The sequence below is a fragment of the Epinephelus fuscoguttatus genome, linkage group LG7 (genome assembly GCF_011397635.1).
Source record: "Epinephelus fuscoguttatus linkage group LG7, E.fuscoguttatus.final_Chr_v1".
In the NCBI taxonomy this organism is placed as follows: Eukaryota; Metazoa; Chordata; class Actinopteri; order Perciformes; family Serranidae; genus Epinephelus; species Epinephelus fuscoguttatus.
In genome coordinates, this window is record NC_064758.1 from 41,005,195 (window position 1) to 41,127,090 (window position 121,896).

The following is a 121,896-nucleotide window of genomic DNA, read 5'->3' on the forward strand; positions in this document are numbered from 1 at the left end:
GACAGACATGGACGTAAACTGCAACTGCAACTTGACTAGTTTCCAGAGGTGGTAATTCTACTTTCTTGCAAGCTTAAAAGAAATTTCTGAACTTTCAGATATGGCGAAGTCACCCAAGAATAAGATTATAGTGTTTTGAGATGAAGTAACTGAGTTTTTACATAACTGACCCAGCTCTGTACACTGTTTTATATAAGTACATGGTGCAGTATGAATGTGCAGCCTTGCGTGAGAATGCATGAGCACATATGTGAGGAAATGTGGAAATACATATGTAGGCTGTTATGTGCATGTGTGTGTGTGTGTGGGGGGGGGTGTGCGCACATTTTACAGTGCATGTACAGTTGAGGACCTTGACTTCAAACAGAAAATGGTTGTGTCCACATAAAGACACGGAGGACAGCCAACCAACTCACATGCAAACATACATGTTCTGATGCGTATCTTTTTACACTGATGACCTAGTTAGGGAGGTAGGACCTTACGGCTCCACCTCTGCTGTGATTGGAGGGGAAAAAAACACGGGTGGAATTTGCACATGGCTTTAATTAGCAGTTTAGGGGTCCCTCTCTCTTTTTAGGGTGCAGGGAACATGCTTAGCAAATGTGGGTAAAAGTTGAGAGTAAAAAGAGCTGGGAAGACAGTCTGTCCCATAATTTGATCCGGAGCAATATGAAATTGATTAGTTGTACCATTTTGTGAATAACTGTGGTGTGATGTGCACAAAGTGTCCTTGGCAAAAAAACTGTTCTTGTCTGGTTTGGATTAAGTTTTTATTTGTTTGTTGATGGAGCTCGCTGAGAAGACCACATACCTTGTTTGTCACGTGACTGCTACATTGTGCTGTTAAATTGTTTACACTCGTGGACAGTTGAAACACTTATTTTTATTCAGTCACAGACTCACAAACTTTTGTTCAAGCACTATGTTGCTATAGTGCTGGATCTGCTGTTGCGGTCTGGCCAAAAACTTTATGTAGATACATAAAATACAATAAATTCAGACACAGTCACACAGCAGATCAGACCTGCTGTCTCTGGAGCTGCATCCAGGCCAGCCATCGGAGGGTCAAAGGGTACAGATGACGCTGGCCCAAGGCCAAGGGAGGACCCATGAAAAGTATGGATGACCTTTAAATTGGATCAACTACAATACAATTTATATGTATGTATTTACATGATAAATAAATCATCTTTAAAACACGCTGCCAAATATGCTTAAAACTACCCTCCCCTTCTCAACCACGTTTGTTGAAGTACTAGACTGGGGGAGGCTGCGCAGCCATCGGCCACTATCTGAGCCAAATTCCACCAATAATTATCATTTGTAAAACGTCCTGTTGCCCCCAATTAATCAGCCGAACCGATAAATCCATCAACCTCTAGTTTTTAAATTGTTTATGTAGCTGAAGAAGGAGAAACATTTTCTCAGCCCATAAAGGGACACTTCCTTCTTCAGTTTATCACAAACATTCAAAACACCAAATGTAGAGATACATTTTCCCTTTCACTGGACAGGAAAAGGATGGAGGATGAAAAATCACAATCCAGACAATTGTAGTGGAGTAAACAGTACAATATTTACCTCAGAGTTGTAGTGAAGTATAAAGTTGCATAAACTGGAAATACTCAAGTAAAGTACAAGTACCTCAACTTTGTACTTGGATAGGCTACAGATTCTCTCGACCATCTGACTGTGACCTTCAGCAGAAAACACATGGTCACTCAGGATCAAACACATTACTGTCATATTAATCACTGAGCACCACGTCCAAGTCTCTCTATTCATGTGCCACCATTCCAGATAAATGCCTTTTTACTCATGTGTCCAACAGCAGCTCAGAGTTGAGGCCCAGCAGAGACCCTGGATCCTTTTTTATCTCCCCTTCTTTTTAACAGCATTCTTTCCCACTCTGCCTTTTTCCTGCACACATGCAACACTCTTAGAAAATCCTTCATGTCTTCACTTGTTATATAAATGTCAGATTCTTAATCAAATTACACCAAGTTGCTTGAAGCCATTCAGAATCTTGACAGATTTATTACGAGATGATTAAATGTCATACTCAAAAGTTTTGGTAACTGAAAGGCACTTCCAGTTCTTTTTGTCCTTTTTCACGAGTGGGCAGATATGAAAAACACATGAAACCAAAAAAAGAGCAGGAATGCAGTGGTAATTGTGTTTTTTTTTGTTGTGTTCACTGCTTTGTGTGGTGAAGTGATGAGTGTGTGGTTTCACGCCTGAATAAGCAGAGTCCAGAAAGAGCTCGGGGAGTCTTTAGACCAAATCTCTCTGACCGTCTTTCTCTCTTCCCTGAGTCTATATGTCAGGCAAGTTTAATTTAAGCAGTGGTGGAATGTAACTAAGTTCATTTACTCAAGTACTTGTACTTGAATATTTCCATTTTGTGCAACTTTACAGGTCTACTCCACTACATCTCAGAGGCAAACATTTTACATTTTACTCCATTATATTTGTCTGATGGCTTTAGTTACTTTTCAGATTACATTTTTTATCCCCTTTTTGTCCAGTGAAAACTGTGTATCTCCAGATGTATTGATTAGTTAAATATGGCCCGCACACATGCCAGTGCTACTTGTGTGCTTACTCTGTGCTTATTTTCAAGAGCGTGGAGGCAGGTTGCGTCTGAGGTTGCTAAGCAACCAGCACCGTATCGTAGCCTACTTATCAGAAATCCTGAGTGCAGACCTGATCTTCTTCCAGGCACTGTTTGTAGTGTGCATTAGGCCTAAAATGATATTCATGTGACAGATGCAAAGCTCTGGGTAGCCCTATACTATAATGAAATTATATTTACCACAGACTGATATTTACGGAAGAAGGAAAAGATATCTGCCGACTCTGACTGGTTGGTCCTCGTCACGTGACATGCAGTGTGCGTTGCAACAGTGTCGCTCTCGCGTTTGAGTGCACCCTCCACAAGTCTACATTAAAAACAATGGATTTGAGGGTGCAAAAAAAATTGCGCATGTACAGGCCCTTGAGCAGTCAATGTCATGGCTGAACATTTTCACCTCTGAACTGCAGTGTACAAATTACAGTCTCAACAACACGCAGACAGCCAGGGTTTGCTAAGCCCAGTTCAGACTTGCGACGAAACAGTCTTAGAACATTGCAAAGAAAACTTGCGACGCTGTAAACTGGCCGGTCTGTGCTTGACTCAAGCAGGCTGATAGTGTCACATGCAGCTTAGCTGGTCAAATCACGGGCGGCTGGTATTAGAACGTAAACTTAGCCTGTTTCTACAGCCAATCAGCTTGTAGTGAAGTCCACTGTTAAAGTCAAAATGACCTCAGGCAAAATGATCACTTGCTGTGGCAGGTGTGCCAGTGTCGGACCGTGGGTCGCTGCTGCTGCTTGCTGTATTTGCTTGTGCCCCTAACACACACACACAGACACACACACACACACACATTGTCATTGACTGATTAATTAGCGCTGTTTTTTTATATTGTTGTGGCGTATTTATTATGAACACAGTCCATCTGATGCTCGTTTTGTTGCAACTGTCGCCAGTATCTCACTGTCACTATCCTCATTCATATTTTGAGAAGCTACAAATTATATTCAGACACAAAATAAGCCTTCAAAGCTGGAAGTCAGAGCCGAAGTACAGAGAGTTGTTGCATAGAGACGATACACGATACATCTAGTTGCACTGGTGTGAACTGGCAGGTTTTTGGAACATCGCCACCAGCGCATTGCAAGTAGTTGCCCGTTTCAACTTGTCTCGTTGTGACTCTGGTCTGAACTGGTCTTTACATCACAAACTAAAGGAACCAGTCCCATAAACGGTGAAACAAGGGGTATGAGGGGAAAGGCTAGGTGTAGCTTTGAAAAGGTATTTTGCAACTTAAGTTTGACTTTCACTTCAACTTGTCACAGCTGGTGATCAGGAAAAGGTTTATCTAACATTAGCAATAGATTGATATTGTGGTCAAGCTGAAGGCTGAGGTTATGGATTAGGCTAATAACAAGCAGAGGTTTGTGTTTGATGAACAGAGTGGAAGGTGAGCAGCTGAGGGGCGGGGCTCATTTGCATATTCATAGATCTGCACATTCTATATGAGACAAAGATTATGAGTTACATCTAAAGACATAAAAATATTTTAATTAAAAACAAAAAGTCTAAATTATGTTGTGAACACAGATAATTGTTGGGGGTTGAAACAGCGCCTGGAGAGGAGCTTTAAAATTAGCACAACTATAAACATCTACCACATTAAAATGCAACATAGATATTAATGCAGCAGTATTAGGCTATTATTCGAAATACATCATGTAATAAAACACTGAGAGGGATCATTTTACTTTTGATACTTCGTGTGGCTTGTGCTGATATGATAATACTGACAAGTTAAGAAAGGTTTTGACTGCGGAATTTTTTACCTGTAGTGGAGTATTTTAACAGTGTGGTAGTGCTACTTGAATACTTCTAGCACTGATTTTAAGTCCTTTTTTAACAGTTTCTTGTCAGCAGGGAAAGCACATGTTACTAATATCATTATCACTAATGCAATGCAGCAGTTACTGTTGTTATGAGTTAACCCTGTCTTTGACAAGTCAGAATCTGTGGGAAAAAGTGCTCTATTTCACTCCACAATTTTCTTCCTGGTATGTGCATTATAATACAGTCACAACCCTTAATTCAGTGTAGATGTAGAAAAAGTAGGATCCAGTCGTTTGATCATGCTGCTCCTCTACTACACAGTTTTCTAACATAATGTCGCACTTTTTAAAAATGTCACATAAACACCTTCCCTTCCACGTCTGGAGCAGATTTAATTAAGGAGTGAAGCGCAAGAGAATAAAATCTAAACCTCTTCATAAGAGAGGGGGTGATGACATGTGACACATGATTACCGGTTGAACCAGTAACATGCAATTACATGATGCGTTGCTTAAACCACTCATCAGGAACAGCCAAACCTTTTTATCCTTTATTTGATGAGACGGTTAAATGAAACACAAAACAACAGTGGGCCGGTATTTCTTCATACTGTGGATACCCTCTCAGTACTCCAAGGTATCTGTCAAGTTATAAGGAAATCACTTTATGACTTTTAGAGATACAGGCCTCGACCCCAGACTGAACTGAAAAGCTTTTTTATATCTGAGAGTCTGAAGGATATGTATTAAACTGAGTGATTCATGCTATAAAGTTTAGGGTAGGAGGTGCACAGTAAAATGTGGTTCAAAATGAAGTAGGACAAAGGTAAGAGGCCAGAGACTATCTGTAGGACGAAGGTGAGGGAAGCAAAAAAGTTCAACAGCACAGCTGCTGAGACAAACAGATCAATACTTGGGGGGGGGGTAAACCAGTTTACAGCACTGACCTAAAAAACTCAGAGTTCCTTTTGCTTTCGCACTGTGGACGTCACGACTTGTTGGATCCATCCAGAGCACATGGGTCAGTTTGTACAAACACAAACGAATGGTACACTCAGTTTTTGTGTTGTAAATTTTGTACCCTTTTTTTTTGAGGTCTGAACCCTCAGATGAGCACAACCAGATGGCTTGTCCAACTTTAAAGGAATAGTTCTGAATTTTAAATCTATCCCGACTGCATGTGCACTCTGTAAGTAGTCCATACTGTGGGTAGGTTTTACCTCCACAGTCATTCAGTGGTGGAAGATAGACCTATATTATAGGAAAAAGTAGCAATACTGCTCCGTTACAAGTAAAAGTAAGTTATAAAAGTAAATAAGACTTGATGTCAAACCTCAGTAGTTACTTTTTGAGTGCTGGTACTTGACAGATTTTTTTTTTTTTAAAAAGTAGAAATTCTTGTTTCATCTGTTTAACCAATTCAAGAGTCCAGAGTCATTGCTCATACAGCAGTTTTTGTTTACTTTCTACCAGTAATATCAAAAATTTCAAACAATAACCAGCCTGAGAAGTTAACACATTTGTTTGTCACTGATGTCTAATTATGAAATAACATGAAATTTAATTTCCAGAATTAAAATGAAGAAGAGAACGGCGTTCTTTAACTGAAAGTCTGTAGGACATAGATGACAGACTATGGACTGCTGCAGGGATGATGTTTTTTTGTTGGCTGACCCAGAAGTTAGGGTCACCCTGTCCCCTCGACAAAAAGCCAATGGGATCGTTCCATTTGATTTTGAATTATTGAAGAAAACAAGCTCTGAGGTAAACAAAAGTTTATGATACTCAAATGATTTGTTCGGCAAGATATTCTTTTCAAATGAACACAACTTTTATGATTTTTGAAGCAGAAATGCAGTTGACCTTTAACTAAGCCCCGCCCCTTTGTGATGGTCCGACAAGCTGTCGCAGTAAGCATGGAGCCCGCTCTGTAACTAACTGCACTCCCTGAAGAAATATGATCATATTTTTGGACAAATGAAAGAGTGATTCCAGAGAGCAGCAGACAGAGGGGTCTACAGTCTGTGTTTGAAGGATATATCCAGGATGTCAAACTGACTCAGCAGCAACAACAGGTTAAAAAGACAAAGATAGCTAGAAGCTAAAGCCGAACTATAGGCTACAGATCACAGTGTAAAAGTGAACCAACACATCACTGCTGATCGCCACACAAGACAATGACTATAAAGGGAAACTTTGCTGATACTGAACCAGCTGTGTGGCATTGCAGTGTGTGCAGATGAATGGTGTTTGGCTTTGCCCCCGTGCCTCCGCCGCCAGACAGCCAGGGATCTCCAGGGGACGTCAAACAACGTTCATCTGCGCACACTGTGATGACACACAGCTGGTGAATATCACAAAGTTTCCCTGCTTCTCTTCACTGGTTCCTGTATGGCAGGGTCGGTCTTTGTTTCACTGTTATAATCATTACAAAGCAAAAGCAGCATGTGTAGACGTTCAGTAGGCTATATCTTCAGTAGCTAGCTAGCTAACCCTACACTTTTCAGGGTTTGATTTTGGTTTTGAAACAGGGAGGAAACGTATATCTTTTTCCAACCTCTCCAGGTAACGAGTATCATTAATACACAATGTGCCCCAGGCACAACATTTAGCTCCAAATCCACAAAACCAGCCTGAAAATGAAGGAAATCTGAAATGACTGCATTGGAGTCAATGGAGCACAGCTGTGATGTTGTCGGACCCTGGCCTGAGCCGGCCCAATGCTACGTTATGATTGGCCAGTCTACGTCGGGGGGATGGGACTTAGCAAAGGGTCAAATGCCAGAGGTAAAAAGCTAAAGTTAGGTTATAAACAAACTAAACTATGGTCACATGACTTCATCATCCCTACGCCAACGGGGCTGTAAAGCCGTGTTCAGTGTGATGACATTCTGTAATCTCTATTATCTCTTTTGTGAGACAAATAAAAGCTTCAAAAATCAGGAATGGGGTATTTACTGGTGTATTTTATGTTGGGAAAAAAAACAATGTAAAAATCTCTTGAGCTTGTGTTAATCACAGACCTTATTTCAGGCATCTACCTAACTAGAAGTGCAAAAATGCTCAGTCATACATGCCCAGATTTTAGGACATCTAGGACAGACTAGGACAGAAACTCCATAAAGGGAAGTTGAATCCAGTCAGCGTCTCTTATGGACTAAACACTTTTTTTTAAAACCAGCCAGCCAAATGACTCAGCTCAGGAGGAAGGTAAGAGTCAGTCTGAAACTCAGACCAGAGAACGGTGAGCAATTATACAAGTTACTGCAATATTCTGAGTAGCCCAAAAAATAAAGTGAACCTAAATCTGTTTTTTCTCTTTTCACATTTAACAGCAAGCACAGGAAGCACTGAGTAAGTGGCTTTGATTTCCTGACTTTTCATTACCATAAGATAAAAATTTTAATTTGTCCAAATACCTGCAAAACTAATAACACACTCTTCAGCTTCATCTGTGTGTTTAATGCTGATTAGCAAACATTAGTACACTTACATGTTAAACTAAGATAATGAACAACAAGTTAAACACTGTACATGTTAAACATCAACATGTTACCGCTGTCATTGTGAGCTAATGAGTTATTAGTGTGCTGCTGACGTTAGCATTTAGCTTAAAGCACTGTTGTGCAGTCAGTATGTGCAGCCTTACAGAGCAGCTAGCATGAGCGTAGACTCCTGTTCTTTTGTCCAGGTATTTCATAGGGGGCAAAATATAATCCTCACATAGGACAACATATATACTGAAGTAAAAAGGGGACATGATGCTGGAGTGGTAAATCACAATGAAAGAAATTTACATGTTGTATTGCTGTGATAACCTTGAATATGCACATTGCACAGTGTGAGCGCAGTGTGCATGTTTGTGTTTGCATATCAGAAGGAAATCCGGTCTCTTAAGTAAGTGAGCAAATACACTTGTAATGGGTGGGGACCAGGTACACACACACACACACACACACACACACACACACACACACACACAGAATCCTGAAAAGACAAACCTCAGCAAAAAGACACAGGAATCTTATCTGTGTGTGTCTGTTACTTTGATGAAAGTGTTTATGCGGTGACACAGTGGACTCTGCACATCGGCGGCTTTTTATGGTCTCAGAGTTTGTCTGTCTGTGATAAGAATGCTGACGATGGGATCGTTGTTCCCAGGGTGCTAAAACTGACTGAGATCCTCTCAAGTGCAGAGAGAAGCTTATGAAAACAAGAGGAGATCACCCTGAACACACAAACACTGTTTTCGCTCACAGCACGCTTCCTTAACACCACGAAAATCTCCAGCTGTACCCCCCCAAAACAAAATCTGTTTCTCATTCTCAGTTTTTCCTGTAACTGTTCCCATCCCCCTCAACGTTACAGTTTTTCTCTTTAAGGCCTCCCCCTCATGTCTTTGTTTTCGCTCTCCCCTCTGGGATGAAGCAACAAAATGGGAGTGCATGTCTCCATCTCCCTCAAGCTGTTTATTGTCTCAGCGAGCCCTGTGAGCAGACAGAGACACCCATTAAACAAACAATCTTGGACGTCCTGCTTGTTGCTGGATACGAGGTCAGATAAATATTGGGGAGAAATCAGACGCCTGCTGGCAGAGAGTCCGACAGAAGCCCCTCAGAGCTAAAAACATTAGTGGGATGTTACCAAGTACATTTACTCAAGTACTGTACTGAAGTACTGTTTGGAAATTACCGATTATACAACTGGATAAATAAGACTTGGATTATACTGCAGGAGTTGTGTGAGAGTTTTGCTGTTAAACACAATCCTCGATTACTTGAATACATCAAGACTGTTTGCCTTTTTTTGACTCTCCATTCATTTTGGAGGCATGTGAGAAAAACTAAGTTCACTTGACATAATCAAGGAAACACGTGGCGAGTAACTGATATACAAATGGTAATTTTGCAGATGAAGTATTCCTTGAAGTAACGTGTTCAATGCTGGACTCTTACTTGTACTCTGATATTTTTACAGTGTGGTATCAGTACTTAAGTAAAATATCTGTATACTTCTTCCACCACTGGAGCTGAATCATGGATAGTAGTTCAGTAGTTCAGGTCTGATTTGGGATATAAGGACAGTCCAAACTCCTCACAGAAAGACAAAAGTATCTTCTCTCTCTCATTTCACTCATTCACACTCTGCCACTGCCGGCCTCTTTCTCCTTCCTCCTCCTCATTAGCAGAAACAAACTGAATCTTCCAATTAGGGACTGTCACATCGCAGTGCCAAAAGCATCCTCACATGCTGTCAGCTGGAAACATTTGACAGAAGATTGGTGATGGTTGCAGTAATCAAACAAAAGCACATAAAAGTGGTGGAGCCGTTCCAGACTTCCCAAGTGAAGAGCACAGAGTTCATCTTTTTCTGAGAGTATCGGAGGTCTTGCAGAGGCAGGTCCGACTGCATTTGCTGTCTGTGGTTTCTTTTTTTAGGGAAGGATGAGGAATGTTAATTCAAAGAACTGTGCTTTAGCTTGAGAGTGGATTATTGTATGCTGCGGCAATGTACAGCAGGGGAAACAACGCTAGAAAGTTACATCCACGCCCAAGAAAAACATCTCTCACATGTCTACTCTTGTGAAAATGATGTGGGTTGTATATACAGCAGACATACAGTACAGGCCAAAAGTTTGGACACACCTTCTCATTCAATGCATTTTCTTTATTTTCATGACTATTTACATTGTAGATTCTCACTGAAGGCATCAAAACTATGAATGAACACGTGGAGTTATGTACTTAACAAAAAAAGGTGAAATAACTGAAAACATGTTTTATATTCTAGTTTCTTCAAAATAGCCACCCTTTGCTCTGATTACTGCTTTGCACACTCTTGGCATTCTCTCCATGAGCTTCAAGAGCTAGTCACCTGAAATGGTTTTCCAACAGTCTTGAAGGAGTTCCCAGAGGTGTTTAGCACTTGTTGGCCCCTTTGCCTTCACTCTGCGGTCCAGCTCACCCCAAACCATCTCCATTGGGTTCAGGTCCGGTGACTGTGGAGGCCAGGTCATCTGCCGCAGCACTCCATCACTCTCCTTCTTGGTCAAATAGCCCTTACACAGCCTGGAGGTGTGTTTGGGGTCATTGTCCTGTTGAAAAATAAATGATCGTCCAACTAAACGCAAACCGGATGGGATGGCATGTCGCTGCAGGATGCTGTGGTAGCCATGCTGGTTCAGTGTGCCTTCAATTTTGAATAAATCCCCAACAGTGTCACCAGCAAAACACCCCCACACCATCACACCTCCTCCTCCATGCTTCACAGTGGGAACCAGGCATGTGGAATCCATCCTTCACCTTTTCTGCGTCTCACAAAGACACGGCGGTTGGAACCAAAGATCTCAAATTTGGACTCATCAGACCAAAGCACAGATTTCCACTGGTCTAATGTCCATTCCTTGTGTTTCTTGGCCCAAACAAATCTCTTCTGCTTGTTGCCTCTCCTTAGCAGTGGTTTCCTAGCAGCTATTTGACCATGAAGGCCTGATTGGCGCAGTCTCCTCTTAACAGTTGTTCTAGAGATGGGTCTGCTGCTAGAACTCTGTGTGGCATTCATCTGGTCTCTGATCTGAGCTGCTGTTAACTTGCCATTTCTGAGGCTGGTGACTCGGATGAACTTATCCTCAGAAGCAGAGGTGACTCTTGGTCTTCCTTTCCTGGTCGGTCCTCATGTGTGCCAGTTTCGTTGCTGTAGCGCTTGATGGTTTTGCGACTCCACTTGGGGACACATTTAAAGTTTTTGCAATTTTCGGACTGACTGACCTTCATTTCTTAAAGTAATGATGGCCACTCCTTTTTCTTTAGTTAGCTGATTGGTTCTTGCCATAATATGAATTTTAACAGTTGTCCAATAGGGCTGTCGGCTGTGTATTAACCTGACTTCTGCACAACACAACTGATGGTCCCAACCCCATTGATAAAGCAAGAAATTCCACTAATTAACCCTGATAAGGCACACCTGTGAAGTGGAAACCATTTCAGGTGACTACCTCTTGAAGCTCATGGAGAGAATGCCAACAGTGTGCAAAGCAGTAATCAGAGCAAAGGGTGGCTATTTTGAAGAAACTAGAATATAAAACATGTTTTCAGTTATTTCACCTTTTTTTGTTAAGTACATAACTCCACATGTGTTCATTCATAGTTTTGATGCCTTCAGTGAGAATCTACAATGTAAATAGTCATGAAAATAAAGAAAACGCATTGAATGAGAAGGTGTGTCCAAACTTTTGGCCTGTACTGTATCTTTTGTTCTCCTTGAGATTACAGTAGCAGATATTAGTGATAATAAAGGGTCAGAGTGCAGGATGTAAAGGAGGGTGTCACTTATCTCTCTACAGCTGTAACGCAGTTGTCAGTTCAACACTATATTTGACAGTGTCGATCTTGCATGCGAGTGTGGACACAATAAACTATATTTCTGCATAATATAATGCAATTAAATAAAACAGCCCTGCAAAGAAATACTGCCTTATGAAGCTTATAAAGTTTCCCAACACAGAGTCTGTGCCAGAAACGGACTGATTGAACTGCATGTTCAATTCAGTCATTGTGCTGAACTGCATTTTATTGTGTTACAGTGTCATGTTTCTTCTCACTTCCTGACACCTTTATATACTTCTCTTTTTATTGTTCCAGATCTAGAGTGAGATACAACGGTGATTGAGCCTCTTAAAGTTAATAGACTTTGGATGAGGGATGTCGGTTTTTGTTAATTGTACTTTTGATACTGTGACGCTCATTAACCAGGAAGAAAGTGGTTAATTTTTAAGGAAAAAATAAACACAACATGATGTGACATACAAGAGGCCTTTCCTTTTAGCTGGGCACTTCAAAGCACAATCCATGTAGAGGTGGTAAAGTTTTAATGTTTGTGATGTAAGTGTTTTGCCTTTTATTGTATTTTCAGTTGGTTTTGCTGACAGACAGCCTGTGTTAACATGAAACATATTACCCACTTTCCAAACGCCACTGGCTTGCTAACCTTTGCCACTCTGAACTGCGCACCACCCAGGTCAGATTGGAGCTGTTAGCTGCGCCGCACTTTCTGTGATCACCGCTCTTAATGCTATCCCAGTGGCAGGACGGGTTGCTGTGGAAACATTGTGCCCACCCGCTGGTCTCCCCTCCAGGTAGCCCTAGTGAGTAAGCGACCTCAGTTTTAGCCGCAAAACCCCTTTTATCACTGTTAACTATGTTAGCACCACTAGCTGTACTAACAGCACAGTGATACATAGTTAACCACATAAACCACATAAATAAGAAATCATTACGAGTAATATTCTGATTTTTTTCTTTTTTTTTTAAAGTGCTGTTTAATGAAAACTACAAATCATGGTCTCAAAAGGGACCACAGAGTTGAATCAACATCTCTCACAACACATGCAGAATTTAAAGCTTCACAAATGTTCTACAGGGCTGTTGCCCTGGATTGCATTATGCTGCATAAATGACTTCCTGTTTGTTGATACTCTGCTTCCTGATAATAACTCTGAGCTACAGTTTCTTGATGTATCCTTCCAGAGAATTTTCAAGAAGTTGATTTTGTCTAGCTCACAACAATTGTTCATTTTGCAGTGAAGTCTGATGAAGAGCCTGATGCTCGAAACTTTACTTCTGTTCAAATAAATTCATCTGAGCGTTGGAGCCCTGCAGTGTGCGAACTGTTTTAATCTTCTCATTTTGTGATAAACACATTGAAACAACACAACCTTTATCTTATGAATGCATATTGGCCAGTGCCTTTTGGGAAGATGTGCATGACTGGCTGTTTCCTAACTTTGACAAATTCTCTCAATTAACAAAAGAAAATTATTTTTTCATATATATATTTTTGAAAGATAGAACTTGCAATTAACATGGTTATTTTTTATTGAGAATGGATTCTGAAAACACAACTGAATTTCTGCATTTTTCACATTACAGAAATGAATAGGGAAGAAGAATGTTTTGAAACTATGTAGCTTAATTGAGGAACTTAAACTTAAGCAGAGAACCACTAGAGCTCATCTCCTTTTATTTATTTATTTATTTATTTATTTATTTTTATTTATGTTGTTTTGTTTTATATGTGATTGTTATATGGTGCTTGTCTGTTGTCTGGAAAAGAAGTGTTTAGTTCTTGTACCAAGCCTTTTATGTCTGTAATGAACCTTTCACGGGTTTCAACAAAGTTTCAGGGGATTAATCTCAGCTACAGTCATATACCCATTGAATATGGAAGCCCACTGGAAAAAAAACCTACAATGTTTTTTTCATTACTGAATATTTGTCCTTATTATTGCTTCTAAATAGTTCAGGATGAGATTGTAACTCCAAATTTTGACTTGGTGTCTCATAAAAATGATTTTATATCTCATGAGAAATTTTCTTGTAATTTTGTAATGGCAAACATCTTGACCTGTTATAGTAGAAAAAGCACAGGTGTATTTAATAGCATTAAGTAAAGCTGCATTTCACTTTGGGTAGGCCGCGGTATTGTGGGTACTGGCTCACTGGAATAGATTACCAGGACTCCTAGTGGAACTGAGCCATGGTTAATGTTATTAATTTCTCATTTGCCTTTCCTCCTATGACAAGTCAAAATCTCTGCCATGATAAAAGTATATTATGAGAACTCATATACAGAATATAAATTGAGATTATGATGTGTAATTATAGACTAAACAACCAGCTATACAGTAAAGAAAAATGACATCCACCTTTACTAACTGCAACATTAAAGTGATGAACACATGAATGCATCAATAATTAGAATCCAGTATATGATTCTGAAATTTTCTGCATCATGAGTACTTTTACTTTTGGTACTTATTAAATGCTAACACATTTGTACTTTAATTTAAAGAAATACCTCACTAAAAATGATCATTTGTATATTAATGTCAGGAGGAAAATATTTTTCTCGCATGAATCCATGTGAACAAAGAATTGATAAAACAGAGTCCTGGGGGATCGTGGTAAACAAAAGCAAAACTATATGAAAACATCTGTTTATGGTAAGGGCAGTCACGCTACATGCTGCCTTATGCAGTAGAGAAAATGCATTTGTTTGGGAAGTACCAAGCATAGGACTGGATAAATGAGACTTGGATCATACTGCATGAGATGTGTGGGAGTTTGTAAATAGATTTTTTGATACAGCCTAGTTTCTTGTTGTTAAATGCGGCTCCTTTTGCTCCAGTTCATCAAGAACTTTTTCTGTTTTTGGATTCTTAACATAGAAAAACAATTTCCTTGCTGAATTCAACGTAACACAAAGAAGTAAAAGAACATCATTCACCAAGAATGCAATTTAAGAATTATATATATAGTACAGGCCAAAAGTTTGGACACACCTTCTCATTCAATGCGTTTTCTTTATTTTCATGACTATTTACATTGTAGATTCTCACTGAAGGCATCAAAACTATGAATGAACACATGTGGAGTTATGTACTTAACAAAAAAAGGTGAAATAACTGAAAACATGTTTTATATTCTAGTTTCTTCAAAATAGCCACCCTTTGCTCTGATTACTGCTTTGCACACTGTTGGCATTCTCTCCATGAGCTTCAAGAGGTAGTCACCTGAAATGGTTTCCACTTCACAGGTGTGCCTTATCAGGGTTAATAAGTGGAATTTCTTGCTTTATCAATGGGGTTGGGACCATCAGTTGTGTTGTGCAGAAGTCAGGTTAATACACAGCCGACAGCCCTATTGGACAACTGTTAAAATTCATATTATGGCAAGAACCAATCAGCTAACTAAAGAAAAACGAGTGGCCATCATTACTTTAAGAAATGAAGGTCAGTCAGTCCGGAAAATTGCAAAAACTTTAAATGTGTCCCCAAGTGGAGTCGCAAAAACCATCAAGCGCTACAACGAAACTGGCACACATGAGGACCGAGCCAGGAAAGGAAGACCAAGAGTCACCTCTGCTTCTGAGGATAAGTTCATCCGAGTCACCAGCCTCAGAAATGGCAAGTTAACAGCAGCTCAGATCAGAGACCAGATGAATGCCACACAGAGTTCTAGCAGCAGACCCATCTCTAGAACAACTGTTAAGAGGAGACTGCGCGAATCAGGCCTTCATGGTCAAATAGCTGCTAGGAAACCACTGCTAAGGAGAGGCAACAAGCAGAAGAGATTTGTTTGGGCCAAGAAACACAAGGAATGGACATTAGACCAGTGGAAATCTGTGTTTTGGTCTGATGAGTCCAAATTTGAGATCTTTGGTTCCAACCGCCGTGTCTTTGTGAGACGCAGAAAAGGTGAACGGATGGATTCCACATGCCTGGTTCCCACTGTGAAGCATGGAGGAGGAGGTGTGATGGTGTGGGGTGTTTTGCTGGTGACACTGTTGGGGATTTATTCAAAATTGAAGGCACACTGAACCAGCATGGCTACCACAGCATCCTGCAGCGACATGCCATCCCATCCGCTTTGCGTTTAGTTGGACGATCATTTATTTTTCAACAGGACAATAACCCCAAACACACCTCCAGGCTGTGTAAGGGCTATTTGACCAAGAAGGAGAGTGATGGAGTGCTGCGGCAGATGACCTGGCCTCCACAGTCACCGGACCTGAACCCAATGGAGATGGTTTGGGGTGAGCTGGACCGCAGAGTGAAGGCAAAGGGGCCAACAAGTGCTAAACACCTCTGGGAACTCCTTCAAGACTGTTGGAAAACCATTTCAGGTGACTACCTCTTGAAGCTCATGGAGAGAATGCCAAGAGTGTGCAAAGCAGTAATCAGAGCAAAGGGTGGCTATTTTGAAGAAACTAGAATATAAAACATGTTTTCAGTTATTTCACCTTTTTTTGTTAAGTACATAACTCCACATGTGTTCATTCATAGTTTTGATGCCTTCAGTGAGAATCTACAATGTAAATAGTCATGAAAATAAAGAAAACGCATTGAATGAGAAGGTGTGTCCAAACTTTTGGCCTGCACTGTACATACACATAAAGGCTTCATTTCCAAGGGACTTTTCCAGCAAACCCATTTTTAAGAGATGGGCCCTTGATTTATCTTTCTATAGATGTCTTATAAGGATATAAAATGCACAAATGGCAACACAATAATTCAGTTTTAAAAATTCTAGCTGTTGCTTTAGAGTGTTTAATTGAATTAATGTATGAGCCCATTGCTAAAGCCAATAAAGCATATTCTTTTACATTTATGGATATTATTATAATATTATGATAGTAAGATTAATCGTGTCCACGAGGTTTTTTTTCCTGTGTGATATTTTCCAGAGAACCAGACAGCACTTCCACCGAAGTCAGAAAAAAATCTCTCATCAGTATTGCCGGTAATGACAGCACAGAGACATCAGGGCACTGCCAAAATAAATGCCCAACAGTTCGTGATTCATAGATAAGTGCTGCTTTCGTCACTGAACTGCGCGTGCCTCTCCACCTCTATACGCACGTGTGTTTCATCAGATTCCTCTACTGCCGCTCATGCTCTGCTACGCATGCGCGCTGGTTGTAGTGTCATCATCATCACCATCCCAGAAGTTGCACAGTCTGTGGTACCCCGAGCTGCTGCGGCTGTATCAACGTGTGGCCATTGTCAAGAGCAAGGACACCCCGGTAGACTCCGACTCTCACAGCCGAACCGAGCCTCCACCGGACTCAGCCGAACCCCCGAACACGACCCCGGTGAGTGAACGTGTGTGTGTTGGACTAACCGTCGAGACAAAGACACTGCTGCTGAATTAAAACAGCTCTTTTCTCCTCTGTTCACGTCTGAACTTGTGCTGAATGACTAGCTTAAGTTGTAATTAGCTAGCTCCGCTCCTCTGTTAGCTTCACCACTTTATCCTCTATTTTTGCTTCCGCTATCGTTATAGTTTCCTGTCATTCCGAAAGCGCGCACATGATTCAGAACAACCGGCTTTATAGGGCAGTTTTCAGCCAACGTAGTTTAATTCAGCGTGGCGTGATGCTGGCGCTATTTTTACATTCATAAGTGAAGTCAGTGAGGCTGAGCTGTCCGCATCTGACTGCCCGGTGCTGTGCTGTGTGACAGCCCGTCGCTCCGGGTCACTCAGCGGCGTCGGCGCGGAGCCAGAACTGCCAGCTCTCAGACACGAAGAGGAGGAGAGGTGATCCTGAGCTTTGATTTAAACTTGAAGCGCATTTGACTGCGGCCTAATGTGTTACTGTCCTGCACAGAGCTGAGTGAGCTCCACATGCTGGATTTTTTGAGGGTCAAAGCTCAATGGAAAGATCACACAACAGCCACACGCGCTGCCTCCCATGCAGTCCCCATGGTCCCTGCAGAACTGTCACAGCTTGTCTGTTACACTGTGGGGAAGTACATTTGCCCGAGTGCTGTACTTCAATACAATTTTAGATTACTTGTACATGAGTAATTACATGTTATGCTACTTTATACTTAAGAGGCGGTTGTATGTTTTACTCCACTATGAAGCAATAGTTACTATAGCTAGTCTGCAGATTCAGATTATTAATACATAATCTGATCAAAAATAATGTTTATTTACGGGCTGCCTCCTAAAGGTCAGAGATTTGAATCATCAGTTGAAGACCTCTCAGTTGACTGAGATTCCTTCAAGTTGTGTAGTCTTTATTTGTGTAGTGTGCAGTTCACTTCTGGAGAGGTCTTGGTCCCCAGATTTAACCGCAAAGTGAGCGCTTCTCACTTTCATGCTGGTCTTCGGTTCAGGCAGCTGCGGACATGGACGCAGCTGCACCGAGGAATAGAGGCTTTGCCCGGTTACGCTTCAAGATACATTATCTTCTGCCCTCTGCTTAGAAGTGATGGATTTGCATATCACAGGAACTCATACAGTTCAGTCTATCTAGTGTCAGCAAAAATGTTGTGAGCATTTCCGATCAGTCAATAGCATGTAGAGCATGTTTACTATATTACATGAATGTCACTTTCACACTTAATGTCTCACTGAGCATTCAAAGCCTCAAACTCCAAATGGAAATAAAGTTGAATATTCGTGTTCAACAGCCAAATCTGATTCGACTGACAGAATTCTGAATCGGGTACAGCCTTATTTTATCATGAATAAAGCTACCAGACATTACATAATTATTAGCTTCACTTAGCCAGCTGTAACATAAACCTGATGCAAACATTAATACATCAATAATTATAATCTAATATTATAATACACATTATTCTGACATGGGCTTTTCTGCATAATGAGTGCTTTTACCTTTGGTACTCTAATTAAGTGTTGATGCTAATACTTTTGTACTTTGATCGAAGCAAAATTTTGAATGCAGTTTTTTAACTGTAACAGAGTATTTTTATACTTTGGTATTATTACTTTTACTCAAGTAAAAGATCTGAGAACTCCGCCGCTGGTCTATTAATAATATGTGTGTAACCGGGGGGTGTTTTCTAAATGTGAGTGATTGCTATGTCATTTTCCATCAGTGTTGGTGGCAGCATAACCTGTAGAAAGCACAGTCACAGGAGCTGGATTCATGGAGTCACCCTGCTGTCCTCTGATCTGTGACCTCTCTGGAGGACGGACACTTGAATGTTTCCCTCTGGGTGTCAGTAAAACATCACTCCTAGATGGCAGAGTAGTTAAATCAATGTGTTGAATCAGTATTTGGACCTTTACGCCTGATCTAAGTGTAATATGTAATAAAATCGTGTTTTAAAAGGGTCCTATGACTGCTCTCAGGAATTGGCTCATCAGGTTACTGCTGCTGCTCCAAAACTAACCCATCCAGTTGTAGTTTTCTTTGTGCTTTTATTCTCAGGACATGCTCTGGCGCCCAATCTTGGCTGTGGCAGAAAATTTGCCTCCATTGTGCAATCTTTATTGTAATGCATGAACTTCATTGCTGTGACTTGTGGCTCAAGTGGTTCATGGCACACAAGTGTACCTTCACCACTATGACTTGTTGCTTTCCTAGCTTACTACTGTTGTGGGCGTTTTTGGCAGATAAATATGGGAAGCACAGGATCACGTGGGCAGTATTTTAACCTTGGAGGTATATCAGTGAATGAACAGAGCCGCAGTTTTTTAACGAATGAAAGAGATTCTGCAGAAAATCAGGCTAATAAATGAGGAATGTTGGGTGAGCCTGAGGCCTAGGGAAGGGGACAGAAAATGAGTGGAGACATGTCAGTGGTGTGTGTTGCAGGTCTTTCATACTGTGTGCATGTGTGTGTGAAAGGAAGCGTGGTAATGGTTAAGAGGGAAAGCCACAAGTAGAAGCAGATGTGGGGCGAGCTTATGCCTGAAGTCGTTAGTCTCTGGTTGGCTTCATTCATTTGTCGGCTTTGAAATCCCAAATTTAAGCAGCCGCGTTTCACCATTTTACACCATTTTTAATTTGGGTTCTGGAAGGAGAAGTTCTCAAACCATAGTTTTACCTGATAGATTGGCTGCATCAGAGATTTAAAAGACCTGTTGTTTGTTGCGGGGAGGGGCTGGTTCACATGCTCGTCAAAATCTGGAAAATTAAGTGCCGTACTGCATTTGATTACATGAACACAAGTAACCTTTCTGTTCAGACACATTTCCCAGACAAATTCAATCTTCTGTATCAGTTCATGCACATTTGCACAAGTTTTTGGGTCCACGGGTTGTTCACATGGCCTCAAGGCAAAACTAACATTTAAAACTGTGCAACGTGGTGTCCTTGAGGAAGTTTCTTCATGTATGTATGTATGTATGTACAGGTCAGGCACAGCTGTACATGTTTGAGCAAGCAAGGATGTTTGACTGTATGTGCACACATTTTGAATGTTTGAGATAAGATATTTGTGGAGACACTGTCATTAGTCCATGCCGACGAGGTTTAAGTGGACATTAGTGCTAATCTGGGAAGTACTTAACAGCCATTAAGCTGTGGAGAAGAAATGTATAATGCATGGTAGTGGGTTTTAAATGATATCAGTGGTTTTCTTTGAGGCTCACTGTGCAAAACAAACTTTCTGTTATGCTCTTGAATTTTTCCTCATGTCTTTTACTTAGTATTTGTGTGTTTTATAGTTGAGTTTTAGGGGGGGAAAGTATTTCACGGGGCCAGGATGACTATAAAAAATCACTCACACATTCAGGAAAGGAATAAGTGCCCTTGCTAACCTCCGCTTCCTTCTTCCCTTCCCACTCATCACAGGTTTTCTAAGCTTTAGTATCCTGTCTTTGTGTGCGCTATGATGAGAATTCGGGAAATCCAGCTAACCAGACAGTATCTTTAATTACTGTTGTGACAGTGTGTGTCCTGGTGTTAAACCTTTAATGGTAAGGTCAGTCTGTTATCCCAGAAACAGTAAGAAAACCACAGAGTTAGGTTTTGGCACATTCGTATTACTTCAAACATTTTCACCAGCTGAAACTTTTTTGTTGTTGTTGTCTAAGAGATTTCAGGTAACTTCGGCCCTTCAACACATTTTAGTGAAGGGAGCGTTTGTTAAGGCAGAATGAATGGCCTCATTGATTACTCCTTCAGGAGTTGTCCTGCTTTGCCGGTACACACACTCACACAGACAGACACCCACCCACAAACACACACACACACACACACACACCTAACTAAGCTCCAGCACAGAGTGGTGGGTCCTCAGGGGAGATGGAAACATAAATCCAGTCCGACTGGTGAAGTCTGCTTCCCGTAAAGTCCAGACCCTAAACTGAATGTCGCATTCCTCCAACGTCCTTTTTCCATTTTATCAGCTGGTGCAGCTGATGTGGGTTCCCTCCGTGACTGGCACACAAAACTCCTAAAAAGTTTCTCACTGTTGCTAAGCCCGTCAAGCCTTCTGTTCCCACACTGCATGCATTCAGTTTGTAGTGATAACATTGGCTTTTTGAAACAATGGGTCCCTGATTTCAGAAGTTAACAATCTAGCTGGCTTATCATTTCTGCCAGTGACTGTGATTTTGACATCTTGGATGACAACTGTCATCTTTCAGCAGTAGCTAGCTAGCTAATAAGGCAAATATTAGATTCATAACTTGGTTGAAAACACTTGTCTCTGGCTGACTTTAAAACAAGAATCCTGTAAAAGGGATCCTAAATATGCACTTTGCATCCTCATACACAATATCACACTAAAGCTACATGTCCAAAAATGTAGTCCAAATACATTTTTCTGCAGCCAGGAGGCGTGTTTGTGTTTGACCCAGGAAGAGAATCTTTGTCACATAAGTCAACTTGTCACAGGAGTCACAGGACTCTGTTAACTGATTGGCTGTGGATATTCACTGGCTGCAATTTGCCAATAAAAGTTTAACCAGATATTCTATCCCCACTTTGCTGCAGAATCAGATGGCCACACCTCAGACAGGCTGATGCAGTTTTCCATAGACACTGAATGGCAGCTCACCGCAAGCTGCACTTTGCTGCTGCTTGGTGTGTTGTCGGCGAAATTGATGATAGAGTTGCTGGAGTATAAACTCCACCAAATATAAAGAGCAAGACAGCTAGCCTAAACCTCAGCCTGATATAGTAGCTTCCTGGACCAGCTTCCACACTGCAGTACTACTTTAGGAAGTAAACCAGTTGGCCAGATTGCTAACAGCTGCATTTTGCATTGTTCAAACAAACACACTGTTTACAGTCCTTACAATGTTGCTGTTGTCTTTTTGCTTTTGGGAGGTTGAGAGAAAAGACACACCCTCCGCCCTCTTTAAACACAGATTATCTAACTGTCTACAGCTCCATCCACGCCTCTTCAGCATGTTGATTTGATCCAAAGCTTGACAGGCCTGCTAAGCTGAGTTATATTTGCTATGCTATGATTGAACAATCGCTGTTCGTGGAACGGTCAGTTAAATTTAGGGCCACAGAATAACGGTTGTCACCTTTGTGTTGAATGTCACGTTGTCTTTTTTAAATTTTCTGTGAAGCATAAGTTTATCTTGTTCCGTTAATGCTGCTAAATTCAGAATCACTTTGCAACCTGTGAAGATATATCTGGTTATGGTCTCCATCGCCTCCCTGCCCCCTGCCCCATAAGTTATTGAGAGAGCTGGTTTTGTCCATGTGACTTTGGAGCTTAGATGGCCTTTGTGTTCCCAACGTCAGATTCAACTCCCGGTCAGTCCATGACGACATTGCAGGTTGCTGAAATGGACAAATAGTCTGCTGGCACTGGACAAGGAGGTGCTGTAGATGTGTGCTCATGAGTTATTTGGTGGCACTGATGTGTAGACGAAGATGTGTTTATATGATACATTTTAGTTTTTAAATTCTGATTGAAATGAATTAGATTGAAACGTCACATGAAACCTTTGTATAAGCCTTTTGAAGACTGTAGGTTTCAGCACCAGTTTGTGATGAATAATACAGGAGCACAGTATGAGCCATTCAGTCCAGCTTATTCTCGTTCCAGTCCAGGTTTTGGCCCCAAGTCTCTCTTTGACAAACATTTAACAGTTTTATTTCAGCATCATAACCTCAGTTATGGTAGAATGACAGCTGTTCATCTATCCCAGCACACATAAATGTAACAAGGGCTTGTAAAAACATTACATAAGAAGTGAAATAAACGTCTGTATGGGTGTGTTTGTGTTTGCCCTATTTCCTTGTGTGACCTAAAATGAGGTCGCAGGGATGGCGTGATCAGGCCACTGAGACCAGCAGCGAAGTTGCTCTTTTGGGCACAGTGAGCACATTGCTTGTGAGCCGTAACGAAGAGAGGAACTTGGATGTCGTGGTGTCATCCAGCATCCTTTGTTTGATTTGTCTGTCTCAGTTTATTAAACCACAGTGTCAAGTACACAACAGTTTGGAGAATGCATTTACAGACGAGCTTTGCAAGCTAGTTTGATTATTTGTTTTGAGTGCTTTTTTTTTTAGCCTGCCTCTTTTGGTGTAACTGTGCTGCCATGAGACTGAACAGAAATCTAAAAGCTTATTCCAAAAGTATATTTTGAATTTAAGTAGTGTAGTCTGGTTCTGAGTGATTCATGTCAGAACTAAAGGAGGGCTCGCTGCAACATTACCCCTGTAGTCATCACATTCCTCCATACTGCAAGACCATGCTGCAGCTGAGGTCAAGTTAGCACTGTTGTCTTTGTCACGACTACTTTGGGACTTGTTTTTGTCAGTTGATGTACTCTGAACAGAGCTCTAATCAGTAGCACATTAAGGTACGTGTTTTTTTTTCTCTTAAAGGTCCAGTGTGTAGGATTTAGGGGGATATATTGACTGTAATATCCATATCTATGTTTTCAATAGTTTATAATCACATCAAGTGTTTACATTTAGAATGAGCCATTGATATCTACACCTCAGAGTCTGTCTGCCATGTTTCTACAGTAGCCCAGAGCAGACATCCAAATGCTGGCTCTAGATAGGGCCATTCGGACTTTCACGTCAGCCACCGTAGTTCTCCTACACGCTCAGCACACAGGAGAAGTATCATTTGGTCGCAGTCTGCAACCTCGCTGCAAGCTGCCTCCAAACCCGTCACGCTAGATCTTTAGATTGTAGCTTCAGTGAACCAGATCACAGATAGCATTAAGCAGACGTCTAGTGACTGGTTAGGAGATAACTAATGAGTGTTTGTTTGCACAAGCATGTGAGAGTATGCATGGCTGTGTGTCAGTGGGGTCATCGGAGGAAGAGCTAAGTTGCAAACAATTCTGTGAGCAACATGAGAGGACCAGGCAGCAGGTCTTTGCCAGTTGGACTCTCTGGCCCTTGGATGACCTGTCATCACGCGTAATTCACTCTCTGCCAAGGTCGTAATAATTTAAGACCAAGGCCGTAGTATTTGAGTGGTTTGACATTTAGTTGGATTCAGCCGCCACCCTCTGGGATTTCAAGGGTGGTCAGTTGCTTGTGTAGAGTTTGAGAGGAAGGTTAAACAGAAACAATGATTTGCTCTCTTGGATAAAATTAAGCCTCTGGACTGGGTTCAGTGTTGAGTGGCTGTTGAAAGTTTTGTGATGTAAAATCTCCCAGCTTACTAACCATTAATATTTTCTCCTAAATAAATCCACATAACCATGCACACACCTCCCATAGGCAGTATTGATTTGAGTGGTGGTGCTGTGGTTTCGTTTGAGCGTGAGTGCTCAGACATTTACTGTCTTACTGAAGACAAGCCAACAAAGTAAAAGTTGTTTAATGACTTCTTGGGTTCATGTCAAGGTCTTTGCTGAGTGTTAACCAGCTGTTGGTTGCTAATGTGTGTGTGTGAACAGACACCGCCAGAACAGATAAGTGTGGAGGAAGTGGAGCCGCCTGTGTGCTCTCACACAATCCCGGATATGCTGACTTTCGTTTCTGACGTCATCCGTTTGACTCTTTGTTTATCTTAGGTGCTACACACGTCTGTCATTTGTTGACTATTAGTCTTTGACCTGGATCACTGGGTACACAAAAGGAAAGACGAGCCAACACAGTCAGGTTTATTGCCGAGGTTTTCACATACAATCAATCTGCTTTGGAATTTTAGTGCAAAACGGCAAGCATAGAGAAAATAAAAATATAAAAAGCAAGAACTGCAAAAATTAAAAACAGAAATACAATATAAAACGGGTGACATTAAATACAATAATGTGACAAAATCTAAAAAGTTGGTACCTGTTTTTTAAGTGTGAAGTATAAGGTGTATGTGCAGTGTAAAGAGGTAATAATCCATCTGTGTAATAGAATGAATAATCTGAAATCAAAAGGACTTGAAAACGTGAATGATCAAGCCCAAAAGACAAAATTCTGGTGAATCATATCTTTTCTTTTCCAATGTTGCATCATTCCTTTAGTCATCATGAACTTCTCACAGTTTATCACGACTCCACAGTCAGTTTCCGCAAGACTTTCTTTTTGACAATCATTTTACTTTTTTCTTATTTGAAGATCACTATGTCCTTTATTTTTCCAAATACAACAACTATCAGACATTTTGAAATAGCCACATAATGGCCAACATTTAAACACACAAGTCAAGTCAGGTCAAAGTTTATTATAGCCCAGTATTACAAAGCAGTTAAACTACATACAAAGCATTATCAATGCAATATAATACATAAATAAAATAGTAATGAACGGCATTAGCAAAATTAAAAACGTACAGAAGTGAGACACACATGAAAAACCCAGACAGAAACATGTGTGTCACCATGAGCACATAGATGGAGTATAAGTTGCATAACTGTGGTTTAGTATTTAGGGCAGACTAATTGAGGTTAAATGTTAATGTGAAGAGATGTGTTTTGAGTTTGCTTTCTAATGAGTTGATTAAGCTAGCCTCATGAATTTGGGTAAGAAGACGATTCCAAAGAAGAAGTGCTTGGTTAGAGAAGGCCCTACCACCTACTGATGGTTTATTTATTTTTGGAATAGTCAGGAGACACACAGCAGAGTGAGCTCCTCATAAACCTTATGAACTTAGCATATAGGCTACAAAAATGAAATAAATAGCTTTGCTGTTGTCAATTAAATAATGATATTAGCCTGTATTAAGTGTATGTCTCAAATAAATTGAAAATAAGCTAAATGAGGAAGCTGTCTTTTGAACTGAGTGACCACCACTGAGGCTGCTATCCACCGTCTAGCTAACTGTGGTTAAAAATGCAGAGGTTTGATCTGGTTTGATCTAAAATGAGAACCACCACCACCTTGGATGTGTTGTGTGCTTTTAAGAGGCAGGGACGCACTCTCTACAGCTTTGGTGGATAAATAGATTAGTTATTAAAATCTGATCTGCACAATTGTCTCGGCAACATATCTTATAGGTCACACAATACTTGGCTATTAATGCTATTAATGAATATATTTATGTTCTGGCATATTTACTAACAGACATTTTGGCCATTAATATTTCCATTTCCTGGACAACTACTCGTGACACTGACTAAAGCCGGCATATGCTGGTTAATGTAAACCCTGTCTACAGTGTGTCAGTGCGAGTTTCAGATTATCTTTGTGTCTGTGGATTAATGTTTTTGCAAAATTTCATACTGCAATATGTCAAAAGATGAAATCATTTCTGTAGTTAAAACTGGATGGTGTTGGCCTGAATGTGATGGCTTTTCAGAGCTCATTCATTCATTCATTCATTCATTCATTCATCTTCTAACCGCTTCATCCTCTTGAGGGTCGCGGGGGGGCTGGAGTCTATCCCAGCTGACATCGGGCGAGAGGCAGGGTACACCCTGGACAGGTCGCCAGACTATCGCAGGGCTGACACATAGAGACAGACAACCATTCACGCTCACATTCACACCTACGGACAATTTAGAGTTATCATGCATGCATCAATCTGCATGTCTTTGGACTGTGGGAGGAAGCTGGAGTGCCCGGAGAGGAAGAGGCGAGAATGCTAACCACCACACCACCGTGCCGCCCTGCTTTTCAGAGCTGTGGCACAAAGTTGTTTTAGTGTGTGTGTGGTAATATAACCCATGTGCCAAGCCCAGGAGATGAAGTGCGCCACATGATGGCACTCTGCAGTGTGCAGATCAGCAGAGCTGTAATAGTCTTCCTCCTGAGCTCCTGCAGTCTTGAAGTGGAGCTCAGAAATGTATGTGGTAACTCTCACACACATACCACACATAAGTGACACCACACACTTACCCAAACCAACATAAAGGTTCATAGTTACGTTTGGGTGTGTGAGTTGAATCAAACACTTGCCTCTCAGTGAATTCCCCATTAAATATATATTTGTACCCATTCCAGTCTACTCCAGTTCTGATTGCCTAACCTTCATCATGAGGAGTTTCTAATCAGTCCCTGCTTACCATTGCATTGCTGCTTAACAGAAACACAACTGTGACAGAAAGAAAGCAGACTAAATGTTGCTGATGAATTAGACCACCTATCTTAAGCAAACCTTTGGCTTCAAGTAGTAATTTTTTCTTTTGCTGTGGCTTATGTGTTAGCATGCGACAGCCTACCAACAGTACACCTCCTTTGTGCAGCAAGTCCAATATTCACTCACCTTTTACGGTCTGGCTTCATCAGCCAACTCCTGAGAAAAATGTATACTGGACATCAAGCAGCTTATTATAGTGGACGTGTTATGTTGACTGAAATAAACTTGGCTCCTGCAAATGTTTGGACAAAAAAATCCACTCATGTGAAATGCAACATGAGCCTCAAGGGAACAAGTGCAGAGACGCTACAACACACAGCAGAGATCCCATATTTCATAAGTGTAGCTACTGTTTAGATTGTTAGCTAAACTGAAACCAAACTTAGATGAGAGACGCCCAAATCCTCCACAACATCCTGAGGCTGAATCCACTAGCTATCACGCTCGCTGTGTGGCTAACCAAATTTCTGGGGAAATCCCTGATACTGAGCAGGTAGCACACAACCAGATTCTGTTTGTTGTAATTGGCTGCCTTTTGTTTTATATAGGAGCTGCTGTCAGACTAATCATGTGACTCTAACATAAAGCCTGTGTGCAGGCTGAAAGAAAACCTGCGTAGAGCTGGAGAGGTGGGTTATCATGCTCAGTGGGTTAAAACTGAGAAGCATCTCATATTCAACAGACCAATAATTCAACTGTAATAGAAAAGACATCACTTGGTGTACATCAAAATAATATACTGGCATTAGGGATGTCAATGGTTAATCACTGAGAACGTTTTTGACGGGGTTACGAGTGTTAGTCTAGAGGTTAACGTTGCTACTCTTCAGTTTAGTTCAGGACGGCGTTACCAGTGGTATTCGCCAAATGAGCTGCACTGCCAGACGGTAGTTTTGGCATACTGCATTTCACATACTAGCAAGCCAGCTGTCTGTCTGCAAAGCCAACAGAAAATGAAATAAAAGGCAAAACATTTACATCACAATGCATTTAAATTCCACCACCTTTGAAATGCGACTCTAAAGCTGGACTAAAGGAAAGGCCTGTTGTATTCAAGTTATTTATTTTTTCACAAAAATAATCCACTTAGTTACTGATTAATTAATGTGTCTGGCTATGGAAAGCAAAATTACTGAAAGGGACATCCCTAACAGGCATGAAGTGAAACTGTCTTGAAGGAAGGAAATGAAGCTCAGCAATAACAAAGAATGACCTAAAACATGCCAAACATGTGGCTTTTTAACATATTACAATTATCTCCCTGTGTTTGACCAGATTTCTCTAACAGGAGACAAATTTATTTAAATGTTAGAGGACAGACGCAGAGCAACAAACAGTCAGGTTTAAATTTGTGTTTCTTCATGCATACAGTTACACATGTAACATACGCATTAGTCTTTGTAAATGGTGATAGACGTTCTTTGTGGTGAAAAGACAGGATGTAAAATGACGAGCAGAAAGAAGTGAAAGCCAAAAAGTTCATGTGATTAATAGAACTAACCGAGGAACTAACAACTAGTATTGATAAACAAATGTACACCGTGGGAGTCTTTGTGGACTTGAAGAAAGCATTTGACACATTAAATCACAATATCCTCCTAAGAAAAATTGACAAGTATGGGTTTAGAGGGGTTGTCTCAAATTGGCTTGGTAGTTATATAAAAGACAGGGAACAGTGTGTACAACTGGGAGAATGTAAATCTAGGTGTATGGAAATTACATGTGGTATACCACAGGGGTCAGTCTTGGGGCCAAAATTGTTTGTTTTATATATCAATGATTTGTGTTCGGTGTCATCAGTATTGAAATATGTATTGTTTGCAGATGACACAAACATATTCTGTACAGGGGAGGACATCCAGCAGATTATGAAGGTATTATCATCAAAAATGAATAAAGTAAAACTGTGGTTCGACAGAAACAAGTTATCTTTAAACTTAAATAAAACAAAATGTATGGTCTTTGGAAATTGTAAGAACAAAATAGACATCAAGCTGATAGTAGATCACATTGAAATAGAAAGAGTATATGAAACCAAATTGTTAGGTGTGATTTTAGACCATAAGCTCTGCTGGAAACCCCATATAGAGTATGTCAGGGCTAAGATGGCAAAGAACATTTCAGTAATAAATAAGGTAAAACATATTTTCAATCCCCAATCACTGCGCACACTGTACTGCACAATGATCCTCCCATACCTGCACTACTGTTCAGAGGTTTGGGGCAATACATATAAAACAACAACAAACTCAATCACTACACTCCAAAAAAAGAGCCCTAAGGGTGATACACAACACAGGGTATCGGGACCATACACACAGATTGTTTCTGGAATCACATATTTTGAAGTTCACTGATTTGGTTACGTTTAAAGTTTTGCAAGTTATGTACAAAGCAAGATACAATCAAGTACCAGGTAATGTACAAAATAAATTTATGGAAAAGGAGGGGGGGTACAACCTCAGGGGACCATTGAACTTTAAAAAACCTGTAATGCATACAACCCTTAAAATAATGACTATCTCCTCCTATGGTGTAACCTTATGGAATGGGCTAGAGGAAGAACTGAAACAGCAAAAACATTATTCAATTCAAAAACAGACTTAAACAATCAATTCTCAACAGGTACAGAGATGAAGCAGAAGGGGAAATGATCTAATTAATTACTATGCCATATCATGCTACACTGCATACAACAAACTGTAGAATTTGATATTGTTATGTATCATATTAAAGCATCTATATAGATGCATTACTAATGTTCTTTGCCATCTAAGCTCAAATCTAAAGTCAGTATGCTGCTTATTTAACTTTAAATATTAACTGGTCAGGGGTATAAACTAGGGGTAGGGCACGACAAGCTTAGTGCTTCTCCCTGTCCCCTTTTTTTCGGACATATGGACTCAAAAATTATTTAAAAAAAAAAAAAATAAATAAATAAATAAAAATTTCTAAAAAGGGCGTCATGATAGGATTTGTATTTCCTTTTGCATTTTCTTTTTTTCTATCTTTTCTCTTTTCATTTATATTTTCAAATGAATGTATTCTATTTTCTTTGTATTGATTGGCGGCGCGTGGTTGTTTACAGCATGATCCAGGCTAAATGTCATATAGGAGCACAAGACGCATGGCTGTTAATTATTTATTACAAAGTTAGTGAATCCTCTGTCAGCATTGTACGTCATACGGTTATGTCACTAATGCCAGCCTCTGTGCCTTTATTTATCAGGATACAGATTTAGTGTAAAGTCCCTGTGTGGTTTGTAGATTTGTATCCTGGAGTCCATTTAAGGTAATTGGCCCAAACAGTAGCAGAGTTTATGTAAGAGCCGACCAAAAATAGCCTGGTGATGTGTGGCCTAAATGGGAAAAGAGGACAATTAGGTGGATGCGTTTATTGAGGAAACCCTGGGATTTCCAGATGTTTTGGTAGCTGTGAGTCCTGCAAGTCTTTTGAAGAGTGATTACGATTAATGGTGATTTTGGGAAATAGTTGAATCATCTACTTCTGGAATCTGTTTTTTATGAGGCATATGTCCAAAAACAAGGCATATCATGTACCATAGTCTGTCCGAGAGGTTATTCAGTAGCATCACATCACAAAAAAGTGATTAATAAACTAATAACAAACTTAATTTATGGTCTTTTTGTGCAGCCCGGGGTCCCTCCTGCCCCTTAGGAGAGTACTCGCAAGGAGGAGGAGGAGGAGGAGGGTGGGCAGAAGCAACTTGAATTCAGCTGGCGTAAACCCAGCGTCAGAGTTCACAGCGGGCTGAGTCTAATCAGTGTAACAACAGCACAGAAAGTATTTTAGGCTGCGTTGCTAATCAGGCAGCTGAAGGTCAGGTTCCTCGGACTGTCTGCCATATTCTGCTTTCTCGCTTTGTGTGTTTTTTTTGACAGGTATAACGTCATGTTAATCGGACTAGACTGGACTAGACTACCACAATAAGACTTATTTCAACCTCCACATTTGAGTTATATCAATTCAGTCATTAAAGAATGGTTAAAAAAAAATAAATCGTGACACTTAAATGAATCGTTTTTTTCTCCACCCATACTGTGAATGAAGGCCTATGCTACTAAAATGATTAATCAAATGCTGCAGTTAGTTCAGTATTAGACATAACCCATCAGTTTGGTGTCATTCTTAAAGCTCAGTCACTGGATAAGTTTGTAATCGTCAGGGCTGGTTTGCTTTTCTTTATCACTGCCATAAAAGAACTGGTTCATCAGGCCATTTTGATTGCCAGGCAACACTGGCAGGTATCTTATTACCTGGCACGTTTACTGAGAACTTGAATCTCTAGTTTTGTAGAAGAGAAGTGCAACTTTAGTAAGCTATCTTTGTGAGTGAAGGTAAAGCTTGGTATCGTGCACGCTGGCTCACTGTCACACTGTCACGGCTGACTGGACACAGAACACAGAATCTTTTTTTTTGTTAGATATTTTTAAGGGCATTTTTTGCCTTTAATTGTCAAGACAGTGAAATGTGGGGGCGGGGGGGCATGCAGCAAAGGGCCACAGGCTGGACTCGAACCCGGGCTGCTGCGGCAACAGCCTTGTACATGGGGCGCCTGCTCTACCACTAAGCCACCGACGCCCCAGAACAGAGATATCGTTAATGTTATTAGTAACGTTTCCTTCAAAATAAACATATTTTTCTGAACATTTGAATATTGAGTTATTTATTTAGAGTCAGTGGTTTACGAACTGGCCAGTACTTGGTGTTTATTTTCTGTCTCCAATTCAACATTTATCTGCAAAGACACAGATTTCGGGACTTGCCAAGCTGCAGGCAGATGTCTAAGTAGCCTCCCCACAGCCTTTAAAAAAGTGTAGACTTTGGTTTGCTATGATGACAAAGGCATGTGCGTGCACTGGTTAAAATGTCAGAGGACGCTGTTATTACAGGAAGTCTAGTGTGCTACACCAGCTCCAATCTACAACATGGAAAATCAGAATTTTACACCAAAGGTCTCATGGTCTAATCTTCTAAATATGTCTACTGTTTGTCTGCTGCTGGTATGTTGGCAAGCAGCCCGGCACAGATGCTTGTTCTCACCATGACAGCACTCGGCATTGCGATTTGAGAAATGAGCACAAACATAAATGTTTTTGGTTCCTTCCTCCTTATTTTTCTGTGTGTATCTTCTCCTGCACTGCACTGCTATCCTCCCTCTTTGCTTCCTCCTCCCTCTTTTCCTACATTTTTCATCTCGCAGCTGACAGCAAATTAGGTAAAACTGCAAAAAAGCAGGAAAGGATAAAGTATGTGTTTATCTGTTTCGCCTCTCTACGTCATCTGTGTCCATTTTTTACCAGCTCTCTGCTCTGTTTCTCCCACAGGTGCAGAGTCCTGATCCCAGTGCACTTGTTGCAGCCTTGTCGTCTCCTCTGAACCCAGCTGTTCTCCACTCTTGTTCTTCCTCTTGAGCAAACATGCCTCCAGCAACAGGTGGGCCTGTGGGGTACACCCCTCCTGAAGGTGGCTGGGGCTGGGCGGTGGTGGTGGGGGCCTTCATCTCCATCGGCTTCTCCTACGCCTTCCCCAAGTCCATCACTGTGTTCTTCAAAGAGATAGAGTCCATCTTCGAGGCCACACCCAGTCAGGTGTCCTGGATTTCATCCATCATGCTGGCGGTCATGTACGCTGGAGGTGAGTGGCGTGTGTGTATTTGAAAGTGCTTTTGGTCCATTTGGTCCTGGTGTGTTTTCTGCCACTATTCATTTATTCCCATTAGACATGTTTGATTGTTTTGGCAGTTCACAAAACACTTGAGATTTAAACAGGCAGGAAAATCTGTGTATATTTCTGTTTTTTTTTTTTTTAGAAGGGTCAAATAAATTATCTGAACCGTAATCTGAGGAAAATAACAATGTGACTGGCACTGTGTTTGTTTTTTTCCACTCCATTTCAGTGATTCGTAGGATAAAAAGCACGCACTGTAACACATTTTGTCCATATAATGCAGCCCTTGTGTTTGTTGTGTGCGTGTCCTTAACCGGGAAGTCATCGACACCAACAGTCAAAATGTCTGTGGAATGTCAAATCCAACCACAGCTCAACATCTAAAAGATTAAGCAACACTCGCTTGAACATGAACAACAGCAGCTAGAAGTATGTCACTTAGTTTAAAATAAAAAGCGTGAGAAATATTAAGAGAATGTTTTATAAACAATAAAAGAATGCAGTGGACTGCACACTCTGCAGACTGAGCTACATAAGGCCCTGATCACACAGAAAACGTTTTGCAGGTTGCAGCTGCTACCACCAGTTTGTCCTCCATTGTTTACCAACTGTTAAGTTGTTGTCGTGACCACCACAGAAGGCCCGCCTCTCAAATCATCTGAGTGGACAATGGGGAAAAAAGATGACAAAAAAAGAGATGCCGTGGGGTGTTTGTCTGCTTTGAGTTGAAGTTTTTTAAACTTGAAGAGTTCAGAGTGCTCCGGCAAAAACGGCAGTTGCCTATAGTGCAGAAACACAAGGCGTGTCGCAACACAAAGAATGCGTGCAAAAAGCTTGATATTCATAAAAATCAGCTACAAAAAGACGCCTTCAGCTGCTGAAATGCTTTCTGTGTGATCAGGGCCTACGTCTGCTCTCTGTGAGGTGGGGGCTGGTTGGAGTGTGTCCTCGCCTGCAGAGAGAAATGGGGAAAGTCTTGTGAATGAAACAGGATTGCTGGAGGAGTGTGTGTTGACATTTCCAGTTGTGTTTCTCCTGTCAGGATCATGACTGTTTTTGGCTTCTTTAAAGGCTCTGTCTTTTCATCGTTCACCGTTCACTGAAGCAAAACAAAAACAAACACAAGCCTCTTTATCTCTGCTTATACTCCCTCTCTCTCCCTCTCTGCACTTCCACTATCAGTCCCTTATCTTGCCCATTCAGTCACAGCTTGAATAACACCTACTGATGAAGGGAAAGCAGGAGACAATGTGAGAAACGGATCCTGTGGAGTGATTACAAACAAGATATGAAAACAAGCACATATTTGTCCGATTGGAAACTAAATACAGCTGCTAGAGATAAACAAGTGGAAGCAGATATTGAATAAATGACTAATTAATGTTTACCACAGTGTTAATGGCATGATGTAGCAGAGCACTATTAAAAATACAAAACTAGGGATTGCAGTCTGAGGAAAAAGTGACTTAGGCCCTGATCGCACAGCCTGCTGGTGGCGCTAGAAAAAAGTCAGATGATTGCCAAGTCAGTGGGATACGTTATCAAGGAAATATAGTTGTCGGCACAAAATTTATCTAATCTAAATCTAATTGTTGTTGAGATATTTCTGCCAGGACCAAAGTTGACTTACTAGAACCGTAGGCCCCAACAGAGGATCTCAAGTTAAGAGAAATAACTAGTTGTACCTTTTCAAAATGAATTGAACACAGCCAGTTTGTGCACTCAGTGACCATTTCATTCACACTGTTGCAACAACGGGCCGTTCATTTGCTAATGGAAGGCCTGCTTTCAAGCTAAGGCAGGAGAACTAAAGATTCAGATCCAGTTTCAGATCAGGTTTCTTTCTCTGTCTCACAAATTCACACAAAGCAAGTTCCCCCCTCCTTTGTACACGGCTCCTCTCTTCTTCTTCTCCCTCAGTGTATGAGATGACTGGCACAGTCAACGTGTAAAACACCATCATCTCCATTTCTCTGTTTATCCACATCTAAAAATGGTTTCTGTTCCCTTCACTTACTCATTCATCCTCTTCAGAGCTACGTGCCAGCCTTCAGTAGGTCTGACCATTTAGGAGAGGAAACTGCTGAGGGCGAAACAAGGCGGAGTGAAATTGCATAACAGGGCCAGATGTTAAAGTAGTTTCTTTCTCTTTTTTTTTAACAGTTGTTTTTTTTTCATTTTCTTCTCCCCTGTTTCGAAATTCGGCCAGAACACCAGTGAGTGGTGTAATAATGCTTGCTTGTACTGTATGGGAGAAGTAATGGCACATGAATCACCATAACCATATATTACTCGCTGGTTAAACATGGGGCAATGCACGTACACACTGGGGGAAAAAAAAAATTCACACATATTTATTCATTGTGGCCGGATGACGTCAGTGAATGCTGAGTAATAGTGTGAAGCAGTAATAAATGCACAGGATGTCCAGTGTGAAGAGTCAGGGCATGAAACAAACTGCATTAAAATGAAAAAGATGCATCATTTTAAGCTGCCAATACAACCCCTAACCCTAACCCATCCCTGCAACAAACCAACAAACCACACTGTAAACAAGTTAAACATAAAACACAAGCTTGTGGTTTTTGGTTGTTCTTGTTTTTGATTCGGTGGATATAAGATATAAGGATAAAAGTCATGAAAGGTGCTTCAGATGCATGTAAACTACAATGCCATGAAATACAGCAACAGTTTAGTTGTACAAAAGAAATAAAACAACAGCAAAATGTAAATTTTAAACCCAGGAAAAAAAATTGAGAGGCGGCCAGCAGGTAATCTTTATTTTTGTCGTAAAGTAACACTAATAGTTTGTTTTGTAAGTTGTCGTATAGTGCGCTGCAGTCGTTATTTCCACCATTTTCCTGGTTGGGGAAACGTTCCTTGACCTTTGACATGAGCTCTAGATCTTTAGTCTCTCTTACACAAGGAACCTGTTTGGTCACTTAGTGATAGTTTCCTTCCCCAAAAAGTCCTTCTGACTGTGATGGTGCTTTTTCTTTGAATGTCATTTTAAGGCCAGCAAACAAAATAAAAAGGAGATTCAGAAACCACCAACACAGACTACTAACAAGCCCAACTCCCTGTCTTCAGATTCAAACAGCTTTGTACCCTGAATGAAAAAGCATATTTAAACTTCATCAGAACTGGATCATAACTTGTGTAAAGGAGGATTTGAGGATTATTTTTCAAACATTAGCGCGTCACTTGCTCCTAATTAGTCTAATCCTTGTGTCTTCAGAGGTGTGATGGGATTACAAACAAAAACATGTTACTTATCTCTTCAGGTCTTGTACTTTCAGGACTTCGTGTCGGAGAAAGGGCCGTTTGTCACTTCATGGAGCTCTGGTCTGTGCCTCACTGAGTGGGAGCGCTGATAGCCGACTTTTCTTATGATCTGTGTGATTTCTCTTTTCCTGTGTGGGAGGTAAAAGAGCCGGTGTCTGAAGAAAGTGTGTGTATGTGTGACAAAGAGAGAGAATTTGTGCATGAGTGCCCACCGGCTTGTTTTAATGCAATAAGCGCTCAGGATTACAGGATATTGATATGATTAAGCTCGAGAGGGAGATTTTAGATTTAAGCCGATTTAGCCAATGAATGTAAAAACACTATGATGTGAAATTATTGTCAAAGTTGGTTTTCTAGAGTGCAGTAGACACAAAGCTCTCAGTGGCCATTTTATTAGGTACACCTACACCATCTAATGCAATCCAGTGCAACTGCTCTGCCATAAGCTTGACTTTCATGATGCCATAGAAGTATTAATTCAATTCTGTCCTGCTCATGTATGAAACTAAGGGGATAAAACATTAGAAACACCTCTCAGTATACTGGATAATGGCCTGTTGGACCTGGTTAACAACCTAGCAGCAGCATTCTGGATTCTTTGATTCAGAGTAGCTTTGGCTAGACAAGTAAAAAGAGAATTACAGTCGGGAGGTCCAGTCAGGAGGGCACAAAGGCATGGACAATCAATAAATAGCAAAAACAATTAAAAAAAGCCATCAGCATCGGCTATTGGCCAAATTGTTATTTTAAACGTCGGTATTGGCCCAGAATTTTACAATTATTGCATCCCTAGTCCAGATTCCTTATACCCTGGTATACTGTGGTACCTTGATACCACCCAGGCCTATTTCTTATTCAACTCGCTGCTAGAAAGTGATTGAGCGTATCTCGCAAAACGTCAGACTATTCCTTTAAAGGCTCTGTCTGTATGGAGGGGCGTTGTGTGCTGTGAGTAATGTGATGCATTCAACTGCTGGGGCAAATCCAATCAGCTGTTTCTCCTGTTCCTCCTCTGCTCAATTTTGTTTTGGGTAGGACTGAGTCATCACCAGCTGAGGCTCTCATTCTTACTCCTCAGTTGGCCACTAAATGTGAACATTTGTTGTGTAATGAACAGAGACAAGTACATTGTTATATAGAATAAAATCTACAGCGCCGCACAGTGTTAGCCAAAAGCGTCTCTGCTAAAATTAGACAGAGGAATAGCTCGTCACAGCTGGCTTCACTCTGGACGTGTGTTTTCTTAACTCCTTTGTGGATGCTGTGTCAGAGTAAAACTGAGGACAGGTCTTCTCTTCCCTCCACCCAGTGTTGTTCTTTTCTTTCACAGAGAGAAAGAGAGCAAGCGATAGAGGGAGGGAGGAGAACAGATCGTTTATATAATATCTCTGAGAACACTACTCACTGCCCTCTTTGTGTTTTGCCAGACCTCAACAAAGACTGTCACTACTGATTTGTTTATGTGTGCGTGAGTGTTGAGTGGATGCAGATTCATTCCTGTCCTTGTACAGGTTCACTTTTGTTCACAACGAGGCTTCAAACAAGCTCAGATTCATGCTGTAGTCTTGTGTGTACGGTGTGTGTCCTGGTACAGCGTGAGCCTCTGTGTTCGCCTCTTTTATCTCCTGCCTAACCACAACATGGAAACCCACCACCCCCGAACACAGCAGCCCACTGAGAAAGGCTTTGTGCCAGCTGGTCAGACCCTCAGTGACAGACACAACACAGAGGCTAGAGAGGTATTTAGTGAGTGCGTGATTGAATGCTCGTGCATGCAGATCTGCCCCCGGCCACTGTGGTCAGCTGCCAAGTTTCAAGGGCAAAGCCACCATAGTCTGTGTGAAGGGCCCTGGTGGGTTGTGGGGAAATGGATGCCAGATGAGAGCACCATGCTAGTGATATCAGAATGAGTGTATGGCTACAACTATCAGATATATTGATAATCAATTCTGTCGAGTATTACTTGGATTATTTAAGCAATAATTGGATCGAAAGAAAAGGCTGAATTTTATTATTTCCAGCATTTTAGTCAAAAAACATAACTTACTCGTCGTCTTCTTGTACAATGTTTTCAAACAACTTTCAGAAAAGCTAATCCAAGAGTAAGCCCAGACAGGACTGCTACAAGGAAATAATTAAATTAAGGTGAAGTTTCTGTTGTTAAATAAAGGATTCAGACTGTGCATTAATGCATGAAATATTACAAAAAACTCAATAACATTACATTTTACTCCAGTGTCTCCCTGACCTAGTATAAGCTAATTAGCGTTAGCTAAATCTGCCGTCTCTGGTACATTTGTGTCTGCTTTGACTGTCAAATGCTCAAATACTGGTTAATTTATAAAAAGAAAAACATAACTGATGGAAATACCTTCTAATCAGTGTAGCCGTCACGCACCTCATTAAATGGTTTAAAGCTACAACTTCATATAGCTAACGCCAGGTCACACTGATCCATCACAAAATTGAGAAAAAAACCCCAGACTGAAGCTATTTCTGTTTGTAACCTTTTGTTTTTGAAAAAAAGGCATGTAGTGAATAATGGGGCATTTTGGTAAATATGCTTAGTCGTTTGCTCATCAAGAGTCAGAGGAGAAGATTAATAATCTAATGTTGGTAGGTAAAATATGAAGCTGGGGTCAAGAGATGCTTAGCTTAGCTTAGCTTAGCTTAGCTTAGTTTATTTTATCTTAGCTTGTGTCTAACAGCACCTCCAAAGCTATTCTCAGTCTCGTTTGTGTAATCTGTACAAAAACGCTTTTACACTTTCCATACTTAAATCTGTATTTGTATACATTAAACAAACACATAAGGTGTGAACGTGTTTTTTAACTGATTTAACAGTTTGCCCCTGTCTACAGTCTCTATGCTAACTTAAGCTAAAGGTCAGAGTGATATCAATATCTATTAAATTCAAAATGCCATTTTTGCCCCTGAAGGGACTGTATTTATATTATCTAACTCTTGGCAAAAGATTAAATAATCAGATTATAGATTCATTGCTGTTACACTGATGATCATTTTTAAAAAGAATTTAAAAAGGGTCCAAGGTGACTTCATGTGTCTCGTTTGTCCCGACCAACAGTCCAAAAGTCAAAGATACTCACTTTACATAAAACCAGAGAAAAATGCAGCTTATTCTCTCATTTTAGAGGCTGAAGATACAAAATGTTTGTCATTTTGTAATTTAATTGATTTATCCTTTATCCAGTAGTTGCAGATTATTTTCCTCTCATCTGACTAATTGATTAATGAAGTAATTCTATCAGCTCTGCACATGATATTCAGTGGTCAGGCCTGAGGACTCATGGTCTTGGTACATTTTCTGCCGTGTCATGCAGTGTGTGTGTCGCACACAGAGCTGCTGTATAGATTCAGCAGTCTTTACTTTGTATTCACATCCAGCAGAGCGTCAGCCTGAATCCATGTGAGGCTCATTCATCCAGAGGCTGGCACGCAAGCCGAGACACGTGGAGCGCCTCAACTCTGCTTCTTTCTCATCCTGTTCTTTTTCTCTTCCGGTCTCCTCTTTGTTTTTTCTCTTTTCTTTCTCGTATTACCCCTCTTTTCTCTTCTTTCCTCCTCTCTCCTGTTATTCTCTTCCTCCTCCTCCTCTTCTCTTTTCTCCTCTTGTTCTCCTGTGTTCTGTTCTTCTCATCCTTTCTCTTCTTCTATGCTCATCTGTCCTCCCTCTTACATTTTATCTCCTCTCCTTCATTAGTTCTCACTCTGACGTGTGCCATGCGATACCTTGCACTGCCTGCCTCCCTCCCTCCTCATCACCCTTTCACTCCCCTCTTCACTCCCTCCTTCTCTCATGTAACATCCATGCAACCAGTGCTGTTACACAATCAGTCGTTGTCCTGCGTTTATTTTTGCCACCACAGCACCACCTATTGGTGGAAAGTTGAAATGGGGAGTGATGTAATTGCGTTGTGCTTGCACTAGTTGTCACTACGTTTGTCTCCCTTTAAACTGTGCATGTGCATCAGGCTGAAGAGAAATATATTTTCTTTATTGATTAATCTGCAGAATATAATAACTTATCAGTGCTTTGGTCAATAAAATGACAGTTACAGTGTCTTTAAGATGATGTCTTTATAAGTCTTGTTTTGTCATAAAATGTCATGAAATTGTAAAAGGTAAAATACTCACTTTACAGTCACATTTAAGAAGCTGCATCCAGCAAATATTTTGAGTCTTTTTTTTAAGCAACAATGCCAAACAACTAATTGATGTAAAAATAGTTGCCAAGTCATTTTTATTGATCTTCTAGTTGATTAATCATTGTCAGGATTCAACACTACATCACTTCTTCTGTCTTATTCACTGTTTGGTTCTCTCTTCTTTCTCTTCAGGTCCAATCAGCAGTATCCTTGTGAACAAATTTGGCAGTCGACCAATCATCTTAGTTGGTGGCTGTCTGGCAGGGTCGGGACTCGTCGCGGCCTCCTTCTGCAACACTGTGGAGCAGCTGTACTTCTTCATAGGAGTTGTTGGAGGTCAGTACTTTAATTACTTCAAACGTAAATGTACCCTTTGAAGAGTAGAGTGTAACTGGCTCTGTAGTTGTTCAAATGACCTTGCTAAAAGCTCTGATGTTTGTGCCACATGTAACTATAAATTAGTTTTGTTTATCTTTTTAAACTGAAACAGGTCACACACGTCTTTTCACCTGTTTTCCTTCATCAGGCTGATGTCTTTTAGCTTTTTAGTCTATTGATCAGTAATGTAGCTTCTCATTTCTTATATATTCAATCGATAATTTCCATTAAATGTGATGCCACTGGATAGTAGGGCTGCCACTAACGATTATTTTCATTGTCGACTAATCTGTCGATTATTTCTTCAGTTAGTCGACTAATCGTTTCATCGAAAAATGTGTTAAAATGTTGAAAAATGTCGGCCTGTCTCGCCCAAACCCCAAAATTACATCATCTAATGTCTTGTTTCATACTTGTTCACTGTCACGGGAGAGTGTGTAAAGCTGCCAATATCTGAACGTAAGAAGCTGCAGTAAGAGTATTTTGGGGTACTTTTATAGTACTTTTCTATGAAAAATGACTCAAACCGATTAGTCGACTACTAAAATAGTCACAGATTATTTTAATAGTCGATTAGTCATCGATTAGTCGACTAATCGTGGCAGCCCTACTGGATAGATTTATTTACAGCACAGTGATTTTTATGTTTTGCCAGTTTGCTGTAGCCTCTTCAAGTTGTTCCCCACATGTCCATTTCCGCAAGTTAAAAATAAACGGCAGCCTTTGTGGTAAAATATATCGCACCACTCATTTGTATCCTCGTATCTGTATGTGGGTGTTCTAGAAAAGAAACAAACAAAACAAAAAACAGTTTTGTTTGACATTATTTCATCATCTCCTCCTTATTTAACCTTCCATCTCTGTTTCCCTTCTCACCCTTTCTCTCTCTCCAGGTTTGGGACTGGCTTTCAACTTGAATCCAGCCCTCACTATGATCGGTAAATACTTCTACAAGCGCCGCCCCATCGCCAACGGCATAGCGATGGCAGGAAGCCCTGTGTTTCTGTCCACCCTGGCTCCTCTCAACTCCTGGCTGTACGATCAGTTTGGGTGGAGAGGCAGCTTCCTCATCCTGGGAGGACTTCTGCTCAACTGCTGCGTGGCCGGCTCCCTCATGCGCCCCATCGGACCCAAACCCCAGCCGCCCAAAGCCGACGCTGAGGCTGGCGACAGCAAAGCAGTGGATTCAGTACAGCAACAGCCTAAGAAGACGGTCCTGCAGACCATCAACTCTTTCATCGACCTGACGCTGTTCAAACACCGCGGTTTCCTGCTCTACTTGATGGGCAACGTCATCATGTTTTTTGGCCTCTTTGCTCCACTCGTCTTCCTCTCTAATTATGCCAAGAGTAAGGACATCAGCAAAGAAAAGGCGGCTTTCCTGCTGTCCGTGCTGGCGTTCGTGGATATGTTTGCCCGGCCCTCCATGGGCATGCTGGCCAACACTAAGTGGGTCCGGCCCAGGGTGCAGTACTTCTTCGCCGCTGCAGTCCTCTACAACGGAGTGTGTCATGTGCTAGCGCCACTGTCGGTCAACTACACTGGATTTGTGGTGTATGCCATCTTCTTTGGTTTCGCTTTTGGCTGGCTGAGTTCAGTGCTGTTTGAAACACTGATGGACCTGGTAGGAGCTCAGAGGTTCTCCTCAGCCGTGGGTCTGGTCACTATAGTGGAGTGTGGGCCGGTGCTGCTGGGCCCGCCGCTTACAGGTAAGACATCCAACACGCACTTATTTAGACGAAATAAACTCCTCTTTTCACACTTACACACCCACAATACAGTCTAACTAATTGATGTTCTGAGTCGTTGGTTCAGGAACAGTTCCATACTAACCTTGCGTGACAGTCCATTAAATGCCAGACACACCCACTGTATATGTAAATATTTTCTGTTTTGCTGCATTGAGCGGATTTTGATGTGTTTAGCTATCGATGTTACCAGGACTGTAACTGTTCTGAAGCGTAGCAGTCGCGGTGGCAACAGTCTCCTAACCTGTTGCCACCGCGACAGCTGCAGGTACAGCCTGTTGAGCCCCCTTTTTTTTCAGCTTAATTTTTATTCGTTTATACAAAAAGAAAAAAGCAGACAAAAACCACTAACAGACAAAATCAACAACAATTGGCCGAGACATCATAGGCAAAGGCTACACTGCAGTGCCACTGACAACGGGTCCTCCATGTCCATGATCGTCTCTCAAGATCACAAAGGTCTCCCATGATCCCCAACCTTGACCCCTGGAAATCGAGAGCTCCTCTAGGGAGGGAGAAATCTTCCAGTCATTCATGAGCCACTATCTGTCCCGTATGTCCCAACGCCAAGGGGGACAAAACAAAATTCACCAAACAAATCAGATCACTTCAAAGTCAAATAAGATTTCCATTTTTCCAATATTGTTCACATTTTTAGTGGCATGTCTCAGGGAAATAGTCAGTTGTTCCATAACATAAATTTCCTTAACTACTTCTGTCCATTCAGAGGCTGCTGGAGACTCTTTACTCAGCCATTCCCTGGTTATTGCTTTTTTAGAACCTGCTGAGTCCCCTGCCATTTTTTTATTTATTAAATGGTTAAAATCTTAAGTCATTGTAGAGCTGTGCCAGCGCACTGATTTGCTCAGCCCCTCCTTGCCCCACTCTCTCTCTCTCTCTCTCTCTCTCTCTCTCTCTCTCACTCACACACACACACACACACACACACACACACATTGAGATGAACTGTGTGTGTTCCCATGGAAACCGTGATCCAGTGACTAAGGATGGGTGAAATTGGATTTTTTTTTGCCAATATTTAACAACTTAATTGGACAATAACCGATACCAATATTGATATGTTCACTTTTTCCCCACCTGATTTTAGTGATGATCAAGTCTCTTCTGTAGTGGAATTAACATTATATTATTCATGCACACTCTTTAAGTGGAACACACACCTCCGCCATATGCTGCGTGTCAAAACGCCCGCCTCCATTATATTCTATGAACCAACCCACACTGGTGCCGGCCACCGCGCCACTTCAGCCCACTGCTCTATTTCCAGCGCGGCCAGCGCTCATGGCGGCGCTGCGAGAAAAACCTTTTATGTATGTCCCGGCCGCCGTAGTATCAACTCCGGTTGTTTCAAATTTTTAATAAGACGACTTTGATAAGAAACTCACCCGTGAAATTCAAGTTGTTGTTGCCTCAAAGTTTTTCCTCTTCTTCCGTTATTAGCAGTTGGCAACTGTTGACAACTAGTGTAGGTACAGCCACCCAGCGGGCTGGGGTGGGAAATACACGTTGACGGTGCTGCTGCGCGCCGCTGCCAGTGTGTGTTGGGGGGCGGCACTTGACGGCCACAGCGGCGGTGTGTGTTGCACTTTAGCGTGATGGCCCACCAGCAGATGGAGACATGACATACAATACTTTTCAATGTATGTAATATTTATTAATTGTGCAAAATAAGAAAAAGCATGTTGGCCCATTCTGATAATTCATTTTAAAGCCAATATCAGCCAACACCGATGAAATTATTTTGCCTCCCTACCAGTGACTGCACCGTGTTTTAATTAGCAAATCACCTAATGCACTGGTTCTCAAAATATAGCTCCCTCTAGTGGTACATAGAGGAATGTCTGAATTTTTTTTAAATAAAATTTTAAATAATATTGGACGCTGTCAAAAAACTACATTTCGAATTAAAATACTGAAACTTTTAGGATCCCTGAATTATGATTTAAAATAAGTTTTGCCTGCCCTGTAATAATTCTGTGTCAATATCAGCCTGCTGCAGGGGTGTGAAGTGGTTGAATGAACATTAAATGTCAAATCTGAGTCATCTCTCTCTTTTGTCCACCTCCAGGTAGTTTCTATAACGTATACCACCACTACGACTACACCTACATCTCCTCTGGCATCATCCTCATAGTTTCAAGTTTGATCCTCTTCATCGGAATGAGCATCAACTACCGCCTGTTGGCGCGAGAAAAGAAAGAGGCGGAGAGAAAAGAGAAGGAGGAGCCCAAGGAGGAGCGCACCGCCATGTTGGCACCTCCATCTCCGTCCAAATCAGAAGGCGAGGTGGAGGAGAACAACGTACCGGCTGCTGTCACGCTGGATGAAGTCGCCAAGATGGACGAGGACACAGTGTAGAAAATGTTAAAAAAAAAAAAAAAAAAAAAAAGGACTCGAGAGGGACGCACACATTTCACAGAAACACACACAAGAGTTGCAGCAGCCACACGCCGTCTTTAGATAAAACCCTTGTACACAACTACCCTGAAGCCATAGCAACTAAATTATCATGAAAACTGAAACGTGCTGCTGTGACGTGAAGCTTGGGCGCCCGCGAAGCCCGTCAAGCAGCTTTTCACCGAGTTGAGACCTCTGATTTTTGGTATTTGACGTGCCTTTGATGAATTCAAGTCCTCCAGGAGCGCACAAACATCACCTATATATTGTATAAACACCAGGTAGACGCACAACAGACAGAATGACTGTACGACAAGAATCCAGTAGCTAATGAGGACTTTACTCTCAGGGTCTTGAGCTGCCGTAAAGTTTCAGAACCTCAGACACACAAACACATTCACACTTGACTCTGCTTTGGTCAAACTGAGGCTCAGAGTACATACAGTGTATTTTTTGTTACAGTAATCATAAAAGTACTGTACATTTTCCTTCACATCATGCATACCTGCACTTAGAGCTCTGATTCTCCGCCTGAGCCCGTTTGGGCCCGACCCCACACGCCAGTTTCGAGCCGGGCTGGGCTGATGCGGTTCAGGTTGTCGACATTTTTTTTTTTTTTTTTTTTTTTTTTAAATGAAACTGGCAGTTCTTGTGTGTAAGCAGGGGTTTTATTCACTGAACCAGAGAGAAAGGGGGGGAACTGCGACTGAGAAAGGGACAGATCATTAAATTATGAAAGAGAAGAAGAAGTGGTTAGGGGAAACACGTCAGCCCTCAGCTTGTAATACAAGTTTTAATACTAAAAAAATGTATTATATCAAATATATTTTTTTACAGTAAAAATTCTGGTTTTGTAATCAGGCTCAGGCCTAAACTGTTGCGATGGGTCAGGCTCAGGTCGCGCTAGAAGAGCAGCCGCGGGTTCATGTCGGGTTGGACCTGGTGTTTTTTGGGGTCCGATCAGAGCTCTACTTGCATCACTTCACTCCTCAAGGGCTGGACATGAAGTAAAAGGACACATTCATATTACTGTAGATACAGTAAATCTATTTGTTCAGGTTGTGACATTTCCAGGTTTTATGTAGATATATGCACAAAAAAAATTGAGAACAATTTGGGAAAAAGAAATCTGGAAGTTTCACCACCACAGGGAGAAGTGTGTATGTCGGCAGTAGAACATTTTAGTCCTTAGTCGAGGACATGAGGCACAATAATCAGTTAAATACAAAGATATAGGAAAGAAAGGAAAACTAATGTAGGAATCTTTTCAGAGGTCTAGAGGGTCACAATGCTCTTGCAGTGTAGGAGGCACTGTTAACCATGTGCTTGTACATAAATATGTGTGTACTTTGTGTGTGTAATTTTGTGTCATACACCCTCCAACCAGTGCAGCTCATTATGCATCGTTGTATTGATAAAGACACATTTGAACAAAACGGCTCACACAATTACGCCCCACAGATTTAACATGCTGTGTGATCAGCACTCAAAGTATTAAATGACACCACATGCTGTTTTTTTAAAGGAAGGGGGGCGGGGGGATAAGAGGCTGTGATTGGACCAGATTGATGGGTTCACTGGGCGCGTATGTGGAGGTTTGACCTGCCCGGCTGTGGTGCCAGAATACGAGAAGAAATTCACTCTGGAATCTCACACAGTCCTGATTTTTCATCATCGTAGATTATAGTTATATTTAGTACCCGATAGTGTTGTTTTTTAAATTGTGAATAACAGATTGTAGTTTACTGTTGTATCAACAAGCCTTTGTGATTTTAAAAAAAGGATCTATTTTAGCTCACTGTTGAAAGACAATCTGACAGCAAGTACTCTTTTTAATGGATTTTCATGAATTTGGATGAGAGGGAAAGTTTGTGTGAGAGAGAAATGTGTGTTTGTCCGCAGTAAGTGTAGACAGGTTTCATCATTTAAGTTGTTTTGAGATTCAGCTGCTGCAGTTTCAAACACGTCTCACAGTTTGTCGCTGAGCTGTACAGAATGTGTCATATCAGATTCACAACGTTTGATTTATTTTTTAAATCGATCACAGATACTCAGTGATTAATTATGTGTTGACTGTTGACTGAGTTTACTGCCAACATTTGTCAGAGAAGTTTTTGTGTCCAGATCAAAGGGAACAGAAGACAGCCTGAATAAGCTTTCCTTATTTTCTCTTCTGGGAAAATAAATGGAGGTTTTAAACGATGCGCTATCTGGTTTAAATGTTTAACTTTGTTTTATTATAAGTATTGTGTAGTGGAAAATGTTTGAGGCATGTTTTTGCAACAAGGAAATTCAGTAATGGTTTTTAAGGAAGGTTCACAATGTAACCCTTTTTTTTTTTTATTTTTTACTGCAAACCTTTTCATTTAAATATTTAGACTGTAACAAGATCTCAAAGTGGTAATAATGTCTCGCCATAGTTTTCTTTTATTTTTTAACTACAGTGGAAACAGCTTATAGTAATCAATAATCTTGGGACGGAATCATTCCTATAGTAATCACTAAGAACGCTGACAGTGTTTTTGCCGTCTTGACAATTTTTGTCGTCTTTTCTTACATGACCACATTTGGGGAAAAAATGTAAAACCTTTTTTTTTACTTACCTCCTGTGACATTTAGCCCTGCTGTAACCTTTGGCCGTACAAAATAATAGACATAGTCACTGTGACATCACCCACTGGTTTGTGGACTCCGTTTTGAAGCCTCGAGTTTTATTTTGGCCGTCGCCATCTTGGTTTTTTGAAGCCAGAAGTGACCATATTTGGACAAGAGGCTTTATCTGACTCATAGATTGTGGCCACGCCTTGCAGACAGCCTGTCACTCAGGCAGCCCCGCCCTTACATATGCATAAATTTAAACCTTAATGAAATGTAAGTGGGTGAGTTATTAAAAAATTCACCCCCCTTACAGTTGTCATTAACGAGGAAATTACTTATGGATTATGTACCAGGCTGTTTGTTTCTGTAATAAAGTTGGGCATTTTAACACAGGAGTCTGTGGGGACTGACTCTGTTTTGGTAGTCTTGCCACCAGACAATCAGAGTATGAAGGACTTACAGCAACTTTGTTTAAAACTTTTAACGCAGTCGGACTATGTTTATGAGCACAAGAGTTCAGCGAGCCACTGAAGGACCGCCCTGCGGATTTACTATTGGTTCTGCAACGTAGGGAGTTTTTTTTAAACTCTGAAATTCGCCCATCTAAACACAAAATCAGGAAGAAAGACATCAGTCTTTAGTTAAGCAAAGCGTCTAAAGACTGACTTGTGAATCTACTGTTTTGGAGCCAGCCTCAAGTGGTCATTCAGTAAACTGCACTTTTTGGCACTTCTGCATTGGCTTCACTTTGCAGCCCTGGAGGTCGCCACTTGGCGATAAACCCATCTGCTTCCAGCTCGCTACCTGAGCTGGTGCTGCACGCACATTGAAATCATGACAGGAAAAATAAATTATCTCTCAATGAAAAACAAAGTGTCCTCAAAGCTCGTGACAAACTGCCAAAATAGAGCAAATGAGATGCACAAGTGAATCGAAGTGTTCCTCTACCTTGTGTAGTCGAATGCACACAGGGACAGCACCCCTGGTAAAGGCCGCCCTTGTCAAGTGGAGCAATAGTGCTCAGTCACAAAATGAATCCGCAGCACTGTACAGTCCCTCCAGGATCTCGCGGCAAAAAAAACTTGAATTTGCAGCCAATTTTGTCAAAAATTGCGATTAAAAATTGCGGCAAATTACAAAAATTGCAGCTAATGACAAAATGAGAAAAGAGTTGCAAAAAATCCTGAGTGAATATTGTAGCTCTCAAACCAGACAATGTGACTATAAAACAACATGTAAGCTACATCTTCTGTTAACATAACATTTTAATAAATTCAGCACATATTGTCTGCGTTTACACAGTGCAAATTCTTATGTCAATACAGAGTGTTTCTCCATACTACAATGCCATTAGCGCATTTGATGACGCGTCTGATGACGTTTCAAATTACGTTGCTTGCGTGTCGACTTCCGGTCAGCTGGAAAAACGCGGAATAATCGTGGGACTTTTGAAAAATTGCAAGCCCCCACAAATATTGCAGACAGACGTTGAATTTGCATTAATTATTGCGATCGCGATGTTTTGGAGGGACTGACTGTATTTCTAAAACACTTGAAAATTGTAGGAAATAGCGAAGCTGTCTGTTTCATTATTTTACACATGTAATAAATATACAAATATCAATTAGATGTAAATGTGCGTGAGAAATAAAAAGAGAAAGGAAAGAAATCAGTAATATTAATCTGCTTGTAGTTATATATGTGAACTGTCAGAAGTGATCATTGTAAGCATTTTCCACTGTACCGTGAAAGATGGTGATATTCTATAATTTTCTTGTGTCAGCAAATCCCACTAAAAGACCCAAATCAGTAATTAATTTATCTGACTGACATGTACTGGATGTGTCTCAAAAGCCTGATATGTTTTATGACACATAGACTAGTCCCCAACAACGACACTGTTTCCTCCTGTTTGATTAAAAACTTCAGTGCCCAGCTATTTGACAAAATTACAGTGTGTGTTTAGGCTTCGTTTTTTTTTAATGAAGGTATATATTTATTTTTGAAAAAAAATTATAGTGGAGTTGGGCTGAGAGCCACAGAGAGGGAAATAAAACATATTATTGGTTTTGGTCCTTTTGTGGGATTTGCAGACGATAATAGAAATACAGAATATGACCATTTTCATCCTTTTATATTCTGAGGAAAATAGGACATGTTTAGATGAAAGCTGTAACTGTCATATTTCTGTAATGGAGCACTACTTTTTTTAAATTCCCTGGTGTGCGGTCATGCAGTCCAAGATTTCTCTCTTAACAAAAAAAAAGGTCTCACATTTTCTATTTATGTGGGAATGTAACTGAACGTGTTGAGTGTTTACACTGTATGCTTCCTGTTTTGTTTGAAACATTTGGGGTAATTTTACTGACCAAATTTAAGGATTAGTTTTCAAACCAGTTAATTTCAAAGTCTATGTTTTGTGTAAAAGTAAATTTGATTTTGACAGATGTCTGTTGGTACAAATGGGAGACTCATTTCTCTCTTGTTCTGCCTGAGGTCCATGTCGGTGGAGAGGTTTATATTTGAGGGAAGGAGTAGAGATATTAGCTGCAGACAGGCCTAAAACCTTCAGTTATTTTGCCTTTGATACAGTTATTTGGAAAGGAAAGGTGACACTTTGGAAGACTGCAACTAAACCATTTCATTGAAACGTGAATGTTCGTGTTTTCCAATGCAGGGGTTTTTAAAAACGATACCGTATATCCACAGCACATTTTTGTGTTTCAAAAAAAAAAAAGAACAAATCATTGCATACGTTTCTGAAACTGTGCTTGTTTTAGTCGTGGCAGATGTTTTATGTGTATGTATGAAGTGTTTTTATGACTGTTGAGAGAATGAATAAACTTTTTTTCAAACAAAGCTCATTGTATGTGTTCTGTTGACAAGTGAGAGGGGAAATTGATTTTTAAATCAGCAGTCAAGTGAAAAAAAAATCACCCATACACATTGTTTATAATAATTACACTTTGTAAAATTTATTACAGCAGTTTGTAACTACTATTTGTACTCAACATGAATAGTTTGAAATTGTGGGAAATATGCATAACCTTATATACAGTACAGGCCAAAAGTTTGGACACACCTTGTCATTCAATGTGTTTTCTTTATTTTCATGACTATTTACATTGTAGATTCTCACTGAAGGCATCAAAACTATGAATGAACACATGTGGAGTTATGTACTTAACAAAAAAAGGTGAAATAACTGAAAACATGTTTTATATTCTAGTTTCTTCAAAATAGCCACCCTTTGCTCTGATTACTGCTTTGCACACTCTTGGCATTCTCTCCATGAGCTTCAAGAGGTAGTCACCTGAAATGGTTTTCCAACAGTCTTGAAGGAGTTCCCAGAGGTGTTTAGCACTTGTTGGCCCCTTTGCCTTCACTCTGCGGTCCAGCTCACCCCAAACCATCTCCACTGGGTTCAGGTCCGGTGACTGTGGAGGCCAGGTCATCTGCCGCAGCACTCCATCACTCTCCTTCTTGGTCAAATAGCCCTTACACAGCCTGGAGGTGTGTTTGGGGTCATTGTCCTGTTGAAAAATAAATGATCGTCCAACTAAACGCAAAGCGGATGGGATGGCATGTCGCTGCAGGATGCTGTGGTAGCCATGCCAAGCCATCACCTTTTCTGCGTCTCACAAAGACACGGCGGTTGGAACCAAAGATCTCAAATTTGGACTCATCAGACCAAAGCACAGATTTCCACTGGTCTAATGTCCATTCCTTGTGTTTCTTGGCCCAAACAAATCTCTTCTGCTTGTTGCCTCTCCTTAGCAGTGGTTTCCTAGCAGCTATTTGACCATGAAGGCCTGATTCGCGCAGTCTCCTCTTAACAGTTGTTCTAGAGATGGGTCTGCTGCTAGAACTCTGTGTGGCATTCATCTGGTCTCTGATCTGAGCTGCTGTTAACTTGCCATTTCTGAGGCTGGTGACTCGGATGAACTTATCCTCAGAAGCAGAGGTGACTCTTGGTCTTCCTTTCCTGAGTCGGTCCTCATGTGTGCGAGTTTTTTTGTATCGCTTGATGGTTTTTGCGACTCCACTTGGGGACACATTTAAAGATTTTGCAATTTTCCGGACTGACTGACCTTCATTTCTTAAAGTAATGATGGCCACTCGTTTTTCTTTAGTTAGCTGATTGGTTCTTGCCATAATATGAATTTTAACAGTTGTCCAATAGGGCTGTCGGCTGTGTATTAACCTGTCTTCTGCACAACACAACTGATGGTCCCAACCCCATTGATAAAGCAAGAAATTCCACTAATTAACCCTGATAAGGCACACCTGTGAAGTGGAAACCATTTCAGGTGACTACCTCTTGAAGCTCATGGAGAGAATGCCAAGAGTGTGCAAAGCAGTAATCAGAGCAAAGGGTGGCTATTTTGAAGAAACTAGAATATAAAACATGTTTTCAGTTATTTCACCTTTTTTTGTTAAGTACATAACTCCACATGTGTTCATTCATAGTTTTGATGCCTTCAGTGAGAATCTACAATGTAAATAGTCACGAAAATAAAGAAAACGCATTGAATGAGAAGGTGTGTCCAAACTTTTGGCCTGTACTGTATAATATAATATCCTTGTTGAGGGGTCATTATGATGAATATGGTGTACCTAATGTTACTGTGCTGGCACAGCTACCCTGGCACTATCCAAATGAAGCAAAATATGTTTAGTACCTCTACAGCACACTGCTTGAGAATGTATATCATGTTTGTCTGTTTATTATTCATTAAAAAAGTTTGAAAATTGTCTCATGTGTGGGTATTGGATTATTACTTGGCCAAAAGCAGTGACATCCTAGAGGAAAACTGTTTTGTTTCTTACAGATTACACAGACAAGATCCACCTACCAGCACATCATTATATTGGGGGTGGGGGGTGGGGGGGCAGTTCACCTCCTGGGCACTGCTGAGGTGCCCTTGAGCAAGGCACCGAACCCCACAACCACTCGGGTGCCTGACCAAAGGGCAGCCCCCTCACTCTGACATCTCTCCCCCTTGTGCATGTATAGGTCCTGTTTGTGCATGTGTGTGTCTTTCGGACCCGTGTGTAATTGACAAGCAAGAGTGAAAACATTGAATTTCCCCTCAGGGGGATTAATAAAGTAAATAAACTCAAACTTAACTTAATCAACCCAAAAACAAAGTGTATGTGGCCTTATGTACCTGACTGTATCTTGGATAGGAGCAGTAACTGCCTAGCTTCTGCTATTGCCCTGACAATGGCTCCAGGCCAGGACATAACCTGGTTAAAATCCCCTTGTAAAAAGCTAATTATACTATGTAAATTTTGTTTTTTCCTCAGATTAATATACCTGAGATATAACCTGTTAATTAGTGAGCTTGGTAGATGGTTCTTTAAGTATTAATATAATTTTCAATACTGTAAAAAATTGTCTTTTCATAAATCTAGGCTGTCTATGCAATAAAAAAGATGCTACATGACCAGTGAAAACAGGGAACAAGGTCTGTGCCATTTGCCTAAGCTCAAGAGGTAGAAAACCTACAACTACCAGAATGCATTGCGTCCCAGGAATGGCGCGCTAGCTCGGCCATCTTGTAAAAGGAAACAATATGGCGGTGTTCAGTTAAATGGTAAGCTAAAAATTGTTTTCGGCAAGAGTAGGCAACGTAATGACAGACTCTTGGTTTATATTTCATCAGCACTGCTTGGTTTTAACGGTTTGACCTGAATTTGGTCAAAGTTAAAACCAAGGTTCGCCATTTTACTTCGCTTTGTGTGCCCGACTATTTCCTGGTTGCCTAGTAACGCATGTAAACCAAGAACTAGTCAGGTACACAACCTTCCAAATCGTCAGAATTTCGTTTCTACTCTTCGTTTTTGTACCGATAAAGTTGTATGTTAGATATAATTATTAGTTTGTTAATCAGAGGTGCTGGTTGGCGGATTTTATTAGACAGAGCCAGACTTGTTAGCTGTTTCGCCCTGTTTCCGGTCTTAAGCTAATACGGCTCAACTGTCTCCTGGCTAGGTTCATTTCTCCATAAAAAGTTATAACTTTTAAATTCATGCACAGATATGAGAGCGGTATTGATCTTCTAATTCAACTCAATGCAAGATAGCGGGTAAGTGATCTCCCAAAATGTCAAACTATTCATTTAACAACCATGTGAAAAAGTAGGCATTAACGTTGTAGCATACGACAGAGAGTGACGTTACAAGACACATAACATGCTTTGCTGTTGACTGTGTTGATTGTGTGTATAGTTCAATAGTTGGAGGTGTGTGTGGTGGTGGAGTCGCTCGGTAACGAGCCCCGGCGCTGTGAGTGTGAGCGGCAGAGCAGCAGCAGACGGAGCTCCGGAGAGACGCTGCTGGAGAAGGCGGAGTAGATCCAGGGGTTGGTGCAGGAGTTCAGACTGGCCAGCAGCATCAGCAGGGTGAACACTGCACCTATACACACACACACACACACACACACACACACACACACACACACACACACACGAAGAGATTTGTACATGACTGAGGTAATGGCAAAGGCAGGCATGTAAATAAATGGTGATCTGATCAAATACAGCGGTAGCGGAAGCATTCTGACCGTTTACTTCAGTAAAAGTTTCAAAACCACACTTAGAAATGACTCCATCACAAGTAAAGGTTATCCATGGAAAATTAACTTGAAAGTACAAAAGTATTATCAGTAAAATGTACTTTATTAAAGTACTCAAAATAGAGAAATGGTTTATGCACAAGTCAGTATTTGAAATGATATAGATTGAGACTTTCATTTTACTTATTAAAGATATTTTTTCTGCAAATACAGATAATGTAGTTTTGACTTAGTAACTCTTACATTTATACAAGTCTGTGGCTTGTAGTTTTTTTTCTGTTTTAATCTACCACGAAGTTTGTTTTTATCCAATATATTAAACTGTACTGTAGATCTGTAAGTAGGCAGGTAGGTAGAGAGAAAACTATTTTTTGATATAAGCAAAGTTTATATGTTGTTTTTAAATCACGATTAATACATTAATTGACCGTTATTGTCACCAGTGATTGATTAAGGAATGTGATTACAATTTGTAACACTAATCTGGAAGGATATATTGATTCAGTGATCCAATATTATTGATGCAAAGTGAACACATTGATACATATCGTCATCTATAAGATACACTTTTATTTTGAAATTCCTTTGGCACAAGTGCGTCAGTATTTCCATCCAAGCACACTTCTTTAATAAACTTTTAAACAGCGCTAGCAAGCTAGCACCAGGCAGATAAGAAGCCAAGAAAAAGAAAATGAGGATATTTGATGATTTCATCTCAAATCAATCACAGGCACCTGAATTGAAATGAATTGAAATTGTACAATGTCAGACTTTGTGATCAGCAAATATATTGCTGTCCAAAGTATTAATATAATACAGTGTCGCGATGAAACTTGTGATTTAAAGCTCCAGTAGAGTGTAAACTACCGTTCTGAGGTGGGTCGGGGTCCCAGGCGGCCCACAGCTGGACACTGAAGAACGGAGCCCAGCAGAGCGAGTAGACGAGCACAATGACCAGTGTCATCCTCACTGTCTTTGACATGGCTGCTGATACCTCTCCACCTCGGGCCGGGGGGGCTTTGGGCGGGGGGCAGCAAACAGCAGAGGGAGCTACAGGGTCAGGCAGCATGTCAGGCGGCAGCTCAGCTAACAGGAAACCCACAGGATGAGGATCCATGAACAGGAAGGGGGAAAATAGATTATAGACCTGAGAACAGAATAAGTATCTAAAGTGACAGCGTTCTGTCTGCCTGTGTGTGGATCTCACCTGGGTGAACAGCAGTGTAGGTGTGAATATCACAATGTGACATGCTGCTCGACCTGAGCGGACCCATGGGCAGGTGCTGATAGATGGATCCAGGGTCATAGATGGTGTCACTCCCAGGGTTGTTGAACATGAGTGGTGAAACATACAGGGAGAGACTGGACCTCCCTCTGCCTCCTCCTCCTCCTCCTCCTCCTTTATGGCTGTCCCGTCTGGATGAAGCGAGGGAGGAGGGGGACAGGCGGCGCTCTGACTTCAGGTACAGATTGTTGTGGATCTCCATGAAAATTCGCACCTGAGGGAAAGTGAGACGTCCAGTGATGTAAACCTTCACATGACACATCAGCTGTTTTCAGAATCATTGTGTCTCCACTGTGAAAAATAAATTCTATGCTGGTCTGGTCTGTCCCCCTCTACCTGGCAGACAGTGATGACGAGGGCAGGGAGGATGAAGACAGCCAGGGTCATCCAGGTCACATATGCTTTGAGGCCCCAGGACTCAGCGAAGGTGCCCCAACATTCGTAGACACCTGGAGCTACTTCTGAACGGGAGAAGATGAAAACCTGGAGGAGCAAAGAGGTGTGTGGGCTGCCATTTGTAAATGTCTGTCTTACTACTGTCTGTTTGCGAACACACTTGGAGGTGACTAAATGTGTTTATTTCTTAATCTATGTTTTTCTCAGGGGTTTTTAGGAATTGTAGTCGTAAGTAAAATATGTGTATTTTTGTTGATGTGTTAAATAGGGCTTTGCGATGTATCGATATGCCTACTCCTTCTCTGGAATAGGCCCAAAAGCCGGGCTGCCCGCCCTCAGCCGTACGTAATGGTCGAGTGTGATGTCAGCTGTTCTGTCAGAGAACCACATTGCTGTCTGTAAAACTGCACCTCTTCTCTGCCGTATTTTCAATGGACAGGTCTAATGGGTGGTGGAGCGGGCACAGATATTGATTTATAAACTGATTGAAGGGTGTTTCTGGAGCTTGTGCATGTGCGCCCAGCTCCACAATGACTGAGATATAAGTGCACGTGAGGCTTTATAAATACATAAGCTCCTTGAGTGTAACATCTTGGCGTATAGGGACCTTCAAATAACTTAATCAGTTAGTCAGCGGGTCAGTGAGCAGGCAAACAGTGGTCCTGAGCGGAGTCTCCGTAACCATGGCAACGATGACGCTGAGTGAACGACCGGTCACTACATTCTCCTCTTGATTTAATTTTTCTATGTCTCGTGAAAACTCTTTTGGTTTAATATTTCTTATGTCATTCCCAGCATGTGAAAACATAGTTTATGCAGTAGCGTATTGTGGACAAACTGCGTCCCGTATTGAATCCGTAAGGGATGGTACATTTTATATTTCAATAGGTGACGATCCCGTATTATACGGGACAGGTGGCAACCCTATCGTCTACGTGCCTCGGTGTGGCGCTGGCGTCAGTCACAGTACTTATCCTCAGTTTTATTATCCTTACTTTTATCCAGACCTCCACAGAAAAAGAGTCCACTGCATTTCAGAGTTTGTGACTTTGATGGATGCTGCTGCGCTACTCGGTCAATCAATCAACTTCAGCAATGAAAAGCTTTTTGACTCTGTTACCACCACGCTACTGAGAATGTTGTCAAATTCATAACGTTGCTACTTGTAGTGATGCTGCTGTCCAACACTGATTATTTTTGACAGCGTGAGGAATAGCGGCGTAGCATGAGCGCGACTTTTCTTATTTTCTCTTTTACATATTACTATTGTCCTTAAATAAAGCTTAAGTAATTTAATGAAAACACACAGTATTTCTTATACAATTATTCGATTAATTGCCAGAATAATCGATAGAATACTCGATTACTAAAAGAATCAATATTTGCAGTCTTAATATATGTTTTTTAAATTATTGTCATTCAACTTCAAGGCATGACAGTCTGAATGATGATCTTAAACAACAGTCAGACCCTCATAATATAAAGCCTTCAGACAGACTCATGTCTTGTCTCCCTACCTGTGCTGTCCTGCCTGTGTAAACCCTACCTCTGTCCCCCTACCTGTGGCAGGCTGAGCAGCAGTGACAGCCCCCAGGCCAGCAGTATGAAGCTGTTCCAGCGTTGGGTGGCTCCGCTGCGGTGTGCCTGCAGGGGGCAGCAGATGGCGTAGTGTCGGTCCACTGTCATGGCAACGATCATGTAGGAGGAGGCGAACATCCCGAGGACCTGCAGGTATTTCACCAGGCGACACAGGAAGTCTGGGCCAGGAAAGCTGCCTTTAGCGTCCCACACCAGCTGGGGCAACACCTCAGAGAGGGAGAGGAGGAGGAGGACGATGAGTGAGACACAGGAGGGGGTTCACCCAGTGTGTGTGTGTGTGTGTGTGTGTGTGTATGTGTGCACATGTGGTCTTGTTGAGGTCCCAGTATTGGGGACACACTCACAGTCATTCAAACTCTGGTCCCCACAAAGTTAAATGTAACATTGAACTGTTACCTGGAACAGTGCCACCACCAGGTCAGCCAGACAGAGGTTGAGCATGAACTGGTGCAGCGGGTTGTGATGTCGTCTCCGCCTTAGCAACACCACCAGCACCAGCCCGTTGCCAAGCAGCGCCATCACCAAGATGACTGCCAGCACCACGACCTCGGCTACCGCCAGAAGGGCATCACGCTCCCGGTCTGTGACATTCGTACCAGCTGGGGTCACAGAGACCACTGACCAGCCGATGGATGGGTTTGAGTCTGTTACCATGGAGACTGACATGTTGGCTGGGAGAGGAGGAGAAATAAATGTCAGAGAGAGACAAAACTTAATTATTATCCTGGAGAAAATTTGATTGCAGGCACTAAACACAGTGAGCAGCAACGGTCTATCGTCAAAGACATGAAAACAATATAAAATCTATTCATGAAGAATTAAATAAAAATGTATAAAATGTACAAATGCATATGTAAGAAGGACACAAATTTCTACCAACTTTCTACCAAATATCAAGGCAATCCAATAGAGACATGTCACTAATATTATATCATATTTGCTTCTACTGTCATTTTGGCATAAAAAATATATATGGGAGAAAGAACACACCCCTGTTGACCCTGATACACGGAAGACATCCAGTATCCAGCCAATGAGATTTAAATTTGCATTAGAATTAAAGTGAAGTGTCTCTGAAGATCTGGCTGTTGAATGCAGAGTCAGTCAGTTTATAAGAGCGTGCACGTTTATAATTGTAATTTTAGTGTGGACATCGCTCTTATTTCCCATCGTGCTGTTTTAAAACTCCAGTCTGCTCGAGCATTACCGCGCGGAGGGAGACTGCTGTCTTGACGGCTCTGTAGCACCCATTAGTGGCGGGAGGCTGCATGACAGTTAAGCGGCCTTGTACATGAATAAAACACTAATTGCTTTAACCGACTAATATTTCTGGTGCTGACTAGCGAGGTGCTGGACATTTAATCGTTTAGACGGCTAATCGTGCGCATCCCTAGTTGACACAGCCTCGAATACACACGCACAAACAGGATCTATACATGCATTAAATGCCCATATACAGGCGCCTGGAGCAGTTGGGGGATCAGTGCCTTGCTCAGGGACATCTCAACTACCAGTCCACACTCCATATTTGGGCTAGATGGGGACCTAAACCGGCGACCCCCTGGTTCTTAACCTCAGTCCTTATAGACTGAACTACTGTCGCCCCTAATTGGTGATTTTTCACAATACAAACTGCCATTTTTCTTTGTTACAGTCAATGTTGGTGCAGAAACGCTGAGACACGGATGCTGACGAGTCACAGCAGACTGTGGGTTTTTTTTTTTTTTTTTTTTTTGGGAGGGGGGATAAAAGAGACAGGTGCTCAAACAGTGTTAATAAAGGCACTCCAGCACTGTCATTATGAGGAATATACAATTTTTGGAACATTGAAGCAGACAAACATGTTCTAGTAGAAACCCAAAATACAAATATGAACCAGAAAATAATGATAATATATCCCCTTAAAGTAAAAGTACCGATGCACCAATGTAAAAATACTTCACTACAAGTAAAAACACTTTTGTGCTGCACAAATTTACAGAAATACTGAGGACTCTTCTCTGTTTTTTTGTATTTAAAAAAAAATGGATACTTTGACCTCTTAAATCCCCAAACAGTTATTGAAATGAAACTATTGAAGAGATTTGGAGGGGAAATGTCTCTGGTGGATCTTCTGACAGCTCTCAGACATCTGAAACATGATGAGAGGCTCCAGCTGGGCTTTTCTGTGAGAGGTCACAAGCCAAAAAGTTTGTGAAACACTGGTTTCATATTGAATTTTCTGAGCTTATTATTGTTTTCATGTAAAGTCTCTGTTTTCAGTAGTCGGTAACTAAAGCTGTTACATAAATGTATTGGAATAAAAGTACAATATTTCCCTTTGAGTTGTAGTGGAGCAGAAGCGTGAATTAAATGTAAATACATCATTGTTTATTTATGTATAGCGTGATAGTTTACCCAATTAGTGAACTCCAATTAGCAATCCCCATCTTCTCTCCGTAGTCCTTGAACTTATTGCCAGAAATGATCACAGGATGTATTGTGATGTCCATGATTATGAAACGGGCATAACAGGCGTTATTCAGTTCATAATTTCTTTGTAATGACCACTGTGTATGTAGCTTCATGTTTCTGGACAGAGTTGGTACCATGTTTAATTTACCTGACCTCTGCAGGCTGGTAACATTCACACAAACACACACCGCTAAAGTTAACAGGCGTGTATGTGTCGGGTCAAGTTCCTCGAGTGCATTAATTGTGAAACAATGAGAGGTGAAACATGTTTACAGTAGTGCCTTTCACACACTTTTACAGTTCAACACACACAGAGACTCACACAGTCACAGAGGCATGCAGAGGGGCCCCTTGTGTATTTACTGAGTGCAAATGTGCAGGCTCTAAAAAGGTTACAGCCGTTTGCCCAATCTGCAGCGAGCAACATTACACACCAACTGTCAGTTAGGGACTACAAACAAAAACTGCACTTCCTACAAAAGAAGAGCAAGAAGAAATAGATTTAGGTAGTGCTCCACTACGCTTTTGAGGTACTTGTACTTTACTTAGGTATTTCGATTTAATGCAGCTTTGTACTTCTACTCCACGACAGTCTTTCTGGCTCGTGACCTCTCAGGTTAATGTAGTTCAAAGTGCTCCACAGATGACTGACAAGCTGGTAATCAGTCAGAACAAATGTAGACCATACAAACAACAGAACAGACAAATTTTGAGACCAGTGCATGCAAGACAATAAAAATTATGTAATAAAAAAACTGTAGCTGTAATGAGAGTAATAGTAGTAAAACTGTGTGAAATAAAAAGTAAACCAAAGAACTAAATTAAATAGATTAAAACGACAAAACAAGAAAAAAAAACAGACAAAAAAAAATACAATTAAATAGATTAAAAAACTATAATAATAATAATAATAATAATAATTTAGTCAAAGGCTGGACCAAAAACTAGATAAAATATATTAAAACAACAAATCAAGAATTAAAAATGGTGTCATTGAATTACAATAAAATATATTTTAAAGCTACAATAATTATAATAATGGTAATAATAATAATAATAATATATAATGAAATAGTTAAATAAAAGCTAGACTAAAAACTAGATTAAAATGACAAAACAAAGACAAATAAAATAGAGATTAATAGAATAACAGATAAAATGAAATAGTCTCTAAAGATGTCTGTAAGTTGTTAACAGTTCAACCAATTTGACATTTATCCTCAACACTTCTCAGATATTTTTTTTTTTTAAATAAAATCCAAAACAAAAGAAAAGGTTAGAGAATAGTCCAAAATATTAATATATCTTGTGACCCTTTGGAGGGGCTGGCCCTCTATGTTAGAAAAATACCTCCACCTTCCAAATGGTATTATTGTTGGGGCCACTGTCGCAAAAACAATCAGATCGCTTTTCATTTTCCGTCAGCAGAGCTCTTGTCTTTTTGTCTGGTTCAGTTTCCACAGATGCTTTGGTTGTTCCACCATCCACCATTTCTGCTGCTATAGATCATAACTGCAGAGAACTTACACTGACATTGAGAAGTGGGGATAGCTACTGATCACTACCACAGAAAATAAATGCACTATCCTCTTCCTGTTTTGGTTGCACAATAGTTGATGGACTTCTTTTGTGCTTTAAATTGAGCGTTCATTTTCCCGGGAGATTGTACCCGAGGGCATGTATACTTGTGCAGTGGTGTGTCTGTGTCGCTCTGCAGTTATGCCTCCAAAACGCTGGTTGGCAGACGGGATTTCTATGCCTCTGTTAGGTTTAATTTATTGAACTAACAAACCTAAAACCCAAGTGAAACATGGCTCACTAGTGACAATATTAAACACAAACACAAAATTCAGCTCCATAACAATGTGCAAGGCTCACAGACAAAGCAGTTGTCGTTTGCTGGACACATTTTCCCCACAAATACAACATGCTAACATTATTAGCATAAGCCTATGGCATGTAACATAGTATAAGTTAGCCTGGCAGCTGGCAGTCTTGTCTTCTACTCAACATTTAACAAAGCTAACGTTACAATATGCAGCTTTTATATTATAACTTACAACATGCTAACATTATTAGCATAAGCCTATGATATTTTACATTAAATTAGCCTAGCGACTTTTCTCTACCCATGAAGCAAGAATACATCACATGAGACTTCAGATGCTTTTCTGTGGCTCAAATGTCTTCACAAGTTTCTTATCTGTGAGATAAAAGTAAATAAAACCCTTATTTCCACCAAAAGAAATGGTTTTCAGTTTACAAAAATAAACAGGAGTTCTGCGTCGTCACAACGTGGTCACATTTCTTGGGAGATGCACATCAGGCTACGATGTAGGCTACAGCCAGCTTTATAGTTGTGCGTCGGCTCCACGCAGTAGGGCCTACACGTCGATACAGAGCTTACGCCGTGGGTACAGCATCGATTGAATGTACAAGTAGAAATCCTGTTTTATGGGGAGCCAGTCTAAACACTGAGGGGGTCATTATTCCATAGCCATTACATTGTGCAATCAACATTTACGTCACAATGATAAATTATTAATAAAAACCTGCCTGTTTCCACTTTTAAGTAAAAAAAGGTCTGAGTATTTCGTCAGGAAAAGCTGGATAAAAAAAATGTACTGTCAGTATCATCCATCTTTAAACACAAAACAGGCTTTCTAGTGAACTCAGCAGTCCTTGGATCCATTCGTTTTGTCTTGGAAAATAGCTTTTGACAGTCACTCTGCCTCAAAACACAAGACTGGAAACAGTTACACAGTAAATTAAGACTTGAGTTGCTGCAGTAAAACAAAAATTAAACCCCATTTGGTTAGAAAATCATGGGCCTGCTTACAAAATGACAAAGCTGTGAAGGGGAAATCTTTTTTCTTTAGATGTCCTTTGAAGGTAGTATGTTTGAATAAAACCTTTCAGTGGCACCTTGAGGATGTAAATATTTTAGTTTGAAGGTGGGAAACTTATTACTTTCATAGCTGTCCGTGTAGCTGGGGGATACACTTTAAAAAACACTATGCAGGTGTTAATACAGAGTTGACTTCAGCCCATATAGCTGATGGTCTCCTCACGAGAGTCTCTGAGCAACAGTTTGACATCTTTTGGATATGTTAATCCAATTAGAAGACCGAATTCCTGCTGGTTAGTACTTATTTTTCTTTTCATGAAACAAATCTCAAACCTCATATCACCCCGTCTTATTTCTCTAAGAGCGTTTATATTGTTCTTGTCTATATTGTTTCTGTCAGAAATAAACTTAAACAGATTAATTCTCACTGTGAACTCAAAACTAAACATCCATCTGTAACATCTGCAGCCTCGTTGAAAGTAACAGCCACTTGTACAGATTTTAATTTCCCATTTCAGAGAGAGGAGGAAGTACAAGCAAACATAGACGTCTCACTCACCTCGTCCTCGTCCTCAGCGTCCTGTGAAGCATCTGTAGGATCCAGGACAACCTGATCTGCTGTTGCACACACTAACCGCATCCATGCTGTGTTTCTCCCTGGCTTATTACTCTGAGGGTGACCTCTGCCAACTCACGCTGCTGACTCCTGTCTCCCCATCTCCTCCCTTCTTTCCCCCTCCTCTTCCAACACATCCCTCCCTCTTCTCGCCTCTCTTGGATTTATGAAATGCAGCAGTAAAATAAAGAATGGGTACTCGAGAGTAAAGCGGGAGTGTTGATCAAAGGGCGTGATGTCCGGGATGCAGCGGTGAATTAATGTAATTTCCTGCTGATTGTTTAGATATTAACCACGTTGCTGCTGGCCCTACTTTGATCCACATTCAGTGCGGGACATAAGAGCGCACGAGGGCCGTGCACCAGCAGATCAAATGAGATTTCTGTTATTAGCCTCCCAGAATGATCAAAGACCTTTCATGCACACACATTAAACTGATATGTGTACGTGTGATTTTGCATCAGCGGGCAATGGAGAGGGCGGAGAGACGGCGTCAGATGTTGTGACAAGTGGGATGTTTTGGAGAGAAATGAAAAGCAGCTACAAGAGGAGGATTACCCTTTTTCTTTCTCACCCCTGCTCCCTGGTTTTTCCTCCCCCTCCCTCTGTCTCTCTCTCCGACTCCTGCATTCCACCTCTCGTTCTGCAGTAATCTGTTTGCCTCCCATCAATTACTCCCTCATTGGGAGAAGCCTCTAATTATCGAGGGGCCCGCTGAGCGACCTTAAACATACACACAAAAACACGAACACACTCACACATGAGGCGGCTAGAGCTGTTTCTTTTCCATGTTTTGATGTATTTGTGAAACAGATTTCTGATGTCTGTGTAAAGTTTGATCAGTGGGCTTTAATTAGTTAGACCTATGGAAGCCCATTTCAGCCAGTGTGATTAATAAATATATAACATCCTGGAAGTCAGTATAATAATAATCCTCCAGAAAATAATGAATTAATATCTCAAAATAATCTTAAACTTTCTTAAAGTAATGACTACCATCAAAATAATGGCTTAGTATCTTTAAATAATGGCTTACTATCTCTAAATAATGACTTAGTAAATAATGACTTAGTATCTTTAAATAATGACTTACTATCTCTAAATAATGACTTAGTAAATAATGACTTAGTATCTTTAAATAATGACTTAGTATCTCTAAATAATGACTTAGTATATTTAAATAATGAATTACTAAGTCATTATTTACTGATACTAAGTCATTATTTAAAGATACTGGGTCTCATTCATGAAAAGTGAGTAAATCTGTGTGTAGATTTGCACATAAAAGCCTACGCTACTAAAAACCTACTCCGGATTCAGGTAAGCCGCGGGAAACTCAGATTTGATCGTAAACACGTGTATGATCATGAATGCCAATCCATCATAAATTGACAGCGTGCTCAGCGCATGACCTGTCAGTCATGGCGCAAACAAAGAAAGAGAGAGAAAGAAAAAGAATTTTTCCGAAGTGGAGATCAAAATAATTTTGGGTGAAGTGGACTTAAGAAAAAACATTTTCTTCAGTTAGTAGTGGTGTGACAGGGACAGGCAAAGCAAAGGCCTGGAGGGAGGTAACAGATGCTGTTAATGTTGTCTCCGTAGTACAAAGAACCATGTCAGAGGTGAAGCATAAATGGTTTGATATGAAACTGGAGGCAAAGAAATGCATAAGCACACACAAAAAAATACAGCAGCCACAGGAGGAGGAGGCTCACAGTCACAACTATCTGCTGCAGACGAACGCATCGCTGGCATAATTGGGGAGAGCGACATGCCTCCACTGGAGTCAACATCAAACCCAGTTGATTTACATAGATAATTCACAATCATGAACCTAATCTGGATCTTAAACCTGCTAATTGCCAACTAATTTAACTAAATGTATGTGTTCACATCACAGAATAATGACTTAGTATGTCAGAATAATGACTTAGTATCTTAAAGTAATGACTTAGTATTACAAAATGATTTAGTATCGCAACTTGATAAAGTTTTTTAAAATAATGACTCATCTTGAAATAATGACTTAGTATCTCAAAATAATGAGAAGCTTTCTCAAATATTGACGTAATATCTCAAAATACTAGCATGTTATATTTTTAATATTTTGTCATGTTTAGATTACGTGTTTCAAAGGCGTCTGTGTATTGTGTACATAACAGAGCGCAATACAGATTAAAACTGTAATTTCTAATAGTGACAAGCAATATTTATGTGCTTTACTAAATTTACACAAGCACTAAGAGTGGTCAGGAGCAGGAGTAGATTTTGTTAATAGCTACGAAAAGATCAGAGCCACTAAAATATTGATGAATGTGGACATGCATGTAAATTTCCGTCTGCGAACAGTTTACACACAAATTCCTTCTGCTCACGTTTCATGAATCAGACCCATTATCTCTAAATAATGATTTAGTATCTCTAGATAATGACTTAGCATCAGTAAATAATGACTTAGTATCTCTAAATAACAACTTAGTATCTAAAAATAATGACTTAGTATTTGTAAATATGACTTAGTATCAGTAAATAATGACAGTATCTCTAAATATTGACTTAGTATCTGTAAATATGACTTAGTATCTCTAAATAATGATTTAGTATCTCTAAATATTGACTTAGTATCAGTAAATAATGACTTAGTATCTCTAAATAACAACTTAGTATCTAAAAATAATGACTTAGTATTTGTAAATATGACTTAGTATCAGTAAATAATGACAGTATCTCTAAATATTGACTTAGTATCTGTAAATATGACTTAGTATCTCTAAATAATGATTTAGTATCTCTAAATATTGACTTAGTATCAGTAAATAATGACTTAGTATCTCTAAATAACTTAGTATCTAAAAATAATGACTTAGTATCAGTAAATAATGACTTAGTATCTCTAAATAATGATTTAGTATCTCTAAATAACAACTTAGTATCTAAAAATAATGACTTAGTATTTGTAAATATGACTTAGTATCAGTAAATAATGACAGTATCTCTAAATATTGACTTAGTATCTGTAAATATGACTTAGTATCTCTAAATAATGATTTAGTATCTCTAAATATTGACTTAGTATCAGTAAATAATGACTTAGTATCTCTAAATAACTTAGTATCTAAAAATAATGACTTAGTATCAGTAAATAATGACTTAGTATCTCTAAATAATGATTTAGTATCTCTAAATAACAACTTAGTATCTAAAAATAATGACTTAGTATTTGTAAATAATGACTTAGTATTTCTAAATAACTTAGTATCAGTAAATGACAGTATCTCTAAATAATGATTTAGTTTCTCTAAATAATGATTTAGTATCAGTAAATAATGACTTAGTATCTCTAAATAAAAACAATGACTTAGTATCTCTAAATAATGATTTAGCATCTCTAAATAACTTAGTATCTAAAAATAATGACTTAGTATTTGTAAATAATGAATTAGTATTTGTAAATAATGACTTAGTATCAGTAAATAATGACTCATCTAAAAATAACAACTTAGTATCTAAAAATAATGACTTCGTATCACAGAATAATGACTTAGTATCTTAAAGTAATGACTTAGTATTACAAAATGATTTAGTATTGCAACTTGAGAAAGTTTCTTAAAATAATGACTTATCTTGAAATAATGACTTAGTATCTCAAAATAATGAGAAGCTTTCTCAAATATTGACGTAATATCTCAGAATACTAGCTTATTATTTTGAGAAAGTTTCTTACTATGTTGTGATACTAAGTCATTGTTTTGAGATACTTATTTTGAGATATTAAGTCATTCAGCAAAAGTTTTTAATTGTAATGACCGATAGGATCACATTGGCGGAAATGGGCCTCCATATGTAGACAATGCAAACACATGCATAGATTCACTTTTACTCTAGAGGCACCGAAAATATTTAACAGTATCATGAAGAGATTAAATGATACAAAAAGTCCAGGATAAGTTTTTGTTATCGTCAACAAATTTCATGAGAAGTCCAAAACCAACAAAGCACAGTACTGTCTGACTTCCTCAGTCTGTCTGTGGCACATTGGTTCTTAGTGAGGAAAATCTACTTAATAGTGTTGGGGAGCAGCAGATAAACATAAAGTGTGGAATACCTTCACCTTGGATCTTATAACAGAAAACTGCTTTGGCTTTTTTTTTTTTTTTTTTTTTTTAAAATACCTTTAATAAGGGGTAATCCTATTAACATATTGATATTGATTTCATTTTAAAATATGAATGATAATTAAAAATTATTACTCATAATTACTCAAGCAAAGTACAAGTGCGTCAAAACTACTGAAATACAATACTGAAGTTTATGTACTTACATTCCACGGATAGTTCTATGATATTGTTATCAACATTTTGCTTGTTGTTATTATTTATTTTCAGTTTTGAATATCATTTTAACCCTGAAACACTTTAGGCTTCACCTTTGCATGAAAGGTTAAATATATTACAAGTAAAGTTATTATTATTACTGCTACTAATTAAAACACAACTAGTACAATTTTGCTCAGTCATAACAAACTGAATGACCTGATTACACAAGACAATGTGGCCTCCCTGTGGTCTGGACAAGCCAGTGCTGCATGCGTGAATACATGTGGGTTTCAGCACATTATAATTTTGGAAACAAAACAATGAACTACAGACACATGAGCTTTATTAGCTTTATTAGTGTCTGATACATTCAGTAATAAGACAGCTGTGTTACACTTAAACAACAGCTGTGTTTAGTTTAAAATAAGTTAAATGCACAAAGAATAACTGGTTTCACTTAATAATAAATAAATTAACAAAACTAACAAACATGGAATAGATTGGGTGTTATGTTAGGTAGTATTGTGTTGTAATATTTCACACAGTAAACAGTACGGTAGTCAGTTCAGGAATTGTTCAGATGTAAACGCTCAAACAACTTTAAAAAAAACTATCAGGAGGTGAGGAAACTCTTAAGATAAAAACAGCTGCATAGACTGTGTGTACAGTTTCATTTAAGTATGACTATTAAACAACTATTATTATGAAATTGCATAGAAGACCTACTGGAGAGAGGCACACTAATGTACACATCACTGCTGCACCGATGTGTGTTTGTTCTAGATGCTCAGTGTCCGTGGCCCGGTGCTCTGAACAGCCTTCATGATGGACTGCACCACTTCAGAGGTGGAGCCTTGGCCTCCCAGGTCAGCAGTGTGCAGCTGGAGGACACAGGAGATGACAAAACAGTGTGAGCAGAATATTCTCTATTATTTATTTATCTATTGGTGACCTGTCATCAGTCAGATGTTATTGTGTGATGTGATCGTACCCGAGTCTCAGTTACGGTGGAGAGTATGGCTCTGCGGATCATGCTGGCGTAGGCGTGGAGCTTCAGGTGATCCAGCAGCAGGCAAGAGGCCAGCAGCATGGCTGTGGGGTTTGCTGTGTTGCGGTTAGCAATGCTCTTCCCTGTGTTCCTGGTGCCCTGCACATAGAGGAACGTGTTGAGAAAGACAGAGCTCATAAATAGGAGGGATGTAGCAGCGCTAAAGATACACTATGCAGGATTGTATTGACTTATACAGAGGTAATCCCTCTCAATCTTCACTTATGATCCACTCTCAGTGTGTGGTGCTGTATTTTTATGCAGATTCTACCTTCTGCCTGTATTTTCTTATTTTCTTCTTACTTTCTGTGCTTGGGACGTGTATGGGTGGTGTGTAGCCCCAAAGCACTCAGGTGAGGTCAGGGCTTTATAAAAAGGTAGCATGTAGCATGTGCCAGACTGTAAGCAGCAGATATCCAAGAGACACAGCACTGATAAAATGCAAATAAGAGTGAATCTGGGATTGGCTTTTACTTTCACGAGCAGCATGTTGAAAAAAAGTAAGCTTCTGATTGTTTATAATTCTTTGGAAAATACTTTAAAGTTTGTAAATGGTTATTTTCCATCATGTGTAATGTGAAGGAACACACACCCTCTTCTCAGAGAGCATTTTAGCAACTTCTCTGGCGTGCTACTTTCCTGTTTCTGTTTGCACTTATCAGATGCTGCTGGAGGTAAAGAAAGATAAACACCCACACCCACTGTACACTAACTGTTCAGCACCATACAGCAAGCATATCCAGTTAGCGATGAGCTAATGAACATAATGAAGCATTTAGCAGATAAAGAAACAGATACTTCCTTTGGGAGTTGGTGGAGACCAAAAACATAGCTAAAAGGAGAGTGAATATTGGACTTACATCAATTGGCGAGAAACTTGACTCAAAGTTAATGATGCTCCTTGTTTATTGGTTGTGTAGATAAACAACTGTCACCTAACATGTCACCATATCAACTGAACAAGTGATAGTATGTCAGTGTTGTGTTGAAGGACACTTGAAACTAGCAATTGAAACAATAAACTTATTAGGAAAAAGTTCACTGAGGTAATAAATCAAATGAGAAGTAGGGTCATTTTCTTGTAGACTTCTATACAATCAAACTTCTTTTTACAACCAGTGGAGTCGCCCCCTGCTGGCCATTAGAAATAATGTAGCTTCGGCTTCATTTTTCAGAACCAGAGGATCCATCCACTTCTTTTATACTGCCTATTTGGATTTACAACTTAATGCACCGCCCTGGGAGCCAAAAAAATCAGTGAACGAAGTTTGAGACCTGTAGTGTATCATCTCTGTGCCTCTCTTTGCCTCTCTCTCTCTCTCTGTTGTCCCTTTAAGCCTTGTTTAACATGAATCCACTCACCGTCTCAAACACGGCGTAGTCCTCTCCGTAGTTGGCTCCCGGCACCAGTCCCGGTCCCCCAACCAGCCCGGCACACACATTGCTCACGACGTTGCCATACAGGTTGGGCATGACCATCACATCGAACTGCTGGGGCCTAGAAACCAACTAACACACAAGTAGATACAACATCTCAGAACATTTTTACTTCAAAAATGTTGTTTCCTCAACTAAAAGTCAACAAGAGACTGAACCCAGAAGTTTGTTAGTGCAATAAATTTATGATGCAACAGTAGAAAGTCTTTGTATTTTAAACATGATCTGTGTTAGCCTCCAGCTGTAACCATCACATTTAATATATCCACAGAAATGTGAAGCACTGAACAGGACGATGATGATGATGATCAGGGTTCAACGCTAAGGTTTTTTTTCACTTGCCCGGTCGGGCAAGTTGGTCAGAGATCTACTTGCCCGAAGTCAGTTTTTACTTGCCCTATAAAAATTGTTTAATTTAAGCGGCTATCAAATAACAAAGACTTTTATGTTATGTAATCTTTATTCACACTGTATTTATTAATTAAAACAACATATGTCACGTATTGTAGCTTAATTCCTACACAAAAATGACAGTGTCAGGGCTTAAAGTGAAAAATTTGTCAATCGTTCTCTGTGTATAATTTTGCGCCCTACTTGAGCCATGCCCACCTCTATTTATTTTTCACCCCTCTCCTGCTGTATTAACACCGGGTTTAATATATTTTGCTTCCACCTCTCTGCCCTGCTGATGATGATGATGATGATTTGAACACCACATAGAGAGATGAGCAGTATGGCAGTGTACAGACATTCTGCAGTTAGACTTGGGTTGATATCCAGTTTTGCTGGTCTGGTAAGGTGTACAAGCTTAAGCTGAACTGACATTTTTCATTATGACACCTCCAGGCAAATTAAAAAGTAGTGTACATTAGCAACCTGAGTTGACAGCATCACAGCATTAAATCCAACCTGTAAGCATTGGTAATAAGCATTGGTGATTGATGGAAATTCTTTTGAAGTAATAAGCAATATGACAATGTGATTAATAAATAATTATGAATGTTTTTAAACAGACTAACAGAGACAGCAGTGTTTGACAGCATTGACCACAGCAGGGCAACATTAAGGAGATCAAGTTTCAGTAGAGGCGGCAGGGGCAGAGCTGTGCATGCCGTGTTTGTTTGAAGCAGACAAAAGAGATGTCCTAACTGGCTGCAAGTGATGCAGTGTGCTGTTTAGAGCTGAATGTTTGTTGGAGGGCCTGTTTCTATTTATATGCTACCTGTCGCTTGCTTTGGAAGCACCACAATGGACGAGGAACGGCTGTATCATGAAGTTGGATTGAGGAATAAAGTGCATGATACCTTCTTATTCCATGACAAAAACCAACTTATGGTAGAGGCTGACTGGAGATAGATCGCCAGAGTGGTGAAAGTTTCTGTTAAGCTAAATGACCATCGCTAATACCAAACTAGGCTACATGCTCTTGGCTATAATTGTATGTAAGTCCCAGTAGTTATCACAAAATAAAATGTGTGTTTTCTCTTTTAAAAGGAAAAGTAACAAATGTAGGAAGACAGCAAGTAGTTTACACATCGAGTCTGATCTCTAGCGCGCAGCTGATAGGCCTACATGGTTTGTTTACATGATGTAAGAGCTCCGATGTTGCATGATGTAACGTGATATTAGTCACATGCGCGTTTGCTGTGAGGACACGCTGTCGTCATGTTCCACTCAGGAGCAGCTGCTGAGTCAAGTACACAAAATTCAGTATACTGGTCTGGTCCGGCTCTTTATATCAAACCAGTTTAATAAATCTGACACTGGCCGACCCCAGCTGAAGCTACCTGCATGGTGGTGTTGTCCACAATCATACTGTCAAAGGTGATTTCAGGGTAACCGCTGGCAACCTCCTTACAGCACTCCAGGAAGAGGCCGTCCGCCAACTTCCTGCTCCAACAAAAACATACACATCAAAATGTGTCACGTTTTAGAAACAGGTAAATAAAAACAGTCAGGGCCTTTGAGCCATCAGAAACTGACATGATGTTAGCTTTGTGTACGGCAGTGACTCGTCTGCGTCCTTTGGCCCGAGCAGTCCTGAATGCGTAGTCAGCGATGCGTAAAGATTTGGTCTTGGTGATGATCTTCAGACATTCAACAACGCCCGGTACATTCTGCAGAGACAGACAGAGAGAAAGTGTGGAGATGCATGGAGGCTGGATTTGGTATGATTCGTGTATTTCACCATCAAAGTGATGATGAATACGCACCTCGTGCTCCAGGCTGCTGTACTCTCCCTCTGTGTTCTCCCTGATGATCATGATGTCAACGTTTCTGTGGCGTGTCCTCACTCCTGGTAGAGACTGGCAGTGCATCACGTTGGCATAGAGATCCAGAGTAGTGCTGCAGAGAGAGGATGAGGAGGAGGGAAGGATAGATAAGACGGACAGAGAGACAGGAAAATGGAGACAGATGTAAAAAGGAGGACAAACACAAAGGCCTGAAGCTCAGGATTGAACACTGTAATTCCACTGCTGCATATCAGCGCCACCATTTATGTTTAACACTCATAACTTTAAGATGAGATAACGAAAGGTAGTGAAAGACTTACCGGAGCAGGTTGTTTCTGGACTTGTACGATGGTGGCAGGTTGTGGTTCGTCTCAATGTTACCTGGATAAACAATTTAACAATTAAATTGGAGACATCACCAGAAGGCGCTTTGAGCATGGACGCCATCCCCATGGTTTATCTGCCATCCCTCTCTGTTCCCCGGGTCCAGACTCAGACATATAACTGATAAATTATTGATAATTATTAAACTTTGAGTGTTTCTGTTTCAACTGGCGCAACATTGCATGTGTCATTATTCATCTCACATGATGCTGCTCAGTCAATCAAATCTGTCCATTCTGATACGATTTCAATAAGCATTACGACTCAAGTCAGTGACTGAGCTACGCACACAGTTAAGAGATGAGATGAGAGACAACAGACGGACAAATAAGTATTCAGAGAAAAGTCATTTCACACGGCGTGCTCTAAAATGAAGAAAGTAGACAAAGACAGCTTTTAGTCAGTGCTGAAATCCTAACTTAGCTTTTTTTTTGTTTCAATAAATATTCATGCACTAAAGTTTTTTTATGTCATCTGCAATTAGAGTACCATGATTAAATGTCACGGTCAAAGATTTTTAATCCTTTTTTATTCTTTTAATCTTCAGCCACCCTTGCAGGGTTGCTGTGGTCACTGTGATTATTTTCTGATGTACACAAACATTTACAGATATCCCCAGCCCTTTTTAGGAGCATGTTTCAAACACACCCACACAAATGAAAAAATAACCTTTGAGTGCAACTCCATTGCGCCTGATGGCCATGATGGCGTTATTGATGTCATCTTCTGACGCCATAGATGAGTCCACATTGACAACCTCAAAGTCCACTGGCACGCAGCAGAACCTGATATTGAAACACAGATGGAGATCACTTCAGTATGATGGAGCCGAGTCATTTAGTGACTGCACTGTGTGAGCTGGTCACTGACTTCATTCAAACACTCTGTGTCCGTGAATTCTCACCGGAATAGTTCACACACGTGGTGAGCCAGCTCTGGTCCGATTCCATCTCCAGGAATCAGAGTCACAGTGTGTCTGCCTCCATACTGTGCTGGTGGAGGCTGCAATGCACGCACATACACAAACACAGGAAGTCAAAACCCTTCCCATAAAAACAATAGATGCATTCCCTACAAAACAAACTTGTCATCCTAAGACTTAAAGTACACATCTGTGCGTGTGTGTCGTAAGCAGCCATACTCACTATAGTCTGGTGTGGGTGGATGGAGGAAGGGGGGATTCAGAACGGAGAAGAGAAAACAGGAAGGTTAGTAGGACAAAGAGGAGAAGACGCATGGTGACCAACATCTTCCTGGTGCCATCGCAAACACACTGGTGACACAAAACAGTGCTGGTACTTTTGGGTTTCCCTTTAAGGAATACTTTCCTCGCAAAATGACCATTTGTATATCAGTAACTCACCCTGTGTGGTTTTTGATTTGTCAAGAAAACTTTGTTTTTCTCTTGGGCCTCCACGGTGCACGAAGAATCCAAAAAAGGCAAATGGTCGTCAGAAATTCAAGTAAAAAGAGTTCACGTTTAACAACAGCAAAACTATTGAAACATCCGTTAACATACTCTCGCATGACTCGTCCAGAATAATCCAAGTCTCATTTATTCAGTCGTATGCTCAGTACTTCTGAACACATGCATTTTCACTAGAACCTTGCTACTTAAATCCCTTCCGCATAAACAGTCTTCAGCAGGAACGAGTAGTGAGCAATGAAATGTACAAGCAGAGTTAAAAATACATGCTTGCTCGGGCGCGCTGCTCCTTAGGAGGGTAGTGATACATCGATCTGGACTGATATATTCATTCAGTGATCATCAATGCAAAGTGAAAGCATCAATTCATATCATTGTTTGCAAGATGCACCTTTATTTTGAAATTCCCAGACAATGAGAATATTTACTGATTTTGTCTCATAGAAGTCACGGGCCCCTGACTTGAGTCGAATTGGAATCATATTGTGGCAGACTTTATGATACCAAGCAAAAAATGCATGTGTTTGGGAAATGCTGAGCATCTGACTGGATAATGAGACTTGGATTATACTGCACAGGTTGTGTGTGAGTTTGTAAATAGATATTTAAATGCGGACCCCTTTTACTTCAATTCAACAGAAATTCTCTCTGTTTTTGGATTCTTCGTTCACAATGGAGGCACGCGAGAAAAACAAAGGTTTCATAACAAATTCAAGGTAAGATGCAGTGAATAATTTACATACAAATGTTCATTCTGTGGGTGACGCATTCCTTTAAGGTGCACAACAGTGGGGTCATCACACTAGGAAGGTCATAAGGTAAACAAAGCGTGGGCGACTGAGCCACCACTCACAGTGTAAGTGGACTTGTGTCTCTGATGACATGCAGCTGCACCATAAACCTGAGAACACAGAAAAATGGTGGTTATTTGTACAGAAGATTTACTAATTTAAATTAAAAAATAAATAAGTGATGAGCCTACATATCACAGCTACAGCATTCCAGATTTATTCTAAGACAAGACAGTAATAGAGTAACAAGGAGCAGCATGAATGGCAACTGAAATCAAACTAAATACAGATTTAAAATCCTTCAAAACAAAAGTCGAATGCTGGTTAAAAGCAAACCAGAGCTGTAGCCATTCTGAGCTGAATGCACTCAAAGTTTTTACTTTTATTAGTGTAAGTGTTTTGGTGTATTGTGGTACGTGTTCTTTAGTATATGTACTGCGGTATGTGTATAGTGGCATGTCTATTGTAGTAGATGTACTGTGGCGTATGTGTATTGTAGTGTGTGGATTGTGGTTTATCTTACTATATAATGACGAAAACTCTGTGTGTGTGTGTGTGTGTGTGTGTGTGTGTGTGTGTGTGTGTGTGTGTGTCTGTCTGTCTGTTCCACATTTTTCTCCTCACTGACTTGGTCAATCCATGTGAAATTTGGCACAGTGGTAGAGGGTCATGGGAGGATGCCAATGAAGCAATATTACATCAGTTGGCCAAAGGGGGGCGCTATAGCAACCGACTGAAATTGCAAACTTTGAATGGGCATATCTCATGCCCCGTATGTCGTAGAGACATGGAACTTTGCACAGAGATGCCTCTCCTCATGCGGAACAAATTTGCCCCAAGAACCCATAACTTCCAGTCATAGAGATTTTCCGCCATTTTGAATTTTTAAAAAAACCCCACTTCAAATGGATCTCTTCCTAGGAAGTTTGAGCGATCTGCATGAAACTGGGTGAACATAATCTAGGGACCAATATCTAAAGTTCCCTCTTGGCAAAAGTTGGAAAACTTACTAAAACTGAGCTTCTATAAGGCAATGAATATTGCGGAGGGTGTGGCTCATCACATAAAGGTGTAGAACATCTCAAGGGTTTCACCCATCACCACGCAACTTTGTAGGCATATGACCACACATAATCTGAGGGGACCCCTCCATTATTGAGCCCATCAAACAAAATGGGGGCGCTAGAGAGCTCATTTCTTATCTAGGCCTAACCGCCATATGGATTTTTACTAAACTTGGTAGATATGTAGAACAGGACGCCTCAAGGTGACTGGAGAAATTTAACTCTAATTGGCAACTGGGTGGCGCTATAACAACAGAAAAATGCATAAAAATGGCTAAAATGCAACAGATCGCTGTGGCTCCCCCTGTGGACCAATGTTGGTGTTGTTTTCTAATGTTTGGTATGACTAAGTCATGGTATGGTATGCTGTACTCAATGGGTCTGGACTAGTGTATTTTATTTGGATTTTAATATTGACTATTTTCTAAATTAAATTAGTTTGGTCTGTAAAATGATATAATATTTCTATCACTGGGCGGCACGGTGGTGTGGTGGTTAGCACTCTCGCCTCACAGCAAGAGGGTTGCCGGTTCGATCCCGGGCGTGGGAGCCCTTCTGTGCAGAGTTTGCGTGTTTGCGAGTTTGCGAGTTTCTCTCCGGGCACTCCGGCTTCCTCCCACAGTCCAAAGACATGCAGATTGGGGACTAGGTTAATTGGTGACTCTAAATTGTCCGTAGGTGTGAATGTGAGTGTGAATAGTTGTTTGTCTCTATGTGTCAGCCCTGTGATAGTCTGGCGACCTGTCCAGGGTGTACCCTGCCTCTCGCCCGATGTCAGCTGGGATAGGCTCCAGCGACCCTCAAGAGGATGAAGCGGTTAGAAGATGAATGAATGAATGAATGAATTTCTATCACTATTCCCCAGAGCCTTCATTGACATAACTCTTATTGTACCACAAACAGTCCAAACCCAAAGAAATCCACAGTAAGTCATAAAAAGTCTACAAAAGTTTAAGGAAATCTACAAATATATTTCCATTTCAGATGCTAGATCCGGAGGGTTTTGAACATTTCTCTTCATAAAAAGAGCCATGATCTTATCTCCCTCCTACTGTTATTCTATTTCAGGGACATAAGACATTAAATGATTTAACCAACAAGTTTAGTCAGGGCAAATTACTTCTTTTACTTAAAACATCTCAATACTTGTTCCACCACAGCTGGTCTATGGAGCACTTGTTGTTTCAGTGTGTGAATAATTTATAACCCTGCAGGGAGCAGTTTAAGGAGGCATCTACAGCCTTGTCTCGTCTGGGAGACAAACAGAAATGCTGAATAAGTATTTTCTCTGCAGGGATTTCCAGTTGACATCAGGTTGATAGGGTGCTGAACGGACAGCGACGTTAACCAAGCTAGCTCAGTTAGCCAACTAACCAACCAACCAGCCGTTAATCAGCTTAGCTTCACTCACCGCTGTCCCGTCAAACTAACCAGTAACCTTCAAATACTTCCTTAACAGAGTCTGTTTAACAGTTAACTATCAGCTGGTGAGCTCACAGACTGGTCCTACCCTGGTTAACCGGCTGCTGAAGACGAGTTTCAGAGCTCCGGAGATGGATCGCACAGACCGGGCCGTCATGTTCACTCTCCCCGGGGATGGATGGACGACACGGGGCCGGGAACGAGCTGCGCGCTCACTGTTAATCTCCCTCTGTGTGTCTGTCTCCCTCACTCACACACTCACTCACTCACTCACTCACTCACAGAGAGTCTCTTATCCGACATGTTTTAAATCGGGGAGGATGAGGAGACAAAGATAGGAGCACAGTGAAGTCCTTGAAGGTAGCTTGGTGTTGCCATGGTAACTCTAACAGACAGCCTCGAGGGCCCGGTGGCCTACTTAGTTAGTTTGTTCTCACTATTTATTTATTTATTTATTTTTTTTTTTTTTTACCGTGGCACTTTTTTTCTGAACCACCAGGTGGCGACACACACACACACACACACACACACACACACACACACACACAAAACATGAACCAATCCACCCGTTACACCTCTCACTCATTTGTCATGTGGCCTAATAATTAACTGCTAAATCATGTTTGATTTTTATAATATGAATAATAATAATAATACATAAGAAATTTCTCTGATTACTCAGCCATACAGTGTCAAGAATAATCCCTCTGCACTAACCTTATAGCACCAAGCACACATTAACAGTAAATTAAGCTGCTATATTTCATAGTTTAGATACTCACTGTTCTTTCATATGGTAATATCATCACATTAGAATTACTTTACACAGTGTACATACTGTCATACCTGTTGCACACTCATGTATATACAGCAACCTGTTACTATCATCATCCCATATTCATTCCAGCACCTTTTGCACTTTGCAAACTTGCACTATTGTTTGCAAATTTCACTGTGGTGGTGTTGTTTTATTTATACATTCATATACAAATATGTATAGCCTAAAAAAACCCCAACAGTGAACAAAAAAAGAAAAAAAAGCAGAGCATTCACAAAAAAGGAGGAAATTTAATATACGTTGACACATTGGTTACATGATATTGGCATATGGTATAGTGGTACAGTTATCCTGTTAGACCATTAACAATTCACTTTATTTTTTCAATCAGACTTATATATAACTCATATTTATATCTGTGTACAATGTTTAGTGTGGTCAATTATTTGGGTTTACTTTGTATAGCTGTATTGTCCTTGTTTTAGGGACTGTTCTCTACTTCTCAGAGGAGGTGGTGGCTGGGGTAAGACTTTTCTTTTTCATACTCCTTGAAGCTACAAATACTGTTCCTTGAGTCTCTATGAATCACATGGAGAAAACGCAGGACCCTCCCTTCACTGTAAATCAGTTGTTTTAATTTTAAAAATTTACCTTCTGATGTTTGGAAGTTAAAAGTTGAGGACAATATCCTACAGTTAAAAAAAAAAAAAAAAAAAAGTCTTGGTTTTTGATACTGTTGTGGTGCATGCTGGTCAGTTAGTGGAAATGGGTTATTTTGGTAAATTTTTGAAGTTTTAAATGTGACTTTTTAAAATTTATATATTTTTAATTGTCCTCAGAGCTACAAATATTTTCCCATGAGCCGCTCTGAATGACTGGAAGAAAATGCAAGACACTCCCTCCGCCATAAAAAGTCGTTCAGTTTTTTTGGGGGGAAATTTTAAAATGAGACGAACAGAATAAAGTGATTTGATAAATATCACTATTTTAAGCTTAGATTTGTTTTTTGTTTGTTTGTTTGTTTTTTGTTACGTTTTTGTTCGTTGTCCTCGTACATAATGTGTTCAAAACCTGTCGGAAATTTGAAAATAACAATAATTTCTGCTTTTACAGTTTGTTGCTGTGAGAAATGGTATAATTTGTCAATATTTTTTAAAGAAAACAAGTCACTCCCCAGTGCTTAAGAAATAGCTGACATGCCTCCCTCATTCTGCACCACCCCCTGTCAAGTAACGAACAGTCCCTTAGTCAGGTGTATGTTTATTTCTGTGTATGTACATTAAATCCCATCTGTGTGTAACTACACTTACTTTGCTATAAAGGCAGATTCAGATTCTCAATTTACTGCTTTTCATCACTAATATTATCACTGTTGAAGTATTGGTGAAGTACTTAAGTAGCACAGCAGCAGTTAGCCAGCATCGCATTATGAATATATGTGTTGATGGTATTTTAAAAAAGAAGATAATATCGGAACCGGACGAGTAACAGCCGAATAACGGCGTCTGTACTTGAATCACTTGTGGGGCACTTGGAGAAATTTTACTCTCCAGCGTTTTTATCCTCGACCAAATCGTGGCCATCCTCATGCCGGTCGTTGTAGTTTTTCTGTGTTCCTCGCTACATTTTCCCCAGTTGGACGTGATACACAAAGTGGACTACATTTCCCTGCGTGCCCCGCGGCCCCGCCTCCTCCCTCCACTCCCTCCGCCTTCCCTCCCACTCCACTGGGCCGCGAGGAAGTCGCAAGATGGCTGATGTCGCTTGGAAGTAATGTTCCCCTCTGCAACATGAAGCCGTGAGTGAAGAAGAAAGCGAGGGAGGCACCATCGGGCTTTTATTTTTATTTTCTTTTAGTTACTTTTCTTTTATTTCGTCAAACATCCATCTCATTCCGCGTCGTGTCCGCCCCGGACTTGTCTTCGGGAGTTGACGCGTCAAATCACGCCGGGGACCCTGCCAGCAGCTAACAGCTAGCCACACAGTTAGCAAATGTTAGTACAGCTAGCCAGTCAGCCAGGCACACAGCTTGTTTAATTGATATTCTGACACCTGCGACCCAACAAGCTACCGGTTCAAATGTGCTGAAATCCGCCGGAGGTAGTGCAGAATAAGTGTCAGATATTTTAGCTGTCAGATAAGAAAAATAACGATTTTGCAAGCTGCTCGGTGTAACATCATGTCCGCGAACTGGCCATCCAGCCTGTGGGTTGCTAACTAATGCGCAGTATTGCATCTGTTTCATGTGCACAAACCTGCAGGACAATTATTTTATCGGCATTTTTCAACAATATCCACCACCTTGCTGCATTTCCGTTATTAGCTGCCAACTACATGTTCGATGCTGGTTGTGTTAAAGCCAAATTATGGGAGCAGGAAATGTGTTGAACTTTTTCTGGCTGTAGGTAGCTACACTGGCCTTGCTGGCATCTCACCAAAAATCCACAGGGATGGACACTAAACTGAGCACCCACGACCAAAACTGAGAAATTGGCATCTCGATATCTCGGAATAAGTAACGATAGTTGACACACGTGTACAGCAGTGCATGGTGACTCATCTCACTAGTCTGGGCGACACACAAGTTGTTTTGCAGGGTTAACTAAACTACAGTTAGTCACTACACCGGAGACCAGTTAGCTTGCCTAAAGTGCACAGCTAGCTTCGGTCTCGCCCCACATCACATTACAAACACGGCGTACAGAACGTATTCAGAGCCCGCTCCCGGCCAGACACACAGGCTCAACAACACCGTCATGGGAGTGCAGGGTTTTCAAGAGTATTTAGAGAAGCGGTGTCCCGGGGCCGCAGTCCCGGTGGACCTCCTGAAGCTTGCCCGTACCGCGGCCCGCCAGCCCCCTCACCACCATCACCCACACCACCACCCACATCACCCCGGGCCCATGCCTCCCCCGCCCCCGCCTGCCAGGATCCTAATCGACGCTGACTCCGGCCTGCAGCGCCTCTACGGCGGCTACCAGACGGACTGGGTGTGCGGGGGCGAGTGGAACGCCATGCTGGGCTACCTGGCCGCCCTGTCACAGGCCTGCCTGTACCAGGGTGGCCTGGAGCTGGTCGTGGTTTTCAACGGCACACTGGGGAAGGAGCGCTGGCCCGAGTGGGCGCGGCGAGCTCAGGGCCAGCGACAGACGGCGCAGCTGATAGTCAACCACGTCGGCAGCAAGGCCACCCCGCCTCCCCGGGCATGGTTCCTGCCCCCGGCCTGCCTCAGCCACTGCGTCCGACTCGCCATGTTCCGCTTCCGAGTGCGGGTGAGCAATGAGTGATCATGGCCGTGTGAAGTTGTTTTATTGTGGTCAGATGGCGTGCTGTTCATTTAACACTTGCCCTTTCTTGTTGCACGCCCATTTAGCAGCTTACATCATACAGCGCCGTTTTAACTCCTTCCAGTTGGGGAACAAGTGCAACTACCAGCCCTAACCACTGAGATGAAGGCAATCTGGAAATATGTTGTTTAGTGTTAATCATCAATACAGAGCTCATCTCTCAAACGCTCTGTTTTGCATAGTCTGTTTTCAGCCATGGATTTCTATGTGATGCCTGTAGCTGGCCTGCTCTGCTCTCATGCATGTATTTGTGTTGCTCTACTGGGAGGAGAAATGCATCCAGTGCATATATGAACCAGTGGCTGCTCGCTTAACCAGTCTGTGCATTAGAGCAGCATGTATTGCACAACATGACCTAGTGTAGCCTATATATTACATAACATGAACTCATTGAACCTTTCATACATTGTTGAACAACTGCTGAGTGGATAGACTATTTATAGGTCCCCACTGCCTGACAGTGGTACATTTGTGCATTTCAGTTGGTTGTTGATTGAGAATATTGAAATATAAATATGTTTTTTGTGTGTACTATATCCACCTCACTCTACTATTATGGGGCAAAGAGTAACTTAACATGATGTTTTCGAAAGAGGAAACATGACTCATAACGTTATGTTCTAGGCCTGCCATTAATGCACTAACCTGCTGATTGCATCTCATGGTTCGTTCCTGTCAACTTCACCTGGCTGCTGCTTTTTTGTGCTTTTGAGCTACCTTCCCATCTGCTTGCATGCTAGTATTAAAACAGTGCCACAGTGTATCATGAGAGGATAGAGAATAGAAAAATCCCACCCACATCACAGCACAACACATTCTGATGCTCCTTGTGTGTGTTCAGCATCATTACTCACAGCTCCCATGTGTACTTTCTTGTTTTTTCCTGCCCATATTCAGAGAAACAGGCCTACTTCTGCAGCTTCAAGTGTCTCACATCTGTTTAAGTTCCATCTTCTACTTAAGTCGTGGCTGTTGTGCGCAGCTGTGGTACCCTTCTAAGCTTTATATGTGCTGCATGAAAGTTTAGTCTTTGTAATTATTGCACATAAATTAATTTGATTATTAACATTGGCTATTAGTTCCAGTTTTATGATTGATGAGTGACATGAGAAATATTAGGCAATTTGAACAAGTCATGAAACAGTTTCCTCATAATCAGCCTCACTATCACTGCCCCATATTACATTCATTTGAAGACAGGGATTTGATTACTGGCTCATTAAATACATTTTTAATGAAGTAACTGAGTGTAATTATTTAGTTTTCACACTGATTAACACTGACATTGTTTAACAAGATTAACACAACAATTCTGGCATAATCGTGAAGCTCTCCAGCTCACTCTCTGGCAGAACCATGCACCTCACCCACCAATTGGGTTCTGCATGAGTGTGCTCTGAAGCAATTATGTCGCCCTAGGTCCAAGTATTTGCATCCCCGTCAGTGATTTAGCGCTGATTGGTGCAGCACAAATTTTCCACACATGTATTTTTGCAAGGGCTGTGGAGCTTTAGTGTTTTGTTGATTTACAAAGTGTGGGCACCACTGGCCATCTGTGACCTCCATCATTGACATAAATTTAATTTATTGCAGTGGCTGCTTGCATGGTAGCTGATCAGTTATACAGATGTCTGTGTTCTGGATGCTCTTTCACGGTCTTGGTTAAATTACACAGAAACAGGCAGCTACTCCAGGGCTGCAACTAATGATTTGTTTAATTTTGATCCTCAATTTTCTAGATTAGTTTATTAGTAGTGTACTCTGAAATGTCTCGAATGCAGTGATATTTAATGTAGATCAGAATAAAGCTGCAAATCCTCACATTGGAGAAGCTGGAACTGGGTAAAGTTTAGCATTTTTGCTTCAGAAATGAGTTAAAGGATTATCAAATTAGTTGCAGGTTCGTTTTCTGTTGATAAATGAATGAATCAAAAAGACTCAAAACTGCCTTATTTGAAATATGACAACAAAATCTGACGCCACATTCGCATTACTACCCTTGGGGATTTAAAATGAAAAAGATCTCTGTACACACAAGTGTTGTAGCACTGTTATAGAAATAATCTTTGTCCATATTAACATGCCTGAAAACCAAGCAGCATCCTCAGGGGCTGAGAAATGAAGCCAAAAACTGTGGTTCTTTGAATGGCCACTTGAGGCTGACTCCAGGAGCCAGTCAATCCCCATAGACCCACATGTTAAATGCTCAGCTTTACTGTAGATATAAACATGTTTATAGCCTGGTACAAAAAACAGTTTTGGTCTCTGTTGCTAATTTTAAATCTGGTTACTGTAGAGGGGGTGAATTTTTTTCATAACTCACCCGTTTACATTTTATTAAGGCTTAAAATTATGTCTGATAAAGGATGGGCAGCTTTGAGTGCCCTTGGCTGCTCGGTCAGATCCACCCCTCATTCCTCCACAAGGCCAGCTCCTCCCTCAAATATGGTCACTTCTGGCTTCAAAAAATAATATGACAATGGGCAAAATGCTGAACTCAGCTTCAAAACAGGAGTCCAAACACCATTGGGTGACCTCATAGTAGCTACATCCATTGTTTCTACATCTATGCTGAAATCACACATCACATGACCATTCACAAACCCTGGGCATGCACGTGCTGATGTAAACAGGAAGCAGATTGCCTGCTCAGAGGTTGGTTGCTTAGTTACAGAACATACTACAGAGATGGTGAAAAGTAAGACCAGAGATTTCTTGGCTTGGACCAATGACAAGGCGGAACTGTTACTGAAAGTTTCACATGAGCATAAGGTGGTCAACACAGCAGAAAACGGATTGGGAGTTGTTGCAAAGCAAAGTCGGCGACATATCAGAGAGGCATCAAGGGAATTATCCATCGCCTGAGGAAGCCATGTACCCAGCCATGAAGGATAAAATCACAAAAGCTGTGTAGACCTAGCTATATGTTATAACTCAACATGTATGATTGATAAGACCCAATCAGGAAGTGAACATAGGTGTCCAAAAATATCTGTTTTCTCCCGTCCAGACAACAATACAGCCCCAGAGTTGTCAAACTAAAACAGGGTCAGCAGAGTTTTCAAAGGTTTCTGTTTTAAGACTTTCAAATTGCCACAGTAGTGTGAACCTTAGGTGGAAATCTAGTAATAGTTGCATTTTAAAACGAAAAACCTATTAGAGTGGATGTAAATCCGACACATGGCCAACCAGGTTACTCGTAGTGAGATGTCAACAGTTTAAACTCCGTTCAGAATTTGTGTTTGTATAAAACAGCAGACTGAGTTTAATCCACTCTGCATCTACAGGTTGTACAGACTTTGGAGGACCACCACCAGGAAGTGCTGTCTCTCTACAGGGACTTTGGATTTGCCGGCCTGATTGCTCAGGATTCTGAGTTCGCCCTCTGCAACGTACCCGCCTACTTCTCATCGCATGCGCTCAAACTGAGCTGGAATGGCAAGAACCTGACCACACACCAGTACCTGCTGTCTGAGGCTGCCAGGCAGCTCGGGCTGAAGACACAGCACCTGCCCTGCTTCGCTGCTCTGCTGGGTAAGGAGCTGCTCACTCGCACATACCTCAGCGTACTACACACAAATACACAATCACGTAGCCCACATTTCTCTCGCCGGAACACACACCCCTGCTTGTGTGTTGTATTTTTGGCTCCCCTCGTTGTCTGTCGTCCTCGTTCATTGACGCAGCAAACATTTGAAAGAGTTTCTGTCTCGCAGGAAATCATATTCTGCCTGATGAGGACCTGGCTGCCTTCCACTGGAGTCTGCTGGGACCAGAACACCCACTAGCTTCTCTCAAGGTACCGTATTATTTCTTAGTCCTCTGCAAACCACAGCTCACTCGTTAAGAGAATAATAGCTCCATTAATCACGTAATAGTACTGTAATTAGTAAAACAGTGATGTGCGCCCTGATTTACCTCAAATGCCTAACTTGAGGCTTGCTTTTATTTCTAATTTTAAATGTTATCAGTTTTAGAGAAAAGTATTTCAGTTTTCTGATCTTCTTTCATTTACTCTGAGGTCACATCTACACTGATAGACTCTTTTAAAATAGTGTTTTAAGAAGGAAACGATCTCCAGTCACACAGCATTCTAGCACTGTTTTAGAAATAATCATCGTCCATACGCCTAAAAACATGTATCACATGACCGTTCACGTACACTGGGCATGTGCATGCTGGTGTAAACAGGAAGCAGATTCTACTCTGCTGTTTGTTGCTTTGTCACGGAAAATACTGCGGAGAGGGTGAAAAGTAAGACCAAAGATTTCTTTGCTTGAACCAACCAAGAGATGGAACTTTTAATGAAAGTAACACACGGGTATAAGACTGTCAAGGTGACAGAAAACAGATTGGAAGTCGTTGCAGGCTATGGTGATGGGAAATGAGTACCCACACAAGGAGGATAAAATCACAAAAGCTACTATAATGTTTTGGCTTGACACGTCGTGACTTATAGGACCCAATCGGAAAATGAGCATGGGTGTCTGCGTTTTCATCCAGACAGAAATGCAACCCCAGAGTTTTTAAACTCGAACAGGGTCAGCAGCCTATTCAAAGGTCTCGATTTCAACGTTCCAAAGCTCCTCCAAGTATGGACTCCAGCCGTAAACATGGCAATAGTTAAGCATTTTTAAACAAATATGTATCGGTGCAGATGTAGCTAAATGCTGCTCTCTTACAGTAAAACCCTTTCACTGGTTCAGGGTCATCATGCTCTCCCATCAATAGAAGGATTTTATTGTGAAGCATTTGCTGCAGTTTTATTTTAAAAACATCGGGAAAAAAACGTGATAGAAATGACTGGAATGAGTGAATCAGTGAAAGGAAGAAAAGATTTTAAATGAAAGGGAGAAATAATATCTAGACAGTCACACTCCAGAAGAAAGACGTACCGGTAGTTGAAATGTTTGTCTTGAAAACATCTTATCTCTTTTCCAAACACTGTCTGTAAGCATGAAGGTATGTCAACTGTATGAACTTTGCACTCATTTCTAATGTTATTTAAACTACTTCAAATGTGGTGCAGACAGATTTTCATGGTCACTGTGTACAAAAACTGACAAAGGCTGGCTTTTTTTTCTTGTGGTCATTGTGTAAGTGTGATAACAGACTTGGAGGTGGTGTTATGTGAAAACAATGGACTGTGCCGAGAGAATACCACTTTACTGCTTGGCTTTGCATTCGTCACTAGTTCACCTGTCAGTTTCATATATCTGGACACCTTGTTGTGTGTTACTGCTCACCAGTCTGAAACCCTGTTTGCAAGGAACTAGTATTACCAGGAGACCTCATGTGATTTAAAACTTACACCCCCGTATCTGTGTGTTTTGTGCGGCTCATTTGCACAAGATAAGCACAGTCTTTATTTTCCTCGAGTTTACTGACATTATCCTCTGGGTATGATGCACACAGTCATTTGTTACCCCACTCTACACGACACAAACACACTGCACACCACCACTGGCGATGATGTACGGTGTAAACCTCATTTTTCTTTCATTTACAAAAATGTTGGTAAACAAGCAGAACTGCCGCACATTTTCACACATCATCCATCTTGTCACGATTTTGCTCTCCTGATGGATTCGAGCTTGCTCCTACTGAGAACGGGTCTCTATGCTCTGTAGCAAGATGAACATCCTGCACACAAAATGCTGTCAAAACTTTCAGTTGTAATTGCCAACACAGCCTCCATAGTTTTTGACTGTGAAAGAGTCAGAAAAGAGGCACGGAGAAAACAAAACATAAATACACCGAGATCACAGAGACATCAATTTGCACAGGACTTTTGTTTGGTGAAATATAGTAGGTATTTTGTGGTGGAATTGTTACGTGACAAATAATGGAGATGGCAGATTGACATGGAATTAAGATCATAGACAACCTCTGCAGTTAGTACAAATTACTGAGCCAAATTACATTGTGGCTGCTGATCTTCATGAATATGAGTATTTTAACTTTGAGTTTTGTTCCATTGATGCACAGATTATGACTAAAGGCCTCTTAACTCTTAACTGATGAAGTAAATGTTTAACTCTATGAGCCAGACAAGAGCAAAATCAGATGTAGCTTATTTAGAGCGACAGCCTGAAGTGAAGAAATCTTCTGAATGTTCCTCTCCAATTTTTATTTATGTGGCTGGGAGACATGGTTAACCAAATCTAACTCACTGTTAAGAACTGAACAATATTTTAACAGAGTCTGCAGGTCCTTGAATAATCGAATGGCTGCATTTTTCTAAACAATGAAAAACTCGTCACATCTCTCGCTGCGTCCAGGAGCTGTCTGACTCCCTCTTCCTTTCCTTGCTGTACTTGTACAACTGAAATTGCATCGACTACCTACTATTAGACTAGCGGCAGAATGTCACCAGCAGAAACACTGGGTGTTGTTGCCAGTTCAGTGTAGAGGATTGTAATGTTAATTACAGCCTCAGTAATATCTCCTGCCTTGTGTTTGACACAGCTCTGCTCTCTCACCAGAGCCGGTCTCTCGGCTTGTCGGTGGCACAGCAGCCTACAATTTAAATAACAATAACCCTAAAAAAGGATGTGACCAAATCGTGTGCTGGTGTGATCAGCTGAGATAAAAGTTAGTTTCACACCTGCCCTGTTTGTTTCAGTTAAATCAAACACAAGTTTGTTTGCCCCCTCAGTGCAGTTAGTTAGTGCAGCTGTGAACACAGCAATCACACTCAGGTGTGCACCGAAACAAAACAGAGACCACTTCTTTAAGAGGGTCTCAGTCCGGTTACAAACGAACTCTGGTGCGGTTGGTTTGTGGTGAGAAGGTGTTCCGACCTGGATGTGAACCAACTGCAGTCACATGACACATTGTTTGGGTTAAACATGAGCATGTTACAGTCCTGGAGGATTATTAATGTGCACCTCCTCCTGTACTGCCTTAATATGCACATTCAGCACATCCAATGCATCAAAACATTGTTTTCTAGTTGGAGCCGCGCCTCGTTTTCAAACTGTATGGTTTGACTAAAATGAACAATGACAGCAATATAGTCCACCATGAGCAGCGCTAAAATCAACCTGCGTAGTTGTCCCTCCATTGTGACATTAGAAAGTGTCACATTTATCTTGCAAGTGTACTCTTCTTCAACGTTTGCTTTACTTCCTGGATTTTTCCCACATGGAAATTCTGACCAATCAAGAGCAGCTTTCTCACACAAGGCATTTGATCTGGTCCGCTTGTAAATGCTGCCGTGAGAACACAAACCAACTCTAGGAAATTATACAACTTTGGGACAAAATTAGTCCCTGATTCAGACCAGAGGAGACAACTCTAGGCCTGACAGCATCCTTACTTCATACTTGAACTTAGCTGTTGGCAAAATGTAAAAGAACCTACCTCACTCTAATAACCATATTCCTACATAAAACATGCGTTGGCATGGTACCACATATATACTATTTAACTTTATACCTACTTGCAGTGCCTGAGTTAGAAAAAATCAGTCTCAAATTTGTTTAAAATGTTATTTGTGTCTAATACCTGGAGACACCCTGTCTCAACATTTTAGTTTGTTTCGTTTAAAGGTCTTATTTTAATTCTGACATTAAACATTTGTTTATCAGTCAAAAAATAGCTCTCAGCCATCCATACTGTTATCGTCTTTATTGATGGAACAAAGCCAGAATCTATAAAAGACCATCAGTCTGTAACTTGAGTGGCTATCAGCATTAGGACCTATCAGTACATTGGTTCAGTCCTAATGCCTTTTCAAATCTACCTAACTTCCTGTCCTGCCCTTTTAACTGTGGCTGAACTGATAAGCTGTGTAGTATCACAGCAAAACAATAAGTTCTAATACGTGTTTGTTTACTTCCATTAAACACGTAAAACACAGTTAAATGTCTTCATGCGGCTCTCTCACAGTGTCACTCCCCACCCACCCAGGTATATGTGGATTAAAACTTTGTTGTGGTTCTGTCTCAGGTGCGAGCCCACCAGTTGGTGCTGCCGCCCTGTGAGGTGGTGATCAAGGCCGTCTCGGAGTACGTCTCCTCCATCAAAGACCTGGGAAACCTCGACGCCATCGCCAGAGATGTCTTCAAACAGTCACAGGTGGGTCGTGTGTCTCTTGTTGATGATTATCAATCATAATTTCGTCAGTTACTTTATTGGGTTTTTATTGAATCGATTGAAGTAGATTTACATATTCCACGTCTGACAGCACATACCAGGCTGTTGCTGATAGTTAAATAGGTCATCACTGTTGACACAAGACCCTGAGTCAGCGTCTGCACTTCCTCACACATCAGTGTTAAACCAGGATTACCTAGTTTCAGTTCATCAGAAGAAGCTGCTGCAACATTTACAGTGTTAATTACACATGAAAGACAAATCAGAAAATTTAGTGTTAAAATTAAGTGTAAGTTTGATCTCCAGATATGTTAAGTATGTTTGTGACTGGGCAAGACGGGTTGGAGTTCTGTAACGTTTTATCAAACACACATCACTGTCGAATCATTATTTATGGAGTGGGACGGGGATCTCGACACCTCATGATTTGATTATGATTCAGAGGGCGACTTGACTAATAAGCCACAAGAGGTCGTGGTTTAAAGTAATGTTAGAGCATCTAAAGCCCAGTTCAGAACAGAGATTTGTGACGAGACAAGTGGAAACAGGCAGCTACTTGCAACAGGCTGTTTGGCAATGTTCTAAAAACCTGCCGGTCTAATATCCAATGTAGTTCTATGGTCACGGCAGTGTTAACGCGGTGCTGCTGTTGAGCTATGCTGTTCTGTCTCATCTGTCCATGGCTGTCGGTGTCCTCTTTTCAGTCAGCGATGTTATCTGTTATAAATGTGTTGTTAACTGTGCGAGGTGTGTGTAGAGTGTGGCGTGACAGCATGTGACGTATCTCAATTCCATGAGTCTTGCAGTTAATGCATGAGTTAGCAGCTATACCAGGTTACATGCACCGGTGCATGTAGAGAATCACCTGCATAGCTCACGTAATGTGTTCTGCTGTGGATATGCACGTGGTAACTTAAATTCCATCATCAGTCGGAGACACTAGTCTGGTGATACTCCTCCACTTTGACTGATACTCAACCACTAACAAGAATTATCAGGGCAGTTGTAGCTCAGATGTAGAACAGATTGTCCACTGATCGGCAGATTGGGGTGTTGGCAGGTTGAAGTATCCTCGGGCAAGATCCTGAACCCCAAATTGCTTCGGATGGCTGTTCCAGTGGTGTGTGAATGTGTGTGAATAGTTACTGAGTAGCAGGTGGCACCTTGTATGGTAGCCTAGGCCACCGGTCAGTGAATGTGTGAATGTGACATGTCGTATAAAAGTTAATTGAGTGGTCGGAAGACTAAAAAAGCACCATACAAATGCAGTCCATTTACCATATAGTGATGTGCAGAACAGCTCTGATGTCATTGCATCTGCTGATACGCATAAATCCATCTGAATTAATTATTTTCTCAACTTCAAAAAAAGCCCACACCCCTGTGGACATTTCACTCGCTATAGGTTTTGTTGCTTTTTAAATGTCTTGTATTGATGTAGGAGTGAGTCAGTCCCACATACACCGTCCTGCTGCCCCAAATACTAGAGCACCACCCGCAGAGCACCAAATGTGGATTAATCTGCCACTGCAAATACCTTATACAGTGTTTACTCCTGTTTGAGTAACATTTTCTAAAATTAAAAAGGAAACTACTCCATAGGGATGAATAGATTGGTGACTGAGAGCCAGAGTAACATGTTAAAAAAGAGAATTGGCATCCTTATCCTTTCAGAAATCTAAAATGAAGCCAGTTATTAAATCCCATCATTACTCATCCTGTACTTATTAATGCCACCTGTGTTCAGACTCGTGTTTACGCCAGGCCACTTTGGGAAACACATGTTGACCAGTGAACATCAATGACTTGCTCCATGACCAGTTTCTTCCAGGTCCCTGCTTTGGAATAACTCAGCATCAGATTTTCACCGTCATCATCCCAGCGTGTCGACATAATGTTTGATTTCTTCCCCTCCAGTCTCGTATGGAGGACAAGGTGGAGCGATTCAAGAAAGCTGTGGAGTATTTCTCAGCTGCCTCCAAACCTCGATCGCCCAACATGGGGCCCTCCTCTTTCATCTGTGAGTAGTAGTGAAGTTTAGACAACAGAAGCAATCATTTTGCCTGACTAAATCTATATATGTGATGTCATGTTAATGTCCATTAACATGCTTTTTTATCTGCTCAGTACCTGGGTTTGGTTTTGGGGGACCACCTGGCCACATGGGACCTATGCAGCCTGGAAAGAATCAGGTAGATTCCTTAGCTTGGTAATCTTTTGTCCTCTTTGATGTGTGTGTAATTTGTTCTCTGCTCTCTACATGAATCTACACGTAGCGGAGTGGATTAAGCTTTTTGCTCTTTGAAATCCCTTTGTGGCATGTGCTCATTTAGGGGGGGGGGGGCTGGCTGAGAGGAGGAGGAGGAGGGCGCAGTCCTTCCCACCGTAAATCCTCTCACCAGCCTTGATTAGATGCTTCTGGTGTGATCTGACATAAAATAGGACAGTATTAGTTCACATCCCTGAAAGGACATCTCCTCCCTCCTCCCCTCTGCTCCTTCTTTTCTTCCCCTTTTCAATCCATTTTCTTCTGCTCCTCGCCTCTCTGTCCAATCGCAGTTCCCTCCTCCCCAGGTTCCGGGGTTAAAGCCACCCTATCAAAATGCTCCATATGGACCTGGCTCCACCCCTCTGTTCCAGAACCCACCGCCACCGTCCCAAGACTGCAACGATGCGTTGACGGGCAAGATGGGCTTCTCTGATTGGTCGGCTCCATATGATTCCACTCAGGGGGGAAACCGATTACCCAATCATCACACCGCCACTCAGTCTGGTCCCTCTCCGTCTCCCTCATCGTCATCAGATGGAGATGAACCCAACGACAGCAACGCAAAGTAAGACACAGAGAAGTCAGGTTTAGGGCTGCATTTACACCAAATCATTTATTTCAGTGATTAGCCACTGAGTGCTGTGACCGTGTGGGAATGTCACTTGTCGTCATTGTGTTCCCTGTGTTGCTAGTATGGTGGGTCCTATGAGTAACTGACCGTCAGCAACAACAGACCAAAAAGAAACACATTTACTTAGTTACATAGTGACTATCCAGGATGTAAGAGCTGTCAAACGGTGGGTTTTAAACGTTCTGTATGTGACTTCTGGAGCATTAAAATAGCAGCTAACCACTCTTTGCTAGGTAAAGGTATGGTGGAGTGATGGCGTCCTGAGCAGAGAACAAAGTCACGCTACCTCTGTGTGTTGTAATCTGAGTGTCTCTCTGGTTTGTTGTGTTACGCCGGTCCGGCCATGCGTTTATGTGCTTATCCTAACTAGCTTATCAGTGCTGCTTTGTACTGCGCTCGCACGGAAGTTACCGTTGATATTGGGGCGCTGCTGTTGCAGGAGTGAAGCGCGCATCCTCTGGTTACCCCTTGGTTAACTCCATTAGCTCTGTCTGTTTAGTGCTGTTTATGGAGTGAGCAGTGCTAGCCTGTGGTGCAGCCACCTCCATGTTGAGAAGCTTGTGCAGAAAACTTTAACGCTATGAATTTTGCCATTTAGTCACCTGCATGTTTATAATATTAATGTAATTATTAAATGATGTATATTGGTGGTTTGAGTTGAAGGTGTGAGAAAGAATAGTATCAGTAACATTGTTAACACTGTGCTACATTACAGAGAAATACGAAACCGTACTAATGAACCTTCATTAATATAGGCCTATATTTCATCTACAAGTGCACGTCACACACTGAGCGAGCCGCCTGTTAATGACGCTGTGGGCTAATGGGCATGTAGCTACTTCCATGTTTCAGATGATACGTCATGTTTGTAGTCGACCAATGAAGATGAGTTTACATATCACCTTGGGTTCGTCCTTCACCTTCTCAAAATGATCCCACACTTTGGATTTCCTGCCCGACATGTTATTAACTAGCCTGTGGAATAACTGCAGGTACCAGCCCTGGAAATTAGGGGCCGTACACATGCTGCATTTTTAACCGACTGGAAATGCGAGGTCGGGCGCTGGGCACTACTCTACTGCCTTTTTTTGTGCCAGCTTTCAAGGGCTTGAGGGCAGGTTGCATCTGAGGTTTAACAAGCATCGTATAGCCTACTTACCTGAAGTCCTGTGTGCAGAGCTGATCTTCTTCCAGGCGCTGTTTATAAGTGTGTAGGCCTATTGTCTGTGGGACAGATGTAAAGCTCTGGGTAGCCGTGCACTAACATGATCAACTTTTCTGTGTTTATCAGACTGAATATTTACAGAAGAAGGGAAAGATATCTGTCAGCTGTGATTGGTTTGTAACGTGACTCCTGTCTGACTGCTGAGTGGACACTTCCTGTGTCTGTCCTTTCAAAATTAAATTCCCACATGGTCCAGTCATATAGGTTTTGATTTATTTTGACAAGGCGCAGCTCCTGATAGAGTTTCACGTTGTTGTTTTTTTCTGTGACTAAGGGACCAATGAAATCTTGCCAACATATGACCTTTCTGATCGACTGATACTAGGTCGACTGTTAGGGAGCAGCCCTTCCTCTCCACTTTCAGATGAATGTGACGACTCGCGTTTTTGCTGCGACACCTGATTTGGTTTGAATTCGGCTTCACACTATCATGGCTTTTGCTCCCTTATTATATTTAGGTGAAAAGGGGAATTTGGGGATTTTAATTGCAGCAAAGCCCTTTACATAACACATGTTTTGACTAAACACAAGGAAAGATTAGCTTTCACGGCAGCTTACATTTCACAACACTAATGACCATAAGGAAATAAAGAATGTGCTGATTAAAAGGTAAATGACTTTTAAAAGGCACTCACAGGTTTGTGGTGATTGACTGTTTACTCGTCCTATTTTTGAAAGTCCAATAAACAGTGACTTTTTATGTTTTGTCCATAACTCAAATATATTCATGTTATAGAGGAGTAAACCATTCACATTTCAAAAGCTGCAATCAGAGAATATAGACCTTGTTTTTTCCTTAAAAATCCATCAAAACAATTCTAAAATTAATTAGTTGACAACTACTCAAGTCATCGATTAAATGTTGCAGCTCTACATTTGGTATGAACTTCCCACACTGTAACATTATATGACACAGAATAGGGAAAGGCATAATGGATCCACTTGAATTGGGTTCATAACAAGTTAATCAGGTTATCCCTAAAGCCACTTAGATATCACATGAGCCCTTCCTACAATGCAGTGCATCCATAGCAGCTCTATATCACACAGACTTGTTGACTGGCTGACTTTTTGTCAACAAGCTTACAGTGTAAAGTGGCCTAGGTGCAGCTTAGACAGGCAGGGATTACAGATACTGAGGAGGAGGATGGAGAATCAGAGACATGAGATTTTTGTCCCTTCACATGTTTTGCTGACCTATAGTACTCTAGAAATAAAGTTTAAAAATCTGACTAGGGACACCTTGGACTTGTGGAGTGTGTTAAGTTTCTGCTATCGTCCTTTTTCCAGTGATCATCGAACACACACGTTTCATCGGTTCAGTGTGTTTGAGGAAATGCTTCCTCTGCAGAAACTGATGTTGTATAAACACACACATGATGAATGACTAAACACTCTCATGAACCCTTTTCTCGCAGCCATTTGACGGACAAGCCCTCTCGGTGGGAGGATCCTGCTGGAAGGGGGGGCTCGGCCTCTGGAGACGGTTCCCAGGGCAACGGGAGCGGGTCAAACATTCCGTCACTGTTGTCTATGGCGACGCGGAGTCACATGGACATAACCACACCCCCTCTGCCTCAGGTGTGTGTCCATGAGAGATTTTAAAAACATATTTCCAGACCAGATAACACAGTGTTAAGTTGTGTTGAAAAGTTTTGTCACCATATTTCCTGTTTTTTTTTTTGTTTTTTTTTGGGTTTTTTTGCAGGTTAGCGCTGAGGTTCTTCGTGTAGCTGAGCACAGACACCGAAGAGGACTGATGTACCCCCAGATTTACCACATATTGACCAAGGTAAACAGTTTTCCTTATGTAGTTGTCTTGTGTTCGTATTGGTCTCCTCAAGAATGTATTCTTCCTCTGAAAGGCCCCTAAGTCATCTGATCGCGTTAAACAGCGGTTATAAAAATTGACAGTAGAGGTAATATTTCAACCACGTCAGAGCCTCCCTGTAATCTCTTTGTCCTTACTCCTCCCTCCACCCACCGCACCCCGCAGGGAGAGATGAAGATGCCAGTGTGTATAGAGGATGAGTGTAACTCTGAGCTGCCTCCTGCCTCTCTGCTGTTCCGTGCTGCCAGACAGTATGCCTACGGCGTCCTCTTCAGTCTGGCTGAAACTCACCGCCGCCTGGAGAGGCTCGCTCTTCGCAAGAGGGCTCCCCTGGAAGGTAGGTCCTGGGACAGTGGAGTAGGTAGATGAGAGGTGTGCGGGGGACAGAAGTGTATGTGGACTGTACGTATACTCACTTTTAATCTTAGATTTGATTCTAGGAACCCAGCCAGAGGTTAAAGATATCTACAGATCTACAGTACAGAGATAACACTCACTATACAGATTCTTTTTCCCGTTAGTCGGGGGTGGATTAGAATGATGGAACCTTGAATCAGGTTGGTTGTTTCCTACCGCCTACCTGAACTCTGAAACAGTGTCCTCAGGGCAGCCAGTTTCAGTTGTGTTTCTGTTACTGTGGCTCAGGAGGTAGAGCGGGTCCTCCACGCATTAATTGGGCTGCTTTCCTTGTCCCAGCACACAAACACAGGAGGGGAATTTACTGATGGAAGTATGTCCGACTCTGTTACGATAGGTGGAGATATGCCCCCTTTCAGGTTGTTAGAATTGGATATTTTTCTGGTTGACCTGTTACATCACAGACCAAACAATACACAAACAAGTTAGCTACAGTTAGCTAGCGGCAAACTGGTACCATGGTGGACAACTTTACAGCTTTGAACATTTCAAATGCACGGCTGTGGATGTAGATTTCATCATGTTGTTACCGGCTTCCTCCTCTGTTAGGCATTCATTGCTTTCAACTTCCAGGTCAAATCCCGGGCGGATACTGTGGAGCATGTGCTGAGGGCCTGAGGGTCTGATTGACTGCATACTTGCAGGAGTATTTGGGTCCTAGTCGTATTATCTGGGTTCGATTTTCTCTAATGTAGTGTAAACGTACTGAGTGGCGTTGGTCGGGTACCATGGAGGAAAATTGTGTAGTTACTGCAAAGACTGTAAGTTTGTGTTGGCATATTGCTGGAGTTGATCACCATCTGCATTTCCATCTACACTTTTCCAGGATTTGAGTCATTGGTCTCTGCGACTGGAAACTCGGGGTTGATCAGGTTAGACCAGTTCAGGGTTTCTAGGGTCATGGAAGACCTGGAAAAGTCATGGAATTTTACAATCACATTTTCCAAAATCATTTTATTTGTGTAATGAAATTTTCCGTGAATAATATCCATGTGGTGGTTCAGGCATCCGATTAGGATCTTCCTGGGTGCCTCCCACTGGAGGTGTTTCAGGCACGTCCCACTGGTAGGAGGCCCCGGGACAGACCCAGAACATGCTGGGCCTGGGAACGACTTGGGGTCCTCCAGGAGGAGCTGGAAAGCGTTGCTGGGGAGAGGGACGTGTGGGGTGCTTTGCTCGGCCTGCTGCCCCCATGACCCCGCCCCGGATAGGTGGATGAAAATGGATGGATGGATGAAATATCCATGTAATGTAACATAATGACAAACTTAGTTTCTGTTGCTATCGATGCACTGTAGCTGTGTGTGATGTTTTGTTTACCAATAACTATGTTTCGGTATGGTCTCCCAGTGTGCCATCTCTTCTTTCACAAATGCCAGCTAGCAGAAATTATGTTGGAATAGAGTTTGTATCTGAAATGTTTGAAAAACAACAGGGAAGTGGGGCACGAAAAAAATTATGAGTCCTTGAAAAGTCAGGAAGAGTTTTTCAACTTTGTCCACCTGCTGGTGGTGCCCATTGTTACAATTTCTGATTTTGATGTCATCGCTCAAAAACTTTATTCACATCGATTTTTTAAATTGTTTGTACAAGCAGCGTTAGCGTCACAGTGCTGATTGAAACACTGGATGTCAAGTGTTAAATCTGCCCCCATGTGCAGGAGTGATCGTTGACAACATATGGCTGATGGGAAGCATTTTATTCAACGTAATTCACCATCTACAGCTGTGTGCAAATGTGGCTCTAAAGTCCTTCTCATGTCAGCAGATGCATTCCTAGGACAAACAAAATCCCTGGACAAACACTGACCTTGTATGATAGCCTCAGCCACAAGTGTATGAATGTGTGTGTGAATGGGTGAATGTGACATGTAATGTAAAAGTGCTTAGAGTGTTCAGAAGACTAGAGAGGCCCTACACAAATCTAGCTCATTTACCGTGAATGTTGTGGTGTTATTTCCGTGTAAAACAAAAGAGGTTAGATTGTTTTGGTTTTCTTCATAGTTGTTTATCTTTCAAAGACCGCACATTATTCGCTTCAGCTGTAGTGTGCAAAGTGGCGTCAAAATGCACTTCCACAATCCCAGCATACTGGCATGGCTTACTGATATATCTAAATGTAACGGAGCCAGTCTTACTGGTATTAGTTACACTGAAAATGTCCACTGTCAGAAAGGTGGGACTTAAACTACTACTTATATTTCAGGACCTTGTGTCATAATTAAACGTTTCAGAGCTGATCATACCAGACTGCATCAGTACTTCTAAACCAAACCTTGTACATTTTAACATTAATTCTTTTGCTTCTGTGTTGCAGTTCCTCCAGTGATTGTCAAAGAGTGGAGCAGCGGTAAAGCCAAGTCGGCCCTGACTCCGGAGCTGGTCCCGGCCCTGTGTTTCAGGGAGTGGACCTGCCCCAACCTGCGGCGGCTGTGGTTGGGTCGCGCCAGTGAGGACCGCTCCAGGAGAACCAGGGCCTTCCTGGCCTGCCTACGCTCTGACTGCCCAGCCCTCCTCAACCCAGCACAGGTCCCACAGCATCTGCTGCTCATGTGCTGTGTGCTCAGGTATGATTTTACACCACCGCTAAAATGACTGAACGTTCCCAAGGCTCCAGTTTTCCTGTTCTTTGCCTGAATGCAGAACACATTTTGACTCGTCATAGTAGTGTAGGTGCAGGTGTCACTAATAACATTACTGATGGCTCAGTTTTATTCAAGTGCCCCAGTAAGCTGTGACAGTGAGCCAGCATGCATACGACCAGGACCCTCAAAGAGAAGACACTAAATTGAGTTAATCCATCGTCAGTTGTGTTGTTTACACCTGCGCATTTCCTGCTGAAGCGTGTCAAAATGTCTGTAAGAGGGCCTGTCAGTGGATTGACAGTAAGTCACAACATGAGATGTGATATTGGTACAAAGTAAACAGTACTGCAGTTTTCTTGCAGCACATTGTGCATCACTGTAGAAATGATAATCTAAACTGTCCGGCTGTGTCCACATCACTCATGAGTAGTGATGTGGACGTGTTTGCTGGTCATCACAGCGTTATCTGTGTATGTGAGAATATGGACGATATTGAAATCACATCCTTTGGCACAGTTTTCATTCCTATAAATGAGATCCTTGTAATGTTTTCACTGCGTGCTCAGTTCTAATCCTGTCTGTAAATGAGACACGTCAGTACGCTGTAGCTGAGCTCTAAAATTAGCTTTGTTGTTTCCTTCTCTCTCAGGTATATGATGCAGTGGCCTGGAGGAAGGATTCTCCAGAGACATGAGCTAGATGCCTTCCTGGCTCAGGCTGTTTCCAGCCAGCTCTACGAACCCGACCAGCTGCAGGAGCTCAAGGTGAAACCCCACTCCTCACTCCCTCACCTTTGGATAATCACTGATCAGGGTTTTCCACAGGACACAGATGTAAATGCTCACATTTCTCATTGTCGGCCATTTTTGGCCTGACATTGCCAGACCAGTTCACAGATATGAGTTAGTATGAAACCTCTCAGTTAATTTTTGATTTCCAACGGGCATTATCAACAGCAGTAGATAAAAATGCCCCTGGACACAACTGACAAATGTAACCAGACTACAGCGTGCAGAGATGAGCTGTGATGCTGTAGCATCGATGTCTGTGAATGAGTGCTGCTATTTTTGCCATCGGAATTTAAAAATAGTACTTAAAGAGAAGGTTCCACATCAGCTGCAGCTGTCTTGGTTGCAGGGTTCCCACAGTCAATTTCACATTTGCTTTTTCCTGGACTGGAAAAGTCATGGAATTTTGTTGTGTGTAATAAAATTGTTCCAGTAATCTTCCGTGAATAATCTTTCATGAAATGTAACATAACAGCAAATTTATTTCCTGAAGATATCAGCATAACAAGCTGTAATATATTTTGGTGCGTTAAGTTTTGTTTACCATCACAAACATTTCTTAATTTTCTCCATGCGTCCCGTCTTTCCTCCATGTATGCCAGCAAGTTGAATGTTTTGAATAGAGTTTGAATCTGATGTTTGAAAAAACCCAGAGCAAGTAAAAAAAAAATTACAGATGCTTGAAAATTCATGGAAAAGTTTTGAAATTTTGTCCCTGAAAATGTGTGGTTGTTTTCAAAAGTGCCTCAGCGGCCCTCCTCTCTACTGAGCTAGGTTTGTGCTCACCGTCTTGATTCTGATGCAAGGGTCTGTGAGCCAAAAATGACATCATCACACGTTTTGCTGTAAAGCGGGATTTATAGTTGTGAAGCTGACCCTACACCGTTGTGAGCATTTATACTTGTGCAGTGGTGTGTCTGTGTCGCTCTGCAGTTACACCTCCAAAACACTAGTCGGCAGCAGAGGTTTCTGTGAAGTGCTGTAAAGTTTAGTTTATTCAAAACACACATTAAACACACATTAAACATGGCTTAATAGAGACAATTTCAAACACAAGTACACAAATCAGCTTCACTATAACTCGCAGCATTCACAGATAAACACTTGTCTTTATCTGGACACATTTTCCCCACAAATACAACATGCTAATGTTATTAGCACAAGCCTATGGCATTTTACATTGTATAAATTAGCCTAGCGGCCAGCGATCTTTTCCTCTACTCATATGAAACCAGGGACAACAGCAACATTTAACAAAGGTAACGTTACATAATTTTGCTCCATTACAACTCACAAGGTTCACTGACAAAACAACTGTCTTATACTAAACACGTTTTCCAAACAAATATAACATGCTAACGTTATTAGCGCCAGCCTATGGCATTTTATATTGTATAAATTAGCCTAGCAACAAGCTGAGATTTCCTCTGCTCATATGAAGCCAGGATAAATCACACACAAGACATAAAATGCTATTTTGTGGAGGCTTTATTGTCTTTACAATTTATTGTTTCTTATCTGTGAAATGAAAGTAATAAAAGCTTTGTTTCCACTGAGGGAAATGGTTTCAGCTTACAGAAACAGACAGGAGGTCTGCGTCGCCGGAACATGTAGTTACATTTCTGGGGAGGTGCACGTCAGGCTACAGACACAGATCCGATGTCGATTCAGCGCAGAAGTATGAATTCCGCATAAGCGCAAAGGCCCCACAAGTTGTCATTCATTGTATCAAACCCGCCCCAAATTAGATAAACAGTTGTGATTGGCCTGAAGCGGGCCAGGTTGGCTTGAATATTGTGTAAATGGAAAGGTGACTAGATCCATCCGCTTGAGCAAATAAAACACGAGCTCGCAGATTCGCCTGATACCCAGGCTATTATTTTATTTTCTTGATGAGATCTCTTTGTGTAGTGGACTCATGAGTCGCATGAAATTCTGATGAGTCTTTTCACACCAAACCTATTTTGTTCAGTTCAAAAAGACCCTGTTGCTTTTCTCGTTTTGTTGGCTTTGTTTGGGCGGCTCTGAAAGCCGTCAGTCGGACTTTGGTGTGGACTAAATACCTGGACACAGAGGGTCTAAGTCCAGTTGGTGATCTGAGAGCAAATAGGCCAACAGCAGCATTTTGTGACAGTAGATGTGTGATTTTAGCATGATTTCAAAAGATAAACTACTATTAATTCTGATTGTGAACTGTCAAGGAAGTCATCTTATAATAAGTGATGTTTTATCACACTCAAGTGAAGTTTTTTTGGACCTGATCTGAATAAATATTGTTAAATGTTAAATATTGTGTACCAGCTGATACAGAGTCAGATCGAGCACTTCTGAGTTCTTTAAAGTTTAGTTGCACAAGACTGATTCATCCTCAAACTCAGTGGTACAGCTGCTTAAATATACTGCCCTTCCTACACTCCTCATATTAAGACCAGTTTAAGAGGCTTTGATGTTGCTAGCTACATACAACATATCACGTGTTCAGGACCTAATGATCATCTGCACTGTCACGACTTTGTGCTTTTTACTACTCATCTGATCCTACAGTTTAAAAATGTTATCTGACGTTTGTGTGTGTGTTTGCTGTTAGGTGGAGAAGGTGGATGCCCGCGGCGTACAGCTGGCTTCTCTCTTCATGGCTGGTGTCGACACAGCGCTGTTCATCAACGATGTGTGCGGCCAGCCGTTGCCATGGGAACACTGCTGTCCCTGGGGCTTCTTTGACGGCAAACTGTTTCAGAGCAAACTGGCTCGGGCCGCTCGCGACCGGGCCGCCCTGCTGGACATGTGCGAGGGCCAGGTACGTAATCATGTGGCAGCAAGGTGAGAGGAAATCAGGATATGATGGATTTTAGTTGATGATATTTAGTTTATAAAGCATTTCAGTGCGTCAGTCAAACAACGGTTGCTATTCAGTCCGATCTGAGTCCTTCAATATTTTGTGTCTGGCGATTCAGACTCCCATCCAATACTAACGTTCATCTAAATGTTGATTAAATATTTATCTGGAGCCTATCCCAGCTGACACTGAGCAAGAGGCAGGGTTCACCCTGGACAGGTCACCAGACTATCACAGGTCTGAGACATAGAGACAGACAACCATTCACACTCACATTCACACCTACGGACAATTTAGAGTCACCAATTAACCTGCATGTCTTTGGACTGTGGGAGGAAGCTGGAGTATCCAGAGAAAACCCACGCTGACACAGGGAGAACATGCAAACTCCGCACAGAAGGGCTCCCCCACTCTGGATTCAAATCCAGAGCCTTCTTGCTGTGAGCGACACTACTCCACCATACCGCCCACTATACAATTTATAAGCTTAAGTTATTGACATTATATAAATGAAACTTTAACTGGGAGAATGCAGCTCCTGAAACTGACGCGATCTGCCAGAGAGAGGATGTATCACTCTGTTGGAGATGTTATAACTACAGAAACACTCAGTCCGCTTCTGTATGTCCAGTGTTACAGATTGATGCTTCTTTTATCTCACTAATAATCTTTGGCTGAGTACAGATGGCGGCCGACAGCACTTAAACCCAACAATAGCGAAGTAGCAAAGCCACGTTGCAGTGCTTGCGTGCTATACCTTGATTAATGTTGGGGCGCTTGGTGCTTTTGATGACTATTGCTCAACAAGAATGACAGTTTTCTTCCATGTCAAGCACCTGGAGAATGCTTATTTCGCAGATGTCATGTTTTGTTGCGCAGTGTGATTGGTAGTGTTACTATTCTGCCATAGAGAAGGTAGTTTTTAAATCCACACCGGCTCTGACGTCTCTGTCCAAAAAAGCAGCTGTCTGTCAGAGCTGAGAGCGCAGCTGCCGGCCAAACTGCCTTCACCAGGCTGACTGACAGCAGACATTTACGCAATATAGTGTCATCAGTGTAGATATGGTTAACGAGTACCGTACGTACATTGATGGCGCTATATGACCAGAGAAAACAGAGAAAAAGGGCTGTGACATTTGCTTTTGTTCAAGAGGCAGACAACTTACAGCTTCTGTACTCTTTGTGTGTGTGTTGGTGGCGTGGGTGGAGGGTAAAACAAAAATGCGAAGTCCAGCGTGTAGTTCAAGCAACAGTCTGCACCAGCAAAAAGAGTTTTGCTGGTAGGGGAGCAGGAAGTTCTAGACACTGGTTAGATGGAGGGAAGTTTACCATAGTTCATTTACACATACTACCCACACTTATATGATACAAACCTGGTTGAAAATCAGTGAAGCACCCCTTTAAGATCATCTCTGGACATTTCTACCTTTCAGTCCTGGCTGTGTAGTTTATTCATATCAATAACTCTGTAGCTGCATCAGTCACAGTCGTCTCTTTGCTCTGCAGGAGGAGCTGGTGTCCAAGGTGGAGAAGATGCGTCAGGCAATCCTCGAGGGCATCAACCTGTCCCGCCCTCCTCCTCCTCCCCCTCCTCTTCCACCTCCTGCCTTTCTCCCCCCAGCCATGGTGCCCCCTTTTTACCCCATGCCTCCTATTTACCCACCTCGTCCCATGGGCGGGATGCCTCCTCATCATCATCACCCACATCATCCACATCACCCTGCCCAGCACAGACCCAGAGCCTTCCCAGGTACAGAGATGCTTCCTTACTTTTTACAAAGACACTGTTAAGCATTCTTTGACCTTCAGATAGACGTAGACGTTATCTCCGCTTTCTCCTAATTCCATGCTACACTCATTTTAAGCAGCTTTTGAGTGCGTAATGTGTTCACAGTGGAGAGGTCAGAAATTAAGGTATACTCAAACAATCAGTATGTACTCTTAAAGTGTGATTTTGATGTACACTATTGTCCCACAATGCAATGCATACAAGGAAACAGAGGAGCTTTTGACAGCTGAAAAAACTCATAACTGCTTGACCCTTTGCTAAGCCCTCGTTCTTTGCTGTCAGCTGCTGATGGTCTGTCAAGTTGTTGGAGCCAGCATGGAGCCCACACAGTCACAAACTGCACTCCCTGAAGAAACAGGGTTTGATATAAAGGAAAAGCGATTTCAGAGAGAAGCAGACAGAAGGATCTACAATATGTGTTTGAAGGATAAATCCAGGATGTTGAACTGACTCAGCAGCAGACAGGTTAAAAAGATAAAGACAAAAGCTGCAGCCTGCAGACCACAGTAAAGTGAACCACCATACTGCACGAGATGAATCACCCGGCGATTGAGACAGAAGACAGTGAAATGTAGGAGCAACATTGTTCCTGTTAAGCCTGGGACTTACACTGAACAAAAATATAAACGCAACACTTTTGTTTTTGCTCCCATTTTTCATGAGCTGAACTCAAAGATCTAAAACATTTTCTACACACACAAAAGACCATTTCTCACAAATATTGTTCACAAATCTGTCTAAATCTGGGTTAGTGAGCACTTCTCCTTTGCCAAGATAATCCATCCCACCTCACAGGTGTGGCATATCAAGATGCTGATTAGGCAGCATGATTATTGCACAGGTGTGCCTTAGGCTGGCCACAATAAAAGGCCACTCTAAAATGTTCAGTTTTATCACACAGCACAATGCCACAGATGTCGCAAGTTTTGAGGGAGCATGCAATTGGCATGCTGACTGCAGGAATGTCCACCAGAGCTGTTGCCCGTGAATTGAATGTTCATTTCTCTACCATAAGCTGTCTCCAAAGGCGTTTCAGACAATTTGGCAGTACATCCAACCGGCCTCACAACCGCAGACCACGTGTAACCACACCAGCCCAGGACCTCCACATCCAGCATGTTCACCTCCAAGATCGTCTGAGACCAGCCACCCGGACAGCTGCTGCAACAATCGGTTTGCATAACCAAAGAATTTCTGCACAAACTGTCAGAAACCGTCTCAGGGAAGCTCATCTGCATGCTCGTCGTCCTCATCGGGGTCTCGACCTGACTGCAGTTCGTCTTCGTAACCAACTTGAGTGGGCAAATGCTCACATTCGATGGTGTCTGGCACGTTGGAGAGGTGTTCTCTTCATGGATAAATCCCGGTTTTCACTGTGAACTGTAAACAATGGAGGAGAAACTGATGGTAGTGGTTGCTGGATACCCAGAGCTGTACGGCCCAGCGATAGACAGCAGGTTGTCAAACTGCCCCTGAGTCATCCCAAAATATGCCTGGAAACGTCCATCATGGAGGAGAAGCTCCTGGACCAACTGGTGGTACTCCCCATGATCCAGCCTCTTTTTTAGGGTCTCATGTACCCACACAGATCTCTGTTTATCTGCTGACAGACTCTCACCCTCAACCAGAGCTACAGACAGGACCCTCTGCCTCAACATTTTAGGAACTAGATACTGATTACTGTGGAATGAGAGTCTGTGGAGCACAGCTGTGTAGTTGTCGGACCCTAGTTGGAGCTGGCTGATGCTACGCTATAATTGGCAAAGGGACGGTTGTGGATAGTGATGAAACAGCTCCAGAAAACCAATAAAGGAACTCTTAAATCTGTGTGGAAATATTTTGCCGTCTCTTTTAAGTCTGGTCGGCAGCGTCATTGTACAGTTTTGATTGCCTTTACACAGGAAAGCAGGGCAGGATTATTTATACAGCACCTTTCAACAACAATGAAACTCAGAGTGCTCAACAAAAGGCAGTAAGACAAACTCTAAAAGAAACACAATGTAAAAAGACAAATAGTTTTTTAAAATAATCCAAGAAAAAAATATATTACAGTGCAGACCGAGATAAATAAATAGCCCCAAATGTAATAAAAGGCAGCGTCACACAGAAAAGTTTCTAACTTTGATTTAAACAGAAAGTTGCAGACCTTATTTTGTTGCTTATATGTGGTAACTGTAATGTGTACTTTAGTTGTGTTTATTTTCTCTTAATATAAAACAGTAAAGTATCCCAAGTTCTTGCAAACAAACCCTGAAAAACCCTACACAGTACTTTAAAGAACATTATACAGTACATACTGTGCACAGTCAGTGTGCAGTGTGGAAGTAGGACACAGCTAGAGTTTGTTATTTGAGACTCCACAGTAAAGAAAGTCACTTCTTTTCTTCTTTCCTCAGGCCTTCAGTCCATCCCCCCTCAGGGAGGGAAACTGGAGATAGCTGGTATGGTCGTTGGCCAGTGGGCTGGCAACAAACCAGTCCGTGGGAGAGGGGGGTTCAACATGCAGGTGGTGTCAGTGGGAGCAGGGAGAGGGTGAGTAAGACCATGATCCTTTAATCAATACAGCTAATGACTGAGAATGAAGTTAGTGTTCTCTGTGTCGTTATATTAACATCAGCCACAAGCATATTCTTCCACCAGCTTTCCAACATCGTAGAAACATTATATATGGGGTCATTATGACCCTGGTTTAGAAATCCATTCTCAAAACATTGAAATACTATTTAGTCACAGTGATTGCATTAATATTGATGTCTGTTGTTTCAGTCGCAAACAGGCTGTTGTTAATTACTGCTGAAGGCAATAAGAAGGAAATAATTTCCTCAAAGACTAGCTGAGTAAAATTAGTTTGAAAGTTGCTGTAATTATTGGCAATTCAGGAAGATAAATACTAGATCAAGCCAGCAACATTAGCAAGCTCGCTAACGATCAGATTTCACACTCGCTCTGTTATCTGACAACAGGAACAGAAAAATATGTAAATGAGAACAACTATATTGTCAGTTCGGCTCCTTTGCAGTGATGGTGATCAAAGAGAGGAGGAGGGGGCTGAAGGGAGCTTCAATTGGTCTTCCTCCTCCAGTGTTGGGTAAGGGTTACTTTAAAAGTAATCAAAGTATGTTACTGCATTACTTTCTAAAAAAGTAACCAGTTACTATACTGCATTATTCTCTGAGTAAAGTATCTCAATTACTTTAAAAGTACTTCTAACGTTACTCCCTGAGAAAAGTAACTCAAGCACTTTTAAAGTACTTTTGAGCATTCTACATTTCCTATTGGGCAATGGACCACAGGGCGCTAAGCCTACATTTTTTGTCTCCAAAATTAAAGTTATGGACCACTTGCCCTTCACTGAGATCCAGTTCTCCCATCACAGCCGTCACTTTGACCAGTAGAAACACAGAACGATCTGCTGCTGTAGACAACTGTATGACAACAACACCCCAGCGTTTTTAATATTTCCTCTAGGGATGTTACCACACAGAGTAAAAGGGGGAAATGATGGTGTGAAACAGCAGAGGCACTTTGTCAACCCGCTGAGTAACGTTACTGTCATTAGCATCAAGCTAGCAAACAATGGTACATCCTCACGGTCGGACATAAAGTAATAACATACTACAAACAGCGGTGGGGCTTTTACTCACCACAACTGCAGAGGCTCCCAGCTTCATTTGAAACAAATTACATTATAGACGCTCCGTTATTTATTAATCCCTCTGTGTGTTTATATATTTACTTTTTATCCGCTCCCATTGTCTTTATAAAGTTAACATATTGCACCGTCATTTCAAACTCAACACTTGTTTCAAATTAAAAGCCCCTTATAACCTCGCCTGAGAGAATCCCTCCATTTTCTAAATAGGCTTTTATTCTGAAACATTTGTCAGAACTTCCTGTGGAAGATACAGTAGCTTGATAGTTTACGTGTGGCGCTTCAAATGTAGCTCCTGCCATCTGCTGACGCTTTTAGGTGACTGCAACAACATGTCGGCTGGCACATGAACAGACACAGTGACTCAAATAATAGTGAAATAAAAATAGGACAAGAATAACCCGATGACATCACACATGCCGTGAAAGACGACCGGGGATAATTGGTGAGTACTAGCGTGTACCAGGCATAATGCAAGTCCTGAGTCTGAAATATGTCTGTCAGCGAGTCCTCCTCCACCTTTTTTTTAGACTCCACCATAGACAACGGCAGCATTTCTCCGACCACGTAGCGAGTCACAAGCTCCGTGGCTTCTTTCAGACTGATAGGTTTAACGTTATCTCCGTTATTAGACCCAAACGACAGCCGTTGCTGTTTCGGAGCTGAAGGACCAGCGTTCTAAACGTAACGGAAGTAACGGATGGCTTGTTTGAAAATGTACTTAAGTATTTGATTACTCAAACAGCAAACTAACGCGTTAGGTTACTCGTTACTGCAAAAAGTAATCAAAGTACTCTAACGTGTTACTTTGTAACGCGTATACCCAACTCTGTCCCCCTCTCTCTCACTGACTACAAACATGAAAAAGAAGCATTTAAGGTTAAAACGTAATTTACTGAACAATAACTTGTTGTTTTTTAATTATTATTTATAAAAACTTAAGTTGTTGTCTGTGTTCTGGAGTAAGAGGGAAAAAGAGCAAGAAAGTTGTGTCATTTTCAACACTTTCCTCAGTGTATGCTCTCTGCACAAATCAAGGTTTGGCTTTGTTAATTGATTCACAATCAAATAAGATGATAATTATTCCTTTTAGGGATGTCGATGTTAACTGCGAGAATATTTTTAGGGCTACCCCCAATAGTCGATTAAAGTTAGTCGACCAGAAAGGTCATTAGTCGATATGATTTCAATGGATGCTTAGTCACAGGAAAAAAAAGTGAAACCCAATAAAGAGCTGCGCCTTGTCAAAATAAATCAAACCTTAATTTGAAAGGACAGACACAGGAAGTGTCCATGCTCAGCAGTCGACAGATATCTTTCCCTTCTTCTGTAAATATTCAGTCTGATAAACACGGAAAAGTTGATCATGTTAGGAGAGGGTGGCCGCCATGTCTCACAGCCATGTTGTGTCGTCACCTGGACAGCGTTACCAGTGGTTATCGCAAATAAGCAGCTCCATTAGCTAACTTAGTCCCCACCTGCCCTCGGTGGTGCATGATGCAGAGCTGCTAAAGCTAACGTAACAGTAAGCACTTTGCTACACGTGACATGTAGTGCTAAAGCTCCTGTATTTCACTTAATTTTGCCTTTAAAAAAAAACAAACTAGTTAGTTACCGGTTAACTGACGTCCCTAATCCCTACACCTCTTTTAATTTTAGCTTCAAAAAGATATTGGCGAAAAATTATAGACTCTTTTTCACTTTTGAATGGGTGATCAAAACTTAACTCGCCTGCATGGATTTACTTTGCAGCTAATTCTGGAACGCTGATGTGATAAAGCCTTAAAGCAGAATACTGATACTTGTTGTGTTTCACATCTGATCTGAACGTCTCTCTGTTTCTTCATCACAGGAGGGGTAAAGAGATTCCAGCTAAAGTAAGGGGGGTGAAAAAGACACCTACCAACAGATCACAGGTACGACACGAGCAAATGTTCTTTAAATTTAATTTAAACTTTAATTTTCCTTCATGGATCGTGATCACAGCTATGAATTCCCTCTCTGTCTGTGATGTTCCTTTTGGCCATCTTGCCTCCTGCTGTCCTGTTAAAATTCTGCATGGCTGTCCTCCTCCAGACGTCGCCACCCCCGCCATCCAGCAGTCCCCCAAAGCCCTCAGAGGAGGCGGCCCCCACGCCAGAGGTTACAACTCAGCAGCTGAATGGCAGCTCAGCAGCCTCCGCCATCGGCCAGCCCTTGGAGCTGGCCCCCCTGGCCCAGCCAATCCCGTGTGCCTTAGCCAGCAGAGACAACCAATCAGAGGGGGTGGAAGTGGAGGCCCCCTGTTGCCTTGACGACTGCCCGTCAGACGGAGCGCTACAGAAGGAGGAGTGATGGCATCCTTCCCGGGATGCGCTGCTCTGAGAGAGTTCTCTGTGTTTGACTGCCTTTCCCTGTTTTTGTAGCCCCGCCTGCTAGCTGTGCACATTATCACATGGAGCAGGAAGTGAGGCGAGGCTCCTCCTCGCCGTCCCTGCTGCTCCATGTGATAGGCTAAAGCAGTTAGCTGTTACTTCCTTTTTAGTTTTCTCATGTGGTTTCACATTGTTTTATGAAGAGAGGTTTTCTCCATGAGTCTGTAAGCGCCCCACCCCTCAAAAATCCTAAATGCCTCCCTTTCGCACTCAGAGTAAAATAAGCTTGAAGCCCCCCCACCCCCATTACGACCCGCCACTTAAACGACCCACCCTTAAGTATGGGTATCTGTACAGTTAAAATGTCTTATTTTGTGTTTTTAAATGGTCCCATTGTTTTAATCTCTGCACACAGATGTTAAGCGTGCGGTTACGGTGACAGATTGGATGTGGTTTCCATGGTTACAGCATCAAGGCCTGGTCGCCATGGTTGGTAGTTGTGTGCTGATGCGGTTTGTTGCCATAGCCATCTCGTGTGAGGTTTGTCTTACATGAATCCAGAGAGATGTCCAGAGTTTGACTCCGGATGTGTGAGTAAGATTTCAACAAAGTGATGTACCATTCTTCTGTGCAGTGACCCTCGCCCCCACCACCCCCACCCCCTCGCCCCGCACTCCAGCAGCACTGCTAAACACACGATGTTAGTATACGTACTAGCAACGAACCCCTTTATTGATTGATTGGTTATCTATCACAGGAGCACTTCTGCACCACCATGGTATTAGCGTGCTATCTTACTTTGACCCATGTAGCAAAGCCTCGTGCTTAGCTGTGCTGAGACCCCATGAATTTATGCACCTTAAGCCCTAAAGTATGCAAAATATTACCCCGCTCCTCCAAAAAATAAAAAAGTGCATTATTATATGATCCTCCCATCCCCTTTGTCCCTTTCTCCCAAAGCTTTGATTGTATAATCCCAACAAAAAGCACTTCATGTTGGTATTTAAATAGGATAAATTTGAACAAGCCCCTTGACAGGTGAATTGACAGTCTGAGAGGGGTGTCCCCTGCGCCTAAGTAAATCATTATGACATGTAGAACTACATTTAAAGGTAGAGATCTATTTGCGAGACGTCAGAATGTGAACAGAGTGGTTTCAGACAAAGAAGCACTTTGTTTTAAAAAATGTTAAACCACACTGGACAGTCTTCTACCAGGTGATAAAGAAATGAAAAAAAAAAACTCTGAGGCACCTTCTGGAGTTTAAGGCCAAAAAGAAAACAATAATGCTGCCCAGCAAAAGATGTAAATGAATGGTGAGGATTTAGGTAACTGCTGCCAGGCAGAGTTCCCTTCAGACTGGCCTCACGCGTTCAATCATGAACTTTGCAATGAAGCTGAAAGGACTCCTCGGACTCTTTTCAGATTTCTAAAAAGTTATTTCCAAAGTGTATTTTTAAAGAAAAAAAACGGCTCGCCGACTGAGGCAGCCAGCGATATTAAAGGGGTGTGGCAACAAAGCCTCAAAGATCCCCCCCACCCTCTGGTGGTGATTGAGTAACTGTTGTCATGACGATAGCCCAACACCATGAGCTGCTGCCCCGCGCAGCTCTGGTGTGTCACTTTAGACCAGCAGGAAGCACTTCCCTGCCCTGAAGGGCCTCGGCCGAACACGGCGGAGGCTTTATGGGTCGGATCACATGACAGGAGAGAGGGAGGCCTCATGGCGGACCCGAGTGTGCCGCTCACAATCTGAGACTTCTAAGATAATGTTTTATTAGAGCACTTATGTTTGTAGAGAATGAGATGTGTCCCCCATAGTAGGTTTCATCTGACTACGGAAATACAACTTACCAATAGCTGGTAGCACAACTGCAAATGTAAAAGCAGTAGACCGACAGATACTGCCTGAGAGATGCTGGCCATGAACATTGTTATCTCTATAAACTTACTAAGAGAGGATGAGCTCGCTATGTTAAAAAGAAAAAGGCAAGTCAACAAAGAAGCACCTTATTTTCTTACTATGTTGATGACTTGTCCTCTATCGTGTGCCACAGAATTGACATGGAACAAAGCTCTTACGAAATGCCGTTTTGAAGGAAAAAACCCTGACTATATATGTAAGTGTTAATGTAGTCGCGTCAGACATCCCCTCAGTTATGAACTCAACCATGACAGTAGACCCAGCCGTGAGTGTAGGCCTACGCTCATCATCACAGGGGCTGGGCCATGCCGCCGTCTCTTACACCAACACCAAATCAGAGGTTCGGACTTGTTATTGGTAGGGAACAAGCACACAAGTGCTGTCGGTGTTTATAGGTTAAGAGTAGGTACCAGCGTCGGGCTTAACACAGGACTGTAATACACAGACACCAAGACTAGGCTAGAGAATATAGCTCCACTGGCCGAAATACTAAGTCTAGAATTACTAGGAGTCATATACTTAACTGCTTTCAACTTTTGACATTAGTACAAATATGTGTATCGCAACAGTACATTGTTAGAAGATGGCTTTTCTGCGGCGAGCCAGAGTGTGATCTGGTATACGATGCCCTCTCTCGATTCGCTCGCCAGATAACAGTTACACACACATGCATACATACGCATACAAACAGGACACACACACACACACACACACACACACGCACACACATGACAAACAGGTATTCAGTTGCATTTGTTACCAGCAGCATTCTCTCTGCTTTTGTGCTGAAGTGATTTTGTGCAGTTTCAGTTCCCAGTGGAGTGGTCGTCAGTTCATCAGAGATCATTTTGGTAACACATTCTACTGACTCTGGAAAAGAATAAAATAAAATCCCACATTTTCAACAAGTTTGCATGGACGGATTAAGAATACATGTTAGAGGTGTCACAGAAACAACCATCTACACACACACACACACACACACACACACACACACACACAGATACATAGATGTTAAACCCTGAGTTACACAGTAGCTAGTATGGAAAAAAAAGTCAACACAATACATGATGTAGTGTCCCTCTCTCGTCCTTGTCTGTTTTAGTTCGATAGATATTTGATCAGTGATTTTTATGCTTGTTATCCTAACCCTGCCCCCCCACCCTGCTATGACACTTTCTCTCGCCCTTACTCCTTCCCCCAAATCACTACTTCTTCTCTCTGCCCTTCAGTCTTCCCCATAGAGTACATACATCCACTCTCACACACTCACACACACACACACACACACCACTCCCACTGATTCCCATTAAAAGCAGTCACACACATAGTACACACGTACATATTTCACGCAGAGTTTAAACCCTCCCGTCACTTCCTGTGTTTCAGTTCTCTCTTTCACTCCTCTCACCTCCCTCTCTGCCTCTCCTGTTAGCCCCTTAGGACCGTTTCTATTGGCCGTTTTTTTTTCTCTTTTTCTCTTTGGGCTGCCCCGCCCCTTAATCAACCCAACTAACAGTAAAGGTTATATTAACGTTGATAATCAGTTTCTGTATGTATCTAGCCAGAGTCTGGAAAAAAAAATCAGAAAAAAAAAAACGGTTTTATTCAATTGTGCAAATGTGTTTTTTCTTACTATTTTTAATGTTATTACATCTTCTAATCTAATCCTTCTACCATTGCTTCAGTTAGTACTGAAATACGCTTAGCCAACCTAGAGATTTGAACTGTAATGATTGCGATTTTCCTTACCTGTATTTTATATGGCATCTTTAGACCACCGTTTATTATGTACGTAAGTAAATATTGCCCGTTTTTCGAAAATTGTCGTCTGCACTATGTTACGATTCTCATAATATCCCTGATAACGATTTCGTGGTCGACTCATTATCAATCTAAGCTGAACTCTGCGCCCTTGCACAAAGCAGCGAAACATCTCTTGTAAACACCTGAGAACCAAAGTACACCTAGCATCCCCCTCTAATCCCTATAAAGCCCCCTATAGTCCCCCCTCCAACCCCCACCCGCCATCGACGGTTTGCCCCCGAGTAACAAGTTTTCTGATGATTATATATATAATGACATTACAGCACGTGTGATTTACCTGACAAGTCTGTGAGGTACCGGTGTTTTTGTTTTTGTAACACTGTGGTTGTCGTGGAGATGCAGACAGACAGGGAAAGAAGGAAGGAACGAAGTGTGTTTGTGTGGACAGTGAGTGTCACTTCTTCATTGACTGAATTCAGGCTGTGTGAGCCACTGCACGCGCTCAGATCAACACTAATACACAGGAACACCCGCTTTCAGTCACGCTGGGGTTTTGGCGCCCTCTTTTGCATTTTTTTTTTTTTTTTTTTTTTTAAACATGTAATTGTTGTGCTCTCTCAAACTTGCCTTTAACTTCCCAGACTCAGACTGAAATAGCAACTTACTGCTGTACTGAGTCTCTTTATGTACGTGGGCACGGAGGCTGCTGAAAGTGGCTGAATTCTCCTCCAAACACAAACCTGAGATTACATGTCACTGTGCAAGCAAGAAATACTTCAGCTTTATGGGGAAGAAATTTGTAAAGGATTAGAAATTAATGGATTAATGTCCAACTGAAGCTTTTTTTAAGGAAACAAGCTAAGCTCTAGCTCAGTGGTTTCTTAACTTTTTTCATGTGAAGGACCCTCAGATCGTCATAGACCCTCATGTGATAAGATTTTGATTATTAGCCATGACTCAGAAGAGTCTCTCATGACTCTGTGTCATATCGGGCTCAGTTTTAACCGCTGGTTGAGAACCACTGACCAGGCTCCAGGTTTTCAGTTGGCTGCTTTTGTTTAGAACTGCAACGATTAGTTGATTAATCAGAGATTACAACAGATCAGCAACAAATCTGATAACCAATCACTAATTCGAGTCATTTTTCAAGTAAAAATCCCAAACGTATGAAATATGACAATTTGATATTATCATTGGGTTGCTGGTTGAATGAAACAATCATTTTTCTCTGTTTTCTGACATTTTTCAGATAAAACGATTAATTAAGAAGTCTGATTAATTAATAGTAACAATGTGTTCACTTGGAATCAGGCGTGAAAACAAGTAGACTGAGCGGCAGGACGTAAAATAAAACACGTGACGGTATGTTGGGATGGTGATGCTTAATTGTTTACAAAGAACGGAATAAAATATATTAAATAAGATCAGTTTGTTTTTATTATTTTTATGTTCCTTTCTTGTAATATCCAGCAGTCGCCCGTGTTGTTGCCTTGTGTGAAGGATCCATGTCCGGCAAAATGTTAGAATATTCAACTTTTAATGTCAGTGCCGTCAATATGGAAGCAAATAAGAGGCAAAAATGTCTGAATTTTATAAGCAACTGGAAACTTACTGTTGAAATTTAAACATCACTAAATTAATAGGACTGAAATTTTTACTTTGAAAACGGTGTATTTTAATTTATTAGTTCTGAATTTACCAATTTATATAAAAAAAATTTATTGGTCATTTCAAAAACTAAATTTGATTTTTCTTTTTCTTTTTTTTTTTTCTTTCCAAATCGAAAAATTCGAGTTTCATAAATTTAAAAAATAGATTCAGGTTGCTCAAATTTGATTGGTCAAACTCAGATGAAATAAAATTCAAAGAGAAGATCAGTCAAATCTGATTGGTCGAAACATTCAGGCCTGTCCTGTCTGGTGTTGCTGTTGAAAAAACAAAATCAGAGATTTTAGATCTGAATTTGGAAGATTTTAGCAAACTGAAAGTTTTACTATAATTTTTTTAATTCCTCAACTTAAATTTTCTGAATTTGTGACCATTTAGAAGAAATCATTTCAGCTTTTGAAACTGCAAATGAAGAAATTTCATATTTGAATTTCTAAGAGGTTAATTCAGATCAAATAGATTTAAGATACATGGTTTTCAAAGTTAAATATTCCAAAGCTATGAATTCAGTGGAGTTTAAATTTCTATATTCAATATTCAGTGGTTGTTGAAATTCAAATAGCCCACTTACGTCTCTTATTTGCCTCCATACATCTACCGTTACCATTGCCGGTATTCTCTGCCGGCTTCACGTAATTTTACTGTCCTGCTCTCGTCCACTTAAATGACATCTGGTTTGCCGTATGTCGTCTCTGATTCCATTTGAAAGCAGTGTGATTGTTATCTGCAGCCTTGATTTCTTGAAGTTGTGTGACAGTGAACTGTAATTCTTAAATATTGAAACAAGTGATTCGAAGGCGTCACTTTTTTATAGTCCAAACTTTGAGTAGTTTAACTGAGAAAATAATTATTGCAGCTGTAAAAGATTCCGTGGCCTCATCAGCAAATTACAATCCATGACCTTGAGCTTTCTTTAATAATCCATAAAAAATAATTTTACAATGTATCTCCAGTTTCTAAACCTCAGCTGAAGTGTTTGTGAGGAAAATTCACCTCCTCTGTGACTGATGATGAAAAGATGAGTTGTCCAGCCGATAAAAGCGTCCTGCCTCACTGCCTGCGCAAATGGGAGCGCCTCTGAAGAGCTCGACAATGTTAAAGAGAACCAAAAGTCCCAGAATAGAAATGTACTATGTTGTATTGTAGAAGTCAAACAGTATTATTGTCTGTCATACAGAATGTGGAAAGGAGTCATCAGTCTTGTCGTACCTGTTATGATCTATTTGCAGGATTCTCGCAGCATTTTGTCCAGTTTGAATAAAGGTCCCTATTCTGTCTGTCTCTCTCTACACTGCCACTCCCCCCCTCAACAGCCCCCCAAGCTCCAGTATAATCCCCCCCCTCCCCCCTGGTAAGTCCTGGTAAGGGGCTCAAGTTGATCATTATGGGCTATTTCTTGTCACGTTGGTCAATCGTGCCCGCAGCCACAAGTGTACCGATGCATGTACTTCAGTACCCAGGGCCACCCGAAACTACCTGTGCAGCGAAAAAGGGTGAAAACTTACCCATAATATTATTGTTATAGAAATATTATCATCATTATTGCTGTTATAATTATGGTTGGTATAATTTGTCATCATTGTTAGCATTATGGAAGCACCGGACTGTTGTGGAAAGATGAGAAAAAAAGAAAGCTTTTTTTTTTTTTTTTTTTTTTGTTAAATTTGTCTGGCTGTTGGTGGTCTGATCTCACAGAGGGAGGGGAGGAATGGTTCAGAAAGAGACAAAGATGGCAGTCATGTTTGTACTGGTTGGGAAATGACTTACAGTGCTGAAATAAAATTTATTCTTTTAGTAAAAAAAGTATTTATTGCGTCCACTGTCTTGATTTTGTATGTCTCCACTGGGTTATATCTCGTTCGTACACACATGTCCGTCCGTCCATCCATCCCATTCTTGTGAATGCCATATCCAAAGAACACCTTTAGTGAATGTCTTTAAATTTGGCACAAACATCCAGTTGGACTTGAACTTTTAAGATTTTGGTGGTCAAAAGTCAAGTTCACGGGGAACTTGTGTCCATCTTATTCTTGTAAACTTGATACCGCAAGAACATCCTTAGGGAATTTCTTAAAATTTCGCACAAACATCCACTTGGACTTGAAATGATAATATTTTGGTGGTCAAAGATCAAGGATACTCTGACCTTACGTCCAATTTACTCTCATGAATGCATAATAATTGGCAAAAACATCCACTTGGACTTGAGCTTTTAAGATTTTGGTGGTCAAAAGCAAAGATCACTGAGAACTTGTGTTCATCTTATTCTTGTAAACATGATATTTTAAAAATACCTTAAGAAAATTTCCTCAAATTAGGCACAAACATCCACTTGGATGAACTTAGATTTTGGTGGTCAAAAGTCAAGGTCACTGTGACCTCGTCTGTCTCATTGTCATGCTATTTGTCAAGAAAGGAATTTCTTCAAATTTGGCACAAACGTCTTCTTGGACTCAAGGGTATATTGGTTATCTTTAGTGGTCAAAAGTCATAGGTCAAGGTTACTGTGACCAGGTCCATTTCATTCTTGGGAACACAATATGTCACCTTAAGGGAATTTTTAAAATTTGGCACAAATGTCAACTTTGACTTGAAATGATAATATTTTGGTGGTCAGAGATCAAGGATACTAAGGATTTTATTCTCATGAAAGTGATAACTCAGGAACACCTTTAGGGAATTTATTTAAATTTGGCAAAAACATCCACTTTGACATGAGCTTTTTAGATTTTGGTGGTCAAAAGTCAAGATCACTGTGAACTTGTGTCTGTCTCATTCTTATAAATGTGATATCTTAAAAAGACCCGCAGAGGATTTTCCCAAATTTGGCACAAACGTCCACTTGGACTCAATGATAAACTGGTTAGGTTGTTGTGGTTGAAGGTCAAGGTCACTGTGACCTGGTCAGTCTCATTGTAATAAACGCTATATCTCAGGAACGCCTCAAGGGAATTTCATCAAATGCAGCACAAACGTCCTCTTGGACTCAAGGGTATACTGGTTATCTTTAGTGGTCATAGTTCAAGGTCACTGTGACCAGGTCCATCTCATTCTTATGAACACAATTTGTCAAGAACACCTTCAGGGAATTTTTCAAATTTGGCACAAACTATTTTGGTGGTCAAAGATGAAGGATACTCTGACCTTGCGTCCAATTCATTATCATGAAAGTGATATCTAAGGAACACCTTGAGGGAATTTAATTAAATTTGGCAAAAACATCCACTTGGACTTGAACTTTTTAGATTTTGGTGCCAAAAGTCAAGATCACTGTGAACTTGTGTCTGTCTCATTCATTCGTTTTCAAAGAATTTCTGTAGCTTAAGAATATATTTGAATACTATAGAAAGAACTTTATTCATCCCAAAGGGAAATTCAGCAAATTCAGAAGTAAGAGAATTTACTTTTAATACTTTAATTTAATAGAAAATGCTTCATAATAAGTAAAAACCTGCATTTGAAATCTGTCAAAATACCAGGTTTAAACACAGATTTGCTGTGTGTGGCTGAGGGGCTGTTTGCATTTCAAGTCTCGTTCTGTGCGCGCGCCACCAAATCTAAATCTAAATCTCGCGTTGCTTTAGGCATACCCGGCAGGAACCACAAATCCCGCTCCGCTGGTAAAGATGTCTGGTGGGTGAGGGACGGACATCAATGATGACATAAAGGCTGGAGGTAAAGTCAGCTTCTGCTTCGCTCCCGCTCCCAAACAGACGTTTAGGGGGTGAAAACACTCTTTGACTCAGAGATGAAGGAAAATAGAGATGTTTAAAAAGGGTTCACAGTTTTACAAACATTTGATTGTAAATGGCGACATCTGCTGGTCAAACCTCGATAGTGCATTTGTGTGTAGGCATTAAATCTGAGCTCATGATGAAACAGTTACAGACCTGATTTTACTTTACTTTATTATTATTTTGTTCATTTAAGCTTGAACAATAAAAGCAGAGCACTTTGTTTGTGTGTATTAATGTAGCTTTAACTTTTTACTTTTATTTGTAGACTACCTGCTGTTTGTTTTTCATTTGTGTGTGAATACTCATACGTAAAGTGCCTTGGACTGCCTTTTTGGGAGTCTGTGTGGTAAATATTAAATATCATTATTGAGAAAACAATCACTTTTAAACAGCTTTGTTTTTAAATACTGAGACAGATGGATAAGAACATCCCACTTTTTCTTTTTAACAACAAACAATATAATAAATATGTACATCCCTATGTGCAAGAGTGGTAAAAAAAAACAAAAAAAACTCTAATATTTTAAACAAAATAGTAACAATTATGACTATGAATTAAAGTACATAAATTGTGAAAAATTCAAACAAAGGATATGATAAATAAATATACATTGTCTTCACTTGTAATTAAAGTTAAGTACAGTCAAGCTCTATTAGTTTATTTGTAGGCTACAGTCTCAGGCCTTTAAGCTGTTTTTTTTAATTGTTGTTGCAGATTTAATATTCATATTAACTACATATACTTAGATAATTTAAATAAACAAACATAACTTCAGTATACAGGACATATTTACATGTAGAACAATAGCAAATAAGCCAGGGATATGTCACACTAGAACAAAATATTATAAACATAGGGATATTAAGTGTCTAGTCAGCCTTTTTGTCAGTGATATTAGAAAGTAGTTTCACATATTGCTCAACATTCATTCATTCATCTTCTAACCGCTTCATCCTCTTGAGGGTCGCGGGGGGGCTGGAGCCTATCCCAGCTGACATCGGGCAAGAGGCAGGGTACACCCTGGACAGGTCACCAGACTATCACAGGGCTGACACATACATTACACAATCTGCATGTCTTTGGACTGTGGGAGGAAGCCGGAGTGCCCGGAGAGAACCCACGCTGACACGGGGAGAACATGCAAACTCTGCACAGAAGGGCTCCCACGCCCGGGATCGAACCGGCAACCCTCTTGCTGTGAGGCGAGAGTGCTAACCACCACACCACCGTGCCGCCCCAACCAAAAAAAATGTTAAATTTATATTTGAGAATAAAAGAATATTGCCAACATCATTATCACATGTACTATAAAAACACGTTTGTCTTGTTTTTATTATGTTTTTGAAAACTTTCAGTGTTTTTATTATTTTTGTTTCTTTATTTTCTTTATCGAACAACAAATTTACAACAACAAGGCAGGTTGAACATATAAATACTTATGTGCCAGATTAGTAAAAATAATAATAATGATAATTATTATTATTATTAAATAAAAATCTAATATTAGAAATGAAACAATAACAGTTAAGAAAATAAATTAAAGTACATACTATACTGTAAATAATACAAATAAAGAATGTGTTGAATAGATATATATGTTCTTCAGTTGTAAGATAAGATAAAATACACCTTAACTGATCCCACAATTTATTCATAATTTATTGCACTGTCACTCCCAAATTCTCTTATTATTCTATTTTTTTCTCTCTTATTTTTACTATGATTATGTTAAAATTATTTTAGACTGATCTATCTTACCTTTCTCTTTCTTTTGTTATTTATTTTATGTTGAGATTAAGGTTGTTAATGGTTGTCTTTGTCAAGTTTTATTTTATTACTATTTCTCGTCTAGTGTTTCGGATTGACCCGTGGGACCCCCTCACAAACGATATGTCGCATCTCAAGGGGTTTATCCCATTAATAAAAGAAATTTCAACCACAATTGAAAAATTCCAGTGTTACAGCAGTCAAGGGGAAAGAGTCAGATTAAAGATTTTAAAATTTAAAAACTTAAAAACTTAAAAAACTAGGCATGCAAAAAAAATGCAAAAAATACAAGAGACAGCAATACATAATAATAATAATAATAATAATAATAATAATAATAATAATAATGAGCAGTGGATTAAAGTGAACATATTTAGTGCAAAGTGAAAATTGTATGTGCAAATAAACAACAACAAGGGGCACAGTTATGCTTCATGGTTTGTACATTTAAGATCTGTTAATTTATGTGTATGTGAGTGTGTGTGTGTGTGTGTGTGTGTGTTTTAATTTGATTAAACAAAACAATAGATAATAATAATAATGATAATAATAATAAAAATAAATGTACAGGAGATATTTACATATGGAACAAGAACAAAAGAGCCAGGAGCAGCAATGTCACAAAAGACAAAAATATTGTAAAACATTCAGAAACAGAAAGTAGTTTCACAAATTGCTCAACATCCTCCAGGGAAACAACAGATTTATGAATAGAATAATTTGCCAACATAAAATAATAATAATGATAATAAGGAAAATTAAAAATAAATAAATAAATGTTATTTAAGTCTGACATAAAAGTAAATACATTTTTTAAAAATAATTATAATTTATCTTCTTTCTTTTTTATGAAGGTCACTGACAAATCTGCAGATGTCTTTTTAACAACATGAAGCGCGACACCTCTCTGACACGAGCGTGACGTCACGAGGCCTCGTTTGGGGGGTTGGTCACGTGATTTTTGGCGTGGTGAAGCGAGGCATCGAAACATCTCGCTGCTGCTGCTGCTGCTGCGATACTTGTGCTGAGAAAAGGTCGACACCGTGAACGGGTACCGGCCGCCTCGAGCTT

The 121,896-nt window shown here is 41.0% G+C and overlaps 4 protein-coding genes and 1 long non-coding RNA gene across 5 annotated transcripts; 3 read left to right on the forward strand and 2 right to left on the reverse strand.

Moving 5' to 3' along the window:
- The first annotated feature begins 16,847 nt into the window (after nt 1–16,847).
- On the forward strand, nt 16,848–50,319 carry LOC125891165 (monocarboxylate transporter 1-like). Its single transcript, XM_049580195.1, has 5 exons — nt 16,848–17,061; nt 32,525–32,834; nt 40,511–40,654; nt 41,590–42,405; nt 44,534–50,319. The coding sequence occupies exons 2-5, from the start codon at nt 32,618–32,620 to the stop codon at nt 44,821–44,823; spliced, it is 1,467 nt and encodes a 488-aa protein (XP_049436152.1). The 5' UTR covers nt 16,848–17,061; nt 32,525–32,617; the 3' UTR covers nt 44,824–50,319.
- A 2,506-nt stretch (nt 50,320–52,825) lies between these two features.
- Nucleotides 52,826–55,797, forward strand: LOC125891179 (uncharacterized). Its single transcript, XR_007449609.1, has 4 exons — nt 52,826–53,060; nt 53,504–53,552; nt 53,695–53,867; nt 55,669–55,797. It is a non-coding gene; the product is annotated as an uncharacterized LOC125891179 (long non-coding RNA).
- LOC125891166 (vasopressin V2 receptor-like) lies at nt 53,696–58,000 on the reverse strand. The gene is made up of 6 exons (XM_049580197.1): nt 57,717–58,000; nt 57,282–57,527; nt 55,662–55,808; nt 55,248–55,539; nt 54,908–55,126; nt 53,696–53,880 (listed from the first exon to the last, which is right to left on the reverse strand). Exons 1-6 carry the CDS (start codon nt 57,984–57,986, stop codon nt 53,696–53,698), a joined length of 1,359 nt encoding a protein of 452 aa, XP_049436154.1. The 5' UTR covers nt 57,987–58,000.
- Nucleotides 58,001–68,064: 10,064 nt separating this feature from the next.
- Nucleotides 68,065–77,628, reverse strand: LOC125891178 (isocitrate dehydrogenase [NAD] subunit gamma, mitochondrial-like). The gene is made up of 12 exons (XM_049580221.1): nt 77,449–77,628; nt 74,937–74,984; nt 73,803–73,808; nt 73,562–73,659; nt 73,327–73,442; nt 72,594–72,654; nt 72,253–72,385; nt 72,023–72,156; nt 71,827–71,929; nt 69,965–70,111; nt 68,546–68,701; nt 68,065–68,435 (listed from the first exon to the last, which is right to left on the reverse strand). The coding sequence occupies exons 1-12, from the start codon at nt 77,515–77,517 to the stop codon at nt 68,334–68,336; spliced, it is 1,173 nt and encodes a 390-aa protein (XP_049436178.1). The 5' UTR covers nt 77,518–77,628; the 3' UTR covers nt 68,065–68,333.
- A 2,232-nt stretch (nt 77,629–79,860) lies between these two features.
- On the forward strand, nt 79,861–117,126 carry fam120c (family with sequence similarity 120C). Its single transcript, XM_049580185.1, has 17 exons — nt 79,861–81,410; nt 84,773–85,019; nt 85,202–85,284; nt 89,439–89,567; nt 91,503–91,605; nt 91,713–91,777; nt 92,145–92,419; nt 95,129–95,291; nt 95,419–95,502; nt 95,707–95,878; nt 98,275–98,524; nt 99,192–99,306; nt 101,918–102,127; nt 103,673–103,916; nt 106,352–106,487; nt 109,460–109,523; nt 109,684–117,126. Exons 1-17 carry the CDS (start codon nt 80,895–80,897, stop codon nt 109,939–109,941), a joined length of 3,114 nt encoding a protein of 1,037 aa, XP_049436142.1. The 5' UTR covers nt 79,861–80,894; the 3' UTR covers nt 109,942–117,126.
- The last annotated feature ends 4,770 nt before the right edge of the window (nt 117,127–121,896 follow it).

Bases quoted from the DNA above. Each gene is read 5' to 3' on its own strand.
- fam120c (XM_049580185.1), top strand. From the start codon at position 80,895: ATGGGAGTGCAGGGTTTTCAAGAGTATTTAGAGAAGCGGTGTCCCGGG. The intron at 85,020-85,201 runs GTAAGGAGCTGC...TCTGTCTCGCAG, and splicing joins CTGCTTCGCTGCTCTGCTGG to GAAATCATATTCTGCCTGAT. The intron at 106,488-109,459 runs GTGAGTAAGACC...TCTTCATCACAG, and splicing joins TCAGTGGGAGCAGGGAGAGG to GAGGGGTAAAGAGATTCCAG.
- LOC125891166 (XM_049580197.1), bottom strand. From the start codon at position 57,986: ATGTCAGTCTCCATGGTAACAGACTCAAACCCATCCATCGGCTGGTCA. The intron at 57,528-57,716 runs GTAACAGTTCAA...TCCCTCTCTGAG, and splicing joins TGGTGGTGGCACTGTTCCAG to GTGTTGCCCCAGCTGGTGTG. The intron at 55,809-57,281 runs GTAGGGGGACAG...TTGCTCCTCCAG, and splicing joins TGCTGCTCAGCCTGCCACAG to GTTTTCATCTTCTCCCGTTC.
- LOC125891165 (XM_049580195.1), top strand. From the start codon at position 32,618: ATGCCTCCAGCAACAGGTGGGCCTGTGGGGTACACCCCTCCTGAAGGT. The intron at 40,655-41,589 runs GTCAGTACTTTA...CTCTCTCTCCAG, and splicing joins CTTCATAGGAGTTGTTGGAG to GTTTGGGACTGGCTTTCAAC. The intron at 42,406-44,533 runs GTAAGACATCCA...GTCCACCTCCAG, and splicing joins GCTGGGCCCGCCGCTTACAG to GTAGTTTCTATAACGTATAC.
- LOC125891178 (XM_049580221.1), bottom strand. From the start codon at position 77,517: ATGACGGCCCGGTCTGTGCGATCCATCTCCGGAGCTCTGAAACTCGTC. The intron at 70,112-71,826 runs GTAGCTTCAGCT...CTTGTGTGTTAG, and splicing joins TGGACAACACCACCATGCAG to TTGGTTTCTAGGCCCCAGCA. The intron at 68,436-68,545 runs GTACGATCACAT...TGTGTCCTCCAG, and splicing joins CCACCGTAACTGAGACTCGG to CTGCACACTGCTGACCTGGG.